Source organism: Sabethes cyaneus, chromosome 1 (genome assembly GCF_943734655.1).
Source record: "Sabethes cyaneus chromosome 1, idSabCyanKW18_F2, whole genome shotgun sequence".
In the NCBI taxonomy this organism is placed as follows: Eukaryota; Metazoa; Arthropoda; class Insecta; order Diptera; family Culicidae; genus Sabethes; species Sabethes cyaneus.
In genome coordinates, this window is record NC_071353.1 from 172,156,442 (window position 1) to 172,300,620 (window position 144,179).

Genomic DNA, 144,179 nt, shown 5'->3' on the forward strand with positions numbered 1-144,179 from the left:
TTTTTTTCGCCGAAATCGGCAAAAAAATGCCGAGAATTGGACAGCTGAGCTCTCGGTAACCTTCTCGGCAAAAGTTACGTTTACTGATCACTCGGTAAACGCAAATGATATCGAATTGTCAAAATATACTGAGAACTTCGGCAAAATATGCTGACTCATTCGGTAGTTTTTTGACGAGATCTGGTAAAACATGCCGACACACTCGGTAGCTTTTTACCGAGATCCGTTGTATTTTTAAATTGAGTTTGCCGATTTTGTCAGTTAATTTTGCTGAATGATCAGTATTATTTACTGCCGATATTCGGAAAAAACTAAAACCACTTTTTTGAAAATAGCAAAAAACCTCAACGCATGTAATAATAACGGAATAAATATTATCGCTTAGCCGCTAACCTCGAACGATGCGACCGATGTCTTCGACGCCAGCTCCGGATCGGTGTCCTCTCGCGGTTTCATTCGATTCATTTGCGAGTGCAGGTCGGCCTGCCGCATGGCATCCGTTTCCGACAGGATGTCGAACCCGTTCAACCGGACCGGCTTGAAAACGAACTTTTTCGCCCGAATATCCGAGATGGTACGAAGCAGGGTATCGAAACAGCGCGGCATTATGCCGCGGTACTGAATAACCCCGGTCATGGTATACGTTTTCCCATTGTCTGTTACCCCATAGGTGAAGACTTCATACGGATCAGCGCTTCAATCAACGGCTGAGCCACCGTCGGGTACAGTTCGTGCTGCGTTGCGCCCGATTCGAATGCGTGCCGGAACAGGTACATATTAGGGTGGGTGTGAAATCTTATAGTTGATCACAATTTCGGGCGGTGTTAAGACAACCATATTGTGAGCGGCCGCCCGCGGACGGGAAAGATCAGATTCGCATGGTAATGGAAATAGATCAGATTCACACGGTGCTGGTTTTCAAATATTCTGAAAAAAGTCTATTACAATAAGTACAAAAAAACTTAATAATATACTTCCAAATCTCTTACGCACCTTCACACGACGAAAACGAAATCGCTAGCGAAATGCCAAACAAAAATATTGAAATGCGCTGACTGACGAAGTGACGAACGAGAAAAACGTTTGACATTTCTCGCTGTCATGTTGCCGCCAAAAAAACTGGTGGAACAAAAAAATATCCCATGCATTTGCCGATTTATGGCAAAGCAAGATGCTGTTTTACCGAGAAATGGTATTTGATATTGCTGATTTCGGTAAAATAAAGTAAACCGCAATATTCGTCACATTTTATTAACGATTATCGGCATTTTGAAAATAATTACTGAAGTACGTGAAACCAAATTGCCGAGACAATGTAAAATGTTATTTTTTAACGAGATATCGTTAAAAATAATTTTTACCGTTGTATTCGGCATGAAATTTTACCGAGAGCAAAAATCAAAATTAAGTGTGTTTGTTATAGTATAACAAAGGTAAAACCATGAATTGGCAAGTAGTTAACAAATAACTTTAATCAAACAAAAAACAAACTACTACTATTAAACAAACAAAACACGCTTTACGAACGCCTTTGTTTAGCGCTTAATAAAACCGCAACTGCGTCAACAAAATGTTCGTTGCTCATTTTGTGAGCATTAACACATTTCGAGTAGATTTTTTCGTCTATTTCTCGGCGCGAATTCGGAACATCCCCTTGAAGAATTCTAAGGATGTTCCTCTCTATCGCCTTTTGCTCCACCCGCAGCTCTGTGATGATCCTGGTCATTGACAGGTGATGGAAACCTACAATAGTTGCGTACATTACCTGCTTGTTTTTATTGAATAGTACCCCATCAATGGAAAGCATCGGTTTTCCTCTCTGTGACAACACAATTTTGACGACAGGTGCACTTTCTTCATCGTTGAAACCAGCATCGGATGAATCGCCGGATGCACTCATTTTTCACAGGACAACTACCAACTACCGTGCGGAAAGCAAACCGTGTTCAACAACAATGGACACAACTGTTGGCTTTGCTATGTGCGGTCAACAAAGATGGACACGGCGGGATATTGAATGAAATATTTCGGTCGCTTTAGTGATAGGGTAATAAACTTGTTTTTACCTGGTTTTTATCTCATATTTCTTAATTATAAATACATCTTCATTATAAGGTGCGAGACGTATTTACCGTGTTAGTAGCAAATGTTTCCTAGAAGATTCAGGGCGAGACGGCCGTAGGCCGCGAGTGTGCGCCGGTGACCCGCCGTCGGAAGCGCCGGCCACTGCGGGGGGGCAGCCCCCCTGCAGAAACCACTACTATTTAGGTGCATGCATTTTCCTAGGTTTACTGTCTATTAGGGATTATCCCTTAGTTAAGTCCGAACGAGCGGCAGCGAGTAAGGACAGCATGTACTCAACGTTTGCGCAGGTTGAAGGCTATGAATATTTTTGGTCGAATAAGACATTCGGCCATTCGTGTTTCGGTCATTTGTGATTCGGCCATTCGTGATTCGGCCTTTTGGTATGTTATGCCATTCGTTATTTCGGCCATTTGTGTTTCGGCCATTCGTAGGTAATCCAAAATGACTGATCCCGTACCCTAAATTTTTACATCTTTTCGGCTTCTACAGGACTCACCTGTTACGTTAGACGATACGCTGGCCTCTACGTGCGCCGGAGCGGTCACCTTACGCAACACTTCAACGTTGGAGGGACCAGCTATTTCGTGCGATGCACCATCTAATGATGTATTGCCCACTTCAGAATACATTGAATCACTACGATTTCCTTTTCTTCTCAAATGGTAGAATTTACAGCGCTCTGCCACCGTCAACGCTGGCCTCTTAGCTGGCCCAGTTAATAATGCCTGCTCACGGACTCGCTTGCGGTATTTACGCATATATTTTGCTTGAAGCAATTGAGACATTGTAGAATTAGATGCACAAAATCACTCACTTCTCACTTAAATTGATTGTATGTTATTAATAACAATTTCATATGGTAACTATGGAAAAATTGTTCAACTTTACGTGGAAATTTTAGAAGTTACATACAAAATACAATCTTCTAATAAAAACTATACAAAAGGCTGATATTTTGTGATTCGAATGGTATGCAAACCATAAAAATATATTCAGAATTGGCTGAGCTATAAGCGTTCAAAATCTATTATTTTGTCATGTCGCGGTCATTTTTACTTCTCCAACGTGCCACCCTATTAAAGTAAGACGTAGTCTTACGTCAAAAACGATCGACAACTACGAACCTGATGGCTTATGTTTCATCGCTGATAACTGCTCTTGATAAGCGACAGCAAGTCGATGCCGTTTATATCGATTTTGCGAAAGCTTTCGACACAGTGCCGCACGTTTTATTGGTAACTAATTTGGAAAAAATGGGGTTCCCTGTGTGGCTAACACGATGGCTATTTTCATACCTCACTCAACGTACTGCGTATGTACGCATAAATGGAACAAATTCGACACCCTTCAAGATAGAATCAGGTGTGCCTCAAGGTAACCACCTTGGCCCACTACTGTTTATACTGTTTGTGAACGATTTGTGCTCTACCATACAATCTCCTAAATACATGTTTGCAGATGATCTTAAATTCTTCCGGGTAGTAGAGTCGGCAGCTGACTGCAGTGCAATCCAGGCAGACATTAATTCATTAATGGATTGGTGCTTGTTGAACGGGATGAACGTGCAGAAATGCAATACCATCTCTTTCTGTAGAAAAAGACACGTTACTTTGTTCGAATATAAAATGTCAACAGCAAACATCAGTCGGATGAATACGGTTAAAGATTTAGGCATTCTTTTGGACACTAAATTGACCTTCACCCAACACATTGCAGCTTGTACCGCAAAAGCTTTGATCTTCTGGATAACAATATTGATTGCCCCGAGTTGCTCAACCGAGTTCGTTTCAACGTGCCCTCAAGGTTTACCCGGCGGACTAACTTCCTGAGGCTTCCAGTGTACCGTACTACATATGGCCGAAATAATCCATCTGATATGTGTTGCCGATGTCTTCGACGCATTTATTTTTAGCCCAATTCTCCTAGACTCCGCTTTCAGTCTGGCGTAGATTGCCTCCGCCGTCGCAAAGTTCCTGGCAATGATATCGAAGTCATCTGCAAAGCCTAGAAGTTGGCTACTCTTGGTAAAAATCGTTCCTCTCGTTTCAATGCCCGCTCGTCGGATCACCCCCTCAAGAGCGATGTTGAACAGCATGCAGGATAGACCGTCACCTTGTCTCAATCCTCGTCGCGTCTCGAAGGGACTCGAGAGTGTCCCAGAGATGCGTACGAAACACATCACTCGATCCAATGTAGCTCTGATCAGTCGCGTCAGTTTGTCCGGAAAACCGTATTCGTGCATTATCTGCCATAGCTTGTCTCGATCGACTGTATCGTATGCTGCTTTGAAATCGATAAAGATGTGATGCGTGGGCACGTTGTACTCCCGACATTTCTGCAAGATCTGTCGGATAGTAAACATTTGGTCCGTAGTTGCGCGAGCCCCCATGAAACCCGCCTGATAATTCCCTACGAAACCTTGTGCTATCGGTGACAGCCGGCGTAACAGGATCTGGGAGAGTACCTTGTAGGCGGCGTTTACCAGCGTAATACCACGATAGTTGCAGCAGTCTAGCCGATCACCCTTTTTGTAGATGGGACAAACCACTCCTTCCATCCATTCCTCCGGTAGCTTTTCCTCCTCCCAAATCCTAGAAATAACCCAGTGTAAAGCCTTTGCTAGCGTTTCTCCGCCATGTTTATAGAGCTCTGCCGGTAGGCGGTCCTTCCCAGCGGCTTTATTGGTCTTCAGCAGCCTGATTTCTCGTTTGACTTCTTGGAGATCAGGTGCTAGGACATCACTATCTTCCATGGGCGCTCCTAGGTTAATTTCCGTTCCGCCTCCTTCTGCGACTTCGCCATTGAGGTGTTCATCGAAGAACTGCTTCCACCTGTCGACCACCTCGCGCTCGTTTGTAATTAGATTCCCTCCCTCGTCCCTACACATGTCAGGTTTCGGTGTGTAGCCCTTCCGAGTTTGGTTTACCTTCTCATAAAACTTGCGCGTGTCATTAGCTCGGAATAGTTGCTCTAATTCTTCACGATCTCTGTCCTCCTTTTGGCGCTTTTTTCTCCTCAGCATCGTGGTCAACTGGTTCCTAGCTCGTCGGTACTTGGCCAGGTTCTCTCTAGTGGCAATACTTAATTACTTAGATAATTTTTCCAAGCATTTTTTTTCTCCTCCACCGCTTGTTGGCATTCCCCATCAAACCAATCATTTTGTGTACTCCGAGGCTCAATACCTAGTGCCGCGGTAGCGGCCTCTCCGATGGCCGCGCGTATTCTGCCCCAACCGTCTTCGAGGTTTGAAGCACCTAACTCCTCGGAAGAAGGCAGTGCCTCATTCAGTACTCGCGCGTAGTTCTCGGCAGCTTGTGGGTTATCTAGCTGCCTGATGTTCAGCCGAGGAGGGCGGCTTTGACGTGTCCGGTATACGGTGGACAGCTTTGAGCGCACATGTACTGCTACTAGGTAATGGTCAGAATCAATATCCGCACCCCGACGGGAGCGTACGTTCGTGATGTTAGAGAAGAACCGGCCCTCTATGAGAACGTGGTCAATTTGGTTCATTGTACGTTGGTCAGGTGATCTCCAGGTGGCTTTGTGGATATCCTTGTGCGGGAAAAAGGTACTTCGGATCACCAGGCCTCGGGAAGCTGCGAAGTTTATACATCGTTGGCCGTTATCGTTTGTGTCGGTGTGCAGGCTATGGGGTCCTACCACCGGTCTATACATTTCTTCCCGACCTGGGCGTTCATATCCCCGATGACGATCTTGATGTCCCGTGACGAGCAGCTGTCGTACGTTGCCTCCAGCCTCGCGTAGAACGCTTCTTTCTCATCGTCGGGTCTACCTTCGTGCGGGCAGTGCACGTTAATGATGCTATAATTGAAGAAACGGCCCTTTATCCTCAATACACACATTTTCTCGTTGATCGCCTTCCAATCTATCACGCGATCCTGCATTCCGCCCAGCACTACAAAGCCCGTTCCCAGTTCGTTGGTAGCGCCACCGCTCTGGTAAAACTGGGCCTTTCCGCCACGGATCTTCCATACCTTCTCTCCTTTGCGACAGATTTCCTGCAGAGCTACGATGCCGAGTTTGCGGGGTTCCAGCTGTTCAATCAGCACCCGCTCGCAACCTGCGAAATTTAGCGATCTGCAGTTCCAAGTCCCGAGTCTCCATTCGTCGTCCTTATTTCGTCGCCTAGGTCGATGCCGAATATTCCGCTCCGAATATGCTTGAATGTTGTTAGTTAAGTTTAGTTTAGGTGTGTAGCCGTACTGGGGCAACACTACCGAGTCTCGCGATGGGGCTGCCATCTTATAGTGCCGAGACTCACTACCTCCTTCCCGGTTAGTATACGACCTTAGTTTCCACCGGGGTTGGTTACCCGATCTCCGCTAAGGTTGCTCGTATTCCGGCTGGTACCACGAGGAGGTCGAGATCGGAGTTGCTGGATAAGAGGCTAACGACCACTATGGGGTCTATATTCCGCATTGTCTAGCCGTTTACCAACCAGGAAACAAATGCGCGCCTCCCACGGACGGTAACCGTTGACGGCGACGAACTAGAAGTGGTAGAAGAGTTCGTGTATTTGGGATCGCTGGTGACCGCGGACAACAACACTAGTAAGGCGATCCAGCGGCGCATCCAAGCGGGAAATCGGGCCTATTTTGCCCTTCGTAAAACGCTACGATCAGGGAGCGTACGCCGCCGCACGAAGCTAACAATGTACAAAACCATTATTAGACCGGTAGTTCTTTATGGACTTGAAGCCGTGACGCTGCTTACGGAGGACATACGCGCCCTTGCCGTGTTTGAGCGGAAAGTGCTGCGGACGATATTTGGCGGAGTACAAACTGAAAGCGGAGGCGTCTGAATCACGAGCTACAGGCACTGCTTGGGGAGACTCCCATCGTACATCTAGCGAAAGTTAGCAGGCTACGGTGGGCCGGACACGTCGTAAGGATGCCGGACGACATTGCGACGAAAACGGTCCTCTTCAACAACCCCACCGGCACCAGGAACAGGGGGGCCCAACGTGCACGATGGCTCGACCAGGTCGAAAGCGATTTGCGACTTCTGAGACGACTAGGAAATTGGCGACGAGTGGCCCAAGACCGAGTTGAATGGAGACGAGTGCTTGAAACAGCACGAGCCACCCCGGCTCTATGCTGCTGAAGAAGAAGAAGAGATGTGTTGCCGAAATTTCGAAAATGTATCTGAGTGCTATGACTTTAACATAAGTAAAACAATTTTTAAGCGTAGATTAAGTAGTAGGATCAGTCTGTACGATTAATTCGAAGACTTGTAAATAAAATAAATAAATAAATAAATAATATGGTTTTGTTAGCTACTGCTGTGCTAATTTCATGAATTCGAGCTCCGCACTTTTGCCCCACGGTATTCGAACGTTTGTCCCGCTAGTGCAAATCGGCACTGGATCAGATGAAAGAAGAATTTATTTTGCAAAACAAAAAAAAATTTTGGAAAAATTGTTACGGTGACGGAAAATAAAAAGTAACAAGCACTTTTAGTTGAAATTGTAGGAAATAGCTTTAATAACAAATATATCTGAATCGAATAGCTGATTAAGTGTGGACTCATGCGGCCTGTATCTTTTGTTTTACTTTTGTTTTACATGATATGCAAATTTTTCTTTCTGACAGCTTCCCTTACCTTAACTTACTGATAACAGTGTGGGCAGTTATCACTCTTATCAACTCTCATCCGCTGGCTGCTAAGAATCAGCAGTCTGGTTCGATAGGGTAAGGCGCGCTGGCATGAACTCGCCAACACTCCCCCCAGGTACGATGACCACCTGGTCAGCTTACTCCTCGTCGCGCCGCACGTCCAGCACGGCCAGTTTGGCAACTGGGCGCTCGTAGATGCCGGTTGCTGTACGTACCGTTGCTGATCTGGGTTGTCCGTCTCGTCCGGGATGAGTGCAAAGGATTCTGCCCTTAGGCCAACAGTTTCGTGGTAGTTTCGAGTCGACGATAATCACTATATCTCCGCTCTCGATGGGCTTCGTGTCGACGAACCACTTGGTTCGGCGTGTTATTTCCGGTAGGTAGTCGCTCACCCAACGTTTCCAGAAGCAGTTAGCTTGAGCTTGCGATAATCACCAGCCTTGACGTAATGCTACTCCACTGTCGTCGATCGTGCATAGTGGTTTTACTCCGTTGGATGACCCTAGCAGGAAGTCGTTGGGTGTCAGAGCGGGTACGGAGTCATCATCAATAGGAACGTGGGTCAAGGGCCGGGCGTTGATGGTGTTTTCAACCTCGGCAAACAGGTTCCGCAGGACTTCGTCGGTCGGCTTTCGTGTTAGTAGGATTGCCATTAAATTTTTCTTATCACTTCCGATTAGGCGTTCCCAGCTACCACCCATGTGGGGGGAAGCCGGTGGCAGAAATTGCCAGCTGGTTTCTAAGTCTTCAAATTCTTTCATTAGCTCTTCCTGGCGAAACGAGTGTTCTGCTGTTTTGAGCTCTTTATTTGCCCCGATAAAATTCGTGCCTCGATCGCTGTAGAATACCTGTGGTTTGCCTCTTCGGCAAATGAAGTTTTGAAGTGCCAGAACGCAGGAATCGGTGTTGAGAGAGTGAACGATTTCAATGTGCATCGCACGGATGGTGAGGCAGGTTGCAAGCATGCCCCATCGTTTTTCAATCCGTCGTCCAATGACAACTTCGTATGGTCCAAAAAAATCGACTCCAACGTGTGAGAATGGGCGGGAGAAGGCATCAAGGCGTGCTGCTGGCAGTTATGCTATAATGGGTACAGTTGGCATTGCCCGGTTCTTCTTGCAACGTTGGCAGTTGCTCCGTACCTTTGCAAAGGCTATACGAAGTTTCGATACGCTATATTTCTGCCGGATCTCATTGATTACGGTCTCATGATTTTGGTGGTGGTATTTATCGTGGTAGTGTGCTATGATTAACGTGGTAGCATGGTGGTCACGAGGAATTATTATAGGCTGTTTGGCATCTTCGGTTGCAAATTGACATGCGGATATACGTCCACGCATCCTCATTATTCCGCGGTTGTCCAACCATGGCGAACTTTGGTAGAGTGAGCTCGTTTTTGGGAAGCGGCGTTACCGGTCGATCTGTACTCTGCTGTGCTCTTTGTAATAGCGCTACTTTATTTGGATACATTTCGTGCTGCGCTTGGCGGACAATGTAGGACTCGGCGTGCGACAATTCGATGCTAGAAAGATGTCCGAGGACGAGCGGTTTTTTCTGGAGCTTCGCCTTGCAGTTCGTAGGGAAACGATAGACCATGGCGACAACTCTTAGCAATCGGGTCCAACTGGAGAAATTACCTACGCAGATTACTTGAGCTGGTGTAGCAAAATGAGCTAATACACTCGGTCGAAGTTCCAGATCGGAAGCATTTCGCCTTATCGAACGAGAACGCGGCCAATGATCCTCCGAGCATCTAAGGAAGTCGGGTCCATTGAACCATCGTGCTTGAGGGCTCAAATCCGGAAATCGTTTCCACTTCGTGCCATCATCCGCTACGTTAAGATCACTAGGAACATATTTCCATTCGTCCATCTCAGTCGTATCAAGGATCTCACTAACCCGACAGGCAACGTACGGTGAGTATCGCCGGTGATCGGAATTGATCCAATACAACACATCTTGAGAATCAGACCAGTACACATGACGAGAAATACGGAATGTGAGAGCTTCAGATACCGATCGAGACAGCCTAGCTCCCACTAGCGCCGCCTGGAGTTCCAATCTTGGGGTTGAAACAAATTTCAATGGTGCAACTTTCGTCTTTGCGGCTACTAAATTGCATCGTCCGACTTCTCCCTGAGTGAAGCGTAGATAGCAAGCGGCAGCAATTCCATTTTCACCTGCATCCACAAATGTATGGAGCTGCGCATTGGCATCTTCAGCCGTAGTTTGTCCGCAATACCACCGTGGTATACTGATTCGTTCAATTTGTGGAAGAACTTTAAGCCATGTTTGCCACTTTTCAAACAGAACGCCGTTTATTCGATCGTCCCAATCAATTCCGGTGCGCCCAACGTCTGAGCACGGATGCAACATCCACCAGGTTTCCTCCAGTGAGGTTTTATTCCGCTACGTACCGATAGTGCTGTATGGTAAGCACATGGCGTGAACTCGCCAATACGAACGATTATGAACGATCAACGAGCATTATTCGTACTCATTGAACTATTCGATTAATTAACTACTCGTGTTGACAGTATTCGATTAAAAATTATTCGAATATTCCATGTGTTATTCGAATAGTTGAATTAATCGAACGATTGACGGACATCACGGTCTGGCTCCCTAAAAAGAGTAGTGATGGGTAACTGGATCGAGACCCGAGCAGTCTATCAACGGCCAGGATGAAGGAGAAGTGTAACGGTTTGTCGCTCACCGGGCAGCTCCGGATGACTCCATGGCAAATTCGAGTCTCTTCCGCGGCAAAGTAAGTAAAAATAGTCTAGTAAAAATATTTTGCTCTCAATTTGCTACATTTGCGGCAGCCTAGGAGCATGCTACATTCTGAGTGAAATGCGGTGTAACGCGATCCATGCTTAGGGATGAATGCTTTGGGGGCTTCAATTAAGTTTCCCAAGGTCGAACGGAGCCTGCAAGGTGCCAGAGTACCCTGCGCAATAGTTCAAAACTGGTAAAGGACAGTTTTCTTCCCAGCAAATTACTACCATCGCGATCGAAGTATTACTAGAAAAATTGATGGGTTAACCAACAACTCCCACAAAGTTGGTGCAAAACACCGGAGGATTGAGAGATTATTTATTGTGACCTCAAAAGAAAGCTGAACCGCTATAGAAAATTACCCTCGCTAAACTGGGCCAAAATTCCGTATATGAAATATATTCCGTCGCTTCAAGAAGCACAGGTGGAAGCCGGTTACCTGTCTGATAACACAACCGATGTATCAGACGTGCCTAAACCAGCAAAGAAAATTGACCGTAAATTCCAATATTTGAATTATCTGTTTGAAAACCACGGTTAGCTTTGCAAATATTTTGTGACAAAGTCCGTCTTACTTGGAACACGAAAATCAACTAATTTTACAGGAACATCTAAATTCATAACGCTGGATATTATGGATAACGAAAATATAGAAGGACAAGCATGCTCAACTAAAGAAATTGAGCCTGCCAGAAATAGTTACAACTTTCATGCTTCCTGAAAGTATGGAGATGATCGTTGAACAAAACCAAAACGATATCGATATTGAACGGCTAGCCATTTTACTTACCAGGTTGAACCGGTAAATATAGTTCCAGTATCTAACAGTGTTGTTACAAGCGATGGAAAATGTAATCGCGAAAACTATCTCAGTACCCTGAAGGGTGATTTTGATGCAAAATTGGCTCACTTACAAAGTGCAATGCAATTGAGTAAGACAAACTAGGAAACAAGCAGTTTTGAATTTATGATACTTTCGACCATTGAGCAGCTCACCGAGCTAGAAATGAAGTTAGAAGATGCAGTTTTTATTGAAAGTATGGTATGTAAAAAGCTATAATATATATTAACATATATAAAAAAAGGTTTGACAGCATTAGTTTATACTTTCGAATAGAATTTGACGATGGTGATTGGTGAAATCGTGAAATGGTTTTCTATAACATATATTTTAGAAATTGCTATTCAATTTCGAACACCTTTGTTGTAAATCTTATTTTGAATTTCACATGGTCTAGCGTTTGATTCAATTTAAACTAAAGTGCATTTTGGGAGATGGTGTAAACCCACTTCTTCAACCGATTTTTTTATCTTTAAACATTGGATCTAGTCCAATTTGATGTCCTGAAAGGGAAATGTGTCCTGAAAAGTGAACGGTCTTCCTTTTGTTTTGCCATATTGCATCCACATACTGCAAGAATTTGTTCGGCACTGTTGTCTTGCAGGGGAACAGAGCTGAAGGGATATTTGTGCATGTGACGTGACGTAGCCTAATATGTAGGTATGTAATAAGCCTTTTACCTCACACATTATGAATTTTGAACGAAAATAAATTCACCCGATTGTGCAACCATTCGAATCAGTTCGGTATTTTGTGCCTGTCTGCGTGAAGTGTGACTTTGTTTTCTTTGTTGACTTTGCGTGTTTGTCGGAATCGGATCGTAGAAGGCGCCCATGCAAGCAAAGCCACCGTCGTCACGTCGCGTCGCTCGCGATACGATGATACTAGAGAGAGAGAGAGAGGAGATGATGATAACAGCACAAGGACAGCGTTTTCCTTTTATGGCACAAACAACTTTTGTGGACAGAAACATTCGAACAGGCTGCCAGCCGGGCAGGAGCTACGGCATGACCTGATTTGTATGCGCGGTGGATAGAGCCTCCCAGACCCGTACCCGGACCGGCTGACACAGCACAAAAAGCTCAGCTGGTTTAGGTTGTTAGATGGTTTAGGCGGTTGGCTGGTTGGTGCGAAAAAAAATGAACATGCTTAGTTTCTGACTGCAGCATGTTTTTCTGCTGCTTTGAAGTCGAAAAACTTCAACAAATTTAAACTTCCGATTCCGGTATTTCGTATTTTTCGCGTATTTATGTGAATGTTTAGTGTTTTGCACATTTTTAACCGCAAACTCTGGTTGGTTGTTTGGTTGTAAAACTGTAAACACAGTTGCCGGGGAACGGGCGATGTAAGCAAGGTGATGCCATTTTTAGCCTTCTCTTCCCCGTGTAGAAGCGAGCGGAGATCATAGTTGGCCGTTGGTAGGTACACTGGTTGCTGGTTGCTATCATGGTCGGGCACATGTGTGTCTAGGCAGGCAGCCGGGATACGTTTGTGTACTTTTCTTCTTTTATGGACAACTCTGCTCCGGCAGCATTAGAGAGGACGACCGGTGGGTTCGAGTTTTATGCTGGCTATGCTCGCTGCTCCACGGAATTCTGTTCTCCTACTAAGTTTGCTCAACCCGTTTTCTAATTTGGCATTAGAAATTATCGCCCTCATCCCCAAGCGGAAACTTATGCATGTTTTTTTTGCTGGTTTTGTTCGTTCGATTCGGTGCCAACTAAGCGGGAACTGGCTGGTCGCCATGCAATGTTCGCATCCGCGCGATGCGATGGGAAGAAGTTCCAGATGCTGGCTCCATGTGTGCGGGACGGTTGCTCCCAGGATAACCTTCCCGAACGGGAGACGCAAAACATATGTTAGAAATGTACTCCCCTGAAAGTATGCTATCCTAGTAAGAAATACACATGTTCAGGTTTCTAATTCACATATCATACATATGCGAATACGTGTCCCCAAATGGAGCAAGTCCGTGTGAGTGTAAATTCGCATTAGAAATTTCTTTCCCCATCACGGTATCCATCCACCACATGTGTGAGATAAATCCCCTATAAACAAACAACCGAACCGACAACAAATGAATTTGATAAATCGAAATTCTTAACTAGGATTGGTCGTTGCTGCTGCGTAAAAGCAAAGCTCCCCTTTTTCGTACACCGACACAATTTGCAACATCTTCCGCCTGTGTGTTTCGGACACAACAAATATTTTTCTAACAAAAAACAACTCCCAAGCAATAGAGCAGCATAACTAGGCGTCTAGCTTTGCCGTGGAAAAGATGTTACGGGACGGATGTTTTGGTGGCGAAGCCGGTGCCGAGCCAAAAGCATCATAGAAGAACGACCGAGAGACCTCCTTCGCATCATGGTTAGTTCGACGAGATTAGCTGACGGCCTGGCACTGAAAACATCTAAGCCTACGTACCAGGGTAGCTTCGCTCGGCAGCCGCTCCGAGGGGGCATTCCAAAACAGCTCACGACACGGACGGAGACCGGAGGAGTCCGTCTATTTACGATTTGTTTGTTTATTGTTTGTTTATAACCAACCATCGACGACGATGATTGCGTACTCATCGTAATGAGCACACAGAGTCAATGATGGGCACCAAAACAACCCCTTCCCAGTATGTAGAGCAGAGGGAGGAAGTGTTACTACACAATGCGCCACGCGTGCGACCGATGATAACAACCCAGTCAGTGCCGATTGCAAGTGCGGCCGGTTTTATTGTTTGTTATTATAATAACAAATTAAAATAAATAAATAAACAAGTATTATGATACACAAACTTATTTTCGAACAGGAATCGAGGGCGAGCGAGGAGGTTATTTGTTTACATTTCTCGTTGACTGCCGACACCGCCGCGCCGGTTGCTACGTTACCTTTGTGTTGTGGCACGTGCTTGCCTCCGGCAAGGGAAGCAGCTGGCATTGACAGCGGTCGTTGATACCCAACCCAACGTGAACGGGGGTTTCGCCTACTACGAACGACCCACACTCGAGCGGTGCTGCAGCTGCAGCCCGACTGCGTTTGTTTGTATGCAAGTTGTTGAAGTAACAACATTAGCAGACAGACAGACAGACAACGGACTAATTGACGGAAGGGAAAAAAGCCCCGCTGCGCTGGCTTGGCTGCTGCTGTCGCTGTGTGTTGTGCTCTCTGTACGTTGTGTTGTTGTGAACTTGAATGAAGCCGACCGATGCGCCGGGCCAGGCCGGGCCGTGAGTCCGCTTACTGCCATTGCTGCGCCCCGGATACACGTGAACTGGTTGAAGATCATTTCGTTACATTGTAATGGTACACGGTCAACCGAAAAGGCCATCGCAACCATACCTCTACGCTGCCGTTCGGTGGGTGTTCACACAGGTAAACGGCCGCCGCCGCTGTGGGTCGAACCTTCCGCCGAACGAACGCCGAACGAACTTGGTGTGCAATTTTTCGGCTGTTTTTTTTTTGGTAAATTTTGCACAGCCTTGGCCGCCAGAAACGAGACCGCGGAGGCCTACAATAGTAATAATAATAATGACAGAAATATCAGCCACTGAACTTTTCTGCTGAACCCCACTTGGTGGTAACATCGAATCCAAGCAGGCAAACGCAAAATATAGAAATGAAGTGCCAGTTGGTTGTGGTGGCTTTTTTTGGCTCCCTTCCTCGAGGTGTGGTGGTGAGCAGTGTGGCCAACTTTGTCTCTTTGTTGATTTTGTTTGCCACTATTAAATTTTCTCATCTTTAAATTGGTTGAATCAACCGGCACTTGTTTTGAGATAAACAACGATGCGGTAAAGAAGGTTTGCATAAAATTACTCTAATTTTTCGTTAACTTTTAAAAACATCGTAAAGAAATAGTGTTTGATAACGAACACACGTTTACGTTCAGGACATCAAATTGGCTTAGGTTTACATTAGGGAAATAATTCGTGACCTACTCGGATGGGGAGAGTACGTAACTATTTAAAGAAATGGAAATAAATGAAGCCGTAGATATACAGTAACTAGCTGACCCGACAAACTTCGTATTGCCACAAATTAACCTGTGTTGTACATAAATCATGAATCTCGGATGATCTTTGTCACAATCTCGAGTTTTGCAAGCCCCCCAGTGGGCGGCGCTTCCGACGGCGGGTCACCGGCAACACTCGCGACCGACTCGTCCTGAATGATCTAATGTTACTATAGATAGTTTTTGTGGTCTTGTATTGACTAATGTTTTATGGAAGAGTCTCGAATTTCTCGAGTTCGATTAGTTTTTGAGTTTCGCAAAAATTTCTGTTTTATTTGTATGAGAGTCCATATCCCCCTACCACAGGGGTGAGAGGTCTCTAACTATCGTAAAATAAATTCAAGACTCCAAAATCTCCCACATGCCAAATTTGGTTCCATTTGCTTGATTAGTTCTCGAGTTATGAGGAAATTTGTATGGAAGCCCCCCCTTTTTAAAGAAGAGAGGAGTTATAATTCCCCTTATAAAGAGGGGAGGGGTCTCAATAGAATACACCATAGAATAAATTCTTGTCACCGAAAACACCCACATGCCAAATTTTGTTCTATTTGCTTGATTAGTTGTCGAGTTATGCAGAAATTTGTGTTTCATTTGTATGGGAGCCCCCCCTCTTAGTGGGGGGAGGGGTTTCTAACCATCACTAAAACCTTTCCTGGCCCCAAAAAACCTCTACATGCATATTTTCATGCCGATTGGTTCAGTAGTTTTCGATTTTATAAGGAACATACGGACAGACAGACAGACAGACAGACAGACAGACAGACAGACAGACAGACAGACAGACAGACAGACAGACAGACAGACAGACAGACAGACAGACAGACAGACAGACAGACAGACAGACAGACAGACAGACAGACAGACAGACAGACAGACAGACAGACAGACAGACAGACAGACAGACAGACAGACAGACAGACAGACAGACAGACAGACAGACAGACAGACAGACAGACAGACAGACAGACAGACAGACAGACAGACAGACAGACAGACAGACAGACAGACAGACAGACAGACAGACAGACAGACAGACAGACAGACAGACAGACAGACAGACAGACAGACAGACAGACAGACAGACAGACAGACAGACAGACAGACAGACAGACAGACAGACAGACAGACAGACAGACAGACAGACAGACAGACAGACAGACAGACAGACAGACAGACAGACAGACAGACAGACAGACAGACAGACAGACAGACAGACAGACAGACAGACAGACAGACAGACAGACAGACAGACAGACAGACAGACAGACAGACAGACAGACAGACAGACAGACAGACAGACAGACAGACAGACAGACAGACAGACAGACAGACAGACAGACAGACAGACAGACAGACAGACAGACAGACAGACAGACAGACAGACAGACAGACAGACAGACAGACAGACAGACAGACAGACAGACAGACAGACAGACAGACAGACAGACAGACAGACAGACAGACAGACAGACAGACAGACAGACAGACAGACAGACAGACAGACAGACAGACAGACAGACAGACAGACAGACAGACAGACAGACAGACAGACAGACAGACAGACAGACAGACAGACAGACAGACAGACAGACAGACAGACAGACAGACAGACAGACAGACAGACAGACAGACAGACAGACAGACAGACAGACAGACAGACAGACAGACAGACAGACAGACAGACAGACAGACAGACAGACAGACAGACAGACAGACAGACAGACAGACAGACAGACAGACAGACAGACAGACAGACAGACAGACAGACAGACAGACAGACAGACAGACAGACAGACAGACAGACAGACAGACAGACAGACAGACAGACAGACAGACAGACAGACAGACAGACAGACAGACAGACAGACAGACAGACAGACAGACAGACAGACAGACAGACAGACAGACAGACAGACAGACAGACAGACAGACAGACAGACAGACAGACAGACAGACAGACAGACAGACAGACAGACAGACAGACAGACAGACAGACAGACAGACAGACAGACAGACAGACAGACAGACAGACAGACAGACAGACAGACAGACAGACAGACAGACAGACAGACAGACAGACAGACAGACAGACAGACAGACAGACAGACAGACAGACAGACAGACAGACAGACAGACAGACAGACAGACAGACAGACAGACAGACAGACAGACAGACAGACAGACAGACAGACAGACAGACAGACAGACAGACAGACAGACAGACAGACAGACAGACAGACAGACAGACAGACAGACAGACAGACAGACAGACAGACAGACAGACAGACAGACAGACAGACAGACAGACAGACAGACAGACAGACAGACAGACAGACAGACAGACAGACAGACAGACAGACAGACAGACAGACAGACAGACAGACAGACAGACAGACAGACAGACAGACAGACAGACAGACAGACAGACAGACAGACAGACAGACAGACAGACAGACAGACAGACAGACAGACAGACAGACAGACAGACAGACAGACAGACAGACAGACAGACAGACAGACAGACAGACAGACAGACAGACAGACAGACAGACAGACAGACAGACAGACAGACAGACAGACAGACAGACAGACAGACAGACAGACAGACAGACAGACAGACAGACAGACAGACAGACAGACAGACAGACAGACAGACAGACAGACAGACAGACAGACAGACAGACAGACAGACAGACAGACAGACAGACAGACAGACAGACAGACAGACAGACAGACAGACAGACAGACAGACAGACAGACAGACAGACAGACAGACAGACAGACAGACAGACAGACAGACAGACAGACAGACAGACAGACAGACAGACAGACAGACAGACAGACAGACAGACAGACAGACAGACAGACAGACAGACAGACAGACAGACAGACAGACAGACAGACAGACAGACAGACAGACAGACAGACAGACAGACAGACAGACAGACAGACAGACAGACAGACAGACAGACAGACAGACAGACAGACAGACAGACAGACAGACAGACAGACAGACAGACAGACAGACAGACAGACAGACAGACAGACAGACAGACAGACAGACAGACAGACAGACAGACAGACAGACAGACAGACAGACAGACAGACAGACAGACAGACAGACAGACAGACAGACAGACAGACAGACAGACAGACAGACAGACAGACAGACAGACAGACAGACAGACAGACAGACAGACAGACAGACAGACAGACAGACAGACAGACAGACAGACAGACAGACAGACAGACAGACAGACAGACAGACAGACAGACAGACAGACAGACAGACAGACAGACAGACAGACAGACAGACAGACAGACAGACAGACAGACAGACAGACAGACAGACAGACAGACAGACAGACAGACAGACAGACAGACAGACAGACAGACAGACAGACAGACAGACAGACAGACAGACAGACAGACAGACAGACAGACAGACAGACAGACAGACAGACAGACAGACAGACAGACAGACAGACAGACAGACAGACAGACAGACAGACAGACAGACAGACAGACAGACAGACAGACAGACAGACAGACAGACAGACAGACAGACAGACAGACAGACAGACAGACAGACAGACAGACAGACAGACAGACAGACAGACAGACAGACAGACAGACAGACAGACAGACAGACAGACAGACAGACAGACAGACAGACAGACAGACAGACAGACAGACAGACAGACAGACAGACAGACAGACAGACAGACAGACAGACAGACAGACAGACAGACAGACAGACAGACAGACAGACAGACAGACAGACAGACAGACAGACAGACAGACAGACAGACAGACAGACAGACAGACAGACAGACAGACAGACAGACAGACAGACAGACAGACAGACAGACAGACAGACAGACAGACAGACAGACAGACAGACAGACAGACAGACAGACAGACAGACAGACAGACAGACAGACAGACAGACAGACAGACAGACAGACATAAGAGTAGACGTTATTTTACTTCACTGGTTTTTATTTACTCTTTTCTTGGCGTTATTTTATTGATTTGTCAGCAAGACTTTTACTCTTTGAATACGCTTCACTTTACGTGAAGGCAAAGAAGGCAACACATTAAATGCGCCATTAAGTGAATTGGAATCATCGAATTTTGATTCCGTTAGATCCAAATTTACATTGATTGTGTTATTCGAATGGCACTTGTTGGCTTCTTTTGACGTGGGAGGCTCTGTGTTAGACAGGATGATCTCAGATTCAGGGATAATTTTTATTGCAGGTGTACTTTATTTCGAAAAAGACACTGATGAAGCCTGCAAGTCGTAAACGAAATGCTGTATCTGTCAGCTCAGAATAATAAAAAAGTTAGTCAAATTCAACAGGAAAAAAGTTTGTTTATTCATTTAATATTTTTAAAATCTATTAAGACACTAAACAGAAGAACTTTAGGCAATTATGAGCACTATGACGTATGGCCCTTTTACCCCGTGTTTAAGGGTGCACTGGTAGGTTTATCGGAACTATCCAAAATTCCGATATGGCGGTGTAATCCGAAATTGGCCGAGATATATTTTCCGAAATAAATAGTCGTAGTTTTAACCAAACACCAACTAACGACTAATAACTTTATTTTTAATAATTAATTATAATAATAGAGGATACAAAAAATGTGCTATCGTAGATCACTTGATTCGAGATATAACAATGATGATAATTTTTCAAAATGGATGTAAATTTTACTACTTATATAGTAGCCTAAAGCGACGCCTATCGAGCGCGGGAAAATCAAAAAGCCTAATCGTTGAACGGTTAATGCTGATAACGCTCTACTGATAACGAGGGTCATGCGGATAGTAAAGTTACAATCGAACATTCCGACCCCTGCTGAAATTGCAAATTTCTGAAATACTATTAAATTTGTGGAACTCCATCCTCTGTCACTGTTGCAACCGGTAACAGACAAATTTTTTCCACTGGTCGCTGAAAAACTCCCTTTGCCGTCTTGAGTGTAACTACTCTCACGACTCCGTCAGCTCCTGGATGAGTGTGTTGGATGCGCCCCATGCGCCATCGAATCGGAGGCACATTATCTTCTTGAATAACTACTAGTTTACCTGGTTCAACTGCTACAGGTGGTTGCCAACGTTTGGATCGCCCTTGAAGTTGAGTTAAATATTCGACACGCCATCTTCGCCAGAAATCTTGCACCTTCTTCTGCACTGCCTGCCAATGGTTGAGCCTATTCGCTGGTACATTAGTAAAATCCGTATCCGGAACCGCTTGGAGAGAATCACCCACTAGAAAGTGTCCCGGAGTTAGTGGTTCTAGATCATTAGGGTCGTCTGTCAGCTGCGTTAAGGGTCGAGAGTTGAGACAGGCTTCCACCTGGGTCAAAGTTGTAAGCATGTCCTCGTACGAAACAGGTATCTCCCCTAATACTCTTAGCAGATGATGTTTTGCCGAACGCACAGCTGCCTCCCACAATCCTCCGAAGTGGGGTGCACCTGGCGGAATAAAGTGCCATTGGATGTTGTCCTTGGCACACTCCCTTGCCACCACGTTGTGATGATGTTTACTTTTGAGATTTTCCATAAGCTCCTTTAGCTGATTCCTGGCCCCAACAAAGTTAGTTCCATTATCAGAGTGGATACTGGAACAGAAACCGCGCCTTGCCACAAACCTACGCAGCGCTTGAATGAAACATGCCGTAGATAAGTTTCCGACCAGCTCCAAGTGCACGGCCTTTGTGGTGAAGCAGACGAACACGGACACGTATGCCTTCACTGCCGTTCGACGATAGCCCGGACGAATGTATATTGGGCCAAAGTAATCAACGCCAGTTGTCGAAAACGCTTTAGCTGCTGTAACACGAGAAGCCGGAAGTTCTGCCATAAACTGACGCATAGTTGTAGGTTTTACACGACTGCATCGCAGACACTGATGGATTATTTGTTTTGCTACGCTCCGTCCTCCGAGCGGCCAGAATTTTTGCCTAACGCTGCTTAACATTAGTTGAGGTCCTGCATGGAGCAATTTTAAATGATAGTGTTTCAGCAATAATTTAGTTAAATGATGACGTGCAGGCAGCACCATAGGATGCCTTGCCTCCTCTGACTCCTGCGATCTTCCCAACCTTCCTCCTAAACGAATAACACCATCGTGTGAAAGCACCGGATAAAACCAACGAAGCGGCGAGTGCCTGGGAATGGCTTTACCCTGAGACAACGCTCGATATTCCTTACTGAAAGCTTCTTGTTGAACGAGTCGAGTCACTGTCAACTCTGCCGTACGTAATTCTGGTGCCGTTAATGCTGTTATTGGCCCCGGCACGGATTGGCCAATTTGAAGCTTGACCCGAAAATTTTTAATAAACCGCTGGCAATATGCTGTTTGCCGAATCAATGTCGTATACTCGGAGAAACGCGCAAAATACCAATCGTTGAAACCTAAGTTGCAAGCGCCAACTGCCCCAACTGCCGACCGTTTAAACTCCTGATCTGCTTCTGTTGAATCTGTAATTTCATGTTGTACTGGCCATTTATCAATACTGAAAGCCAGCCACTCAGGACCTTCCCACCAAACGCGATTTTCAATTATACTTTCCGGAAATATACCGCGTGACGTCATATCCGCAGGATTTTGTGTACCTGGAACATGTTTCCAAAGGCAACGTTCCGTGATATTTTGTATTTTTGCCACTCGATTGGCAACAAATGTCGTCCATATAGTCGGTAAAGCCTGTAACCAGCGCAGCACTGTTGTCGAGTCCGTCCAAAAATAAACATCCCCTTCAATGTCGATAGCCTCCTTCACCTTGACGAACAGTTCTGCTGCCATTAGTGCACCACAAAGCTCGAGCCGCGGGATGGACTGAGTCTTCAATGGGGCCACTCGTGACTTGGAAGAGAGTAGCGCTACCTTAACATGACCAGCCGAATTCCAGGATTTTATATATAAATTTGCCCCGTAAGCCTTTCCTGAGGCATCCGAGAAGCAATGGACCTCCATGCCCACCGACCCAGGAATAATAATCATTCTTTCTACCCGTAGCTGTTTAAGTATTGGAAGCTGCTCGTGAAATGTGCGCCATTCATTTTCTACTCTTGTTGGCAGAACCGAATCCCAATCCAATTTCTCTTGGTTGTCGTCTTCCAATTGCCATAGCGTTTGCATAAATATTTTTGCTGTTGTTATAACCGCTCCTATCAGACCTAAAGGATCAAACAGCATCGCTATATAAGATAATACCTTCCGCTTGGTTAGCTCTTGATCGTTTGAGATAGATGGGATTTGCAACTGCAGGGCAAATGCGTCTGTTTGGGGATACCATGTCAAGCCTAATGTTTTAACCGATGGATCACGATCAAGTTTAATGCCTTCTGCCACTGAATCTGCCAAATCCTCTGGTTTTAGTCCCTCTAACACCGAAGCATAGTTCGAAGACCATTTTCGAAGCCGCATACCACCAGACTGCAATAGCTCATCAAGCTGACATCGTAGCTCTTTTGCTTGTTCAGCATCATCGGTGCCAGTAATAACATCATCGACATAAAAATCCTTCATAACCGCCGCCGCTGCCAGTGGGAATCGTTTACCTTCATCCAGTGCCAATTGCTTTAATGTCCTTGTTGCAAGGAAGGGTGCCGGTTTCGTCCCGTATGTTACTGTAGAAAGTTCGTATGTTGCCGGTGGCGAGTCAGTAGTTGAACGCCACAAAATGCTCTGCAGTGGGGCATCCGTCTTGTCAATGTTAATTTGACGGAACATTTTTTCCACATCCGCAACTAATAGTACCAACCGAGTTCTGCACCGCAGGATTATACTTCGCAAGTCCTCCTGTACTACAGGTCCAGCTAATAGGGCGTCATTGAGAGAAACACCCGAAGATGATTTACAAGATGCATCGAAAACCACCCTTACACGCGTCGTGCTACTAGAATCTTTCACCACTGGATGGTGAGGCAGATAGAAACGTTGTATCTTCGTAACATCCTCATCAGGCACTCTCCGCATATGTCCCAACTGTTCATATTCCAGCATAAAGTTATGGTACTGCCTCTTTAGCTCCGGATCTCTTTCTAATCGCCTCTCCATTTGATGAAATCTATAACAGGCAATGTTCTGCGTATGCCCCAGCTGTTGTAAGATTGCCTCGTCTTTCGGAAGCGAGACGCTATAGCGGCCAGCAGCATCTCTTTTGAAAGTTTGTTGAAAATGCTCTTCGCATCGAAGCTCTCCCGGTGAGAATTTATTGTCTAAGCCGATCTCCTCACTCTGCCAGAACCGTGTTAGTAACTCTTCTAGTTTATTGGTAACTGCCACGTTACAACTAACCGCTGCTGTATTATGCACAACTGGGTATTTTCCACTTGCAACCCAGCCAAAAACCGAATCGACAAACAAAGGCATATCTTTCCCAAGAGGTATACGCCTTCCAGTGCGAAAGAAGTCAAAAAATGATCCTCCACCAAGAATCAAATCCACTTTATGAGACTCAAACAGTGACGGATCGGCTAGCTGTATTCCCTCCGGTAAGTTCCAATTATTTGCAGTAGGAGATAAACCTGGTATTGTAGTAGACAAACAAGGATGAATGTTGAGTTCCACCGGTATTTGGTAATTAGTGACGCGCGATTTAATTGTTACATTTACGAAGTTCGTAATTTTTTCCACCTTTCCATTGACTCCAATAATATCCATATTCGTAGACTGCCTTTTCGATTTAAGCAGCTGACTAAACCTTTTAGAAACGAGATCACATTGACAAGCACAATCCAATAGGGCTCTTGCTAAATGATGACTACCAGATTCGTCTTGTACGACCACCACAGCCGTTAATAAAAGAACACCTGTCGCTGGAACCTTAATCGAGCTGTAGCTCGTCACCTGAGCAGCTGCAGCATGTACCGTGTTGTTACTGGTAGCCGCCGCCTCTGCGTCTGCACTCCTTGTAGCTGTATCCCTTGAAGTATCAGTTGACCCAATTGGTTTACCGTTTTCCTTGAAACATACCAAAGAATGATGCTTGCCCCTACAGTGCCGGCATACATATTTAGAAGAACAGTCCTTGGCTTGATGTCCACGTCTGAAGCAATTACGGCATAATGAATTGGTTCGTAACAGATTGTCTCTTTCTTGGACTTGCATATTCTTAAATACAGGGCACAAATACAATGGATGATTGTCCGAACAGCTTAAACATCGTTTGGAAGACGCAGTATTCAATACAACGTTGCACGATTTAGTCGTCGGAAGAAGCTTTCTTTTGTTTGGTTGGCTGCATTCTGCCTTAGTGCAATCTGGTTTAGTTGATATTGCCTCTAACATGTGAATTCTTCTGCGCATAAAGCCAGTCAGGTCCTTAATTGTGTCGTGTTCTTTCGACGATGAAAAGTCCTCCCAACTTCTCCGTGAGGCACTGTCGAGACGAGAACTCAGCATATGTAGTAAGAGTAAATCTTTATAATCTCCTTGTTGATCAATAGTATTGTCTAACGATTTCACGGTTGCTTCAAACGATTCCAAAAGAGAGTGCATTTCCTCGGCAGACTCTCGTCGTATGGATGGCAACTCGAACAAAGCTTGGACGTTTTTCTTCTTTAAAATCTTAGTATTCGAATAGCGCTGGACCAGCATATCCCAAGCAACCATATAGTTTGTCTTGGTAAGCGGAAGAGTGTTGATTAAATTGAGTGCCTCTCCTTCCAATTGACTTCTCAAGTAATGAAATTTTTCAACTTCTGGGAGATCAGGCTGCAAATGAATAAGCGACATATATAGATCGCGGAAATTAAGCCATTCCTCGATTTTTCCCCCAAATTTTGGTAAACTTATTTGTGGTAATTTGGCGTGTGTCGTGAGTGGTTCGGTGGGCCGTACAGATTGATTTAATGGTGCAGCTTCGGGATCGTTTTTCAGTCGATCGATGAGAAACGCCTTCAACTCGAAGAATCTATTTTCAAAGTCCACTCTTTCTTTTACCGGTGATTCCACATCTACATTCTCTTCGTGGCATTCGATTTCGTCGATCGTATCATTCATCTTGTCCCATAGTAATTCTAGCCGTTCCAAACGTACCGAAAATTCGCTGGCCTTGGTGGCTTCCGAGCACTCCTTTATGAAGTTATGCACATTGTTGAATGATGTCTGCAATCCTTTCAGCTTCTTCTGAAGAGCGTTGAGGGTAGGAGGTTTCCCTTTCGACGTTGTAGCAGGCGGCATGGTACCAAAAAAATAAGACCACAGTAGCGCAACCTCAGAATATTAAATATATAGGAGAGCCAATTACCTTCTGGCTCTTAATAAAGAGCCTTGTATTATTTATTATTTTATCTGTAAGCGCCTAGGTTAGATTCCCTTTCTAACACTGTTAAAGCTTGGATGTAGGATGCTGGATACTGGATGCTCAGCGACCGAACGTCGCTCTCGAATGGAATGCAGCAATCAAACCGAATATGTTTGTTACAGATGTTTGTGGTGTTAACCAAGCCAAATTGACGAGACCAGATAATTTTCGTCAATGAATCAAGTGACCGTTGTTCCTCTCCGACCGTAGTTCCTCAAACGAAGTCGCAAAGGCAAAGTCCGTATGCGTTGTATATGGAAATGAAGACCGAGTACAGCACAAATCTTTCAGATAAATTTTGTTGGACAGCCACTAACCTGTTACATAAAAAATTGATGCCTTGTATTTTATGACGCTCAAAGCGAATCCACAGCAATGGCGGTAAACCGGTCGTGTATCGAAGCTTCCGCACTTCGATAAAACCAGGAGAACGAATATTACGTCGAATAAATGTTCCTCAATCCGAAAATTAGCGGCTGGTTCCTCGGATCACCTTCCTTTGGTGATCCGGTTCGAAGGACCAGCTGTTTAAGGGTGCACTGGTAGGTTTATCGGAACTATCCGAAATTCCGATATGGCGGTGTAATCCGAAATTGGCCGAGATATATTTTCCGAAATAAATAGTCGTAGTTTTAACCAAACACCAACTAACGACTAATAACTTTATTTTTAATAATTAATTATAATAATAGAGGATACAAAAAATGTGCTATCGTAGATCACTTGATTCGAGATATAACAATGATGATAATTTTTCAAAATGGATGTAAATTTTACTACTTATATAGTAGCCTAAAGCGACGCCTATCGAGCGCGGGAAAATCAAAAAGCCTAATCGTTGAACGGTTAATGCTGATAACGCTCTACTGATAACGAGGGTCATGCGGATAGTAAAGTTACAATCGAACACCCCGTGAAAAATGGTCCGTCTTACTTACCCCTAGTTAACAATTTACAGTATTTTGCTTTTATCTCTCAATCCGTACTATTTTATATACTTTTTCCGCCACACACAGAACAAGAATTGCCCAATTAAAGTCAGTGGAAAGAGAAACGACAAAATACATAGCTTTTTTTGCTGAAAACCCCTAAATTTGTTGCTGCTTAAATTATATCGCATGAAGACACTGCGAACGAAAAATTTGTTTTGATTCTAATTTTGACGTTGGATACGGCCGAGTGCCACATGTTGTCTCGAAAGTGTTTAGATAGGCTAATAAACAAAACATACTGAGGCATTTGTAGAAAATTTAAGGATTTCTTGACGGTCCCTCTTACCCCGCCGGGCCTTCTTACCCCTTGTTCCCCTACAGATATTTACGCCTATCGTTTTACGGGCATAAACGAGATTACCGGTAGGTGATGGCGCCTCAGCTCGTTTTGTTGCTATTTTCGACCTTTTACGAGTGACTATCAAGCCAGTGATCCCGTCTGGCGTAGCTTACTGTTACAGATTTTTGGCTTGAACGATGGAAAATTTTGATGGACAGATTTTAAAATGGTATGACGAATTTCAACAATAAAATCAGTCGCGTGAATTCAATAGAATGCGTATAATAATCGCTTTTTAGTGAAATTAAAGTGCACGGATCAGAAGGTAAGTTTGTTTGAGTAAAATTAGCACAAGAACTTTTGGATAATTCGTTAAATCCATTCAACAAATGATGAAAATTGAAGTGGTTTGCTTTACTACGACGGGAATTAGCAATAATTAAACCCTGCACCGTTTTTATTCTTCTTGTTCGGCGTCCTGCTAATAGAAGTAAGCTGCAAATGATAACAGCGTGTACGCAGCCTTACAAAATGTGAAACTCATGTAAAAACTGCGTACATTCTGAAATTCATGAAAAAAAAACCGTGTTAACTCCGCAATTCGGCTAAAAAACCGCGGTAGTGGCTAACTTTACATAAAACAAGTCGCGTAAATTTCGAAATTATTGTATAAAAGAGCAGCGCAAACTCCGAAATTCGCGTAAAATCTGGATTTTACGTAAAAAAAAACTACATAAATTCAGAAATTTGCAGGAAAAGGTCGCCTTAATTCCGAAAGCTGGATAAACGGTTTTTTTTAAACAGCTTCCGTGCGTGATTCACGTAAAAAAGCAGCGTGAATTCTAGAAACCGCGTAAATTCGGAAATTCATGTAAAACAAGCTGCGTAAACTCCGTAACTCGCACAAAAAGTCGTGTAAATTCTAAAATTCTCATGAAAAAAATCGCAGTAGCTCCGAATTTTGCATGAAAAATAGCGTGAATACTTTGTAAAAATTCGCATAAAAAGCCGTGTCAAGTAAATATCAAAACTAGCGTAAAAAGTCGAGTAAATTCTGGAATTTACGTTGAAAACTCATGTCAATTTCGTGCCAGTCGAAAAAGTAACTTTTGTGTATTTATTTTTGAAACGATGATTCTACAATTGATGAAGGGACGGTAAGGGAAAGTAATGAAGAAGGATTTTTTCGGGAATGAAGGGGAAGGGTGGAAAGGAAGGGGGGGGGGGTAATAGGTAGCTATGGTTAACAAGTTGTCGTTGTGACTCCTATCTTTTGTCCAATGCTGGAAGGTGCATGGGTCGAACCAAGCTGTAATCAGAGATTATAACCGGATTTGAACCCACAACACCTGCCAGGGCGTGTCGCTCACTGGTACCCGTGTACCTTTGAACCACAGAGGCGCTGGACAAAAGAAGTCTGCACAACCCCCCTTATTAACCATAGCGCGACATGGGTTGTTACCCCCCCCCCTTCCTTTCCACCCTTCCCCTTCATTCCCGAAAAAATCCTTCTTCATTACTTTCCCTTACCGTCCCTTCATCAATTGTAGAATCATCGTTTCAAAAATAAATATTTATATATGCCTGACCGCATTTCAAGGTCATGACTAAAGTCACGAGTTTGGTCAATTTTCATAGGAACGGAGCCTTTCTCCGAAGAACCGCGCTGAGAAACGCGGACTAACACGCTTTCGGACGAACAGCGTCACACGCAGTACCTTGCAAGTCGTAAGGGCCTGCTTAGTGTCGTCGTCCTGAAAGTAAAAACAAGTTAGATTAAAACTTCTCGGTCGATGGTTTCTACAGTAGGTGTAGGAAGAGGCACATTGTGTGTCTAAAAATAGAACAACCCATGTCGCGCTATGGTTAATAAGGGGGTTTGTGCAGACTTCTTTTGTCCAGCGCCTCTGTGGTTCAAAGGTACACGGGTACCAGTGAGCGACACGCCCTGGCAGGTGTTGTGGGTTCAATTCCGGTTATAATCTCTGATTACAGCTTGGTTCGACCCATGCACCTTCCAGCATTGGACAAAAGATAGGAGTCACAACGACAACTTGTTAACCATAGCTACCTATTACCCCCCCCCCCCCCTTCCTTTCCACCCTTCCCCTTCATTCCCGAAAAAATCCTTCTTCATTACTTTCCCTTACCGTCCCTTCATCAATTGTAGAATCATCGTTTCAAAAATAAATATTTATATATGCCTGACCGCATTTCAAGGTCATGACTAAAGTCACGAGTTTGGTCAACTTTTGTGTGTTTCGTAAGAGTCCTACCATACAATTACTAGAAATTTATGATTCATGTGAAATACGTCAAACATGTACGTTACGCAGTACAAATGTTTCATTTCTCATAGTAAATATTTTCTTTTTTACTCATTCAAAATAGGTACTTCTGAAAATTTACCAAATTGATGGCTAAAAGTTGAAACAGTATCAGGAAGCCAAATCGACGAAAAACAATTCCGTCTTACCGCACTGCATCGCGCCTACTACGGGCGCAAAACTTGTAGCGCAGCTACCAGTTCCGCATACCAGCGTAGCGCGTTCATCATCATACACACAAGGCCAGCTCGCTATCGTATAGCTGTGTGACGTCTATCTGCTGCTTACACCTTATCATAACAAGTGTGACGGTACGATTGTGATGATGGCAGTAGGCAGGCAGTAAGCAACACACAGCGAACGAAAAGTAACCTCCACTGCTTCTGCTGGCTGGCTGGCTGGCTGTCCCAGGTAGGTTGTATGCACTGTATCGAATACACCACACACCCGGTGGCAGTAGCAGCAGCAAGCAGCAGCACGAACGCGAATCACGCGCCTGCTCCTAGCCGGTCTGGGTGCCTGGTATAAATGAGCGAATTGAAGACACTGCACACGGAGTGCTACATTTTTTCTTCTCGCCATCGATCTCCTCACGAGATGACCCGGGTTGCCTTGTCGACCGTCGGAAGAAACGCCCGGGCCTACTTTGCGGTAATAGTCTGTCATCGCCGGGAAAAAATTGGGCCGTCTTAGGAGCCATCCCCGGGCGGCGACATTCCGAAACGGGAGGAAAAAAAAGTCCCTGTTTACACACTGCACGTCTGCCGTGGCAATACCTACGCACGCTCATTGCGTTCGATAAGATTGGATCCGGTTCCAAGACGCACACTCACTGCTCGCGGATTGCACCGTCGTCGTCGTCGTCGTCGTTCCCCGTGTCGTGGTTGCTGCTGCATCCATGCATGCTGCTGGCTGGCTGACTGGCTGGTATCACGCAAAGGTGCACGATGCAGTGCATCTCGCGAGCGGGAGCGAGATGGCCTCTGCCGAAAAACCTATATGTATCCTCGCCTCATCGATTCCAAACCGGACCCCCGAAAAACAACAAGGTCCACGCGGCTGCGACAGCAGGGCGGTGGCGGACGAACAGTTCGAACAAGTTGGGCAGCCCGGCCCGAGAGTATGCAGCCAGAGAGCTCACCGGCATTCCGAAGCACACACGGTCATCACCGTCCACCGGCAAGATACGGCACAGCTCGCACAGCAGCGAAGCATATTTTTTCGATTGATAATTAATGTCCGATGGAAAACCGAATGAATTCAATAAATTTAATCAACGAAGTGAACTCCGCTCAATCAAAGGTGAGGCGGAACCGACGACCGACCGGATGGCAACAGTAGCGCAGCATCAGCCGGTAGAACGAGAGAACCCGCTTTCGGAATTGCGGAGAGAACGACGATGACGACGACAAATGGCATTTGCTGGCCCCCGTTGCTGGTCGCGGCACAGTATGCTGCACGAATGGAGGACCTCGTTCCTCTCCAGTTTTTCGGGATTATATGCCCGTTTTCTGATGCATACGTTTTATGATGAAGCAGCTTGGCCTGGCCTGGCCTGGATCTGGATGAGGATGAGGATTCAAGCGATGATGCACGAGCGCGCTTCACATTGTAGCGAATGAGGGAAATTGCTTTTGCTGATTGCATGCAGGACGATGACACGTCTTGAGAAGCATCTTCGCGATTTCGAGTGCTTTCTTCGATACAGTGGCAAGCAACCTAGGGAGTTGTCGCATGACAGTGAAATCGTGTGGCGCCGGTTGCTTAGCCGCAATAGACGGAACTCGGTTCAACACTGAAACCGAGTTCCGAGCCGTGAGGCACGGAACTGTGAAAGGTTTCAGTGTGGAATTAGTTACTACAAAACAGAACAGCTCCATCACGCTAATCCGAGAATCGTCGGGTCGGGTTGTTGTGTCGTGTGCTGTGACAGTTCCCGCAGTACTACGTAGAGCAGTGAAACGTATTCTTTGTCGGAACTGTATCAGGAACTCATGTCTTGGCTGGCTGTCGGGCGGCGTTGCTGGCGTTGGCGGGACGCGCAGTGGCGAAATGTGACAGCCACCACACCGCAGCGCAGAACGTATGCGTCCTGTCTGTCTTGCAAGCAGCCAACAACAAGACTGCTGCCAGACGACAACCCACAACCGACGACGACGGATCACGGATCGGATTCGGATGGGGTGGGCGGTCGTCTCTGTCGTCGCGTGCGATTAACCGACATTGCTGAAATTTTAAAGTCGAAATGCAGTCTAATATTTTTACAACAGGAAAGCATGTTGCTGATTTTGCAAACCTTGCCAACCACCACACCGACGGGACGGACCGACCGACCGACCGACGGAACACGGCGGTGGGATGTATATGTGCTTGTGGATTTTAAAGTGATTGCCTTTCTCCGCACCTTCCTTGAACCGGGGGTTCGGTGTTTGGTGATTATGAACGGTGGGAAAAGAAGGTCGGAGGGACTGGGACTGGGAAAGCACCAATGTGTACTTTGATTTTTATTATACATTAGCAAGGAGGAGGTGTTTTTGCGGATTTCGTACCAGCTTGCTTTGTCATATGAGTTGCCTCTTTTCGCTCTTTTTTCGTATTGTTGCGCTAACAGCCGAACAGAACTGCACCGGGCAAAACGGGTGGCTTTTTTTTCAACCTCCCGACCGAATGCAATTTAAATTTAAATCGAATAGAATGCACTTCTATGAGAAGTGGTTTTTTCCTGTTTTTTTTGTTGCACTGAATGTGCCTGACGTGTTTAATGATGACGGAGGGTGCATGCACAAACTGACAAATTGACCACGATGGATTACATAGAGGAATTCATTCGTTAGTCAGTGCTCACTTTGATGTGATACGTCTTCCAGGATTGACAAACTTTAAGAAATATTAGGTACATGATGACAACGGTGACTGAAAAATTTTGTCCATCCTCCAAACTTAAATACTAATAGGAATACAGATTTTGTGGTACGGATCCAAAGATCCACCCGGTGGGGCACCCGACTTTCCAGAAGAATGTTTTGGCCTGGAAATTTGAGTAATCGTAGGATAACGAATCTATTTTATTACTTATCGCAAATATAGGTACAAGCCGATTAGGTTGAGTACTCCGGACTTTCGGGTGCAATTGGATTTGAAATCAAAGATAAAATTGGACTAAAAATTAGACTTGGAATTGTACTAGAAATAAGAGTTCAAATTGGACTTGAAACTAGATTCGACATAGGGCATAGCGTTAAGCTTGAATTTGCATTTGACTCTGAAGATGCATTTTAAATTGAATTGGAAATTGGACCTAACATTGGATTTAAAACACAATGCACAGTGGGAATTTGTTCAAAAAAGAGTCCTTAATCTCTATATCTCAAAATGCCGCTAAGCTAGGATAATTTTTTTATGTCAAAAGAAAAATATTTTTATAAGGATTCCAGCAATGTGATGCTTGTTTACGGCACGCATCTGTTTCCAATAGTTTTTGCCAAAAGAAGGGCAATTTACCTTTTTTTTTTAACGAGTAGGGAAGTCTGCTATCAGACACCTGAGAAGACAACTCAGAGAGTGGGGTTTGGTATCCCGACCCCCCTACTGGGGCGTGAGGATCCAGACCCACTAAAACCGTACTCGAGTCTCCAGCCTCAATCCCCCCTGGAACCACCTTATCGGTATTACTTCAGGGAGGGGCTATTGTGCTTAAAGCTCCGATGCCTCAAACTTGTGCAGATACTGTCTAAAACAACCATACCCTGACAGAATCTGTATCAGGTGGAAGTTGACTTCGCCATGGCGCCTGTTGACCCATCCGGATAGTTCCAGGATAAGTCGATGTGTCCACCGGCCTTTTGTGGAATCAGACCATGCCCGCTGCCATGTGATCATCGAGGTCGATCTTGTGGTACTCCGTATGCCTCTAGTTCCACGTTGGTTGAAGCACTCTATGTCCTCGCTGATGATGATACCAATAGGCATCATACCCGCTAAGACGCAGATTGCGTCATGTGAAACTGTGCGGTACGCACTCGCCACTCTTAAGCACATGAGACGATAGGTGCTTTCCAGCTTGGCTAGATAGCTTTTGGTACCTAACGCCGATGACCACACCGGCCCGCCATACCTGAGTATGGACTGGACCACGTTGGCTAAAAGCCTTCGCTTGCTGCCATATACCGCAGAGCTATTAGACATCATACGAGACAATGCCGAAATAGCTGTGGAAGCCTTCTTGCAGGCATAGTCGACGTGGCTCCCGAACTTGAGCTTGTCGTCGACCATGACTCCAAGGAGTTTTAAGAACCGCGTTGACGAAATAGTGCAGTCCCCGACACTGATATTTGCTTGCTGCACCGACTTGCGGTTGTTCACCACGATAACCTCCGTTTTATGATGCGCTAGGTCCAGTTTCCTGGATCGCATCCAATCTTCAACAATGCTCTCTGATAGATTCACCGTAGACTTCCAAGGTGATATCGTCCGCAAAGCCGACAATCACCACCCCTACCAGAAACTTTAGCTTCAACACCTCGTCATACATGACGTTCCACAACACCGGGCCCAGTATGGAACCTTGCGGAACCCCTGAGGTGATTGGAACGCATTTCTGACCCTCCTCCGTGTTGTAGCATAGCACACGATTCTGGAAATAATTTTCCAGAATTCTGTACAGAGACACCGGCATTTGGACGTTCCGAAGCGAGCTGGCTATGGAGTCCCAGCTAGCGCTATTAGACGCATTTCTCACGTCGAGCGTGACAACTGCGCAATAACGAATACCTGTCCTCTTGAGCTGGATTGCCACCTCGGCTGTCTTAGTGACAGACAAGATGGCATCCACCGTAGATTTGCCTTTTCGGAAGCCGAATTGGTTCCTTGACAGACCGTTTGTACCCTCCGTGTACTGTACGAGTCTGTTAAGGATAACCCTCTCCAGTACCTTGCCGGCAGTATCGAGTAGACAGATCGGCCTATATGACGAGGGGACACCCGGAGGTTTTCCCGGCTTCGGCAATAGGACCAGGTTCTGTCGCTTCCATCTGTCCGGGAAGTGGCCAGCTTCCAGGCATCTATTATAGCCTCTAAAATAGCCGCTTTAACCCCTCTAAGGTCTACATCATTTTTAGCACCGCAAAATTCACTAAAATGGCTATAACTTTTTAATTTTTCAATATTTTTTCACCAAATTTAGGAATTTTGCCGAAAATATTTTCTATTTTCATAATATCTATAGATAATGGCCATATGTCATATGGTCCCGGAGTTATTCCGGAGTTCCTTGGGGGACCGAGATATGACTTTTTTAGATAAAGTTGCCAAATATCTAAAATTTGTTTGAAATCTGTTGATGGGGACAGATTCAAATAAATTTTAGATATTTGGCAACTTTATCTAAAAAAGCCATATCTCGGTCCCCCAAGGAACTCCGAAATAACTCCCGGACCATATGACATATGGCCATTATCTATAGATATTATGAAAATAGAAAATATTTTCGGCAAAATTCCCAAATTTGGTGAAAAAATATTAAAAGATAAAAAAGTTATGGCCATTTTAGTGAATTTTGCGGTGCTAAAAATGATGTAGACCTTAGAGGGGTTAATGGCCATATTCGGGATACCGTCTGGCCCCGGTGCCTTGCTCACCTTTAGTGATTTAGCGATATCAATGAGTTCCTTGTTCGTAACCGTCACTTCCTCCCCGACCTCCAAACCGCCGTCGCCCACGTTACTTTGGATGTTCGGCTGGGAGGCCGACCATCCTACGCTATGGTCTGAGATACTGGAACGTCGGCCGTGGGACGACTCAGCGGCCTGGGGCCAGGGCCTTGGCTCGTGGCGCGGAAAGAGGCCCTCGATGATCCGCTCCAGCATCTCTGGCGATTGCTCAGCGGGCGCCATCACACCCTTGGTCTTTGCCATTACGACTCTGTAGGCATCACCCCACGGGTTCGCATTGGCACTAGCACATAACCTTTCAAAGCAGTCTCGTTTACTAGCTTTTATCCCGCTCTTAAGCGCTGCGCGTGCAGCAACAAGTGCTACTCGACATTCAGCCCTGCTTTCATCTGAACGAGCTCTTTGCATAATTCTCCTCGCACGAAAGCACGCTCCGCGGAGTTCCGCAATTTCATCTGTCCACCAGTAAGCCGGTGACCTGCCATACCTAGGACGACCTTTCCTAGGCATGGTAGCGTCACATGCTCGCGACAGTACCTCAACCAAATGATCAGCGTTCGGATCGGGCATACCGCGATCACCGCACTCTCTCCGGATCGCTTCCACAAATACTTCGGGATCGAAGTATGATGTCTTCCATCCACGGGTGGTTGGAGTGTTGGCCCTACTCGCCGCCTGCCGCCTCGTTATCTGACCGACACCATAGCGGACCGCCTAATGGTCACTGTGAGTGTAGCCATTGTCTACCCTCCAGTCTCCTATCAGACCAGGACTGCCGAAAGTCACGTCGATGATAGACTCCGCACCGTTCCTACTGAAGGTACTTGTGTTGTCGACGTTGGCCAGATCTACGTTAAGCTTTGCCAGAGCTTCAAGCAGAATCCGACCCCTATGGTTCGTGCGACGACTTCCCCACTCTACCGCCCAAGCGTTAAAGTCGCCCGCCACAACCAACGGCCTTAGACCAGTCAGCACAACTGATACTCGATCTACCATCCGCGTAAACTGCTCGATAGACCAACTCGGCGGAGCATAACAACTGCAGTAGAACACTCCACCCACTTTGGCAACCGCAAATCCCTCGTCTGCAGTTGACACAACCTCCTGAACCGGGAACCTGCTTGTCGTCCATATAGCCGCCGTCGCAGACCTATCCGAGACCCAGTTGCCATTTCCGGCAGGGACGCGATATGGATCCGAGACTATGGCAATGTCCATTGCTGACTCAGAAACTGCTTGGTGTAACAGCTGCTGAGCCGTGCTGCAGTGATTCAGGTTGAGTTGTGTCACTTGCACTATGAACGTGGCTTAGTCGCCGGCACACCGGCCGGGCACCTTGGACCTCCCGTTACGTGCTTTGCGTCCCGTTTACCGGTACAGATCAGGCACTTGGGAGGCTCCACGCAGTCCTTTGCTTTATGGCCAGCACTGCCACATCTCCTGCACAACTGGCTCCTATCTGGCCCCTTGCAGTTCCAGGCTTTATGTCCGTGCTCGAAGCACCGGAAGCAAGCTTCCGACTGCTTGAACACGCTCATTGGGCATACCGACCACCCCACGTTTAGCCTAGCAGCTTTCAGGGCTTTGTTTCCGTCAGTCAGCGGAAGTCGTATGGTGGCTACTTGGGTCCCGGCCGGACCCTTGCGTAGGCGAACCGCCTCGGTTGCCACCACCACTCCACTTTGCTCTTTGAGAGCTTGTACGACCTCGCGCACTTCGGTGATCTCGTCCAGGTTCTTAAGCTGGAGAGTCACTTCTAGTGTGAGAGCACGTACCTGCACTCCGTCCCCGAGCACTCCTTCCGCTATGGACTTGTATGCGGAACTCTTCTTTGTGGCGTCCTTCTTTAACTCGAGGATCATATCGCCCGTGCGTGAGCGGCGGATGCTCCGCACGTCCGCGCCCAGATCCTTGAGTAGGGCGTCTCCTCTCATGGCCTTCAGAACCTCCGAGTATTTCGACCCGTCGGTTTTCAGGATAAGAGCGTCGCCCTTCTTCGCTCGCTTTCTTGCCGGTTTAGGTGGAGCAGTTTTTTTACTGGAGCCTCCTCCGCCTTTTCTCTTGGCCCTAACCTCGGTCCACGGGCCACCTGTCTTGAAGCTTCCCGCTGGTTCATCGGTTAGCTCTGCCAACCCGCTAGCCTGAGGGCTTTTACCGATCAGGCGTTTTTTCGGTCTACCAGGGGTGCTATCCCCCGGGGACTGTCTCGGGCGCTTGACGGATGCCTTACCGCTGCTGGTAGCGCTTTCCGAGGCCTCCTGGGCCGCGTTACGACACTCCGTCAACGGGCAAGCGTCCGTTTGTACTGCCTTCGACGCCTTCACGGTCACCTTCTTAGCCTCTCCTGCACGCGACACGAGGTCGTTGTGCGTTTTGGTCGCTGCATTCAAGGTTCTTCGAAGCATGAGCAAGCTCTGCTTCAGGTCCTTGGAGAAATTGCCGCGACCTGACGTAAACTCGATTATTACATCGTGCTGCTGTGACGCTGCTACCACTTTAGGTACAGCGTCTCTATTCTTCTCCATCGCCCTGATTAGCGCTGGGCCGTTCATCGCTGTGTCCGGCGTGGTAGGCATACCGCTGTATTGTACCGCTTGTTGTATTTTTGATTTTGTTTTCCATAAGAATCCCACGAGTTTAGGGGAAAGAAAAGTCCGCCACATCAGAGCCCCTCATGATGCGGTAAGGGCTGATTACTGTGGAGGGCGCTCTGGTACTCCACAGGCTCCGTTTGAGGCTGAGTATTTGGACCCTCCGCTCAGGTGCTCAGTATTTTCAGGTTCATCGAACATGCTTCTACCGAGATTCGTCATTTGCAGGCGGAGTGTTTACACTCAGCCTTCGCATGAGTGCCCCCTCCTCTGTCCGCATACGACCCTAGTTTCCACCGGTTGTCCGATTTCCATTAAGGAACGTATCCCGGATACCAGGGCAATTTACCCTGCTTTTCTCGATGTGAGGATATGTAAAATTTCATATCTCCGGATTCCGCTGGGATAAAATTGATCTTATTCGCCAAAAATAAGAAGACATGGAATTCATTTACGACGCATGGTGGTTTCTTGTTGGTTTGTTCAAATAAAAGGCATTTCACCCTAGTTTTATCAATGATTATCAATCAAAGTGAATATCTCTGGATTCCGCTGGGATAAATTAAATCTTTTTTCACCAAAAGGATGTTACTTTTATACGCATTCGAACAGTGCTGGTTCACAGCAACTGTTTGCTTCTTGTAGTTTTGGTCAAATGAAGATCATGCTACCTTAATTTTGCAACGTTAACTGAGAAAATTAGGGTAAAATGACTAATTTTGCCACAATTCAATACCCTGTCATCGGAATCTAAATAAAGTTAGCTTTCTTGTGGCGAAAAAAGATTGGTTTTATCCCTGCGGGTTCTAGAGTTATTGATCAATACATCTCTGTTCTAAAAAAGTAAGGTAAAATCCCCTTCATTTGGCAGTTTTACTAGGAACAGACGTATGGCGTAAACAAGGACCACATCATTGAAAATTTCATAAAAATACCTTTCTACACGAAAATTTGATGAGCCAACCTACACACTTATAACTACAATCGAATTGTATCTCTAACTCTTATCACACACTATCAATAAAATCACTTTCAATTTGTTACTCGTCTGGTCAACACCACTTTTCCGAACGCTCCGTTCGTCGCGATTTTTTGATCGAATATTTTCTCTAGACCAACGGTAAAGTTGGCAATCGTCCCCCCAAAAGCTGGTCCTTCGAGCCGGATGGGAAAAATGGGTTAGTGAAATTGCAGAGACAATGAAATAGAAATACCGTCATTGACACGCAATCCGCGCGGTACTCAATTGTGCTTCGCACCTGAGTTTCATTAGAAAGGACCTCGACGACCGACTGTGTATAGAAAAATCACCAATCGATTTGGATTTCCAAGGAATATCAGCACCTAGCTCGCATGCCAACATGGGCACCTCGGTCACCGTGGCTTCAAGGTGCTCTAATTATCGTACAACAATTCCATTTGCAGTTTTGGACCGAATTTTGGCTGCTCTTCCGCTGCGGCCGGTGGACATCAGTGACTGGCCAATTCCTGACACGGTTTTTTTGGCCGACACGCAATTTCATCATCCTGGGAAAATCAGCCTTTTACTAGGATTACAAGCGTTTCTCGAATTGCTTGAGCCAGGACGTATAAATTTGGATGCAGATGGTCGTTTCCCGATTCTGTAGAACACAAAACTTGGCTGGGTGGTTTCGGGCCGCTACGAGACCTTCAATTCAACATCAACTTTCAGTGCGTGCTTAATTACTTCTCCGAATGAGGCACTTTCTCATCAGCTGCAAAGGTTTTTCGAAATCGAGCAGTACATCAACCCGGAACCTCATTTCAGCGAAGAGGAGAGAAACTGCGAGACACACTTCGAGCAAAATGCCGTTCATGATCAGTCAGGTTGTTTCGAAGTTCCAGCCTTCCATTTCGTGAAAATCCTAGCTCCCTTGGTGCATCCCGTGCCATTGCCGTCAAGCGACTCGGACGATAGATCGTCCTCGTTAAAAACTGAATATCACGCGTTTTTGCGAGAATACCTATTCTCGCCGGACAATATGAGTTTGGCTGAAATCCCATCACCCAAAGATGCAGTATACCTACCACACCACTGCGTCCTGAAGGAGTCCAGCTCTACGACAAAGTGCCGTGTCGTGTTCGACGCTTTGTCAAAAACAACCAGCGGGAAATCTATCAGCGGATACTATGGCGATGGAAGGAAGAGGATCCAATCGATGAGTATACACTCAATACCGTCACTTACGGTATAAAGTCAGCATCATAATTGGCTACAAACTGCGTCCAGCAATTGTTGAGCCAAATTGCAGACGCAGATCCTGACACGTTGCAGAAAGCTTCGCTGGGAATTTACGTCGATGACGTTTTGACCGGTGTAGATTCCCCTGAAGAAGCACAACGGTTGCGACAACGACTTTCCGAATTGTTTGCTACTGGGGGTTTTCATCTCGGCAGGTGGGTGTCGAACCACTGCTCAGATTTAGAAGGCGTTCCTGAGGCCGACCTCGAAGTAAGGATTCCCATCGAGTTCCACGAAGACGACACTATAAAGGCCCTCGGAATCCACTGGCAGCCGTGCAGCGATGAGTTCCTGATCTCTTATCAACCTTAGAAGAGCTTTCAGCCCACAATACGCATCATATTATCCCAAATCGCCAGCCTATTCGACCCTCTGGGCCTACTGGTTCGAGTCCCATTTTTTTATTTTCAGTCCTGTTTGTCACTCCTTTTCTTCGATTTTTTGTGTTTTCCATTTTTCTTCTTCCTTTTTTCCTTTTTTTGGTTTCCAGTTTTCGTCTTTTGCCTAGTCTTTATATCTCCTTTCTATCGCATTTTTCCTCTTCATCTGTTCCGTTTTTCCTGTTTTAGATACCCCGTTTTTCTTTATTTCTGTCACGTTTATCCTGTTTTTGGCTGCCTTTTACTACTTCCTCCGGTTTTAATCTCTCATTTTTCGTCTCTTCTCTTTTTATCTTCTTTTTGGTCTATTTTTACTGTTTTTCTTTTCCCTTTTTCGGTATCCCGTTTGACCTCTTCAATCGCGAAAAAAATCGCATTCCACTAAGTCCTTTTTGGTGTCTCTTTCGTGAGAGCAAAGAGAAGTTTCCACGTCGTTCAATGCTATACTACTTGCTTCATTAATTCGGGTTTCGATTTTAAACATAAATTCGGTTAATTCACCATAATTCGATCGAGTATCGATTATGCCTTTCGATATTTCGTTCGATAAAATAGAGGCTGCACTGTCTGTCTTATCTGTTTTGTCTCTCCTGTCTGTTCTATCTGTCCCATCTGTTCAGTGTTGCCTGTCTCTACCCTCTGCCTGTCTGTCGTCGTCGTTCAGCATAGAGCCGGGAGTGTCCCGTGTTATTTCAAGCAGTCAACCCCATTCAACTCGCTGTTGGGCCTCTCGTCGATAATTTCCCAGACGTTTCGGAAGCCTGTGGTTGTTTTTTGTAGTCATCTGTCGCCACCTCCCTCCGGTTTCGGTTTCTACCTTTCAAACAGCAACCGCAGTAGCTTCCGCTCGAACATGAGAAGAATGCTTATGTCCTCCGTGAGCAGCATCACTTCAAGTCCATAAAGAACTACCGGTTTATTATTCATGTACATTGGTCTTGAATGCATTTATTTTTAGTCACAATCCTTCTTAGCTCCGCTGTTCCGAAGTTTCGGCACATAATGATGAGTTCATCTGTGAATCCTGGGAGATGCTTTTGCTGAAAATCGTGCTCCTCGTTTCTTTCTTCAAGAGGGTAATTTTAAACAGCATACACGATAATTCACCTTATCTTAACTCAATTTGAATTTGGACATGTGGAGGTACACGAAATTCGAACCAAAATTACGCTTTTTTGACGTAGAACTACGCCTTACCGCAGGGTGTCAATCCAAAATTTGGATTCAAGTCAGTGTCACGAAGGAATGAAAGATTTTAAACGCTGTTAGCTGTTCCAATTTAGAACGGATTTTGATGGTTAATTCATAGGAGATGCAGCAATTGTATGGTTTTCTTGAAAAGATTGTTTTCTAATCGCTTAGATAGTGAAAATCAGCGGAAACGCTTATGGTTGTGGCTGCTGCTGCATCAAGGCGGCGAAAAAGCCGAGCCATTATCGTCAATCATTCGCTGCTCGACTTCCGAGCTGGCTACTGCTAGTTTCTACTTCGATCTAAGCTTGGACCCCACCAGTGGTAATCTGATCCGTACAAGTTTCACTTTCGATTGTAAGCAAAACATTCCGATGTGGAAACTTCTGTTTTTATACGGCAGACTTTGCAGCCAGCTATAAGAATACAGGACCATTGCGAGGACAGTGGTCATCGCCGGTGACTTTAAATTATGTAAACGACAAGTATCTAAAGCTCTCGGGCGATATATCAAATGGAACAGTCCTGATTAAGGGCTCGAAAAACTTGACATGAGTACCGGAAAGCTATGAAGAAGACCGCTGTCGAAGTAGTGGAGACGCATTGAGAATATCCACATTTGAATCCACGTGCGGGACGCCCCTGAGCAAGAAGAGATGAGCAAAAGATGGCCAAGAACAACAAACAAGAGGATCCGAAACCGGGCGAATGCAGGTTAAAACACGCCTTGCCAGCCAGTGCCGGCTGGGACGTCATTGCCGAGTCGCTGCATAGAACGCAGGTCCCGAGATATCTATGCAGAATTCTGAGGAGTTACTTCCGAAACCAGGTGCTTAAATTCGCCGGTCAAGGGGCGTAAGACGAGGAATATGACGTCGAAAGTTCCGCAAGGCTCCATTCTAGGCCCAACGGGATGTATAACGGTGTGCTGGCTTTGATGAAGGTCAGAGGTGCGGTAATCGTCGGCTTTGCGGATGACATCGCATTATCGATGACGGGCGAGTCATTAAAAAGTTGCTTCAGGCAATACTGGTCCAGACACACTGCGAAACCAGTTTGGAGAGTACCTCGAATGCCGTCAATAGCGTTGTAGCACAACTTATGTTGCAGCAAACTACCAACGCCGGTCGGCACATCTCGGCAGACGCATCCGAGACGGAAAGACCAAGACTACCAGTGTTGTAATGGCGTACTACATTCGCTTTTCTTAGGTTGTCCATATTGTGTGGTTTATTATTTTTATAGGAAAACGTATACTTTTGTCGTGTCAATTAGGGAAGCAAAAGCTGAGCTTACTTTACCACTTCCAATACGCAGTTTTCCAGTGCGATTTACTTTCAGGACATCACATCTACACTACGGAATGACATCCTTGCGGAAAGACATAACTCTACAGGATCATAATTTGAGCAACGAAGTTCCATAATTCATGAATTAATAGTACCAACTTTGCTGATGGTGGCGTCTCAGATGCATTCGCTGTCTTAGAAGTACCAGTTCAGCAACTGTTATCTTCCTTTTCTTCAAATTGTCCATTATTCTTTGTCGTGCATCGTTCCTTTGATCGATTTGTGCATCAACAAGTTTCCGTAAGTTTTTCCCAATTTATTTTTGTTTTTCTTGATTTATTTTTGAATTTCTTCCTTGTTTGTTTGCTTACTTTTTTAGCAGTTCATTTCATTTTTCTGCAACTCTTCGACGTTTTTGGCCTACATGTGGTGAAATGAACTTCGGAATGGACGGAATGGCAGTTGATCTAGTTTCATTTCGGTCTCAACTTCAGCCGCGTTTTCATTATATCGCACAGGAACGAATTTCCCCCGCGAGTTGATATTTATCTGCTTGCCTTTACCGCACAAAAGTCTTTGGCAATTTCTACCTTTTGTTTCATCAATTCTACCAGTCTTTCAAATTAACAAGAGCTTGTCTATTTAATGTTATTTCTGTTACAGATTTTTACTGGAAGTAAATTACTTACAGTAAGCTTTTCTGCAACAGAACTTTAAATTTGTAGTTTTTTTTAGCTTACCTTGAATTAAGTTGAATAATAAAGAATACCATCCACTTTCGATCGAATGCCTTTCGATCAGTCGGAATACAAAACAAATGTGTTATGCACTTTTGTTAGAAATCTACACACATACTACACATATAAAAAGATAAAGAACAGTGACAGTAGGAAAGTTCGGACACATAGGAAACAGTTGAAGGTTTATTGAAAATATCTTCATTGAATTTCTTAACTCGTTCGATGCCTTTTCTTTACACAGGCTTTAGAAAGATATAGAGTCGTCTATCCAATCTATAATTCTGCTTTGCTGCTTCTCTACTATATCTGTATTCCATAGGGGACAATCTTAAAGCTACTTTTTTACACAGTTCCAACATTAAACTAAACTAAACATTTAGTTTCATCTACGTAAGAATAACATTTAACACAGGTAGGTCGCTAGAAAGGGACAGGAAAAATTTCCAAACATAAAAAGAAACAATAGAATCCTCTTTCTCTCACTCTCTCTTGCTTTTGTTTTGTACACTGGATCAACAAATAAACAGAACACAATTTACTAAACAAACAAACACAACTACGTTGCTACTGCAAGGCCAACCCGCCCTGCGGGCGGGCGGACGGCTTGCTTCGATTGTTTTACTGGAAGAAATTTGCTTGCGCCTTCCGAACCGTTCGTTCTCTCCGTTGTGTTGTTTACCTTAGTTTACGATTTTGGAAGAAAAAAATATCACTACGTATGCTGCGCGTATCGTACCGACGATTATTGATAAACTAAACATCTAAAACAGACTAGTTATTTGATAACTAGGACGCCCGAACAAACAAAAAAAAAAGTTAAATTGCTTGATTTTTCGTAGCCGAGAGCGCGCCACGGTGTGGCACCGCCGGCTGACTCGTTCCTTGTTCCTATGTTTTCTAATCACAATCTAAACGGATCTTCTTCGAACCTTGGCTTTTCTTGCCAGTAGTAGTCTAATATGTACACACACAGTTCGAGCCTTAGCAGTTTAAATCTTAAAGGAAAAATTAAGGCGTATTATTAAAAATGTACACTTCTGGTTCTAGTTGCTCTCTTAAACGGTAAAGGAAACTTAGCACGTTCGGAATGACACATCAGTTAGAAGTTTGTTGTTGTTGCACTAAATTATATGTATAGGAAAACCGCTGACTGTACTGTACCGTCAGGGTTCTTCTACCAGAGGGCGAGAAATGGCGGGCGCGCGCGCGGTTGGTTGTTTTAAAAAATCTCTAATCTAATTATTCTCTTTCTCTCGCTTACGCTCACACACCGTACGTACGAACAACTTATCAGTTATGGCAGTTTTCGGTTTCATTTCCGCAATATTGTTTTAGAACTTGGATTTCGTACTTACATTCGTATTTTAGGAAAGGAAAAGCTTAGCACACACGGGACGGAATCTTAGTGTGGACGGGATCTGGTTTTGTACTGTACAATCTGCTCCGTTGTTTGTGGTGAAGCAGCTTCCGGTTCCGGCTCGCTCGCATCAGTCACTGTTGCGGTACGAAAGGGTTCGCTTTCCGCCTGCAGGTCGCTGCTGCTGCTGCTGCCGCTGCTGGTGCTGTTCGGCTTGAGCGTCGTTGTACTGCTTCCGTAGTCGTCTGCTGTGCAGGCCAGCAGGCGGCTGTTTCGGCCGCTGTTAGGAAAATGGCGGCGTATCGCTCTCCGAGCGGATCTGCCGGATGCGTACGTCGTCGTACGCGATCGTAAAGATGCTCTTCTTGTCCGTGATCGGGTGCCGTTTGCTTTTGTTGTGCAGCAGGGAGTTCATCGCGATGCCGGAATCGTGATCGTCCTCCAGGGTGGATGCGTTGAGCGTTTTGGTGGTTGTTGCGGTTGTTGTCGCTGTCGCTGTTGCGGTTGCCGTCGCTGACGGATGGGAGTCGGACGGGCGAGGTCGAGGTTCCTTGACTTCGTGCTCTTTGATGGGCGACGGTTTGCTGGCGGACGAATCGACGATTTTGATTTGAACTTTGTTGTCGCGGTTCACGATTGGGGGCGTCGCCGGGTACAGATAGTGGGGCAGCTTGTCCGGCGGTGGAGGAACTTGCGAGTGCGGATCGTACTCGGCTTCGAAACGATGCTCGGAGTGCTGCAGCAGGGGATGGCTGGTTGGTTCGCCGGAGGATTGCGACTGAACTCGCTTCGCGAGTTGAAGGTCTTCCTTCAGAAGACGGGCATCCTTCGGGGGAGAGGTCCGAGGCATCGGTTCCGGTTTGAACTTTCCATCGTCCTCTTTAGAGGACGAAGAGACCACCTTCTTTTTCAACGGTTTCTTGTCTTGTTTGGACTTCTTTTCCAGGGAATCGTCTCTGCCCAAATTGTAGTACCAATCCATGTACTTGGCTGGGATGTCTTTTCCGTCCTGCGCTTCCAGGCCCTCTTTCGAGAGGGACTTGGTTAACCGTGGAGGCTTCGGAGCCGGGCCTTTGAGAGTTCTGGACGGAGACTCGGAGCTTGCCAGCCGTATTCTGGTTGTCTCCGTTGTTCTGTTGTCCCTCCGGGATATTCGCTGCTGTACGCCAGCTCGCGGTGAAACTGTCACCGATTTGGAAGTTTTCGTGACCGAATAACTGTAGTCCTCTACGTCGGAATTGATCTCATCTAAACTATCGGCGGAGAAGTACTTCTGCACCGCGACGTCCTTGTCCGAACCGTCGGAATCTTCGTAATACTTAACGTTCTTTTTGTACACTTTTTTTCGTTTCTCCTTCTTCTTGCTGTCCTTGTCCTCCAGCGAGTCGGAAATCTCCATCAGCACGTCCTTTTTCAGTCGTTCTTCGTTCCGTTTTCGCCGGAGAATGCTCGCTCTGGTTTCGGCATGCCGCGGCGGTGTTTTTTTGTGCTCATCCTCCTCCTGAATCGGTGTCCGGATCTTCCGCTTTACGGACTCCACCGTGATGAAACGGCGACCGGTCCGACTGTCCATGGAGTCTCCATCGCCAGCTTTGTACTTGGTCTTCTTCCGCGTTCGCTTCCGCTTGATCAGATACACTCCATCCGGACTGTCCGGTGGACTAAACTTAATGTATTCGTATTCATCCTCCGACAGGGAGTCGTCATTTTCGCTCTTCGTTCGACGCCGTTCGATTTTAACCGGTTCGGTTTGGGTGGCCGTTTCACAATCCGTTTGCGTGGCCGCAACGACCGCCATCGATTGACACGGCAAGCTCTGCGTCTCCAGCGCCTGATCCTGTTGGTTGTACTTCTCCTCCAGCTTCTCTTTCTCCAGAAGAATCTGCCGCAGCAGAGCATTCTGCTGCTTCAAAGAATTCTCCAACTCCTGCTGAATCAACGAATGGTTCGAAACCGCGTGAGTTATGTGAATGTCGTCCTCATCCACGTCCCGATCGGAGCCCTTCATCGTCTTCTGATCGTGGCCGATCTTTACCTCGGTCACGTGCTCCCCCCGGTAACCTCCGGGGACTTCGTTCGGTATTGTCTGTATGAAAGTCGTCCCCGGAAGCAGCTGATAGTGCTCCCGGATAATCTGCTTGCCATTAGCTTGCTCCTCAATGTATCGCCTCATCAAAATCTCCTTTCCTCCATTGTCCACCATTATGTACTGCCCCGGACCTCCAACACCGCCTCCCCCTCCACCTCCACCGCGCTGCGGAACATTCACATAGATATTCTCTTCCTCATTCCTTCCTCTGGTAATCAACCGCAGAATCTCCGCATTCCCATCCTTAATATAATACTGATCCCTCGGTTCGATCCCATCATCCAACCCTCCATTGTTCCCGATTCCACCCTGCCGCCGGAAGCTCCCCCTTCTTTCGTAGTTCAAATCACTTCCCCGGTCCATTTCGTGCCGCCGCATCGAATCGTCATCGATCTGCGTCTGCTGAACCTGCGGCTGATGGACCCGCCGCAGCGACTGATACTCCGGATCGTGATCGTCCACATCCTCGATGTACATGTCCGTCCGTTGCTCGTTGTTCAGCAGGTTGCTACGCGACCGGTGCAGTCCGTCACCAACGACGACGGCACCGCCACCGCCACCGTCTCCACCTCCGCCTCCACCGATGCTTTTGTTTGCCGACTTTGAGTTGTACTCGTTTCTAAAAGAAAAGGATGCAGACGTTAGAACATGTTCAGATGAAGTTCAGGTCCGGAAAACACTGTCATAAATATTCAACCGGTGTTTTCTGTCTTCCGTTTACGGAAGTTGTATGCAAATGAATTGTCCGGCTACGCCGGAACTGTTGAAATATAGGTCAAGGACACTCAAATACTGTGTTTTGCTAAATTCTTCTCACTACAAAGTGCTAAAATTTTACTTTACGAAAGACAGAAAACACCTTCCTGCGTTTGTTTACACACACGTTTTATTGAAGTTAATGACAGTGCTTTTTCCCCGTTGCCAGACTACTGCGATGCGCAAAACATTTGAAGCGTTTGTTAGTTTGACAGATCCTATACATTTAGTAGCGCACCACCACCAAACGCGTTGCGCATCGCAGCGGAGCTGCAGCAACCGCCTGCTGTGATCCTACTAACCTAATCTTAACTGATTGCTCCTTGCCTCTACCACCGACTTCGGTCATCGCTTTTTTAACTCTCTTATCTCTTCCTCCTCTTGGTCCACCGCCACTGCTATCACCGCCTGGTCCTCCTCCTCCGCCTCCGCCGCCACCACCGTTATCGTCGTCGTCGTCGATTGTGTGTCCTCGATTGTCTCGACCGCCACCGCCGCCTGCTGCTGTCGACGATGATCCGGCACCGCCAGCGGCGGCAGCAGCCGCTGCAGCCGCCGCTAGTGAGGCTTTGTTAGTGTGTCGTCTTCCTCTAAATTCCCAGCGCGTCGGCTTTGTACGGGAATCGGACGATCGATCCGCCGACCAGGCTTCTCTTCGTCCCATCCATTCCGCGACCTGTTTCGGCGTCCGCGACACCAATCAATGAGGGGAATGTGGAAAAAGCGACGAGATCCCACACAACAACAGTAAAGACGTTAGGTTGTAGCAGAAAATAAAAAGAAGAGAAAAAAAAACCGCACATTTAGTGTGTACTCTTTGACCAGAGAGAGAGGAACAAAAAACAAAAACGAAAAACGAAAAAAGAAACTCAAGCCTGAAAGTAAAACACGAAGCAAAGAAACAAAACTTCCTTCACCAGGCAGGCCAGGGCCAAGGCCCTGGGGGGGTGTCGTTAGAATCAAATGAAACTCAAGCGTGGGCGTGGGTTGATTGGTTGGTTGGTTGTTTGCTTGCGAACGGGCGGTTAGTAGAATGGGATTAGTAGATACATAGTAGAGCAAAACGGGAAAAAAGAAAATAATAACAAGGAAAATTTTTCAGGAAGAAAAACCAAAAAAAAACACAAAAAAACAACCCGAGCGGGGGAAAAGACGGGGAAGACAAAACATAGAGCATAGAAGAACATAGAAACATATAGAAAATAGGTAAAAGAGTACGGAATCACACATCACTACCTGGACCGATTTTGATTGTTTTCCAATGCCTTGCTCTCTATGAACAAGATGTACATCATCTTCGATACTATTGACTCTAATTACTCTTTTTCTACCGAGCGAGAGAGAGAGCGAGAGCGTTTTTGATTTATTGTTTTGTTTTGTTTCGTTTTTGTTTTTGTTTTTGGATCATAAAAAGAGAAGAGAAAAAAAACAAGAGAACAACAAACGATTATTGTTTTAGTCTTTGGGTGCGCACGTTCACGAGTAGTGGCGAGTTATGGCGATGGGCTTTTCTGTGCGTGTGTGTGAGGCGGATTAAATTTGACGATGGTGATTGGTTGGTTGGTGATTGAGAAACGATACACAATGGTGGTGGTGGTGGTGGTGGTGATGATAATGGTGATGGTGGTGGTGGTGGTTTGAAGTTTGAAGGTGATTGCAGTGGCGGAGGTTGAATTGATGAGAGAGTTTTTACTTTCTACTATGTGTTTGTAATCGTGCAAGAAGCGTGAAACTAGTATTGGTTAGTTGGAAGGAATTAATCGGTTAAAAGGGTTAAAAGAATGGCTTGCAGATTTAGGCCTATTTCTGCTTGAGAAATGGATAGCTGAAATAAATAGTTTAGTACTGCTCTAGATGTCTTGGTTGCCATGGAACAAATTTTGTTTGTTTACTTTATATGTCACTGGAAAACGAATTCGACTAGGCTTTGTCTACTTTATTTTTTCTTAATCTTATTTCTCATGAGAAACCCCGAAAATAACTCATAAGGTTGCTAAGCAAATTCAGGTTAACTTAAGAATCAACTTTCTGCCGAAATCATAGTCAACTACTTTAAATAGAAAGCGCTAAAAGAGAAAAATATCTTGTTCCGAAATTCCGAATGAAGGAATCTGAACGCTTGACGTTTGTTTTTCATTCCACAGCAGAGCCTAATTCAATAAGTGTAAACGCCAATTTTACTCAACTGATTTAAATTATTTATAAATTCTCACAGACCACAGGTCACACACGTCAGATTCATGGCTCTCGGATTCTTGGATCTTTGAATTCTCAGTCTGTCTGAATCTGGAATGGTTGGATTTTTTCGATTCCCAGATTCTCAGTTTCTTCGAATTCTCACACCGTCATATATTTGGACTCCCAAATTCTAGAATCTTCGAATTCAAATTCTTTAGATCGATGAATTCTTTGGATCTTGAACGTACAGTTTCCTGGCTTTCGGATTCTTATATTCTTGTGCTGCAAGATTCTTGGACACTCGGTTTGTTGAGCTTTCAGATCCTTGGAAGCTTGTTTTTTTGGGTCTCGGATTCCTGAAATCTCGTATTCTTGTACAGTCGGCTTCTTGAATCTTTGAATTCACAGACCGTCGCATTCTGGAACTCTCCAAAGTTCTAAGATTTTCGAATTTTTAGGCCATCAGATTCTTGGACTCTCGGATCTCGGCTATCGAATTTTTGACTCTCGGATTCTTAGATTCGTGAACTATCGGTTTCTTGGACCGAATATTATATATTTAGAATCTCGGGCTCTTGGATCTTTGGACGCTCAGACCGTCGGATTCTGGAACTCTCGGATTTTTGAGATTCTCCGTTTCTTAGATCGTCATATTCTTGGACTTATTGGAATCGCCTGATTCTGGGATTCTTGAACTGTCGGTTTCCAGGAATTTCGTATTCTTGGACTACCAAATTTGAGGAGCTTCGAATTCACAGATCGTTGGATTTTTGGACTCTCGGATTCTTGGCTCTCGAATCTTTGGAATCCCGGACTCTAAAATTCATGGAACCTCAGATTCGTGTCCAAACCAAACCTCGTGTTTTTTTAGTCGTGATCTTGAAAATGCGGTCAAACATATACTAATATTTTTTTAAAACGGTGTTTCTATAATTCATGAAGGGACGGTAGAACCACCGTTTCAAAAAAATACTCGGATTCTTGTTTCTCGGATTTGCGGACGATTTGCAAACACACGATCGATTCATTCGAATGTGTCAGGTTGAGAATCAAGGACCGGTTCTTCAACAAAAGCATCATGAACGTGCATAGCCTTTCCCTAGGAAGTACCGATGACAAGCAGGAATTCTAGTTAAGTGCAGTTGGAACGACCGTTGTTGCCCGAAACATGACATCAAAATCAACACCGGGAATTCCAACGCCCATTTCGACTAGGGGGAGGAATACAAACCGGTGATTGGAGGGTTCGGCATATACCCGCTAACCAGCAAAATTTGCTTAAGACTTAACATCTTATTTGTCATCTTCAGGAAGATGGTCGTAACTCCTCCGAAAGTATTCCTAAAAAGGTCACCACCGTCACCACGTTTCGACACACGCAAGTCGGCGTCAACCTGCCCGAGCCATCGTGCACGTTGAGCCCCTTTATTCCTGGTGCTGGTGGGGTTCTTGAAGAGAACGGATTTCACTACACAGTCGTCCGGCATCCCTGCGACGTGGCCGGCCCACCGTAGTCTCCCATCTTTCGCCAGGTGTACGATGGGAATCTCTCCAATCAGTGCCTGTAGCTCGTGATTCATACGTCTCCGCCACTCTCTGGCCGCATTCCGTTTGTACTCCGCTAAAAATAGTCCGCAACACCTTTCGTTCAAAATCGGCAAGTGCACGTATGTCTTCCGTAAGCAACGTTACCGTTTCAAGTCCGTAGAGGAGTACCGGTCTTATTAGCGTTTTGTACATCGTCAGCTTTGTGCGGCGGCGTAGGCTCCTAGATCGAAACGTCTTGCGGAGGGAAAAGTAAGCTAGATTTCCAGCTTGAATGCGTCGTTGAATTTCCTTACCACTTCCAGCTCACCATCTTCAACCACTTCCAGTTCATCGCCGTCAATAGTCACTGTCCGCGGGAGGTAAAGGTTACTTTCTCGGGAGCCTCTTCCTGCTATATATTTGGTTTTCGACGCATTGATTTGTAAGTCTCCGTTTTTAGTCTGGCGTAGATTGCCTCCGCCGTCCCACGGTTTCTAGTAATGATGTCGAGGTCGTCTGCTAAGGCTAGGAGTTGGCTACTCTTGCTGCTCTGCGCAATTCGAAAGGACTTTAGAATGTCCCCGAAATGCGCACGTAGCACATCCCTCGTTCCAGACTAGCTTTGATCAGCCGCGTCAGTTTGTCCGGAAAATCTTACTCGTGCATTATCTGCCATAGCTGTTCGCGTTCAACGGTATCGTATGCTGCTCTGAAATCCACGAAAATATGATGCGTGGGCACATTGTACTCTCGACATTTGTGGAGGTCTAGCCGATCGCCCTTTTTGTAGATGGAACAGACTACGCCTTCCATCCACTCCTCCGGTAGTTTCTCTTTTTCCCAAATGCTTCCCAAATCAGCCAGTGAAGTGCCGTTCCTAGCGGTTCTTGGCCATTTTTGTAGAGTTCTGCCGGCAGTCGGTCCTCTCCGGTGGCTCTATTATTCTTCAGCAGACCGATTTCTCGCCGGATCTCTTCGAGATCGGGAGCCGGTACGCTGTTGTCGTTTGTAGGTACTCCGAGCTTAACTTCCATTGCGTCTCCTGCTGCTACATCGCCGTTGAGGTGTTCATCGAAGAACTGCTTCCACCTGTCGACCACCTCGCGCTCGTTTGTGATTAGATCCCCTCCCTCGTCCCTACACATGTCAGGTTTTGGTGTGTGGGCCTTGCGAGTTTGGTTCACCTTGTCGTAAGACTTGCGCGTGTCATTAGCCCGGAATAGTTGTTCTAGCTCCTCACGATCTCTGTCCTCCTTGTGGCACTTTTTCCTCCTCAGGATCGTGGTCAACTCATTCCTCGCTCGTCGATACTTGGCCAAATTCTCTCTCGTGGATGTGCTCAAATAGTTTTCCCAAGCTCTTTTTTCCTCTCTATCGCTTCTTGCCATTCCTCGTCAAACCAATCATTTCGTGCACTCGAGGTTTCCACACCAGGGCTGACCTGCACATTTGCCACAGCTCGTTGCGTTTAACTGAACCGTACGCCGCCTTAAAGTCTATAAACAAATGGTGCAAGTTGAATTCTGCAAGTTGAATTCCCGGAATTTATCGAGGATTTGTCGCAAGGTGAACATTTGGTCCGCCTTGGAGCGTTCCTCTCGAATACCGCACAGGTATTCGTCAACAAAGGTTTCCTGCAACGGCATCAGTCTGTTCTGAGAAACAGGATACGGGAGAGAATTTTGTATGCATAATTGAGGAAAGTAATGCCTCAGTGATTGCTGCATTCGAGTCAAAAATCTTTTCTGTAAATAGGGAAAATGAGACCTTCTAACCAGTCCGTAGGAATTTCCTTCTCAGTCTATACCTTTTAGTATAACCTGATGGATTGCACCCGTTCTTTCAAAAGTTCGCTCCCGACTTTCAAAAGTTCAGCAGGGATGTCATCCTTTCCAACTGCTTTGCCATTTTCAGCTATCTCGCTGCTTTTATAACCTCGTCCAAAGTTAGTGGATCCATAGCTTGTCCATCATCTTCAGTCGTTCTCCTATTTCTGACTATTGTTGACCATTCAACTATGTATCGGAGTGTTGATCCCAACACCTAGCCATCTCCTTCATCCATTGCTTGGCAATTTCGCTGCTCATCAAACCAGATTTGCTGGGTATATTAGCAAATTTCCAATTGCTGTTTTATTCAACATGATACATAACAGAGAAAAGGTAAAGAAGAATGCTTTTTTCGGCAGCAGCACAACTATTGTAAACATCTCTGAATGTTTGTCTCAATTATGCCACCGTATTTAGTTAAATAGAGAGAAAATACCATCCTGTATCGTAAACGAATAACTTGAACCGCAATTAACGTATTATCAGTATGAGAAAAGTTTAATAACACTTCCAGGTGAACAAAAAAAGGCTTTCAGAAATGCTTGTTGCGTAATCAAATCATCCTTTTCCAAACCATATCATTTTATTTTTGAACTGTTACTGAAACGTTCCGGATATTCACAATGTACCATGCGCCTCCATTAAGTCAAATGCCATACAAATTTCAAGTTTTCTCAAAAAAGTTCCATAGGCTACACCTATCCAGCTTTTTACGAGCCATAATGACGGACGGGTTCGTAATATTTGAACAGCATTTTTGACATTTCCTCAATACATCGCACGTTTTCTTTCCCTACATTCCTTTAGTTTTACCGTGAACGCGCGGAAAGAAAACGTGCGATGTATTGGGGAAATGTCAAAAATGCTGTTCAAATATTACAAACACGTCCGCCATTATGACTCGTAAAAAGCTGGATACGAGCAGTGCAGTGAAGTTCTGGATCGACAGGACTACACTATGGTGTATATGGTTAAGCTCTAAGCCTGTGACCGATAGTGATGTTTCCTTGTGAGTGGTCTTCTCGAACTATCGGACGGAAATGAAGCTAGCTCCCCCAGCGAGTTCACATATCAGTGGTGAGCTGTTCAATTCGTAACCAACGATCAAGACAGAACTGCTTGATAAAAGGCTAACGTCAGATTCCGGAAGCAAACAAGTTTCAATTTGTTTCGAAACAGTTGGACGGTACTCGATAGTCACGATAGGGCTTGTAAGCACCACCTTGAGATACTTTTTCATGCTTTACACCACAGTCTCCCATATTCCACCCACACTGGGCTATATTGGGCATATTGGTCTTGCCGTGTTCGAGCGGAAAGTGCGGCGCATGATTTGGCGGAGTGCAAACTGAAAGCGGAGAGTGGTGGATGTGTATGAATCTCGAGCTATGTGCACCGGTTGGAGAGATTCCCATCATCCCTGGCGAAAGTACTGCTGGTCGATCAAATTTCGTGGCATTATCAGCATCAATGCACCTCAACACTCTTCAACACATCTTTGATGACAAGAATATTTCCAGACATTTAGAGGATATCGCTTACTATTCCAATTTACAAAAACGGTTCGAAAACATTCGTTGAAAATTATAAAGGCATTTCCATTTTGTCATTTATACCTTTGTGAACTGTTTGGATTAACCTTGAATGTCTTTAAATTGAATGAACTTTAACATGAACATCAGTACAGATATAGTCCCTAGGGAGACTTGGCTCTGTGATTCATATGTTGAAATAGTTAATAAACTGACGTTTAACAAACACATCGAGAAAGCTATAACGAAAGCAAATTTATAAGTTGGTACGGTGCTGGATGTTTTCACCTACGTTTCCGTCAAAGAGATATTACAGTAAAAACAGTATTACAACCAACTTTGGTACCAATTACATTCAAACTTTTACAGATCAGTAATAGGTGTTGTCCCTTGTTATCGAGAAAACATAAAATTATTCGTTTGGTTTCAACCAGCTATCGCCCTAAGCTCCAGATTTACTAAATCAATCAGCGAAACGCCTCGCGAAGCAGTCAGACGGATTATCTCTCGTTGACACATAATGCCAACGGTTTCTAGGAAACTAACCAGGAATTTTTAATGTGCAGTTTGCGGCGAATTTCTGACATTTTCTGTGATATTCTGAAATCCGATTTTGACTTTCTCACGGATTCATCATGGATCAATGGATCATCATAGCCAGATTGGAAAGCCATCGGTATTGGAACCATATTTCCATGCAGTTGACTATCCCTGTGAGTCAACCAAATGGTTTAGAAGGTCTGTACGGATCTATTTCCTCTCAATGCTGTCAATATTCAAAGTTAACGTCAAAGCGGAAAGTATGCTCTTGCGGGATTCATCGTATGCCGGGTGGTTTTGTAGAATCTACTTCCCCTGGTAAAACAAGCGGAAATGATTCAGAACAAGACAGATTTTCGCCCGGAAAGTTGGGCTCGTTCGGAACCCATTTCCAATTCACCCGATGCAAAAAGCTTAGAAATTGAGTTTCTTCGAGTGTAAAAATATTCAATTATCCTTTCAGCCGCAAAGAGATGTTTCGACATATTTGGACTGGGAACCATTTGGCGAAAATTTTAACCTTTTAGTTAAAATTTGACATATCAATAGTTATTTCCCCTTCGCACGAAAATAACCCTGCTCTGAAGCATGGTTATTCTTGACAGTTCGGTAGTTATTCTAGGCATTGGCAATGCGCACGCAGGTGCGGGGAAACATCAAAACTCGGCACATTACAGACATTGTTTTTTCTTCCGCACGTTGATATTTACACTCATTGAAGGTAAAATAACTGCTCGTCTGTCGAAATATGAAATGGTTCGCATTCTGAACTGATTTTAACTACTCGACGGGAAATAACTATCGAACTGTCAAATTTTAACCAAAATGGTTCACAGCCTTGGAATCTTCAGTAACCTTTCATAGTGGTATCGGGGTATCGCTTAAGTATGCAGCACTTGGGTTATCAAGTCGCAGTTAGTAAATAGCTTTAATTGTTTTTCCAAATATTCGTGCCATAAACTGTTACGTTGGAAAACAATATCTTTTCGGTGAAGAAGTACCTGCGGATAGTTTTTTTTTCGACATCCACCGTGAATGCAATTCGATATGTCTGCCATCGGAAGAGAACATTAAACAAAGACTCGGCACTTGTTAACGTTAAACGTCACTAGTAAACTGCTTATTGAAAGAGATTGTCTTGTTGGAACCGCAAAAAAATCACGTGTGCAATTTTGTGCTTTTGCTGTCGTTTTTTAAGATGCCAGAGATAAAAAATCTTATCATCTGCCCGCTCAAATAACTCATACTGTTTTCACCGGAACGAAACTTTACAGTAGCAATAACAAACAAACACTTGTCAACGCACGGTGCGAAGAGGAAATTTTAATTTCCTTGCCTACTATGATCGTTGAACGAGCTTCCCTCTGTTATAAAACTCTATGGGGTGAATTGCCGGCAAACAATTCGGCCAGGAAAGATATGGTTCAGTTTTAAAATATTGATGCTTTAAATCGACTTGCCTGACAGAGCGGATGCTGTATCACTCCTTCTTTACGGAATCATTTCCCTTTTAACTGAAAGGTTCACAGCTTTCTAATGCATCGAATCTTTGCTCCAAAAAGGGTAGGGGAACTCGGCAAAGTTTGGAATTTCCGTACTCTTTACCAAGAGCTTTTAATTGTCTTATCAGTTGGTCACGACGTTGTTACCGGGTTACTTGTCGTAATATTCGCTAAGTTTGCATAACAAAAGCAAAGCAAACATTCCGTTATCGAAACTTGACAAACTCCTCCAAGACTGAGGCGTTTTCAATGCTCCTAGGACCACCAAAAGCACACAACGTTCCTACAATTTCAACCAAGATTCAGTCAGGATTTGAACCTCTTAAGTTACTTTTTAAGTGTACTGAATTTTTGTAACTTTCTGCACTACTGATCTTCCTACAACTCTAATTCTGGCATTTTTACCTTATTAGTTGCGTTTTTTTAAGTAAAGAAACCCCTCTGTTCAGAACAGTCTGATCAAATCATCGTCAACGATGAGTTTCGCGTAAAACCGATGCACCAGCAACACTTTTCTGGTTCATTTCTCCGTCTTGAAGCAGTAGCACCAGCAGCCACAACCACAAGATTGGTAAATGTAATCGTCGTTCGTGTCTGGGAAGCAAGCCTGTTACACGGAAAATGTATGGGACAACTTTGACTTGAAAGTTTCCGTTGATTTTCACTATGTAGCGATTAGAAAATCGTCTTTTTCTAAAAGCCATACAATTGCTGCATTTTTTATGAATCGAATGGTATACGCATCATCAAAAACCGTTCTAAATTGGAAGAGCTATTAGCGTTCGAAATCTTTCATTCTTTCGTGACGCTGGTTAATCATACATCCTAGTGTGCCGCTCGCGCTCGTTGGCTGACTAACGAGCACTGTTGGCTTCGTAAGCAGGTTGTGCAGAAAAACGCTACGAGGCTATGCATTCGTGAGAGTGTATACAATGCACACAGCATCAGAGCGGTCGATTGTCATACGCTCGCGTCAGTGGAGTAAGCGTTGGATGTTATGCTTCTTGCACTCGCAGTAAGTTCAATTTGTTTGGATCTGCGATTACATTATTTGTGGTCCTATTTATCTAATGAAACGATCGGAATAGCAGAAGAATAGTTCCTATCTTTGTGGATGACGTTGGAAACACGTTACCAGCAAATTCGGGTTAAATCAAAATCGATTGAACGATTACAATATCTTTGACGCCACAAAAAGTGCACTAAAAATTTGGCATCAATGGATCGGTAAACAGCTCGGAATCGAACTTTCAATCGCATCCCAAGTGATTAGAACGTTTAAGAAGCACCAAACTACCAAGGGGAAGGTTAGTAGTAGCACAATGTTAAACTTTCGGTTTGTTTTGTGCAAAAAACAATGACCCGCTCTGAACTACAGGTGTACAAAGTTTGGAAAGCACCGAACCGGAATGGCAAAGAAGGGGCGAACAAAATCGTTCTGCATTGCGATGAATGCCTAGAGCAATGTATTCTTGTAAAATGCAACTAACAAAAGCATGAAAAAATTAGTTTCAAGGAACTTTCAAACAAAATGCGCTATAACTCTGCACCCAATAGAGAAAGAAATGTCATTTCTTCAGCAAAATTGCTTGCTTTTACATTTTCTACAACTTTACTGAAGAAACCATGCTTCTATCTCGTTACACAAAAAAATTATTTCCTTTATTTTTATCATGGTTTTGATACTTTCAGATTGTGGATCCAGTCATACGAACAAATGTTTCAAGGACACGATATTGAGTCCATTGTTCACGTGATTTATACGGTCAAGCTAGTCCAAAACTAGGTGTTGTAGCAAGCAACTACAGATTGCGTCTTTCGTTCTGTCCACCAAGAGTTTCCAAGAGAATGCGCTCTTTTACTAGTGCCGTGACGACCACGGTATAGACTCGTTAAGTTTGCGTCACAACGGCAGGTACGTTTCATCCGTGGTTGCGAAAGCATCAACTAGTAGTTTAGTACATAGTTTTTAGTCTCAATCAAAGGAGAACCTTGATGATGTAAAGCTACAGCTTCGCCGTTTTCTATCACCTATTCAATACGCCGGTAACCGGTAATCGGCAAACGGCAATGTCGACCGATATAGGACCTTTCATGGAACAGTTTTCTGCACTAAAGTTTATGCGGAAACTATTTATGCCGGCATTCAAGTAATGTAAACGTTACTGCCTCTTTTATAGCATCATTCTATTGTTTAGCAGTGAATTGATCCATTCACCGGTTCTCTTACGTCGGTTTTGCGTCGAGCAGATACACTTTAGTTGCACTTTTATTGCATACCTAGAGTAGGTTAGGCACAGCTTATCAAACTCTACTAATAAAGCAAAGCAAACAGGCTTGGTGCTGGCGCATTCCATCCGTTGTTTCGGAACCTCGACCTTCGAGGTTTCTATTCGATGGATGGATGCCACCTTTTCGCGTGCCTAATGGCGGCTAGTTAAAGCCCTGTAAAAATATACATTTATAGGGCTTTACGGCTAGTGGGTACAATTTTCGGAAAAAATAACATGCTTTTGGCAACTCTGCTCACGTCAAGTTGACATTTTCTCCCTTGATTGTTGTCGTAAAACTGTCAAACGTACGTTAGCAAAGTTGCCAAAAGCATTTACATATTTTCCAAAAGTTGTGCCCACTAGTCGCCATTAAGCACGCGAAAAGGTGGATAGGAACAATAGGAAACACAATTCTTTTAACTCAGATTTAGTTTCTGCACACTTTTCTGCTTATTTTGAGTTCAATTTTGCAATTATTCGACTGTTTTTTCTCGAGCTGTGTTTACAAAGCTTAAAACAAAACAAAAAAAAAAGGTTTGTTTGCAATACGTTGATTGGTTACCGACAAAAAGCCAGGCATAAAGTTGAAAAATCGTGTTTTTTAGAAGCGGCGTTGGTCGGATCATTCCAAAATTAGTATCAAAATCAAAGCGAAAAAGTGTGTAGAATTGAAACCTGAAACAAAAGACTAGCGTATTGTTTTTCAAACGTGAAAGTAAAGACGCAACGAAAATTGACGATAGCAATAAAATACAGGATTCAAAAAGCCTACTCTGTTTGCTTACAAGCACCAAATTGTCGGTTGGTTTGTGAGTAATTTCACTGCTCACTCCGATCAGTTATTTACCATTTCCCGGTGGAGATGCTTCTTGCTAATCATGGTTCATTCAGACAACGCAGTTATTTTACGCAGTATTTTCAACACTTTGCTTTGTAATTTGGGATGCTCATCATTAACGGCAGAGTCGGTAGAAAAAGCTTTGATTTGCAGATTTTATAGTGCGTACGTGCGTATCATTCCACCGGACACACCGCCAGAACTAATTAGTTTCACACCGGAACGGAACATTACAAATTACAATAGCAAACACGCACTTGACACTTGTCAACGCGCACGGTGCGAAGAGGAAATTTAAATTCCTATGCCTACTATGTCATTAGAAGATGATGAGCCCTCTTCCACAAGTTTCAGACAACCCTTTTTTCTCTCTCTTTCCTTTTCTTTGATTTGAAATGGTAGGCTGGTTGGTAGGTACATGTGTTTTGTGTGTGTGTGAAAAGTGCAGTTGGTTGGTTAGTGCGTGCTGCTGCCTGCAGCAGCCAACAGTGAGAGCGAGCGAGAGGGAAGGTGGAAAATTAACTGGGCAGAATGAGTTGAGTTTTAGTGCGAGTTAGCGAGGAAAAACAAATACAGAGTTTGTGTCTGCACTGCAGCAGCTTTGTCCTAAATACTGTTTTTTGGAAGCTAGAAACACCTACCTCGTGGCGGCGTACAGCGGACACCAGGGACAAATGCAGCACAGCAGCAGGGTCAGAATGCCCAGCGCCAGCAGGATGGCTAGGAAGATCAGCAACCAGAACAGCACTCGGTTCTCCGCCTTGTAGAGAATCTAAAAGAAAATTGAAACAGTTTTAGCTTCTTCCGACCAAAAATGATGGAAATAAAAATTCAAAAGAAACTAACCGCACTTCGTTCGTCCTGACTGATACCGCCGCTGTGTACGGCGGTTCCGTTCGCGGACAGCCGTTGCTGGATGCGGCCAATGTCCACCACCGAGTCACCGTCGTACAGAATGGTCGCCAGCACCACACTGCGGTCCTTGCTGTTCCCACCGATGTCGGTGGCCCCGGGAACGCTGCCGCTGTACGGTCGGATCTCCTGAATGATAACCCGACCGCCGGTCACGTCAGCGAGAGTTTCCTGCACCCGAGCCCGGTCCGGATCGTGACCGGGCACGATGAAGGTCATCGTTCGGGTTCGACTTTCCGGCGGATAGACCCGAATGGTGGTGGTGGAAAAGCGCACTGGAACCCCGAGGTCGAATGCCCGCGCGGTCAGCACGAATACGTCCGAGTCTGCCGAGGTGCCACCGCCGGTGTCGGTGGTGGTTAGCTGTTGACTAGTTAGTTGGCGCCGCTGGCGGACGTTTTTCGTCCGCCGCACCAGAGCGGAAGTGAGCTTCAGTTCGCCCGTTATCGGGTGCAGTTCGAATTTGTTCTCGTAATTGCCGTAGATCAGCTCGTAGCGGACCTCGTTGTTCGGCGCTTCGGCGTCGTTGTCGATGGCTTTGATGTACGCCGGTACGGTGAAGTTGCGTAGGTTGGAGGAGAGGATAAACTCGTACAGGCTCTTCTCGAAGATGGGCGTTTCGTCGTTTACGTCGATGAGACGGATTACGAGGAGGACTTGGGCTCGGTTGCCGATGCCATCGTCGTCGCGAGCTTCCACGTACAGGTGGTACTCGGGCATGGCTTCCCGGTCGAAGCCGTGGTTGTTGATGGCTACGGTTATGACCCCGGAGGTGGGATCCAGGTTGAGGGAGGTGTTCTGCGGACCGAGAATACGAGTGTAGCGGATTTTTCCTCCCAAACCAGTGTCCACGTCGGTGGCGTGCACTTGAACCACTCGCGTTCCAGCGGTCATGTTTTCCGGTAGATCAACGATGTAATCGTTTTGTTCGAAGACCGGTGGGTTGTCGTTGACGTCCGACAGGTACACGGTAACGTTCACCGAGGCGGAGAGGTTCGTTGCCGGACCGAGTTCCTGGGCTAGGATTTGAAAGTGAACGTATTCGGCCGTTTCGTAGTCTAGCAGCGAATTATCCCGGACTCGAATGACGAAATTAGCGTGCCCTTCGGCCACGTTCGGTGAGATTTCGAACGTACCGTTATTCCCGATCAGTGTCAGTGAGAAGACGCCATTTTTTCCCGCATCGTCGTCCATCACACGGGGCGTGTACGGATCGGTGAAAGAGAGCGTCGTTCCGGGGGCGGCATTTTCCTCCAGCCGAGTGACATAACTTTGAAATTGAATGGAAAGTAAAAGGGGAAAACCCAGAATCGTTAACAATTCATTACAGACCGTTTCGGGCTCATTAGTGGGGGTGTCAATTCGGTTGCGTGTTTCCACTACTTACTGGTCATTCTCGAAGTACGGCGGCGAGTTGCTGCGTTCGGGCAGGAAAAACGCCAGCTGCACGGTAGTTGCCATGGCCGGCGGTTCATCGCGAGTAACCTTGACCTCCTCGGCAATTACTGTCAGTAGGACCGGGTCGCCGACGTGCGTGAGTGCCAGGATGTCGTCCAGCGGACGGAGCAGAGAAATTTCACCTAAAAAAACAGAAACCCCGACATTAATTTCCACTAGAATAAAGTTGTGTCCAAACAACCCACCGCTAGTTTCGTTGATTTCGAAAAACGACGTAAATGGATTGCCCTCGGAAACCAGCCCGTAGCGAATTTCCCGCGGCACCCCTTTGTCGCCGTCTTCGGCGTGAACTTGCAGAACCTGTAAAAGCAACGTTTAATGTTCGGCAGACAATTAAGTCATCATCCGACGTACCTTATCGCCGGGAATCAGCCCCGGCGGGAGCCGGGTAACGGGCGGCGCCACCGTGAACACCGGCGGAACGTCCTGTACGTCTTCGACGATGATCACGACCTCCAGGCCGGCAATGTTGCGCGAATCCTGACCCGGTTCTGCGTAGGCGTCCTGCACGAAAAAAAAAATGGAACAAAGTTTTTAATCAGATTCAGCTACAATAAATCACGAGACCGGCCGGTAAGCCGGCCGGCCAAACCGACCAATCGATAAATCTTCATTAAAATGTATTAACCTGACGGGGACTTGTCAGAGGGAATTTACCTGTCAACCGTGTGTGCTCTGTGCTGGTGCTGTGATTAAGAAGATCATTTATTACCGCACACAGCTTTTGCACAATCGAACTATCGGACGGAGCCAGAGCAAGATCGAATTTTAAACCTCTCGTTGCACGGAGGGGAACGAAAACATCAACAACCATGTCCCATTTAACGACCCATCAGCAGAATTCTCATCGCTCACAATCGCAATCGCTAGAGCTAGGCCAGAAAATCAGATGCAAATTTATGCAAATCCGAACGTTATTGGTTTCTTCTCATTGTGGTTGCCTCACATTTTTCCAGAACCTGTTCCGTACCGTTTGGGGAAAGGCAGCCACAGCGATCAGCTGCCGGGCGACATGTTTGTTCAAATCATTATCACCGTACTCCCACCAACCACCCACCCACTCACTAGAATGCTACCCACCGGCACCGCCGGTGCCGTTCAGCGCCAGCTTAGATTAAATCATTTTTTAATTACACAAAAAAATAAAACCTAGTAGGCCAACGAACTGTGCTGGCTGGTTCTGGTTGGTTGATCGATAGTCGAACAGTTAACAGCTCGTAAAAGTCTGATAGATCCGACGGTGTCGGTTCGGTGGTGAATCGATCGACGCACATGGAGAGGACACGGTGTGTCCGCTTGTTGTTGGTGTTGTTTTTTTTTCTGCGCCAGTGATGCCAGATCTGCGGATTTATTCGGAGTTCTACAGATTTAAGATTTTTTTTACGGACCCAGCGGATGAAGTGCTCGTATTTACGGATTTCCATAAACTTTACGGAAAAGGTTAAAAAATTAACATCCTGAAAAGCGTAACCTTATTCTTCAAGAATCGATAAGTTGTTCTGTTAGAGTTCTGATCAAAAACTGTTAAATATTTAAGCCTTCAGAAAACACAACAATATGATGAAGAAAAGTAGTCTAAATTACAAAAAAAAACTTCGGAGAGACAACGAAAATGCGGTGAAAAAATGCAACAAGAACATAAAAAACTACAAAAAAAAATTTCAAAAGCGTCAAAAGACCGAGGGAACCTGCTAAAAACGACGATGAAAAGATAGTAAAATAGTAAGTATAATCAGTTGACTTAGCAATAAAATAAAATGACGAAAAATTGCTAAAAAAGTTGCGAAGAGATAACAAAAAAAAACACTGCAAAACGATGGCCAAAGGCGATTAAAAGTCGTTAAATTAGCAAAAACGGCAAAAAAGTCACACCAAATACAAAAAGTAGGCGTCAAAAAACGACGAATAATGGACGAAAATTTACTGAAAAGACGCCAAAAAGACCATGAAAACATAAAACAAAAATACGACGGAGAGACAACGACGAGTCAAAGAAAAGATAACAGAAAAGTGACGAAAATTCAGCAAATAGGTTACAAAACGAGCGACAAGGAGGCGGTGAAAAACAGCATAATGACAATGAAAAAACGTCAAGGCACCAACAGCAAGAAGAACAACAATAAGTGACAAAAAGTCGCGTCAAATGTGTCAAAAAAACGGTAAAATATGTTTAAAAGACGATCAAAAAATGCCGAATATGTGACAGAGGAACAACACAGAGGTTGTAAGAAGACAATTTTGTTATCAAAACGACGATAAAATGGCAAAAAACGTCGACTAAAAGCAACAAAAAACACACGACAGAAAGACGTTCAAGGATTTAAAAATGGGTCAAAACAAAAAAGACGATAGAAACGTCAAAACCCGACGAAAAAAGCAACCAAAAATGCCTGAAGCAGACGTCAAAAAGCGATGAGCAGTCGACGAAAATGCATTGAAATGATGACAAAAAGACCATGGAAAGGCGACAGAAATATGACACAGAGACATGACAAAAAGACGGTGAAAAAGTATCGAAAAGACACCGATAAAACAACGAAAATGCCATGAAAAAATGGAAAAGTGATGAGAAGATGGCAAAAATAAAAAATGTCATCGAAAAACGCCAAAAACAGCAACAAAAAGTACAAAAAAAAACACGACATGCTAAAATCGATGATGAAAGGATGGTAAAAAGGTAACTTTTTTGTTGTCGAAAAGTGATGCCGAAAAGACGCTAAAACAGCAACAAAACGTCGACCAGGCGACAAAAAAGCAAGAATAAAAATACACAGAAACATGACAAAAAAGAATACGAGGAAAAGACAAAAAGGCGTCGAAAAGACAACAATTGGACTGCTAAAATGTGGTAAAAAAATGAAAAAGTGATGACAAGATGTAAAAGAGTAAAATGTTGGTTAGAAAAATTCTTGACCGGTTGCTATCATTACCTCATTTTTTAAAATTTTGCGATTTGCTCCGGTCTGATTTAACACCGACCTTGTGATATCGCGACAAGCAATCGAGTTGAGCAGCCGAGTCGAGCAGTCGAATCAAACAAAAGTCAAGCAGTCTAGTCGAGCAGTCAGGTTGAGTGACTAAGTCGAGCAGCCTAGTCAAGCTGTTGAATCAAGCTGTCAGTCGAGTCGAGCAATTAAATCGAGCTGTTGAATCGAGCAATCTGGTTGAGCTGTTGAGTCGAGCAGCCGATTCGAATAGTCGAGTAGTTGAGTCGAGCAGATGAGTCATGCTGTCCAGTCAAGCAGTCCAGTCGAGCAGTCGAATCGAACAGTCCAGTCGAGCAGTTCAACCGTGCAGTTAAGTCGAGCAGTTGGGTCGAGTAGTGAGTCAAGTAGATGTATCAAGCAGTCGAATCGAGTAGTTAACTCGAGTAGCCCACTCGAGCAGTTAAATCGAGCTGTTCAGTCAAGCAGTCAAGTCGATCTATCCAATCAAGCGTCCTGGTTGTGAAGACAACAAACAAAAACTGTCTGTTCGTCGTCTTCCTGTCGTATGTACGTTAATTTTTCGTCGTCTTTACTATCAAAAAGGCAACCATTTTTTAAGTTATTCAATCGTTTGTTGACATGCTGTTTTACTGCTTTTCTGCATGTTGTTTTGGCATTTTTATTTTGTCGATATTTGTAAGTTTTTTGCTGTCACCATTTCGTCGTTCGCTCGTCGTCTTTCTGTCCTATATTCATCGTCTTTTTTTTTGTATATTTTGTCACCTTTTTGTTAATTTTTAAATGTGTTTATTTTTGTTGCTTTTTTTGACGGCTTGTGCCATTTTTGTCGATTTTGTTGTTGCTGTTTCAACATCGTTTCATCGTCTTTCGCTTTGTCGGTTTGCTGTCGTATATTCGTCATTTTTATTTGCTTAGTTTGTCGTGTTTTTGACGCTTTTTGTCGTGTTTTTGGGCTATTTCGGCGTGTTTTCATCATCGTTTTTGTCGTCATTTTACTGGCTATTTCAACTTCTTTTAGACGTCATTTTATCGTCTATTTTTCGTCGCTTATTGTCATCATTTTGCCACCTTTTTGTCCTCTTTTCGTCATCTTATTGTTGTTTTTCCTATATCTTTTCGTCTCTTTTTTGTCTTCTCTTCGTGTACGGTGTCATTTTGTCACCTCTCATGTTCTGTTTGTCGTTTTTCGGCGTCTGGTTATAGCTTTTTTGTCGGATTTTGCCATTTCTTAGTTTGATACTTTCAACTGTATTTTTGTCGCTTCTCGTCATATTTTTGTCGCTGTTTTGGCTTCGTCCATGTTGTTATTGTCTTTTCGTCGCCCTTTGGCCGTCTTATTAACATATTCTTGTTGCAATTTCTTTATATTCGTTGTCTTTTTGCCACCTCTCGTATTTCTGTTCTTGATTTTTGCCGTTTTGCCGTCTTTTTGGTGTTGTTTTGTGCCCTTTCATCGTCAGTTAGTAGTTTTTAGTAAGGAAAAAGACCATAATTAGATAACAAAACTGCGACAGAGAGATGACAGAAAGACGACGACAAGGAGGCGACGAAAGACGGTATAGTGATGACGAAAATGCAATGAAATGATGGGGAAAAAATGGCGAAAATACGATGAAAAGACACGAAAACGGCAACAAGAACGACAATAAATGACAAAAAGTCGTTTGAGAAGCGTTAAAAAGGCAATAAAACGTGCTAAAAATACGATGCAGAGATGTCGAATATACGACGGAAGAAAAACACAGAGGTAGTAAAAAGACAATTTTGATTTATAAGCCGACGATAAAATGGCAAAAAAAAAACATAACTAAAAACGACAAAGGAACCAAAAACCACGGCAAAAAGACGTTAAACACACAACATAACACAAAAAATAACACCAAAAATCCGACTAGAAAAAGCGACCAAAAATGCCAAAAACAGTTGTCAAAAAGTGATGAACAACCGATGAAAATGGGTTGAAATGATGGCAAAAAGATCATGAAAAGACGGCCAAAATATGGCAGGGAGAATACAAAAAGACGACTTGTGCGTCGTTTGTTCGTCATTTTTTAACCTCCGGTTTTGCATTTTTCGTCACTTTTTTCAACGGTTTTTTATTGTTGATATCGTTGTCGATTTTTTTACGATTTTCATAATCTTTTCTTCGTTTCTTTCATGTTTTCGTTCGTGTTTTCATGTTTCGTCTCTTTTCAGCACATTTTGTCAGCTTTTTACCGTTTTCAAAATATTATGTTTTGTCGTGTTTATTTTTGTTCGTTTTTTGATGGCTTTTTGTCAGTTTTGTTGCTTCATCGGTTTTTGGCATCGATTAGCATTTTTTTGCACGCTTTGTCGTGTTTTTGACGTTTTTTAAACGTCCATTTGTTTGATTTTTGTCGCTAAATTAGCATCCTTTCGTCATCTTAGTCGTATTTTCATGTTATTTCCGTCGTCGGTTCGTCGTTTTCTAACCTCCGTGTTTGGTACTTATCGTCGATTTTCTCAACTGCTTTTTGACATTTTTGTCGTTATTTTTGCTGCTGTTTTCGCATCTTTTAGTCGTCATATTACCGTCTTTTCTTCGTTTCTTATTGCCATCTTTCTGTCGTTATCTTATGTTATCGGTTTGCCGTTTTTTTTTGTTGTCTTATCGTCTAGTTTTTTGCACTTTTCTCGTCGTCCTGCTTGTTGTCAAGTCTCTTTTCATCGTTTTCTGTCGTATATTCGCCATCTTTTCGTTGACCTTTTTGAGTGTTTTATTACCTTGTTGAAACTCTTTAATCGTTTTTGTCTGTTGTATTTTGCCTCTGTTTTACCCTTTTTCGTCGTTTTATTCTGTCTTTGTTGGCATTTTTTGCTGCTGCTCTAGCGTATTTTTCGGTGTCATTTCATTGTACTTTTGCCATGCGTATTTTTTGTTTTTTTTAATCGTCTTTTCGTTATCCTATGCTTTTTTATACTTTTTCACCGTCTTTTTGTCATCTGTTTTTTGTCTTCTCTTCGTATACGGCGTCCTTTTGTCATCCCTCTGCCATATTTCTATCGTCTTTTCATAATCCGACGGAAAAAGCGACGAAAAATGTCAAAAGCAGATGTCAAAAAGCCATGAGCAGACGACGAAAATGCATTGAAATGATGGCAAAAAGACCATGGAAAGGCGACAGAAATATGGCACAGAGACATGACAAAAAGACGGCGAAAAAGTATCGAAAAGACATCGATAAAACAACGAAAATGCCATGAAAAAAATAAGTGATGAGGAGATAACAAAAATACGATGAAAAGCTAACAAAAAGACGTCGAAAAACGCCAAAAACAGCAACAAAAAGCACAAAAAAACACGACATGCTAAAATTGATGATGAAAGGATGGTAAAAAGGTAACCTTTTTGTTGTCGAAAAGAGATGCCGAAAAGACGCTAAAACAGCAACAAAAAGTCGACCAGGCGACAAAAAGCAAGAATAAAAATACACAGAAACATGACAAAAAAGAATACGAGGAAAAGACAAAAAGGCGTCGAAAAGACAACAATTGGACTACTAAAATGTGGTAAAAAAATGAAAAAGTGATGAAAAGATGTCAAAGAGTAAAATGTTGGTTAGAAAAATTCTTGACCGGTTGCTATCATTACCTCATTTTTTAAAATTTTGCGATTTGCTCCGGTCTGATTTAACACCGACCCTGTGATATCGCGACAAGCAATCGAGTTGAGCAGCCGAGTCGAGCAGTCGAATCAAACAAAAGTCAAGCAGTCTTGTCGAGCAGTCAGGTTGAGTGACTAAGTCGAGCAGCCTAGTCAAGCTGTTGAATCAAGCTGTCAGTTGAGTCGAGCAATTAAATCGAGCAGTTGAGCTGTTGAGTCGAGCAGCCGATTCGAACAACACAGAGGTTGTAAAAAGACAATTGTGTTATCAAAACGACGATGAAATGGCAAAAAACGTCGACTAAAAACAACAAAGAAAACAAAAAACACATGACAAAAAGATGTTTAAGGATTTCAAAAATGGGTCAAAACAAAAAAAAAACGATAAAAACGTCAAAACTCGACGAAAAAATGCGACCTAAAATGTACGTCAAAAAGCCATGAGCAGACAACGAAAATGCATTGAAATGTTGGCAAAAAAAACCATGGAAATGCGACAGAAATATGGTAGAGATATGATAAAAAGACGGTGAAAAAGTATCGAAAGACAACAATAAAACGACGAAAATAAAAAAACCATAAAAAAAAGAAAAAGTGGTGCAAAGATGGCGAGAATAAGATAAAAAGCTGACAAAAACACGTCGAAAAACGCCAAAAACAGCAACAAAAAGTCAAAAAAAACACGACATGCTAAAAACGATGTGGAAAGGATGGTAAAAAGATAACATTTTTGTTGTCTTGACAGCAAACAGAATGACAAAAAAACGACAAAAAATTACGAAGAGATGTCGTAAAAGACGCTGAAATAGCAACAAAAAGTTAGAACAAAAATACGCAGAAACAACAAAAAGGATACGAAGAAAAGACAACAAAATGATGACAAAAAGACTGCGAAAAGGTGTCGAAAAGACAACAAAAAGATGCCAAAACAGCGATAAAAATTATTACCAAAAAAGACAAAGAGAAAAAACATGACTAAAAGATGTTTTAAAGTGTCAAAACAAAAAAGCCGATGAGAACGACGGGAGTCGCCTGAAAAAGCGACAAGAAATGCCAAAAGCAGACGTCAAAAATGATGCACAGACGACAAAAAGACGTTGAAATGATGGCAAAAAGACCATGAAAAGATGAAACAGATATATGGCAGAGAGATAAGAAAAAGACGACCTATTCGAAGAGAATATAACGAAGAGGTGACAAATAGACGGTGAAAAGGCGCCAAAAAGACAACAATAAGAGGACGAAAAACTGAAAAGGTGATGAGAAGATGGTAGAAATAAGATTGACAAATTGACAAAAAGACGACGGAAACGACAAAAGAATGCAAAAAACGACCAAAAGATGCTTAAAAAGCGTTCAAAAGGCAACGAAACGTACCGAAAGCGACGATAGAAGAACGATGAAAAGATAGTAACAAAATGTAACTTTTTTGTTGTCTTAACAACAAACAGAATGACGGAAAAATGACAAAAAAGCAACGAAAAGACCGCAAAAAAGACGACAAAAGGACGCCAAAACAGCAAAAAAAAAAATCGACCAAACAAGGTACGAAAAGACAACAGAATCGCGACAGAGAGATGACAAAAAGACGACGAGTACGAAGAAATGACAACAAAAAGATGGCAAAAAGGCTGTCAATATGAACTTGCATTTTACACTTTGACATTAGATAGAACTCTTCACCATTTCATGCGTTGATGGCACGAAACTCTTCACTTTTAGCATTATTCTTTGTACACGAAAATCAAAAACTGTTGAACATTTAAACCTTTAGAAAATACAACAATAAGGTGAGGAAAAGCAACCTATAATACGAAGAAAAGAGAGACGCTGTAAAGACGCTAAAAAGGCGATGAAAAACAACGAAAAACGACAAATGCGATTGGAACAAGATGAAAACACGCCAAAACAGCATCAAAAAGCACAATAAAACACGACAAAGAGAGGTTTGAAAAGCGTCAAAAGGCCGACGGAACCTGCGGAATTGAAACGGAAATGTGATGAAAAGAGGACAATAAGACCATGATAAGTTAACAAAAAGACGACGAATAAAAAAGAAAAGATAACTGAAAAAGATAGTAAATAGATGACAAAAAGACGACAAGGAGACGACGAAAAGGCGATGAAAAGACACCAAACCAGCAACAAGAAACACAATAAATGACAAAAAGCGTTGAAAAGGCGAACCTAATAAAACTTAGCATGTTTAGACGAAGACTTAGCATGACGACAAAGATATATCGAATATACGACAGAGGAACAACACAGGCAGTAAAAAGAGTAAAGTTGTCAAAACGACGATAAACCTGCAAAAAAGATTTATAAAACCGACAAAGAAAGTGAAAAACACGACAAAAAGACGTGAAAACAAAATAAGAAAAGAAATAACGTTAAAAAAGAGATGTTCGACGAAAAAAGCGAACAAAAATGCCAAAAGAAGTCGTCGAAAAGTGACGATGAAAATGCGTTGAGTTGCGATGAAAAAATTAAAAAGTGATAAAAAGATGACGAAACTACGATGAGTTGATAAAAACACGTCGAAAAATAAAAAAAAACACACCGAAAGTATTACCAAAATGTAACGAAAAAAAACATGACAAGAGGGCGTCAAAACAAGAGACGATAAGAACAACGCAAGCCGCCCAAAATTTTGACGCTTTTTGCAGAAAAGCAGACGTCAACAATTATAAACGGACGTCGAAAATACGTTGAAATGACGAAAGCAAAAAGACGACGTTTACGAAGAGAAGACAACAAAGAGATGACAAATTCACAGTGAAATGACATCGAATAGACAACAATAAGACGGCGACAAAAAGACAACGAAAAGGTCTTAAAAAGACAACAATAAAACGTCGAAAATGCGATGAAAAAACGAGCAAGTGATGAGAAGATGGCAAAAATAAGATAAAAAGTTGACAAAAAGACGTCGAAAAACGACAAAAACAAGACGAAAACGACAAAACAGCGTGCAAAGGAACAAAAGTATATTTAAAGAGCTCCAAAAGGGCAAACAGAATAATGAAAACATGACACAAAGTGACGAAGACACGATGAAAAGACGCCAAAATAGTAACAAAATAGCAACAAGGCCAAACGGCAAAAAGCATGAACAAAAATACGACAAAAAGGTGTCGAAAAGACAACAACAAGATGCCAAAAGGAGGACAAACCGACGAAAACGATGGTGGAACAACCATGAACAGACAGCAAACGTCAAAAAATGATGAACAGACGACAAAAATGCGTTGAAATGATGGTAAAAAGAACATGAGAGACAACACAAGAAAGATGACAAAAGGACGACACGAGTACGAAGAAAAGACAACAAAAAGATGACGAAAAGACGGTGAAAACCCGCTTTTCTTCCACACAAAACGTGTATGTTTCATCTATGTTATGCCGCCTTTCATTTTTCGTTTTGCTTCGTGTGGTTTTTAGGTTCGGTGGTTCGTTCTTTTTAATATCTGCCTTTCTGGCATATTTCCAGCGATTTTTTTTTGTAATTTTTATTGTCTTTTTTCGCGTTTTTGGTTGCTCTTTTCGTCTGCATTCGTAGTCAGTTTTGGCATTCGCCTTTCCTGCATCTATTTTTAGTCGTTTCGTCATTTTTCTAATCTTTCTGGACAGCATTTGTTACCTTGGCGTTTTTCCCACTTAATTTTTTTCGTACTTTCGTCGTCTTTTATTTTCATTATCATTCATCGCACCTACTTGTAATCCCTTGTTCATCGTCGCTATCTTTTTGTCGCCTGTTTGTCGTCTGTCTGTTACCTTTTTGACGTTTGTATGTCGTCTTTTCGTATCGCATTTTCGGCGTCTCTTTTTGTTACCATCTTTACGGCACATTTTGTCGTCTGTTCTTCATTTTTGACCTCCATTTTTGCATTTTTCGTCGTTTTTTCTTGCATGTTTAGTTGTGTTTTTGCTTTTCAAACGTAATGTTTGAACGTAAACGTAATTTCTGTAATGTTTTGTTGTTGCTATTTTGACTTAATTTCGTCGTATTTTGATGTTATTTCCGTCGTCTGTTTGTCGTTTTCTGACCTCCGTTTCTGGTACTTCTGGAGGATTTTTGCGGCTGATTGTTTGAAGTTTTTGGCGTTGTTTTGGCACGTTTTAGTCGTCATTTTATCGTCTTTTCTTCGTTTCTTATTGTCATCATTTCGTCTATTTTTGCAATTTTCTCGACGTCCTGTTTGTTTTCAAGACAACAAAAAGTGTCTTTCCGTCGTTATTTCCTCGTCTTTCAGTCATATATTTACCATCTTTTCACCATCTTTTTGCATTTTTTGTTGGCTTTTTGAAACCCTTTAATCGTTTTTTTCTGATGCATTTTATCCCTGTTTTACCGTCTTTTTGCCGTCTTTTCATCACATTTTCTACATTTTTTATTGTCATTTTGTCGTTTGTTCGATACCTTTTCACCGTCTTTTTGTCATTTCTTTGTTGTCTTCTCTTTGTCTTATATTTGTTTGTCAATTTGCCGGTTTTTTCGCGACGCCTTTTCATCGTATTTTTACCGTCTTTTATTTTCATCAGCTTAGCACCTACTGGTCATCACTTGTTCATCATCTTTTCGCTGTCTTTTTGCCTTTTTTTCGTCGTCTTTTTGACATCTAGCTTTGTCTTTTCGACGTTCGTATATCATGTTTTCGTTATCTTTTAGTTGTTTTTTCGATGCGTTTTCACTTTTCATTTTTCTGTCGTATTGTTGTCGCCTTTTCAAGGCCTTTTTTGCTATTTTTACACCACATTTTTGTCGTCTGTTTATCATATATTGACCTCCGTTTTTGAATTTTTCGTCGCTTTTTAAACTTTTTTGTTGTTTCGCCACCTTCGTTTTGGCGTCGTCATTTTGTCGGTTTTTTTAATCATCGTTTCATTCATTCGTTTTTTTTACAGTCGTTTCGTCGCCCGTTCGTCGTTTTTCTGTCTTATAATCGTCGCCTTTTTTGCATATTTTGTCACGTTATTGACGTTTCTACGATTATTAGTCCTTATTTTGTCAGTTTTCTGTTGTATATTTGTCATTGTTTCACCTTTTTTTGTTTTGTCGTGTTTTTGACGATTTTAAAACGTCTTTTCCTCATCTACGTCGTATTTTTACGTTAATTCCGTTCCCTGTTCGTCGATTTCTGACCTCCGTTTGTGGTATTTATCGTTGATTTGTCGTCCGACTGCTTTTTGACGTTTTTGTCGTTGTTTTTCTTGTTATTTCGACATATTCTAGTCGTCATTTTATCGTCTTTTCTTCGTTTCTTATTGTCATCTTTTCGTCGTTGGTTGGTTTTTCGTCTATTTTTGCAATTTTATCGTTGTCCTGTTTGTTATCCCTATAAAGCTGTCCTTTTTTTTCTCTTTTCGTCCTTCTTTTGTCGTCTTTCTATCGTATATTCGCCATCTTTTCATCGACCTTTCTGCGTGTTTTGCGTTCATCGTATTTTCTACTACTGTTTATAGTCATTTTAGTCATTTCGTCGATTTGTACTGCCTTTGTTGGCATATTTTATCGATGTTTTGGAATTTTTTCGGCATCTTTCCGTCCTATTTTTGCCGTCTTTTGTCTGTATTTTTATCGTTTTTTTTTGCCGCCTCTTCATCGGCTTTTCGTTGTCATCTCTTCGGTGTCTTCTCTTCCAGTATCTACAGTATCTTTTTTTCATTCTCTCTGGCAGATTTCTGTCGTCTTTTTGTGATCTTTGTGCCAGCATTTCCACATATTTTTGTTGTGTATTTGTCGTTGTTTGTCGGGTTTTGGCCCTTTTGTCGCTTTTTTCGTTGGATTGTGCCATTTTCATCGCCTTTTTTGTTTTGACACTTTTAAACTTCTTTTTGTTGTGTTTTTTTGGTTTGCTATGTTTTGCCATGTCTTGACTTCTTCCCGTCAACTTATTGTTGTCCTTACCAACGCCTTTTCGCGGTCTTTTTGTCATCTTTTTTTGGCTTTTCTTCGTATTCGTTGTCTTTATGCCATCTTTTGCTCTTTTTGTCGTCTTTTTTGTTGTTGTTTGGTCAGGTTATTGTCGTCATTTAGTCGTTTTTTTTATGTCTCTTCGTTTTTGTCAAGTTTTCGTCATTCTGTTTTGGCAAAAAGCTGCAAGACGCTAAAAACGACGAAAGCCGCCCAAAACAGCGACAAAAATGCCGAAAGCAGAGGTCTCAAAAACGATTAACAGACTACGAAAACATGTTGAAAAGATGACAAGAAGACGACTGAAATATGACAGCAAGATGACAGAAAGACGACTTATACGAAGAACGGTACGAAGAAGACAACAAAAAATGACAAAAAGACGGCGGAAAAGTCTCGAATAAACAATATTAGGACGACGAAAAAACGACGTGTAGACGAGGACGAAGAAGCTGCGAAAAGACGATGGAAAGATGACGAACAAGTGATGCCAAGTAGTTGAAAAGAAGAAGAAAAAGATTAAAGTCGGCAAAAATTAAGATAAAAAACGCCGAAAAAAGTAATCAAAAGCAGTAATCAAAAATGTCAAAAAACAACAGATAAACGATTAAAAGACTATACATAGTCACAAAATGACGGTAAAACGGCAACAAAACGACGGTTAAAAAGTGTCAAAAAGGCGAAAAACGACGAAAGAATGGCGAAAAGACAACATGCCAAATGACAATCAGACAAATGCAACATTTTTCTTGTTTTGACAACAAATAGGATAATGTAAGAATGGCAAAAAAGTGTCGAAAAAAACATCTTCTGTTGACGACGTGAAAACATGATGAAAAGATGACAAATATACGACAGAAATACGACAAATTGACAACAAAAAAGACGACGGGAACGGTACAAGAACAGCCGGATGATGGAAAAAGCCGAAAGACGATTAAGGACAATTTTTTTACGGACTACGGACATTTCTTCAGCGAAGTCTGGCAACGCTGCCAGATCGCAGAGACGTGTGGCCGCGGCGGCGGTGTCGTAAATTCGTCTAATTCACGATGCGGTTTGCAAGGGCTTTACTTTATGGTTTTTCCCACAGCGCAGCGCAGCGCAGCAGTTCAACAACAGTTCGATTGCAGGCAGATCGATGACAAATGACAGAGTTGCGTATAAATCTATGATATATTCTTGCACATTAAAAAACATTATTCAAAGTAGCTTAGTGTGACGCCGACTAACCGGATGACCGACCGACCGACCGACTGGGTGAGTCCATCAGAATCCGAGCGCTGCGCGGTGATTAGTAAGTTAGTTCAATTGCTAGCTCTAGAGTATTGGGTTTTAATTTACCGACCGCCCGAAGTCAGCAGCAGCAGCAGCAGCAGCAGCTGGATATTATAAACTTCAGTGCATTTTATTGCCCAGGATGTTCAATTTGCTAGAACATAACACCGGGACACTCCTCCCTCACACTCCGCGGTTGGCTTGGCTTCGGCTGCGCTCAAAGTCATTCAAGTTTGACGACCAGCAATCAAACTAGTCATGCAAATATGACAAATAAAATGATAAATTCAAATCGAAAATTAATTGTTTTTTTTTCGCTTAACCACACACACACTCACACACTCCGGATTTAGTCGACCACACACAGGCTGGCGGCGACTACTAACTTCTGCTGCTATGTAGTTAGTTGCATTGCCAGATTGAGTCGCGATGGAAACCATTTTTATGAGGTTGCGTTTTTTTGCTGCTGCAAAAGTAGGCGCCGCCTGTTTGATGAAACGTTTGATGGCGTTCGCGCTGTGAGTTGTCATACTGCACTGCATATATTCACTGCACAGTAGGATAAATGAGCTCATAAAAAGTTAATTTTGATTGGATTGGAGGGCGTACGCGATTAGTATTTTTTTTACTCCGGTGTGGGTGGTAGGGGGCTTAAGTTTTCTATTAGTTCTTTTCCGGTGGTTTAGAATTACATATGAAATGAATTTTTCATGAGATTAATAGTTATTAAAAGAACAAAGGATTATGTCTATATCTAAAACGGAAGCAGCAATTATTTGCTACATCCACGTCTGGCCTCGGGGTATTTTTAAAGATGCAGCCGAAGTGAATGGCGTGTTACTCGGATTGAGCCGAAGGGAAGGATAGATCCTCGACAGCATTCTATACAATTGGTAAAGGACCAAAACGGCTGCAGCACTACATTGAACAATTTCCAGGATTTGGAAGAAGAAACTGCCGAAATATTGAATATAACTAACAAGTTGTTTCTCCCATCTACAAAAAGAGCAATCGGCTGATCAATGTCGCCTAAAAACAACTCTTTCAGATCTCAGGTCTCTCCCTGTTAAGTCGTCCATCTCAAATAGCAAGATTATGAGTTTTTATGAGTTTTGCCGAAATTTATTCAGTTGAACAACATAGGCAACATGGCGATTCAAGGGCAATGTAGATGAGAGTCCCAACTTTTGCTCTGTAACCGCCATTTTCGAGTTGATTGTTGCTTACAATTAGGCAACATCATGCTTGACTGTGTCATTTTAATGTGTATATTACTTTCCAGCCTTTATTGGTTACTAGCTGACCCGACAAACTTCGTATTGCCACAAATTAACCCGTGTTGTACATAAATCATAAATCTCGGATGATCTTTATCACAATCTCGAGTTTTGCAAGCCCCCCAGTGCAGTGGGCGGCGCTTCCGACGGCGGGTCACCGGCAACACTCGCGACCGTCTCGTCCTGAATGATCTAGTGTTACTATAGATAGTTTTTGTGGTCTAGTATTGACTAATGTTTTATGGAAGAGTCTCGAATTTCTCGAGTTCGATTAGTTTTTGAGTTTCGCAAAAATTTCTGTTTTATTTGTATGAGAGTCCATATCCCCCTACCACAGGGGTGAGAGGTCTCTAACTATCGTAAAATAAATTCAAGACTCCAAAATCTCCCACATGCCAAATTTGGTTCCATTTGCTTGATTAGTTCTCGAGATAAGAGGAAATTTGCATTTCATTTGTATGGAAGCCCACCCTCTTAAAGAGGAGATGGGCCATAACTCGCTTTCTAAAGAAGAGAGGGGTCTCAATTCACCATAGAAAAAAATCTTGCGTCCAAAACCACTTACATGTCAAATTTGGTTCCATTTGCTGGATTAGTTCTCGAGTTATGAGGAAATTTGTATTTCGTTTGTATAGGACCCCCCCTCCTAAAGTGGGGAGGGGTCCCAATTCATCATTGAAAAAAAAATTGTCTCCAAAAACACACACATGCCAAATTTGGTTCAATTCGCTTGATTAGTTCTCGAGTTATGAGGAAATTTGTATTTCATTTGTACAGGAGCCCCTCCTCTTAAAGTGGGGAGGGGTCCTAATTCACCATAGAAAATTTTCTTGCTCTCGAAAACCTTCACATGCCAAATTTGGTTGCATTTGCTTGATTAGTTCTCGAGTTATGAGGAAATTTGTATGGAAGTCCCCCCTCTTAAAGGGGAGAGGAGTTATAATTCCTCTTATAAAGAGGGGAGGGGTCTCAATTCACCATAGAATAAATTCTTGTCACCAAAAAAAACACCCACATGCCAAATGTTGTTCTATTTGCTTGATTAGTTCTCGAGTTAGGAGGAAATTTGTATTTCATTTGTACAGGAGCTCCCCCTCTTAGAGTGGGGAGGGGTCCTAATTTACCGTAGAAAATTTTCTTGCCCTCGAAAACCTTCACATGCCAAAGTTGGTTCCATTTGCTTGATTAGTTCTCGAGTTATGAGGAAATTTGTATGGAAGCCCCCCCTCTTAAAGGGGAGAGGAGTTACAATTCCCCTTATAAAGAGGGAGGGGTCTCGATTTACCATAGAATAAATTCTTGTCACCGAAAACACCCACATGCCAAATTTGGTTCTATTTGCTTGATTAGTTCTCGAGTTATGAGGAAATTTGTATTTCATTTGTATAGGAGCCCCCCCTCCTAAAGTGGGGAGAGGTTCTTATTCATCATAGAAAACATTCTTGCCTCCAAAAACACCTACATGCCAAATTTGGTTCCATTTGCTGGATTAGCTCTCGAGTTATAAGGAAATTTGTATTTCGTTTGTATAGGAGCCCCCCTCCCCCTCTTAAAGTGGGGAGGGGTCCCAATTCATCATAGAAAAAAAATTTGTCTTCAAAAACACACACATGCCAAATTTGGTTCCATTTGCTTGATTAGTTCTCGAGTTATGAGGAAATTGGTATTTCATTTGTACAGGAGCCCCCCCTCTTAAAGTGAGGAGGGGTCCTAATTCAACATAGAAAATTTTCTTGCCCTCGAAAACCTTTACATGCCAAATTTGGTTCCATTTGCTTGATTAGTTCTCGAGTTATGAGGAAATTTGTATGGAAACCCCCCCTCTTAAAGGGGAGAGGAGTTATAATTCCCCTTATAAAGAGGGGAGGGGTCTCAAATTACCCTAGAATAAATTCTTGTCACCGAAAACACCCACATGCCAAATTTGGTTCTATTTGCTTGATTAGTTCTCGAGTTATGCAGAAATTTGTGTTTCATTTGTATGGGAGCCCCCCCTCTTAGTGGGGGGAGGGGTCTCTAACCATCACTAAAACCTTTCCTGGCCCCAAAAACCTCTACATGCAAATTTTCACGCCGATTGGTTCAGTAGTTTTTGATTCTATAAGGAACACAGGACAGACAGACAGACAGACAGACAGACAGACAGACAGAAATCCTTCTTTATAGGTATAGATGTACAAATGCATTGCTAGGAATGGTCATTATCCCGCTTGCAGCTATGTTAATCAAAAATAATTATAATAATGCGATAAAACAAAAGATTATCTCAATTACACAAAGTGATTGTTCATATTATAATAATAGTAACCATATATGGAGTGGGAAAGTCCATTGCAAGCAACAAATGGCTTATGGAGCTTAGTTTGTGGCTTGCAATTCTTATAGTATTTTTACAATCCTGAGTCGTCTATGGGGTTTTCTTAATATCTCAGAAATATCGATGAATTTGGATGCGGTTTTTGTTGAGCTACTTACTAAGAATAAAATACGATCGAAATACTGATTTAAAATAACCAGAATATGATTCAAAATTTGATCAAAAATGTGGTCCAAATCTGATGAAAATATGGGCCAAAATCTAGTCCGGTATCTGATGTAGCTCCAAGAGCTGGTTCAGGTCCAGAATGTGTTCCAGGTTCACAATCTGATCCGAAATCTGAACAACAATAAGGACCAAAATGTGATGAAAAATTTGATCTGGTTGCTGGTTTGAAATCTAATTAAAACTTGGATAAAAACCTGCTCTTGGTCTAAAATCTGATCAAAAATGTGGTCCAAAATATTCAAAATTTGATAAAAATGTGGTCCACAATATAGGTCCAAAATACGGTCCAGGTTCAGAATATGGTTCAAAACTTGACTCAAAATCTGCTCAAAACGAGGGAGTGCCATAATATCATGTTACGGCTCTGAACGTACATTCCGCTTCACCGTATCCCAGTGAACCACCAGCCTCACGGGCAGCTGATTTCCCACAATTTTTTGACTCGAGAATAAGCTAAGCAGGAAAACGATGTGAGGATGGGCGTGCGCGAGTGTGTGGGTAGCAGAATGTCTGCACACAGCACCAGCGGCTGTTTCTTTTACGCCTGCGTGTGCGGCGTAAGCGTTGAATGCTATGTTTCTCATACCTCTTTCACGTGTGAGTAGACGATTCGTAACATTGATGCTTGGGTACAAGTTGCTTCCGCTACGTGAGCGTTCACTTCCGATACTTCTTTGGGACCCTCAATCGAAAGCAACCTCCGCTTTTTTTTGGTGAAGTTACCACCAGCAAGCCACTGCAATCCAACAGGAGTGTTAGATGTTGGCGGAGTCAAATTCTTAGTACTGATTGGGAAGTGCTCTTCCCCATAACTCGCACTCCATCACAGCCACCCTCTCAGGGATCTCCAACAGTTATGAACATTTGTCCAATACGGGTACAGGGATTATTTAGGGTTCAGCTCTCCATGTTCGCTGCAGATCGGACAAGATCTGTGTTATCATCCTGTTGGCAACATTGCATCCCAAGTAACATTTTGGGTTTTATCACACTCTTATGATGGCATTTGTTCTCATCTCTACACATTTCCTTGACTATATCATCTGCGTTTAGAAATGGCAGCTCACGTCGCGCAGACTCAAATCTTGGGCAGACGAAAACTACATGCTCTGGTGTTTCCTCCTCATTGCCGCACTCGGGACACAGTAAAACCTGTCCGGTTTTATCCACTGACCATCGATGCACCATCCATCGATGCTTATATCACCGCCTTCAGTGACTCGTTCAGTATTCCGTCAGAACATTCTTCGTCTTTAGACTACTGACTTTATTTTTTTCATCACCACATGGTAGGCACTGAATCCACTCCTGGAAACAGGATTTCTTGCTGTGCGTAACCTCTTTGTGGAGCGCTCGGGTGATACCAGAGGTTTCGCAGATGACTTCGACGTTATTACTAGAAACTTAGCCATGGGGGAAGAATGAGGCTAAGTGGATTGGACTGCAAATCAAAATGCCGAAAACCAATTGCCTTCTCGGGACCACAGTGTCCAAAATCGGTTGGCTACCCACAACAGAAAATGGTTAGGTAATCGTTACACTTTATATAAGAGAAATTTTGATTAAGGGTTTACCAATGTTCTCAGCAGCTTCCGCTAGCAAATTTTCAGTTTTGGAAAATATTGTTCGACAGTCTGCACGGGGCGCTCCCATGGTCCGCCCATATGTGGTGAAGAGGCGGGAGGGATGAAATTGCAAGGGGTAATCACAAATGTAATTACAAATGGACCGAAATAGCCCAGCCCAAATAGGTGAACGGACAACCGTGAACAGTTAACCCTACTTACACAGTTGTTATTAAGTTTTCATGGCTAATGCATGTATTACAAATTACTTTACATGGACTCCGCTCGCATGACCAATTTTTCCGTCATTTTTATTCAATTTGACTGTTATTTATATGCCATTTTTGTATTTTTTTATTTAACCGCACAGACAGAGACGACAGCTAAACACACAATCTGTTTAGCATGGTTTCCTTTTACAAAAAACGTAACAAATCCCCTCCCCCGCCCATCTCAACAAGTCGAAGATTCTTTACAACGTTTAAGCCTATACCAATTTGATGTTTGTGCTTGTGAAGTACTACTAGTACCCTAGAACTTACAAACAGTCCAGAACAGTGTTGCCAGGAAATGGGCTGGGGCTAGGTTATTGTTAAGTGAGGTAAAGCTCGATGTCTGGCACACTAGTGATGATGTCCATAACGTGGTACGGTGTGAGACTTTAATCCGCCAAAATCCTCACTGTCCCTGGGCAGAAGTCCCCCCAGGACCGCTCATGGTGACTACTAGAGGCTATGCGTTGCTTCAATAATGGCGCTCCCGTTACCTACGGAGACTATAGATTACAGAGGCGACAAGGCACTCAAAAACCGCTAAATTTTGCCACAAAGCCGACGATTTCCACCTCTCTAGGCAGTTTCAGTGTTAGTACGCCGTTCTACATAGCATTCCAGAGCGATGGACCGAGGAGTGAGCCATGTGGATCTCCTGCAGTAACCCTAATCGTTCTTAACGTCAATCGTAATTACGACGCAGTGCCGAATTCCTCCTCTCTTCTGGTTAGTTACCTTCTCAGCTCTTTCGATCACTGCACACTTTCCTTTCCTGAACACAAATTGCCTCTCTGACAATCCATGTTCACTCTCCGTTTATTTTGTAAGCCGGTTTGGAGCAATCCTCTCCAACAGTTTACCGATTGTGTCCAGCAGACAGATGGGTCGTTAAGCTGCTGGATCTCTTGGCGACTTTCCTAGTTTTGGTAAAAGTACTAAATTCTGTATCTTCCATGGCTCTGGAAAATAGCCTTCCTCAAGATATTTTTATAGAACCATTCTGCACATATCTGGAAATGCCTGTAATGCCCTGTTTCAGCGCTACATTGGGGGTTCCATCTGGGCCAGGCGCTTTCTTAGCTTTCATACCTCTCGGGGCAGCTTCGAATTCCTCGTTGAAGACTCGTCTTTTATCGGTGTCAACTCCCTCAACCGTACGGACAAGGTGGCCAGGTCGTCATGTTGTGCTGCAGAAAAAGTCCTTTAATAAACCCCAGGGGTTTAGCATCGGCGTCTCCATATACATAATTCCTTACAATAGTTGGATTTGCTTTGCATTATTGCTCGTTTCAGTGCAGCCTTGTCCACCCGGTGTACTATTCTCCATGCTTCTCCTCCCTCAGAGGTATTCTTTCCGTGCTGAAAGCTTCTTCTGGTCCTAAGGCATTCAACTCGAAGCTCCGCAAAGTGCGTCATTTCACCAGTAAACAGGGGTCCGTCTGGTTCTAGGCTCCCATTTTCTAGGGCTAGGGCTAGGACTCGATTTAATCCACCTATTGGTGAAAGGAACCTTTGTTGTACCATCGCATTTGTCATTTGAGTTAATAGCGGGGTCACATTCTGGGGTTTGGTTTAAGTTAGAAACTGACCGTTTTCCTGGATGTATTCGGAACGTTCCCAGAACATGTCCGGCTGTGGCCAATGTAATCCTGGACACTTTATATGACGACAAATGAACTGCTTTTGCAATTTCGAGTACTTAAAGATGTCACAAGTTTTATTTTAGTTCAATTCAGAAATTGATCCCCGATCCGGAACGTTCCCGGACGTGTTCAGACGTGGTCGATGATGTCTTGAACATTTTATACGACTACCAATGGTCTAGTTATGCACTTTCGAGTACTTGGAGGTGTCGCAGGTGCTTCTACGTTCAAGTTTCATATATTCCGGACCTTGTTCCGGACATATCTTCGGAACCGTACATCCGATCCAAATTCTGTGCGATAGAATTCTTATAGGCCGTTTCCGTTTGTTAGTTATTGCAGTCAAATCGGTTCAAGCATTTCCAAAAAGCGAATGTTTATTGTTATATTTTCACTACTGAGACTGTTATGCATTTATTTGTAAACTTGTGACTGACATAGTTTGATATTTTTTTCAAAACTTTGAAAACAAACATAACATTACTGTATAAAATATTGCTCTCTCCCAAAACATTTGCGGTATTAAGAGCTTTTATTTGATACTAAAAGTGTTGAAATCGGTTGAGCGGTTCCGGAGAAAATCATGTCACGTAATTTTTACATTTTTGCTTATAACTTTTAAACGAAATGGCGAACCGTCAAAAGAATTCAATAGTGATCTACAAGGTGATAACACCTTTCAAATAAGTATAATAGCGAACGAATCGGTTCAGTCATCTCCGAGAAACTGCAATAAGCAACCGAGGTGTATGTTGTGCAAGGAAAACAACGACTACGTGATGGAAGGCTTTAAATGCCCGGTGTGTCAGAAGGCAAAGGCAGGCCTACAATAATGGAGGTGATTCAAATCAACCTCAATCACTGCGACACTGCGCAGCAACTGCTGTGGCAGTCGACAACTGAAACGAAGTGCGACGTTGCAATCATAGCGGAGCCCGTGTCGAATTTCCTCCGATAACGGTAACTGGATAGCAGACAGAGCAGGAATGGCTGCGATATTGGTGACGGGCCGATATCCCATCCAGGAAGTGATTACAAGCCGATACGAGGGTTTCGTGGTCGCCAGATGGATGCTGGAACAGTTCCGTCGCATGCTGGACGAACTAACTGGATAGCTTATTGGACGGAGACCGATCGTCATAGGAGGTGACTTCAACGCCTGGGCAACCGAATGGGGAAGCATATGCACGAACGCCAGAGGAGCCAGCCTACTTGAAGCACTGGCAACGCTCAAAGTAGAGCTGAGCAACGCTAAAACAACCAGCACCTTCCGCAGAGATGACCGAGAATCTATCATCGACGTCACCTTCTGCAGCCCGTCGCTGGGAACCGACATTAACTGGAGAGTGTGCGAAGAGTTCACGTACAGTGACCACCAAGCTATACGGTACACTATTAGCCAACGGAATCCCGTGGCAGCACAGACAGGAAGAATTCACGAGCGGCAGTGGAAAATGGATGCAAGGACCTCTTTGTCGAGGCACTACGACCACATAGCGAAGCCCAGAATTGTAATGCTGATGAGCTGACCGAAGCGCTAACGAGAGCATGCGACACAACCATGCCGAGGAAGGTGGAGCCTAGAAACCGACGGCGTCCGGTCTACTGGTGGAATGAGTCACTCAGCGCACTACACGCTAACTGCAAAAGAGCTAGAAAGCGCTTCCAGAGAGCAAGAAGTACAGAGACTAGAGAGGAAAGAAGAAGTTGCCAAGGCCGCACTGAAATACGCGATTAAGCAGAGCAAGACAAACTCCTTTAAGGAGCTTCGTAGAGAAGTCGATTCCAACCCTTGGGGCGATGCATACCGAGTAGTGATGGCAAAGACCAGGGGCCCAGCAGTGCCAGCCAAAGGATGCCCAGATAAGCTAAAATGCATAATTGACGGCCTCTTCCCGAAACACGAGCCAACGTCCTGGCTCCCTACCTACTACCGGGCGCTAGAGGATGAGAACACCGACGAGAGAAGGATCTCCAATGACCAAACTAGTCAGAATCGCGAAAGACCTGAAGATGAAGAAGGCGCCGGGCCCGGATGGGAGCCCCAACGCAGCTCTTAAGGAGGCAATTCATGCATTCCCGGATATGTTCCGCACGGTGACGTAAAACTGCCTAAACGAGGGACACTTTCTAGACAAGTGGAGAATCCAGAAGTTGGTACTGTTGCCGAAACCAGGAAAACCGCTAGAAAGGATTATCCTGAACAGGCTATCCATATACACGGAGGGCGAGTACGGACTGACGCAAAGGCAGTTTGGGTTCCGGAAGGGAAGGTCGTCCACGCTAGATGCGATCTGGACTGTCGTCGAGACAGCAGAGAAGGCGTCCAAGCAGAAACGCAGAGGAAACCGCTACTGCGCAGTGGTCACTATCGACGTTAAGAATGCATTCAACAGCGCCAGCTGGGAAGCCATCGCTGCAGCGGTTCATAGAATGAGAGTCCCCGACTATCTGTGTCGAGTCCTGAAGAACTACTTCACGAAACGGGTGCTAGTATACCGGACGAACTTCGGAAAGGAAACGGCCGTGATCACGGCGGGCGTTCCACAAGGGTCAATACTCGGTCCATCTCTATTTCTACGCATGTGAAAAAGCAGCGAAAGCCATCAGTGCACTTTGGACCACGCAGTAGCAAGAGGCGCCTCTTGCCTCTTAGCCAGTGTATCATCGCCGATACTGCGGTATGGCGAACCAGCCTGGGTTACAGCGCTCCAAACCCAGCGCATTCAACCCAGCGCAACAGAGCAAAGCTGAGAAGTACGGCCCGACTCATGACCATTCGAGTCGGAAGCGCATATAGGACTATCTCATCAAAAGCTGCGTGTGTAATGCGTAATCTCATCAGGAGCTGCGTGGCTAAGTGGCAACAGGAGTGGAACATGACACAGAAAGGTGTATGAACCCACAGGCTCATATCGACTCTCTCGGTTTTGGTAAATGGGAAGCACGGGGAGGTGAACTTTTACCTAACGCAGTTCCTGTCTGGTCATGGTTACTTCAGGCAATACCTTTACCGGTTCTGGCACGCCAGGTCGCCCTTATACCCGGAATGTGGGAACGTGGAAGAAACAGCATCACGACAGGACAGGACAGTGGTTTTTGACTGTCCCAGATTTGCCGCATGGCGGGAGGAATTGCCGTCCGGTCTTAACGTCGGAAACATGGTGGAGGAAATGTGTCGCAACGAGAGCATTTGGAATGCCGTCAATAGCTCAATCGCACGCATCATGTCGGATCTGCAGCGTAAGTGGAGAGCGGAACAGCGAGGTAGCATCGTCTGTTAAGTTTCTGAGGATGAAACAAACGTCTCTGAGCCGCATATGACGCCCCAAAGCAACACGATCCGGAGCGCGTTAAAACCCTAAACTGGATGCATATGTGTGGGGATGGGAATTATCCCGAAATAGTCCCAATACTCAGATCGGTCCTTGTTCAAATAGGCATAGCTAAGAAACCCTGCGAGGGTGGCTGTGACGGAGTGCGCGTCATGTTGGAGGGCACTTCCTAATGAGGGCAAATGACCAGCAACGTTAGCCTGCGTTGATAACTGCAAAGTGCATGAGCACGGTATCCCCTCGATATGCCTGAAGGAGTAACGCTAGAAAGCGTGATAAATGGATAAGTACAAGAGCACAGCCTCCCCCTGAAGTAATACTTCATTGTGGTACCGGGGGATCCAGGCAGAGCACAAGGATGAGGTTTTGATGAGCGAAAGTCCCACACAACGTCCGGATTGGCTACGGATAAGACCTTTAGTTTTCCGAAACCTTGTGAAAAAAAACACACACACACACACTCGCCTCGGATCAACTTCGTGTTTTACGACCAATTTCTAAACCTAACAAAGGTACAAATGTTGTGATTACTCTAATGCTATGCTTTCTGACCAGTTTTCAATTAAATTCAAACGAACTGCACTGATATTTTATTGCGATTTTGCCAACATAACCATTTTAAGGGTTGGCAATAAAACCCAAATTGTGGGATTAGAAATTTGCGGTATGTTTGATTTGTCAAAAAGAAAGCTCTTGGTTGCAAAATTACAATTAAGCAAATCGTCAGCGTTATGCATCTACCCCCTTTTTAGAATGGCATAGCAACGCGCGCCGGTTCCTCTGGTAGTTTATAAATTATTCTGAGATAATCATAGTGCACATTTTATTGACATTAAAAGTCGTATTTCACACATTGTGCAATAGTCAATCATCGCTGTGACAGCGAGCGTCGGTTTCGTATGTTTATTAAAGGATATTTATCGGCAGCGCCGCTTACTTCGATCGAACTGAACCAGCCAAACTAGATTGACATCGGTTCATCGTTCTCCTTCTTCACCACTGCACTGCCACAATCGATGAGAAATCACACACTAAATCCACTCGTAATTTGCCATTTATGACTAATCGTCTGCGACGCCAAAAGCGTGGACCGCCAATGCGCGAAGTGAAAGAAAGTACGGGCGCAGTGCCATGATTTGCGTGACCGCCCGAATTGACCCCAGGGCCGCGGTGCGGCCAGCCACCAGCGCAGTGCTTGATGGTAAATCACTAACTGAGATTAGTTCCAATGGCCAAAAGCCAAACAAACGTTTTATCTAACCAACGCGAACTCTCTACGAGTCCTAGAGGAGATTGTTCCACCGTGATATGTGTGACTGTGCAAATGTTTGCCTTTTTTACTCTACATAGGTACTTAATTCGTTTCCAACACGGGCGCACTAGCTAATTGGATAAAATTAACATTCAGCAGCCGGGCAAAACAAAAACAAAAACACGAACGAAAAAAATTGAAGAAACCTAGCGGAACCGCTGGCCGGCTGCGCCGGTCCGGTCAGCATGGGCGCCTGGTGCGACCAAAATAAAAACCTGGTTGAAACCGAAAGTGAGAGTGTTTTCGATCGTTCGTTTTTTGTTGGCCGGTCATTCGACCGCACCGGCAAGAAGTGGCGGAAAAATGGGTTCGTTCATTGACCCACATTCGGTGGCGGCGGCGGCGGAGTCCGCCGCCGATCGATGAGCTGAGCGTTGTTGGTTTGTTTTGTTTACACAATTTCCGAGGCAGCTGCGGCTTCAGTCAGCCCCCTGCAGGAGAAGGGAAAGTCCGGATTCGGTAATCGACGGACGGATGGTGAATTAAATAATGGGTGAAAGGCGATTGACCTTCACGGTTCGGCGGCGCTGCCGCCGTTGTCATTTTAATCGTTTTAACGTAGTGAATAACGGTGTACTTACGTTGGCAAGGACGGTCAGGTGGTACATGGCCTGCTTCTCGAAGTCCAGCGGACCCAGCAGGAAGATGGTTCCTTCCGTCATGTCCGTGGACACAATTTTCTGTCGGATGGCAAACAGTGGTGAACCCTGAAATTAAAAGAAAAAAAAGCACGAGTTTGAATCAATAACTGTCGCTGATGGGATGGGATGGGAACAGTCGCTTACCCAAAGCTCCAAATAGACCGGCTTTTGCAGGAGCGGATTCCGGTTTGCCAGCACGTAGTCCAGTTCGGTGCCTTTTTTGGCGTCCTGTGGCAGAGAGAGAAAGAGAGATGAAAAGTGATCGTTAATTTAGCACTAATTGCCCGGGTTTTATGCGTTTGATCGAACACGACAAGAAGGATTAGATTAACGACGTGTTTGTTCTGGCGAGCAAATCAAAGTTACCGGCGCGTTTTACCGCCTGCTATATGCTCTATGTGGTTGATTAATGGCGACCGGGAGACTAAGCAACCATTGAAGTGTCGAGTTACCGTCGTTGTCGTCGCCATCGTCGGAAGATGGGATTTTATTTAGAAAAAAAGGGTTGCAACTTTGTCACAAACTGGAGTAGACCGACTTCGTCGGATGCAAATTCATGCAACCTTCGCGAGGGGATGAATGAAGCACAGAGCTTGGACCCGCGTGTGTGTGTGTGTGTTGAGGTTCTGTTTAGTTCGGAACATGACAGTACCATTAACTTCAACATAGTCCGGTGAAGAAGAAGCATGACGGCGATGACAGACGCATAACCGCAGAGAAAATGTATGGAAAAGCTCATATAAAATATGCCCATAACTATATTCTACTAACATCAGCGCTTACATTAGCTGTCAGCGCGGCCAGTTGGGTTGCATCTTCAAACGGACGGCTCTGGAGCCTTGTAAGGAAGTCCAGGAAATTGCTCGCGTGGTTAATTTATTACGCAAACGACCACATCATCAATTTGCTGCCGGTTTTCTCCTGCTCCTTTCGGTCGACACGATCAAGGTGACACACATTCGGTTTTACTAGCCACAAGTACTGACTGACTGACCACCATCGGTAGTAGTTTCAGTGCAGTTATAGGTTAGGTTCGGTTGAGTTGCGAGAAAAATGCTGTAACTGTCCCGTTGCTGTCGCTGGGTACTTGCTGCTGTACTTGCTGTAGTAGTAGGCTATAGGCTTAGGCAACGCGTGACGTATTTGCCCTGGAAGCTGAACCCCTTGCTATTAAGTTTGCTATTAACCCGAATGCGGCGCGCTCGCAAGCGCTTCCCGAGACGGAACCGAATGAAACGAAACGGGACAAAACGGGATTATTTCTGCCTCATGACTAAAAGCGGTGCGGACGTGTGCTGCCTACCGAAAGGTTCGAGACGAAGTCATTTTTCTGTAACGAATTTTAGGGCTCGCGTAACGTTCCCACGGCTAAACTTCAACCCTGCCCCCCCTCGCTATTTAACATATGTTCGATGATGTTGCAATAAATTTTCTCTTTATGTCGCGCGGCGACCGGCAAGCCGGTCTCCTCCAAAACATGCTTTTTTTGTAGCAAAAATGGACATCACGTTCGCGGTTCCGTGCGAAAGAGTGTGTGAGAGAGAGAGAAAAAGGGTGGCCTCAAAAGTCCTCGTGACACATTTCGAGCGACCCTTTTTCTTTCCTCCTAGCAGAGGATCGATCCGCGCGCTGGTCATGTGTCTTACGAATTTTGCGCTATCACTTCCGCGTTCTTCGTCTTCGTCTTCGGCGATCGGATGGTCGGATCGGTCAAGCGCGGCGCAAGGGCAACTAAATTATACTCGATAACCCATTTATCATAGACCACTGGTTGCTGTCGCTGTGCGCGCCTACTGCGCCAAACATAGTTCTCCTCTTTTCCTTACTTTTTCCTTGTGCTTCGTTTTCGTTTCGCCATAGCAGGCCTCGGCACGGAAAAGCGGACCGTCCCGTCCCGGTTATTGCGAAGGAACGCCCGAGGCGATGATGGGCTTTGTTCTATTCATTATGATTATTATTTATTTGCAATTGTCCGTGAGATATGTACACCTTTGGATGTTGGTTGGTTGGGGTGGACGTGGACGTGGACGGAGTGGCCGGCCGCGAGCGGCCGAAGCCACCTTCCCGGCGAAGACCCGCAACCGTGGAGAATCGTGTCGTCCGGTACCGTTAGGCTCGTTCGTTCGTTCAGGAGTCGGTCGATTGGGCAGCTGCGCTGCAGCACATTAGACACACAATCGCGATCATGGGATCTGGCGGGCCTTTTTAAGATCTTGTCTTGTTGGTTTGTTGGTTGGTTGCTTGCTTGCTTGCTTGCCGTGCACTCGGGTTCTTTTTTTTACTCAAGACTTGATCCATGTGAGGTGAAGCAGAGCGGAAATCGGTCGGTCTGCCGGGTCCGCATGGTTAATCGATCATGAGAGTTTGGCAGGGGGACCCGATTGGAAACGCATCTTTCTCGTTTTTTTTCCGCGGTCTCGATTCCGATTCCTTTTGCTTGAATGTTGAACAAAGTGTTAACAAGCCCATTTTTACTCCCGCCCAGCTCAGCACAGCCGGAAAGAACCGGCTTTTGGGCTCGTGTCGAGAAGACGCAGCAGCAGCAGCAGCAGCGGGGATTAACTACGATCTTTGCTCGCTGTGTGCAAAAACTGTGTCATGATTCTCCATCGGGATGCAGTTTTTCAGGTTGGCCGTGCGTGGGGAGCCTCCTGGGGGAGCGAGAAGACCGACGTTGATAGTCTTTGGCTGCACATCGGTAATAGGCCGTCGTGATATTCCCCGTACGGTTGTTGGATTGAGCGACGTAAACGGTTTGAAGATGATAAAACGCTTCATCCGGTCTTAAATAGAAACTCAAAAACATTGCTTTGGGCACATTTAACAACATGTATTAACCACCGTTGAAATAATAATAATTCTGTGAAGATTTTATTCCGCTTTTATATCAATCGTGTCCCCTTTTCGAAAATGATGCCTATACGGGGAAGGGGTACGTTCACGAGTTTGCTTCACTAATTTGACAGCAAGCTCAGATCGAAGCAATCATTGCGTGCGGGCGTCGGGTGTCGGGCGTCGCCATTGTTTTCGCTGTCGGTTGTTTACCTAAAACTTTGGATCTTTTCGTTCATATAATTTTTCTAAAACTTCATTTTCTGAAACCGGTAGCTTTCGTCACATTTGATTATGCAAACTAAAACTTAAAAGTACTGCCTTTTAAGCCTTTCCAGCACCGGCGGAAACCGCCAACGTGTGGGACGGATATTGTGCCGAGGAGATTGAATTTCCGACTCGCTTATATTACTTACTAGGTAGCAGCATTGAAAAATTATTACCTTTAGCAAGGTTTTTTACGATCAGAAAAGGCTTTAAAAGGGCACAAAACTGTGGCAATAAAAATAACGATAGTTCATGTGTGTTCATACTGTGAGCAGCACTCAGTAGGGTCACACTTTTTACGCGAACAATCGCGAGGAAAGTATGCGGCTTCGAACCATAGGGAAGTCAGTTTTGCGTTTGTGGCAAAAGAATAGCCCCAATAAATCAACCTAGATTCCGGGTTAAAGTCCATAAAAATGATAACAGAACTGAGCACGGGAGAAATACAGTACTCATTGACCACTCATTTTACAATAGGCTTTGATGAAAATGCATTTGAAATCGAAATTAATTGCTTTTCCTTCGGCAGAAAGTGTAAAAATCGTCCTGTAACGATCAAATTTGTTCAAGAAAGTGGAAAGCTGCTGTAACAAAAGCTTTATGATGCACTCAAGTTGGTTGGAAACAATGTAACAAGAAGGATAAACCTTACGTACAATGCAAGATTTCCGTATTTTTATAAGGCTGCCCGAACATTATCACTGGAACTAGTATTTTGATCTATTTTACGCATTCCGTATTCCGCATTTCCCTTTTTTATTCGCAATATCGTTATTAAGTGAGCGAACTGTTCATTATCCGTGTTTTAGGATCAGTGTTTTTTCATTCATTTTTCTCTCATGGTTGAACTACTTTTACTACTTATCTCCTGGTCAAGAAATACGGAAACTAGTTATAATGTACCCTTGAACAAGAGGCTTCATTACACATATCAAAGCCAGTTTCAGCCGTATAACTAGCACCGGCAAGAGGCATCTTCACAGATAAATGCATTATTCATTAAATCCATTATGAAGAAGTAAATGGAGCATCCTGACGGAAACGACACTTGGCTTAAAGAGCTTGATTTCAGCGGGATTTGAACCCACGGCCACTCCTTGACAGACTGAAGCATTTGACCTAATTACGGGAATAGGACCAAGTGTGGGGATAGTAGGGTGATTCCAACTCCTAAGAGCAAACACCGAATATGTGGTATATAGTATAGATATATAAGCGATATAATAAAAACCATTAATTAAGATTTCACTTTAGCTCGTAAGTACTTCTTTTGTTCGAATGCACATGGAATCTGCTGGTCATTCTCCTGGCAGATCGACTATTGTTATCAGTGCATGATCGATTGATCGACGAAACCGATCGTACATTTTGCATGGTAGTACGTTCGTGGTAGCGCCGCGTCAACGAGGGGCTCGTCACGACATTCCCCCGCCCGTGAACCTTGGTGGTTGACTGAGCTCTCCAGGTGTTCGTTCCTAGGTTCACCTTTCTCCACGTCGAGCACCGCCAGCTTGACTGCCGGCCGTCGAAGAATACCGGTAGCAGTTCGAACTGTGGCTTGTCGCACCCGACCATCTCGTCCAGGAAATACTTTCTCCACACGTCCTCTGATCCACTGGTCCCTTGCCGTACCACCCACTACCAACACGAGATCGCCCACTTCCAAATCCTTCACCTTGTCGAACCATTTACACCGCCGATTGATCACTGGAAGATATTCTTTAATCCAACGGTGCCAAAATTCAGTTGTGATGTACTGCGCCAATCTCCAATTGCTTCGCAGCGTTGCAGGTTTATCAACCTTCGCGGTGATAAAGGGCTTTGCACCCGTGGAACTTCCCAACAAAAAATGGTTGGGCGTAAGCGCCTCTTGGTCGGCCGATTCCAGTGGCACGTAGGTAAGCGGCCTAGAATTAACCATTACTTCCGCTTCGTAAACAATAGTCGCCAGCGTTTCGTCGTCTGGTCGCCGAGGAGCATCCAGGGCTGTCCCCATCGCCGATTTCACCGATCGGACAAGTCTTTCCCATACTCCGCCCATATGCGGAGCGGCAGGTGGATTAAATGTCCATTTTGTCAGCGCACTGGTAAACGTCGATGCCAAAGCGTTTTCTCGAGATACGATAGCTTTTAATTCGTTACTGGCCCCAACGAAACACGTCCCGTTATCGGAGATAAATTCAGCAGGTGTTCCGCGGCGGTAAGTAAAACGTTGTATCGCCATGATACACGAGTCTGTAGACAGGCTATGCACTATTTCCATGTGAACAGCGCGAATTGGGAGGCAGGTAAACAAAGCCACCCACCGCTTCACTTGACTCCTGCCTGCTCGTACTGTAACAGGCCCAAAATAATCCAGTCCCACGGACGTGACTGGTCTCACAAACGGCTGCATTCGATATGCTGGAAGTGGTGCCATTGGAGGTGGTCTTGGTCTCGCTCGCATAACACGGCAGTATGCACAGTTCTGCATTACCTTGTAGATTAGCGATCGCAGTTGGGCACTTTCAAATCGTTGGCGCATCTCGTTGAGGACTGTCTCTCGATTGGCGTGGTGGTAACGGCAGTGGTACCAGTCTGTAATGAGAAAGGTTATCAGATGGTTCTTGGGAAGGATCGTTGGGAACTTAGCTTCGGACGGTGCAAATGGAGCAGCACCGATTCTGCCTCGCATTCGCAGGACCCCTTCGTTTTCCAGGAACGGCCACAATTTGTAAATGGGACTATTTTTTGCAACTACCGCATGGCGTTTCTCTGGTGGTCCCTGTGTCTTCTTCAGCATGCTTATTTCGTCAGGGTATGCTTCAGCTTGTGCAAGTTTCCACAGCATCGCTTCTGCATCTCTCAGTTCCGATTGGTCAAGAGGTTCGAGGTTGAGTGCCTCTTTGCGAACCTTTCGTCGTAGATTACCGGTGTAGCGGATTACATAGGCTATCGTCCTGTTTAGGAAACCCCAGCGCCTGAAGCGAGTGAGGTCAATCACCGGTGTTGGAACCCAATGAGAGAGACATCTCGAGCGAAGTTCCTCCTCTGTGGTTACAGTTTGACGTTGGGGCCAACCTGCCTCCTACTCGTACAGAAATGCGGGGCCTCTCATCCAGACGCTATCTGGACGAAAATCGGGGCCCTTTTTCCACTTAGTGGCCTCGTCCGCAGGGTTCAATTTAGTCGGCACCCATCTCCGCTCGGTTTGATGACTCAGACTGAGAATTTCTCCAATTCGGAAGGCGACAAATTTGTTATATCGATGATGTTCCGATTGAATCCAAGCTAAAACGGTGCTTGAATCGCTCCAGAAATATCGCTGGTGAATTTGCAGGGTATGGTTACTGGCAATAGATTCTGCAAGACGAACGCCAATAACCGCGGCTTTCAGTTCGAGCCTAGGAACGGTTAAGGGTTTTACGGGAGCAACTTTAGATTTCGCAGCAACCAGAGACACTTCGAATCCCGAAGGGGTTATTAGACGGAAATAGGCTATGCAGCAGTACGCCACCTCGCTGGCGTCAACAAATACATGAAGCTGCAGTTGATAGTCGCTAGAAAAATGATTGAAGTAGCATCGAGGTATGCGAAAACTACCCAATTGTGGAAAGAGGTCCGTCCACTGCCGCCATCGAATCGTTAGATCGTCGTTAATGGCGTCATCCCAGTCGGTTCCTGAAGCCCAAATTTGCTGGATGAGAACTTTTCCGTGAATGGTGAAGAACGAGAGGAATCCGAGAGGGTCGAATAGGCTCATAACAACCTTCAGGACTTCTCGAACATGTACCCAGTTCACTCCGGAGAATCGGCAGTAGATCGTTGCGCATTGCGCAGGCGTAGGCGAATTCATCGTCTCTCGAAATCCACTTCATCCCGAGAACTGATTCGGAAGATTCGCCTCTTTCAAGCTGGAGGGATTTAGACTCCTTGACGGAGGATTCCCCGATTCCTTGCAAAACTTCTGTAGAGTTGGAAAGGAAGTTTCTTATTTCGAAACCTCCGTACGAATGAATGCTTTTAACTTGGTTTACGACTGTTACCGCTTCGTCAGTGGTTTGAAAACTATCCAGGTAGTCGTCCACATAATGGTTTTCCTTGATGGCTGATACAGCGCGAGGGAACCGATCCGCAAACTCCGAGGCATTCAGGTTCTTTACGTACTGGGCGGACGCTGGCGAACAAGTAGAACCAAACGTTGCGACGTCCATTATATAGACCTGTGGCTTTTCGGAGGAACTTGAGCAATACAAAAAACGTTGGGACTGGCGATCTTGTTCCCGGATTTTGATTTGGTGGAACATTTCCCGTATATCTCCACACACGGCGACAGAAAACTGACGAAAACGGCTCAAAACGGTAGGAAGCGGTAACAGAAGGTCTGGTCCCTTCAATAATTTCGAGTTGAATGAAACTCCCCCGACCTTAGCTGCTGCATCCCAGATCAGTCGTACCTTTTGCGGCTTTTTCGGGTTCGTTACGACTCCCAGCGGTAAATGCCAAACCCCTTTTTGGATCCGATGAATCTAGCTCTTCAGCAGTGGCCTTGTGTGCGTATTCTTTACGCTCGTACTCGGCAATCTGTTCGCGAACTTTCTCCTTTAACAATGACTCCTTCTCTAATCTTCTTTCCAACGACTTTAGACGGTGCAGTGCCATCATATAACTATTGGGGAATTCTGGTTCGTCCACTCTCCACAAAAGGCCTGTTTCAAAACCGGTTTTCACTCTTCTGGTTGTTTCTTCTAACAACTTTCTCGCTCGTTTGTCGTCCTCAGACTCCAAGATTTCGCTGGCGGAGCTGATTTCCGTGCGTTCCAGTGTGAAATAATCCCGCAACTGTTCATTCAGCTCCGTGACGGGATTCGAGGCCACAGCAACATGAAAATTGGAGATTGCATCTGGTGGCGAATAGTGTGGTGCACAACCGTAAATAGTCCAGCCAAGGCGACATTTAGCTGCAACCGGTTCTCCTGGCTGCCCTTCTCGTACCAGTGATGGAACCCCAAGATGAAGATTGTCTAGCCCGATGAGCAATTGCGGTTGGACTAGATCATAATCTTCCAGAGGGAGACCTCTTAGATGAGGATATCGTTGAGCTAAATCATGGTATCTTAGCGATTGCGTCGGTAAAACGAGGCAGTTGACGGTACGTGCTTGAAGAAGTTTACGTCTCGTCGCGCTGCCCTTCCCGGCAATCTCCAGCTGTACTCGTTGTGAGTTTGACTCCTTGCGCGATATTGCCTGTCCACTTTAAAGTCAACGGTTCTTTCGGTCCAGCAATACCAAGTTGCTTGGCGACTTTTTCTTCTAGCAGTGTTAGCGAAGATCCTTCATCGATAAAGGCGAAAATGATGTGCGACCGATCACCTTCGTTCAGAACGACTGGAAGACTGGATCCTGCTCTACTTCCATTTATTGACATCTGGCGCACGATTTCTCGCTTTTTCTCCAATGATTCCTGTCGGATAGCTTGTTGCTTAGCTTGAGACAACTTTTCTTGTTCTAGCTTTAGCGCTCTTATCCGTTTTTCCTCATCCATCAAGGCTTTCTTCTCCTCTAATTGCCGCTGCATTTCGTTCAGCTCCTGCATTTTTAATGCTTCTTGCTCTCTTACTTCCTGCTCCTTTATAAGGCGTTCTTCCTCCGCTAGCCTCATTTCTGCTTCCACCCGGGCCTGGTTAGCATTTGAAACCTCACTCGCTGCAGGCTTTTCAGTAACTCTAGTCGCGGATGCAGCTTTCGATCCTGTTTTCGAACCCGCTACGCTGGTGGATCTAGTTAACGATCCCTTAGGCGACCTGCCGACAGGTTGTACCTTTAACGTTTCCAACTGTTGCTTGGAGATACCGGCGGTGGGTTGATGTTGTGGAGTACCGGCAGGCAACTTTTGCTGAGAACTTTCAGTCCTACATTCCTTACATGAATACGGGCGTTTTTTTACGGATGAATCCACTCCAGCGCACTTGAAATGCTCCCATTTGTTGCATTTGTCACACGCAACCATATTGGCATCTGCATGGTCCGGGAGGAGGCATCTTCTGCAAGGAGAACTCTTCTCAGCGGTATCGCGAAGTTCTTCCATCGTTCGACCCACGTACAAAATTCTTAAAGAAAATTGTGGGGATAGTAGGGTGATTCCAACTCCTAAGAGCAAACACCGAATATGTGGTATATAGTATAGATATATAAGCGATATAATAAAAACCATTAATTAAGATTTCACTTTAGCTCGTAAGTTTTTCTTTTGTTCGAATGCACATGGAATCTGCTGGTCATTCTCCTGGCAGATCGACTATTGTTATCAGTGCATGATCGATTGATCGACGAAACCGATCGTACATTTTGCATGGTACACTGAGAAAACTTTTCGTATAGTTTCTATGTGTTTCACACATAGATTTTTTCCACCTGCCAAGTAAATGAACTTTATGTGCCAAACAGTTACCATTTATGTGTTTTTAAAATTTACCTTTAAAATTTGCACATACTATTCATATGCATATAGTTTTCATGTGAACTTCTGGGCGGACTGTGTTTATATGTGGCACATAATAATCATAAGGATTTTCGTATGGAAATTTTCCATTAGTTATGTGCGGATTATTTTGAGTGTAGTACGTTCGTGGTAGCGCCGCGTCAACGAGGGGCTCGTCACGAAACCAAGACTTCTAAAATGACTTCAGACATACTTAGCGGATCACAAAGACCACAAATTTTCACCCTCGGTTCTGTCTGTCTGTCTGTCTGTCTGTCTGTCTGTCGTCTTATTGTATTACATCTTTCGTCATTGCAACCCGAGCAGTTACCAATACCAATCGCTCGCGAAGTCCACTCTGTTACCCGCGTGTGTAAGCGAGGGCGTAAGATGGACAGAAGAAGTAAAGCGAAATCTGCAGCGATACATCCTAGTGTGCCGCTCACGCTCGCGGGTTGTTGGCAGCTCTCGAGCTGCTGGGCTAGAGAGTGGGCTGCACAGAACGATGCTTCGAGTTCGCGAGCTACGTTCACGAGTATGTAGGTAGCAGAATGTTTGCACACTGCAGCAGTAGTTGTTTATCGTACGTTCGCGTCAGTGGAGCAACCGTTGGATGCTATGCTTCCCACACACTTTCGAACCTCCCTACGACGATATTCTGATGACAGCTAACGAGGAACCACTTGACTTTTTATTCAAAACCTTCAAAGATTTCCGCTACCGAACCTTCGCAAAGACCGCACCACAATGTCACGGTAAGGCTCTGAAACCAACTCTCAAACCTGGGTCCAAAATCTAATAAAAAATGTGGTCCAAAACATGGTCCACAATCTACAGTCCAATTCTGTCCCAAAATCTGGAACAAAATTCGATAAAAATGTTGTCCACGGTATGGTCGAAAAGTAAAATATGGTCCAGGTCCAGAATCAGGCCCAAAATCGGGTCCAAAATCTAGTTGCTGGCTTAAAATCTAATTAAAAATGTGGTCCAAAATCTGAATAAAAAATGTGGTCCAAAATCTGGTTCAGAATTTAATGGAGCTGCAACATCTGGTCTGGTTCGGAGGCGTATTATCAGCGGAAGTCGTGCTTACTATGGGCTCCACAAGCAATTGCGGTCGAGCAGACTAAGTCCCCGTATAAAGTGCACTCTGTACAAAACGCTTATTAGACCGGTTGTTCTCTACGGGCATGAAACATGGACAATGCTCGAGGAGGACCTGCGAGTGCTCGGAGTTTTCGAACGACGAGTGCTAAGAACGATCTTCGGCGGCGTACAGGAGAACGGAATATGGAGGCGGAGAATGAACCATGAACTCGCACAGCTTTATGGCGAACCCAGAAGGTGGCTAAAGCTGGACGGATACGATGGGCAGGACATGTTGCAAGAATGCCGGACAACTACCATGCAAAGATGGTGTTCGCCTCAAATCCGGTAGGAACAAGATGACCAGGAGCGCAGTGAGCAAGATGGTTGGACCAGGTGGAGTGAGAACTGGCGGAGAGTACTCGGTGTCCGAGGAATTGGAGAGCGGTAGCCCTCAACCGAGTTACATGGAGAAATTTTGTTCAACAGGCCTTGTCTTAGGACGGCAAACCACCTAAGTAAGTAAGTTGCGGTGAAACGAGATAACACTACATCTGAGGACACTGATTGTTAACAAATAATTCGTACAGCACGCCTCAAATAGGTCAATCGGCTGCTGCAATCTCAAACAGTCAACTGTGCAGTATAGAGAGCTCGTCAATGAATAGTGTGAAAAGCAAAGAGCCTAGGTTACCTCTTTGTGGAACCGCTGATGGATTACAAAATTGTTCCGATTCTTCCGGACCGATTTTGATACCTAAACTGCGGTCAGTGAGAAGGACCTCATCCATCTGGTGAAAGCGGCAGAAATTTCAAGTTTTTCCATCCACAGGAACCATGATGGACTTTTTTCCACGATGTAGGAAATACATTCTGCGTCTATTTTCAAAGAGCGAAATAAGGCGCTATATCCTGGGCCACTTGCAGCCTGGCTTCTGGTCTGGCCCGAGTGTCCGGAGTATCACTTAACCTTTATTAGCAAAGATACTCCTAACGACTGTGAGATTAGATTAGAAATGAAAGAAATAAAATCTGCCGGGGAGAAGTTTCGAATAACATCGCCAATGGGCGAGCAGCAGTTGCAGCATCTTTCTTCAGAACACAAGTATGGTTTTTATGGGAAGGTATATCTTAACATCGTCCGCGTAAAACAGGTAGCAGTATAGAGAGCTCGTTAATGAATAGTGTGAAAAGTGAAGGGCTCAGGTTACTTCCTTGTGGAACCGCTGAAAAAATAGTTCTGATTCATAAAGTATAAAGTGTAACTTTGTACAAAAATAGATTATAAGCTCTGTAATAGTAGCTAGCTATGTTCAGCTGTCGCCTAGAAAATGGACGTCGGAGCTTACTAGATTTTTGTAGAGCAGAAGACCTGAGGTGCAAAAATAGCTAATGTGCATAGCCCCACGCTGGTTTATGAGGTGGTCTAAGTGCGGGCACACAATCGGAGGTCGAATGTTTTATAGTTTAGGTAATGTGACTAACAGCATAGTTAACATTTGCAAATAGGTCAAGGCAACTTCAATCGACCCGACTGATTGCTTCGGTTAGGGCAGAAAAATTTGCTCTTAGCAAGTCCAAGTCACTAGCGTCAACAATATCTTCAAATTCAGTGGAGACTGGCAGGTCCACTACCACTTCAACAGCGGGATGATCAGCGTCAACTGGAACTACTGGGTCAAAAGCTTCATGGACTGAGCAAAAGGAGGTTGCAGATTCGTTGACCAAGACAAGGTCATGCAGACGTGAGTTTCTGTTGGCTGCCGTATTTATTTGCGTTAGATCTTGCAAGTAGAAATGTTCCAAAATGTACGATCGCAAGCTGTCAACCACAGGCGGTGCACGCCCAGGAAAACTCCAAACAAGACCGGATTGTTTATTGAAAAAAAAAAGAGGACGGTAGTCGCACTGTTACTACTAGGGAAACGTTGGTAGTTCTTATGAACACTCATTTTCCCTATTGGACAGTGACTACTGGAAGCAACTTCGACGGGCAGCAGCAAGATGAGTCATCACGCAATGTGTCAAATGACTCGGTTCTACTTGCACCCCGACTGTTTACAGAGGCTTCAATCAACTGAGCACTCAGCGCCTTTGAACCTATGAAGCCCACAGGTCCTGATGATATACGGAAAGTTAGGGGCTGTCCATACCAAAAGCATTCAGACTAATTAGTCTGACATCAACGCTGATCAGGTTGATGGCAAAAATCACGGGCAATCACATCCGCAATGAATTTTTTTTTTTATAAAAACGCCTCTCTGCATAGCAATCAACATTCCTATTAGCGCGATAAATCTACGGAAACTGCACTTCATTGCCTAGTGACGCTGATTGAAAATTCGCTCCAATATCAAGAGGCGGTACTATGTGCTTTTCTTGATATTGAAGGCGCTATCGATAACAGGTCTTTTGCTTTAATTAATACAGGTCTCCTTTTCAAAGGAACTGACTAGCCGAAAATGAACTGAATTCAAGCAATGCTGTTAAGTGGGGAAATCACAGCCTCAGCCTAGGAGATACGTCGATCATGATTTCAGCGATCGAAGGATGCCCTCAAGAAAGAGCTCTCTCTCTCCTTGTTTTGGTCGCTGGTTGTCGACGCACTTTTGCACAAGCTGTCACGGCTTGGTTATGAGACCATTGCTTACGCCGTCGACGTAGTACTTATCGTCAGAGGTCAGAGGTGTCATTTGACACAGTGCTGTCACGTTGTATTCAATAAGTTCTAAACACCAGCATGTTACGGGCCTTACACGAAGGGCTTAATATAAACTCCACCAAAACAGTCGCTATACCGTCTACTAGGCAGAGGAGACATACCTTTACTCCCCCTACACTGAACGGTGTCAGACTGGACTTCAGTAAGGAAGTTAAACAACTGGGTATTATCGTGGATCAAAAGTTGAACTGAACTGCTCACCTAGATTATGCTGTTAAGACCAGCGCCATGCGCATAACACCACCTGCAGGCCATCGAGGCAGATATACCCAGATAAGTTTTACCCCAGATAAAAAGTTGGCTGCTATACTTCACTCTAGGTTTTTGATCATTCCGATTGGCAGATTCAGTATGAGTTAACTGGACCACTGGCCATTTCAGGCTAATTGATCATCGCTTTCCTTGGACCATCAAGTCTTCCCTGAAATCCTGGAGAGACACTTCTATCGTTCGCTTCTGACGTCTCTGAAGCAGTGTTGCCACCTTTTAATTTGTATTTCAAATGTCAACAAAATCTTTTCATCTGTATGGCTTCGAAGATTGCTTAAAATACCAAAAATCTGTATAGAATCTATACGAAATTCAACAAACAGAATTCTGTGTAACAATTTGCCACAAAATCTGTATCACTAGAGAGAAATTATAACATCACCTCGGAATTCATTAGCGACATCTCTGGAACATATCGCGAAGGAAGAGTTTGATTGTGAAGTCTCAAAGCAAGTGTGGGGACTTGCACAAACTATGATTGAATATAGCTCTGTGATGAGGTCGGTCTAAACTATTCAGAATTGAGAAATTGCCAAATTACTCAGATTTTTGGGCTGTTCCTTTTCAGGTGAAAGTGAGTCGGACCGTACTCATTTTGAGTCGAATCTCCTGAGTTCGACCTCGCTCAATGCAGAACGAAGACATTAGCTCTCTTCCAGTTCACTGGATGGCCAATGCCAAGACTAAGTTTCTAAGTGGCTTGAAAATTGATTTCTCCCAGAAGTCCTAGAGAAATAGTTATGAGAAAAAGGACTTGATTTTTAGGTATTGCTACTGATGTTAAGGTTAACGCAATGTTAAGCGCTACTACCATCAAAGAATCTTTTCGCTTCAGAAATTGAAGAGAAAGAAAATTCCGTTACGCCGGCTTGGAAGTTGTTTACCATTGTGTAAAACATATATGACTGACTATTTTGATGATCCGGGAAAGTTCGCGTTTAGCCTATGCCGTACCAGAAGAAGGATTTTCTAACTTTGAACAAGCGGATATAGACGAATTGTTTGCTGACAACTCTTTCAGAGATGAAAATTTGCTAGAAATGTCCGCTGCAGACAATATTCCAGAAGAGCCCGATGATATAACCTCAAATTCAGTTAAACATATTCTTCCGCTAGCGGAAAATCTTTTTCGGAAGAAGCTTACTGCAAAAGTACAGCGGAGCCGAAGCCTACTTTGCTCTGCTTCTTTCGGAAGCACAGCTTTCGTTTTGAATCCCATCCTTTAGCTTACTTACTTAGTTTGACATATTGCGGTAGCAATGGACAGAACAGACGTTTGCTTCCTTCCAATCGAACGGAAATTCTGAACGTTCGGAAATGCCTGCATTTTTGAAGCCAATTATCTTTAATGTCGGAATAAAAACTGGTAATCAATCAAGTTAGTTTTAATTTGATCCGGATATCTATTAACAGCGTTATCTAGGAAATAGGGAGAAAAAAAAAATCGACGTATTTCCATGGAGTGCATAAGTACATTATTGAGAAATAACGAGTTGACCGATATTCAAACGGAACTGCGCACAATCGTTTCGTGCTTTTAAACAAGAAGAGAAAGGATGGTGTAATTATTTAAACGCTGATTAGGTGAAAACTGGTCAAGGCAGGAAATCGAAAAGCCACATTAAATTCGAAATTAATGAACAAATCGACCGTTAGGTTGTTGGTTAGTGGAAAATTGTCCTGTCCTGTGTTGTTGGTCGATTGACGAGAAGAAATTCATTCCAAAGTTGTGGCTGATTCGAACGGAAAGCACTCCGATTGAAGTCAATCAATAAAACGATGAAACTAAATACCCATTCCAACTGTACCTCACTTAACGGTAAGGAAGCCAAGAAGCACACCACTAGTATCGTAACATCATAACGGAGTCAGTGGGTACCAATCATATGAGGAGGGCAACAACATTGTTCTTCTCGCAACAAACCTAACGTAGCACCGAAACAAGTTTTCTTCCGATCTAGTTCAGTCAGCTGTGCTGGCCCTGGCTGGGTATTAAAACATAAGTACGTGTAAAGACCGATTTCCGTTCGACCCGAATAAAATAAATTTATGCTGTACTTATTCTAATTATGTTTGCGCTTGTTGCGCGCATCAACCACGCAACATGGCAGCACGGCTCGTCGATAGCCGTTTGCGCACAGCATGCATGGCTAACTATGATGATTGCGGCCAATAAAATGCTAAAATTTACTGTTGTTTACTCTTCCAGTTTGCCTGTCATAACAAGAAGTGTTTTGCGGGGTGTCTTCTCTCGCTGACGGTGTGAGTTTTGCTACCGACGCACGCGGAGCGGAGGAGATTTACGATTGATTGTGTGGTGGCGGCGCGTGCCGCCACCATTGGAACCAATTGGAAGTGCTGGAAACTTACCTCCGGCACCATGATGATACCCGTTTTGTGCGGAAAAATGAGGTCATGCGGCGTGGTAAAGTTGGTGGCCGTTATCGAGCACGCCTGCACGGACATGCCACCCTTGGTGTCCTTCACCGACACCTGGAAGTCGTAGTAGCGGCCCGCTTCCAGTCGCCTCGTCAGGATCACGTTCGCCTGGCAGATCGAGTTGAATTTGGTGCACGGCAGGGTCTCGATCTGGACGGTTGACGATGCGGCGTCCCCTGGGAAAAAAGAAGGGCGATGTTAGAGGATTGGAAGGCTGCCTTCCCATGGATAGACCGAACTTACCGACTAGCTCAAACTGCAGCGGATACTCGAACTCGTCGTCGGTGGCTCGCAACCGGTAGATGACCGAACCGACGGTGGCGTCCGCCGGAACCAGCACCAGCCGCATACGGGTCGAGGGATCGAACTTCGGGTCCAGCCCGGCCGTCCGATGTACGAGCCCGCCGAGCAGCAGCAGCAGCAGCACCCAGTAGCAGTAGCTGGTCCACCACCAGATGGCCACGGCGGTGCCGCCACGGTTGTGAAACATTCTGAAATGGATGGAAACGAAAAAAAAGGGTTTGCACACGAATTAGAATGGCCGTAAAGTGGTTTAGTTTACGATTATCGATTGCGGGAGGGGTCGGTCGGCCCGACTAATGAAGTCATTAAGCTATCCGCTGACCGGCGGTGCGGCGCGGCGGAACATACGTAGGTACATTGTGTGTTCAGAAAAGTTATCTCGCGGGCGCCTCTCTAAAATGGGCGATTGTGTGAATAGGTGTTTGCGGCCTATCCGCGCAGCGCCCTGCACACACACGTTATGGAAATTGCACCACAAACAAGATGTATAAATATTTATTATTAACGCAGTAATTTATCGTCAATTAGGGGGGATTTATGGATACGCGAATACCCATCGAAGGCACAGCGGCAGCGGCGGCGACCAACAGCAGGGCTAACAGGTCGTTAAAAAATATTGGATGCTACCAGGCATAATTTCAGGCAGCCGATCAAACCGTGGCCGATGGCTAACCGAACCATAATTGCAACACCTCCACCTCATCTGGCTGGTCCTGGTGGTGTCATGTCACGAATCGAACGGGCCGGCCTGCCTGCCTGCCCCGCCGCTTGTCGTCGTTGATGGTGAGGAGCGCTTTGTGCCGAATCGATCGAATCAATCGGCGATCCGGCGTTCGACTAAGTAAGTCTCCAGGGATTGAAATGAATATTTCGAAATCAGCTCACGGGTTGAACCGGAGAGTTAGAGTAGAGTAGAGTAGAGTGCACAGTGATTTTCACACGACCGATCGATTACTGTCAGATATTTGTCCGGCCGGGTGTCCCACGCTGCTGCGGTCGATCGATCGATCGATCGGTCGAGTGACCATCGCGCATCGCATCGTATCGGTGCCATGCCGAGCGTCGGTTTTTAATGTCAGAAATGCTTCCAGGACAGGAATTATGAGCGATTGCCAGGGGAAACAAATGCCGTACGGTATTTGCACAGCAGTAAGTCGCTTCTGTCCTGTCGGTTAAGCGTAAGTGATGGTTTAATTAATACAGTCATAAGCGGGAGGGAAAGATTTTGCGGCGGTTTAACCACTAGTGGCTACAGTAAGATTGATGATGGTCCAATCGTGCCAAGCTGCAGAATTTTGCGAGTGGCTACTCTCTTCAGTTTTGTTGAAATAACTGACCAATACATAACCTCTTTGTAACTGTTATTATTTCCCGTTTGTACTATAAAGTTTTATAGTAAATTTGTAAATAACTTGTACACCAATTTATGTTACACCAGCATCGTACTTCGAAGCTAACTGGGCGTTTGGGACTTGACATTTAATTGAGGCTTGTTCGCGACAAAATCTGGACACCTCAATTTTGCAATAAAACAAATTTGTTAGAAGTTTAATCTATGAAACAATTTTATATCATTTATGTGTATATCGTTAATAATTATCAAACAAATTAACATTACTTATTTGGTCTGCTTGAAAAATTGGCGAACTTTGGAGTTTACTCTTGCCATGAGGCTCAGTGCAGACTTGTTGGCAACCAATTTAACTGCGTTTGTCCAAGATTTTCGAAATTTATCTATACTTGTTGCTTCTTGTTTGTGCTGGGACAGCTCTCTCTTCACCAAAGCCCAATACCGCTCGATGAGGCGTAACTCTGGACAGTTAAGTGGATTCGTCTCCTTCGGTACAATATGGACTCCATTAGCATCATACCATTCCAAAACATTTTTGGCGTAGTGACAGGATGCCAAATCAGGCCAAAACAGCGAGGGTACATCATGGAACGGTAGGAACGGTAACAATCGTTTCTGCAGGCATTCTTCACGGTATATTTCCTTGTTAACCGTTCCCGTAGTGATGTAACTTTTGTTTGCTCGACCACAGCTGCCTATGGCCTGCCAAACTAAATATTTTTTGGGGAACTTGGCTTTCTTCTTTGTCCTAAAATACTCTGCAACGCGATTCCGTTTCAACACAGTGTAAAAAGACATACCAGAAAGCTGTTTCAAGTCTTCTAGGACCTACGTTTCATCGTCCATTATAGCGCATGGAAACTTCGTTAAATATTCGCGATAAAGCTTGCGAGCGCGTGTTTTGGCCGTCGTATTTTCCTAATCATTACGGTTTGGCACAGTCCTCATCTTGAAAGACTTCATGCCTTGTCGTTGCTTAGAAGTGTGCACGAATGTTGGCGACATTTTTATTTTACGAGCAATGGTACGTACAGAAAGAGCTGGTCTCCTCCGTAATATTTGTTTTACCTTCGCATCCTTGTAGTGGTTCCTCAGATCCGTTTTTGTTCCACTTCCCTTCTTCCTAACTGTTGTCAAGCGAGTATCGAACGATCTTAAAACACTGTGAACAGTGCTTGGAGGAAATCCAAACTCTTTGGCAAGTTTTCTTAACGAGAGATCCGGATTTTCATTGCGACCGCACACAATTGCTTTTCTCACCTACTCTTCTTTCGACGCCATTTACGCTGAGCGCTTGTAATATAAACAAGTGTTATGTTTTCAGAAAGAACAGACATACGTCTCCCACTTTGCAAAATATTTCACTGGTTGTTAATGTATTTCCGAAGCTGTGTGTGTTTTGTCGCGAACAAGCCTTAGACTTGAATTTGAACTAATGTGGGCCTGACGCTGTAGTACAAATTCAACCAAAAATAAACATAAGCATAGGATACCGCCCGTATGCTGCTACTCCGTTATTGACCAGGAGCGATGAAAATTGCAAAATGATGGCTGGAAAAAGCATACTTGGGACAGCACGCTATTCCTCATTGTGCAACCTTACCAAGGTCCCTAGATGCTGATCAATACCGACCGACGCCGGCCACGCCCGAATGCGGGTCCTGGTGGGATGGGAAGAAATGTTAGTCCAATACTTGTTGCTACTAAAGACTAGGGAATCCTCTGCATCTTCACAAGCATTTCGGGAAAGGAATTGTTGTTAGTAGATGGGGGGAGTTAGATGGATAATGTAATTATGTAAGCACCAGTTATATGAGACTAACCTGGATGTTCGAAAATTTTCTTGTAAAGCCAGTGACTACGAAAATTAAGATATAAAAAATACCTTTTTAACAAATTTAATATAATGCCAATGGTGCTCATATACAACCATAATTTAATTTATATCGAAAAATACTATGCACATGCGAGATTTAGGGCTCGAAAACTACGTGATAACTTTAACTTATTAAACAAAAACAAAAATCAGCGATTATGAAACGAGCTAATATAGTTCCTAAATTGATAGGCATTTCCTCTTACCAACGCTAATATGCAGAGATATAGCGCCCTACGCGCTTTGTAGTACAAATTCAACCAAAAATACTACTTAAAGTTGGACTTAAATTTGGCGTAATTTTGACTAAAAGTATTAATATCAGATATGAAATTAAAAAAGAATTTAAAGTTTTTGTTTTTTTTGTTAGATTATAGTCACTTTAACCAGCTCGGGTCATTCGTGACTTCTTTTGGGTTGGGATTTGAACCCGGGTCCTCAGCATGAGAGGCGTGAATGCTAACCACTACGCCGGAACAGACCCCTGAAATTTTTGTTTGAAATTGGACATAAAATTAAATTGGAAATGGTCGTTTTAAGTTGACGTCTAATATGACTTTACAATAGGCTTGAAATTGAGCCTCAAATCGAACATGCAATCGGACTTGAAATTAAATTAGACTTGAATTTGACTGAACTTGACATGAACACGAAATTGGACGCGAAATTTTACTTGAAATTAGGATTGACATATTTTGTCTTTCGTGTGCGAGAGACACGTTCTACCTCTTTTCTATTCCTTTTTTTGTTGTTTGCTTCCACTTTTCTTCTTTTTCCGCCCATATTTTTTCTTTGTAATTTTATTTTCATTTGCCGTGTTTTCACTTTTCTTTTTCCTTTTTCTCGTTTCGTGTTTTCGTTTTTTTTAAACTTTTCTTTCTCTTTTTCCGTCTTCATCTGCTATGGGTTTCCTTCTTCAGATGCTCCTTTTTTCTTCTTTTTTGTCACATTTATTCTATTTTTAACTGCCTTTGTTCTTCGTTTTCCCTTTTTATCCACCGTTTTCGTCTTTCTCCAGTTGTACCTTTTTCCTTGTTTTTCTCTTTTTGCCTTTCTACTATATAAATATATAGTATAAAGGTATAGAAATCACTTGGAAAACCGAAAATGGAAAGAAGGTCCTGCGGGCCGAATGTTATATACCATTCGACTCAGTTTCGAAAACTGAGCATTTTCTGTGTGTGTGTATGTATGTGTGTGTGTGTGTGTGTGTGTGTGTGTGTATGTAACGCTTTTAATCTCACTCACTTTTCTCGGAGATGGCTGGACCGATTTTAATGTTCTTAGTGTCAAATGAAAGGTCGAGGTGTCCCATTGGTCGCTATTGAATTTCATACTGATCGGACTTTTAGTTCAAAAGTTATGTATAAAAATACGAAAAATATGGGACTTCATTATCTCATAGATCCCTTAACCGATTTGAACAAAATTGATTGCATATGAAAGAGGAGCCTTACAAACCCTTAACTTCCAAATTTTATGATGATTGGACTTGTAGTTTGAAAGTTACATAAATAAATGTGAAAAAATAGTATTTAAAACATATTTTTGTAACATTTAAGAATTAATGCAATGAAAAACATCACACATTTTATGATTATTTGAAAATTACTGCTGAGATCTATCAAACGAAACCGAGTTATTTAAAATCGGACGGTTCATTCAAAAGTTATTCAAACTTTAACACTTAAGCACCGTATATTAAACCGTTAAAACGTGTGAAATCAAAACGTATCAATCAAATGTTGATTGTATTCAACGTGTACGATGTATGTATGTATGTATGTATGTATGTATGTATGTATGTATGTATGTATGTATGTATGTATGTATGTATGTATGTATGTATGTATGTATGTATGTATGTATGTATGTATGTATGTATGTATGTATGTATGTATGTATGTATAAATGTATGTATGTATGTATGTATGTATGTATGTATGTGTATGTGATGACAATTTGCAATGAAATTCAAGAAAAGTGAGAAACATGTCAATAGTCAGAAGTTTTTGAAGCCTCTTAGTGGAATACGAACTCTGAAATAAAAGAAAAGAAAAAAACTTTTACCGACTAAATTCCACTATTTAATATTTATTCGCGACAGATACGTATACGCTTTGAAATAAGACACTTATGAAGCCTGCACGTCGTAGGCGAACTACGTATCTGTCGCAAATAAATATTAAATAGCGGGATTCAATTGCAAAGTTTTTTCTTTTCTTTGATTTTAGATTTCAATTGTCATTTTCTTCACTTGCTGTTACTCACAATTGTACACGAAAAGCAAAAAGCGGAGAAAAGCAGCTAATTTAAGTATATAAGTATAGTGGTGTATAGGATCACAATACTAGTGAGTTGATTTTTCCAAATAAATTTATACAAATTTCAAACAAATTTTGCGCATCAATATATGCTCTTTTCAATCCATAGATACTAGAGCTTATAAATGTTATATGAAAAATAGGAAGTAAACGTTGCACGGTAGTAACTTTGTAAGATTTGTTTTCGTTAGTGACATTTTAAAGGACAGATGTCTTATGTCATGTATCATGTTTTAATAAATAAATCAAAAATGACAAGCACTGGAAATCATATCGATCATATTTCTCATTCTCAAGCATGTTCATGGCTCAGTTTTTGCACTATTTTTCGACCTCATCTTGTTTTCCTAACCCTCTAACATTGTAAAAACGATGCGATCAAGCTAATGACTATCTTTTCAAGAAAGTACATTCAAAAGAAGCTCAAGTTTTGATTTCCATGCAAAAATAATTATCTGAAGGAGCGCCAGCTAAGAAAAAGTTCAATTTCACTTTTTCATATCTAATGCTCTATTCAGTTATTTTTTCTGATTCAGATATATTGCACAATTGAAGTCAAGCAAACTAATAGTAAAATTTTGAGATTAATCATTTTCTTTCGAAATCCTTTTTCTTCAAAAGTGAAGTATATAATAATTTTTCTGAACTCTTGTTTTTCAAAGATGCTAACTTTTGAACGCATGGTATTAATATCAAAAAAAATCTACTCTCTGGGCTAAAGCCACTCAAAAAAAATATCAAAAAATCTGCTATGAACATATATTTCATATTGTCATTTCAAAACAAGTTTCGTATGTGGCTCTGAAACCCAAAAGTTAAGGCCGACCGATTATAAAACTAAATAAGGTATTCATCAAATAACATAAATGACGCTTACAAGTATTTACGCACCCAAGGAAAGAAAATATAATTATTCTACGCAATACGTTGTGAATTTTACTGGCAAATAAGGATTTTGAGGAATACGGAACGGATATTTAAAAATATAGTCAAATTAATTATAGATGTTCCTGAGAAATTAAATAATGATTATTATGGCAGTAGAAAGGCTAGGTCACGCCGCTAGGTGGATTAATTCGGGTTTTTAATTTGTCTGTCCCTTTTTCCCATACCATTCTCATTTTGTGCTATTCCTCTTATTGTTTTCCTTTATGTCCCGTTTTCCTCGTTTCCTCGATCGGTTTTCATTTTTAGCTCTCGCTTTTATTTTCTACTAGCTGACCCGACAAACTTCGTATTGCCACAAATTAACCTGTGTTGTACATAAATCATGAATCTCGGATGATCTTTGTCACAATCTCGAGTTTTGCAAGCCCCCCAGTGGGCGGCGCTTCCGACGGCGGGTCACCGGCAACACTCGCGACCGTCTCGTCCTGAATGATCTAGTGTTACTATAGATAGTTTTTGTGGTCTTGTATTGACTAATGTTTTATGGAAGAGTCTCGAATTTCTCGAGTTCGATTAGTTTTTGAGTTTCGCAAAAATTTCTGTTTTATTTGTATGAGAGTCCATATCCCCCTACCACAGGGGTGAGAGGTCTCTAACTATCGTAAAATAAATTCAAAACTCCAAAATCTCCCACATGCCAAATTTGGTTCCATTTGCTTGATTAGTTCTCAAGTTATGAGGAAATTTGACTGAAGTTTTTGGAACGTCTTAGTAGAATACGAAACCTAAAAATAAAAAATAAGAAAACTTATCCAATTTAATTCTACTATGTGTATTTTATTCAATGACAGATACGTATTTCGCCTACGACTTGCAGGCTTCCTCAGTGTCTGTTTTCGAACCACTGAGACACTGAGGAAGCCTGCAAGTCGTAGGCGAAATACGTATCTGTCATTGAATAAAATACACATAGTAGAATTAAATTGGATAAGTTTTCTTATTTTTTATTTTTAGATGAGGAAATTTGTTTTTCATTTGTATAGGAGCCCCCCCACCCCCTCTTAAAGTGGGGAAATCCATAGAAAATATTCTTGCCTACAAAAACACCCACATGATAAATTTGGTTCCATTTGCTTGATTAGTTCTAGAGTTATGAGGAAATTTGTATTTCGTTTGTATGAGAGCCCCCCCTCTTAAAAAGGTAAGGGGTCCTAATTCATCATAGAAAAAATGGTTGCCTCCAAAAACACCCACATGCCAAATTTGGTTCCATTTGCTTGATTAATTCTCGAGTTATGAGGAAATTTGTATTTCATGTGTATAGGATCCCCCCTTCCTAAAACGGGTAGGGGTCCCAATTCATCATAGAAAAAATTTTTGTCTCCAAAAACACCCACATGCCAAATTTGGTTCCATTTGCTTAATTACTTCTCGAGTTATGAGGAAAATTGTGTTTCTTTGGTACAGGAGCCCCCGCTCTTAAAGTGGGGAGGGGTCCTAATTTACTATAGAAAATATTCTTGCCCTCGAAAACCTTCACATGCCAAATTTGGTTCCATTTGCGTGATTAGTTCTCGAGTTATGAGGAAATTTGAATGGAAGCCCCCCCCTTTTAAAGGGGAGAGGAGTTATAATTCCCCTTATAAAGAGGGGAGGGGTCTCAATTTACCATAGAATAAATTCTTGTCACCAAAAACACCCACATGCCAAATTTTGTTCTATTTGCTTGATTAGTTGTCGAGTTATGCACAAAATTTTGGTTTCATTTGTATGGGAGCCCCCCCTCTTAATGGGGGGTGGGGTTTTTAACCATCACTAAAACCTTTCCTGGCCCCAAAAAACCTCTACATGCATATTTTCATGCCGATTGGTTCAGTAGTTTTCGATTCTATAAGGAACATACGGACAGACAGACAGACAGACAGACAGACAGACAGACAGACAGACAGAAATCCTTATTTATAGGTATAGATTTGTATTTCATTTGTGTAGAAGCCCCCCCTCTTGAAGTGTGGAAGGATCCTAATTCACCGTAGAAAATATTTTTGCCTCCAAAAACCTCCACATGCCGAATTTGGTTCTATTTGCTTGATTAGTTCTCGAGTTATGGGGAAATTTGTATTTCGTTTGTATTGGAGCCCCCCTCCTAATGTGGGAAGAGGTCCTAATTCATCACAGAAAAAATTCTTGCCTCCAAAAACACCTACACGCCAAATTTGGTTCCATTTGCTGGATTAGTTCTCGAGTTATGAGGAAATTTGTATTTCGTTTGTATAGGACCCCCCCTCCTAAAGTGGGGAGGGGTCCCAATTCATCATTGAAAAAAAATTGTCTCCAAAAACACACATATGCCAAATTTGGTTCAATTCGCTTGATTAGTTCTCGAGTTATGAGGAAATTTGTATTTCATTTGTACAGGAGCCCCCCCTCTTAGAGTGGGGAGGGGTCCTAATTCACCGTAGAAAATTTTCCTGCCCTCGAAAACCTTCACATGCCAAATTTGGTTCCATTTGCTTGATTAGTTCTCGAGTTATGAGGAAATTTGAATGGAAGCCCCCCCTCTTAAAGGGGAGAGGAGTTATAATTCCCCTTATAAAGAGGGGAGGGGTCTCAAATTACCCTAGAATAAATTCTTGTCACCGAAAACACCCACATGCCAAATTTGGTTCTAGTTGCTTGATTAGTTCTCGAGTAATGCAGAAATTTGTGTTTCATTTGTATGGGAGCCCCCCCTCTTAGTGGGGGGAGGGGTCTCTAACCATCACTAAAACCTTTCCTGGCCCCAAAAACCTCTACATGCAAATTTTCACGCCGATTGGTTCAGTAGTTTTTGATTCTATAAGGAACACAGGACAGACAGACAGAAATCCTTCTTTATAGGTATAGATTATAATCTGTTACATTTTCGCTCTCTTGCTTCGTTTTCACTCTCTTTTCTCCCCACCTTCCTTCAATTTGTCTCGTTTTCTCTGTTTTTCTCGTTTTTTTTCTTTTTTCTGCACGCTGTTTTCTCTGATAAGAAATAAGATAAGAAAAGCTTATCCCGTCCCGTTTTTAGCATTCTCCAGTCCTGATTTTCCTCCTGGTTTTTCTTTTCTGTACCGGTGACTCCTTTTTATTTATTTTTTGTTTTCGTTTGTCCCGTTCTTCCTCTAAGGCCATTTCAAATATTACGTTTATTTAAGGGTCAATATTTAAGCGTTACTTAAACAACAATTTAAGTAATAACTTTTTGAGTAAACTTTTTTTCACCTTTTTGGTTTCAAAATATTAAAGATAGATCAATTTCAAGTAATTTTTCTGAAGATATCAAACTTCTACCTTTTACCCATTTTCAGCAATAGACCTTTGTTTATAAACGGCCCGTCAAATCACATTTCTTCTTGTAACATGTTTATTTCAACAGACAGCTCAATGTGATGTTCTAGAAAATATTTTGCACATAAAAGAGGAATATTTTTGCTGTAGACTGTTTTGCTTTATATGCATTAATTAATAAGATATAACTGTTTTTAGGTTAAAAACAGTCTGATGAAAAATTCGAATATCTTAGCCATCTGCAAGTATCTGCAATTAGTTTGCATACCAATTTGTAGGGAATTATTAAAGCTATCTGCCCAAATCTGAATTTCAGAGAATACCTGGGAATACCATAGCTTTTTCATACATTTTATAACTTAATAAATATGCGTCCTAGCGTCAAACAGTCTTCACAGAAAATATGTATTTCAACATACTGAATAACTTTGTAGAACATTTGAAAGCAATAAAATAATCGTGTGCAAAGTTATTGAGTGTAATTGATTTTTAAGTGCTCTTTTTTAACACATCATTATATTTCGCAACCGGTAAGAGATAGATAGTTATTGTATTCAGTAAAGTTGCTTATTTTAGTTTGTTCTGCAACTTTTTGAAGAAAAAGTGTTAGAAGCGTTAACACTCCGTATGCTCTTTTTTCGAGTTCTTTAGGCTGTAAAACCCACAGATAATTGATTTTATACAAAAAAATTTTTACTCAAGTTTAACAATTTTTTTTGCCCCCCGGGGGGACAAAAACTTTGTAAATAATTTGCAATGGCCTAAATGAAAAAAAAAAAAAAAAAAAAAATTGCAGTATTCAAAATTTTTTTTTTCAATTTCGGGCAGCTTCGCACAAACCAGACAACCATTACGTGAAAGTACTATATTTTATCTATAAAAAAAAATATTTCCATCAGGAGCACTCTAAAGGAATCTCAGAAAAATCAATTAAAAATGTGTTATTTTTTGATAAAATTTTGTATAACTCATTAAATATGCATCTTCGTGAAAAATAATCTTCAGAGAAAATATGTATTTTAGCATACTGAATAACTTTGTAGAACATTTGAAAGCAATAAAACAATTGTGTGCAAAGTTATTGAGCATAATTGATTTTTAAGTGCTCCTTTTTAGCACATCATTATATTTCGCAACCGGTAAGAGATAGCTAGTTACAATGTTCAGCAAAATTGCTTATTTTAGTATGTTCGGCGACTTTTTGAAGAAAAATTTTTTTTTTGAAATTATTTAAAAAAACAAAAGTTCGTATCACCCTAATAGGTGAATTCACGGTCACCCTAATAGTGCAGAAAGATGCGCTATATTTAATTATTAAACTTCCCCGAAGACATCACCCTTCAAAAATTAAGCAATTGCAATTGCTAATGTCCGCGTTTTTTCAAAATTTGTCCACTGTGCAATGTCCTGTTTGTCAGTTTTTCTGCTCGCGTATTTTCTCCTCTTATATTTCCTCTTCTGTCTCATTTCTACGCCAAATTTCTCCTTTTATATGCTGTTTGACCTCTATTTCCTATTTTTCTCGTTTCCTCTAGCGGTTCTTCGATATTTTTCGTTATACGTTATGGTTCACTTTTGGCTTCTCTTGTTTTGTGTTCCATATTTTGTTTCTTGTCTCGTTTTTCCTCATTTTCTCTCTCTCTCGCTTTTCTGCTCGCTGTTTTCTCTTTCTCTGTCCCATTTCCCTTCTTTTCCTGCCCATTTTCGTCCTACTGATGAGTCCAAAATTTTCTCTGTTTTGGGTTTCGTCTTTCTTCTTCCGGGTTTTTCCTCTTTTCTTGTTTCGTGTTTTTTGTCATTTCTGTCCCCTCCTGAGTTTTTATTTCCTCATTTTTTCTCTAATTTCTCTTTTTTTCTTCGATTCTTCATCTTTTTCTGTCGGGTATGAAACGGGGAAGGCAAATGAGGAGCGTCCAATATAGCTCTAGCTATCCCAAGCCCCTACCTAGCGCCTCCACGTGGCCATACCCGGTAATGCTCTATTGAGTAGTCAAGCTAGGAGGTTGCGATACTGTGTGGTTCCCGGCTGCCTGATCTCATAATCGAGTGTTAATACGAGTGTTAATACTGCACATGGATATTGGATACCAGAAGAAAAATTAAATTAATTATTAGAAGCGCTTATGGAAACTAAAAGGACGCAACTCTATTCCATTCGAAGGACTGCTGGTGAGATTGTTCTATTTTTACCCATATATACCACATTTCATAAATAAACTAGAATCGGGGAGAGGGAGGGACCATCAGAGCACTTGTTTGAAGCGGTGGGCCTAGGGAGAGTGAAACAGTCAACTTTCTAGGGTTAATCTTGGCCCGATTAACAACACATCGTGGATAATGAGCGGGCTCTTCTCCCCACCTGCTGGAGTCATTCTGCATTAAGACAGTTTATTCAACGATTGACTCGGGTGACTTAGCCCTTGGAAGGAGATTCTCTAAATCCCTGGTACGTGTAAGTGATGTTGCTTATCGACCAATTCCCTTTTGGCGTTTCATACAAGCGTTGGAAAGCATGACCAATCGTTGAATATGTTCAACTCTTTTTGACATGATAGGCTCATTGCTATGAACGGATGTTCTGCTAAGGCAGGTGGTAGTACCATATATTCATATATTCATATTCGATTCTTCATCTTTTTCTGTCCAGTTTCCTCGGTTTTTGCCTCGTTTGCCTTCTTCTTCTCTCTCGTTTATTTCTTTTTCACTTTTTTCTCCTGTTTGTCCCCATTTTCGTTCTCTATTTCTTCACTGAGTTTTCTTATTTTTCTCATTTTTCTGTCCAGTCTCCTTCTTTGGTGCTTCGTTTTCCCTTTGCTAAACGGTACTTTATGTCAATATCTCTAAACGCCGCTGGGCTACATTTATTTTCTTTCCTTCGTAGGATTTTTAAACCGTTTTCTTATATTTTGCCGTAGTTTTTTTCGTTTTCTTTTTTCGTTTACTGTAATGTTCCGTTTTTGTCAGCCCCAGGTTGAATTTTGGCCTGACAAAATGGGGAAACTGACAAAATCGAGAAAAAAAATTTCCTTATTTTCAAAATTCAAGACTTAAGACCTTGCAATATCGAAGACTTCTATTAAAAATTAAATTTTAACCCTCAATTGGTCAACCGAAGGCTCAATGAACCGGGCACAGCTCACACTGGTCCAGAACCTTTTTTGGTGCGCATTAGCTTTGAGCGGGAAATCTTGGTTTTAGGTTTTAGGAGCCTTTGGAAGAGTTTCCTAAAATTAAAATATGTTCTGCAAAGTTTTACAGCATATTATTACAAGAAATTTTGCTAAAGACAGTAACCTTCTATCTCTTCAGCAAAGATAGAAAAATCCTATTTCTCATAAATGAAAAATCGTTAAAATCAGTTTTTCTATTTTTGTAGCTGTTTTTGTAGTTGTGGTATGACTTTTTCTTGTTTTACAAAGTTGTACAAATAGTAAAAATACACAACATTGCTAAATATAGTATACCTCTATCTTTGCTTGTTTAGGAATTATAGAACTTTTACTATAAAAATTTTGACATAATTTTAACCCCGAATAACTCACAAGAAGGCATCAGTTTATTCAAAAACTTTCCCCAGAGAATCAGAATAGCTTCAAGCAGACTGAAAAGTATTATAAATCATGTTTAAACGCACAAACGTTGAGCAAAATTTATAGGCAGACGAAATCGGGATAAAAAGCTGATAAAAACGGGGGTAGACAAAATCGGGAGCTGACAAAATCGGAACATTATTGTATTTGTAATTCGTTTTATCTTCTTTTTTTCTCGGTTTTTCGTCTATTATTGTCTCCCTTTACTCTCTGGTTTTCCTTTTATATGTCGTTGATTTTTGGCCCATGTTCTCATCCGATTTTTGTTTCCCATGACCATTTTGTTCCATCTTTCCCTTTTTATTCACCATTTGACTTTTTTCCTCGTTACTTCTTTCGGTTTCCTTCTTTCTCTCTCTTGTTATTCTTTTCTCCATTGATTTCTCATGTTTTCTGTTCCGTTTTCCCTTTCTTGCTTCGTTTTTATTCTTTTTCTTTCTCATTTTTCCATCTTTTCTGCCATGTATTTTTTGAATTTTCTGTCCCGCCCTCCTTCTATTAGTTTCTCCCTTTTCTACCCATTGCTTTTCTTATTTCGCGGTCCAGTTTTTTGCCTTTTCCTGATGTATTGCTCTTGTATTTCTTGTCTTTTTTCCTCTTTTTCAGTCCGTCTCTATTTTTTGTTTTCGACTGTTTTCCGTTCTTTCTCTTGTTATGCCTTTTTTGTATGGATATTATCACTGCGACCAGTATTTTAATCTATTGTGATATCATCCAGGTGTTGTTCCCGCACTTAGATTTTCAGTATCACTATAGTTATGCCTTGTTTTTTTTATCCTTTTCTGTTACATTCTGTTCCATTCTTTTTATCGCATTTTCCTCTTTTTCTGTTCTTTTCTTTTCAGCTTCCTTTTTTCTGTTCAGTTTCTTTATTTTTTGACTCATTTCTCCTTTTTTATTTTGTTTCCTTCTTTTTCACTTTCTACTTTCTTATCTACAAAAACCCGCGGACTGCATTCATTCAGTTATCTCCCGTTTTTAGTGTTTTCTCTTACCCAGTTTCTCCTGTTCTTCTCGTTTCTCGTCTGTTTTTGGCTCCCTTTTTTCCCTCTCTGGTAATTTTTTCTTCGGTCACTTTCCAGTTTTTTGTGCCGTATTTCTTCTTTAATATACCGTTTGCCTTCTTTTTCCCGTTTTTCATTTTTTCCTCTCATTATTTTATTCTTTCCTTTTGGTTATCTTGCGAAGAACTCGAACAGCTGTACCACTTTCACGACACACGGAAGTTCTATCAGAGACTCAACGGATCTCGCAAAGGCTTCGTGCCGCGGGCCGAAATGTGCAGAGATAAAGATGGAGGTATCTTGACTGATGACCGTGCGGTGATCGAAAGGTGGAAGTAGCACTACGATGAACACCTGAATGGCGTGCAGGCGGAAGACCATGATAGCGGAGGAAGTGACCACGTTGGTGTAGCAAGCAACGAAGATGTGCCACCTCCATCGATAAGGGAAGTTAAAGAAGACATCCAGCGGCTGAAGAACAACAAAGCAGCGGGAAAGGATGGCATTGGAGCGGAACTTATTAAAATGGGCCCGGACAAGTTGGCCGGCTGTCTGCATCAATTGATTGTCAAGATTTGGGATACGGAACGACTACCGGAGGAGTGGAAAGACGGGGTTATCTGCCCTAACTACAAGAAAGGTGATAAGCTGGAACTACCGAGCCTTCACTATCCTGAAAGCCGCCTACAAAGTGCTGTCCCAAGTCCTCTTTCATCGACTATCGCCAATAGCCAATAGATTTGTGGGAAGTTACCAGGCCGGCTACATGGAGGGTCGGTCTACAACAGACCAAATCTTCACCCTGCGGCAGATCCTCCAGAAGTGCCGCGAATTCCGAGTCCCCACGCACCACCTGTTCATCGATTTCAAAGCCGCATATGATAGCGTAAACCGACAAGAGCTATGGAAAATTTTGGACGAAAACGGCTTTCCGGGTAAGCTTACTAGACTTATCATGGCTACGATGGATGGGATCCAGTGCTGTGTGAGAATCTCGGGTGGATTGTCGGACCCATTCGAATCTCGCAGGGGACTTCGACAAGGAGATGGTCTTTCCTGCCTGCTATTCAACATTGCGCTTGAAGGTGTTATAAGGCGAGCGGCGATCGAAATGCGGGGCACGATTTTCAATAAATCCAGTCAATTTATCTGCTTTGCTGACGACGTGGATGCTGTCGGCAGAACATTTGAGGCGGTGGAAGATCAGTACACCAGACTGAAACGCGAAGCAGAGAAGATTGGATTGCAGATGAATACGTCTAAAACGAAGTATATGCTGGCGGGCGGGACCGAGCGCGACAGGGCTCGCTTGGGCAGTACCGTGGTAATCGACGGGGTTGAGTTCGAGGTAGTCGACGAGTTCGTATACCTTGGCTCGCTGGCAACAGAGGACAACAATACCAGCCGTGAGATTAAAAGCCGTATTATCAGCGGAAGTCGGGCCTACTACGGACTCCACAAACACTTGCGGTCGAACAATCTGAGCCCCCGTACAAAGTGCACACTGTACAAAACGCTAATTAGACCGGTTGTCCTCTACGGGCACGAAACGTGGACATTGCTAGAAGAGGACCTACGAGCACTCGGAATTTTCGAACGGCGGGTGCTAAGAACCATCTTTGGCGGAGTGCAAGAGAACGGTGTATGGAGGCGAAGAATGAACCACGAGCTCGCGCGTCTCTCCGGCGAACCAAGTATTCAGAAAGTGGTTAAAGCTGGACGGATACGTTGGGCAGGACATGTTGCTAGAATGCCGGACAACTATCCTGCAAAAATGGTTTTCGCATCAAATCCGGTAGGAACAAGACGAAGAGGGGCACAGCGAGCGAGGTGGCAAGACCAGGTGGAGCGAGATCTGGCGAGCACTGGGTGCCCGCGGAACTGGAGATCAGTTGCCATGGACCGAAACAGATGGAGAAATTATACTGCGCAGGCCTTGTCATAAGACGTTAGGCTAATTAAGTAAGTAAGTAAGGATCCTGATGATTTAATCAAGGCAAGCACATTCCATACAAACAACCGTTGCTCGACGAAACGGTCGACTATACGTCTTTCATCTTGTTTGTTTTGATTCGGCTCCTTATGCCGCATTTCAAATCCAGTTTTTAATGCAATTTCAATAACAATTTCCATTCAATTTTGTATCAGATTTTGAGTCCAATACAAATCTAACTACAGGTTAAATTCCAATTTCAAGTTTACAGACTTATGGATGGGCCCAGGGCACGGCATTTGTCCCTACTTCTGTAATACTTTTTAATATAGTTATAATTTACACCCACCCCACTAGCGACTGAACTTCCATCATTCCACTTATTAACAATCCTCCAGGTAATAGCACACACAGTGACCATTGGAAGGTATTTGTTGAGTTGATATAATTCTATGACCATGGGATCGCCCAGAGATATATATAACAAGATCCAAGGATCGCTCAGGATCTGTTTTAACTTTCGCTTCCAAGGAACGCCAAGGAATTATTTTGCCATTAACATCCAAAAATCGCCAAGGATTTATTATTACATACCATTCCACTTTAGGGATAGATTTATCAATATTGAACCGGAACGCGCTGATTATAGAAGACTAAGACTAAGACTAAATTTCCAGTACACGGAACCAGTCAGACACCACAACGGGCGTCGCCTCTACGTGCTGAGCTCTTCCCGTTTCGCTCACAGCTATATCATTGTTAGCTTCTTTTCCTCCCAAAAATTGTCCCATCGTTCAGCGTTGCTACAGCAAATTTGATTTGCTGCAGTTTTTCGTATATTGTTGACACCATCATTCAGAATCAGGTCTGCACGAACCTTGAATCACCTTTCATCTCCCGGACAAATTATTTGCATTTACAGAAACAAATCCTAATTGCTAGGCTTGCTAACTGATGTAGGTGTTTCTTTATAGAAGCGCTGCCGGTCTACGGGGGTTGAATTGTGGATGTGTGGTGTGGTGCAACCTGAAGCTTCACAGAAAACTTCCTTATTATATAATGTATTTGTTTTTTTTCTCAAGCTTCTTAGGATGCTTCTTTAACCACAAGCTATGTAATTTTCTTCTAGATTCAGTTTTTCACTCCTCGCCAAATTTGTAGAGAGCAAGTCCTGATGCAACGACAGTCGGAGTAAAAGTATATTTTATTCTGCCGAGCTGTCATTATATACATTTCTAAGATTATTACGATCCAACACCAAGCGCATAAAGTAAGCATCCTGGTAGAGATGAATCAGTTTGATAATAGTGGAGTGCCACATGATCACCTTAGAGAGCCACAAACGTATAACTTGACTTATATTTGAATTCTGCCCCTTGAACTTGCGTATCTCTGGGTTAGTTACCTTGTTTCTTTTTAATAATCCAAATTCGTGTCACTTACTTGTTCATAACTAACCACGAAATGGAATCGTAATCTAATCATAGTGCAAAAATGGCTGCTTAGGTTCCAAAGCAAAACCATGGGTATAAACGTCCTTAAGAACTTGACCCTTCTTTATCGACAGACTTCGCAGCCGGTTATAGGAATACAGGGAAACTACGGGGCTAGTGTAAAGATTATAATGATTCAATAGTGGTACCGCCCAGTCGGGATTCAAACCAACGATGGCCCGGTTATTAAATCAGCATCGAACCCCAGAGCTAACTGTGCGAGCAGTTTAGGTTCCTACAACTTTTTTACTTGGAACGCATATGCTGTGCTACCGACATGTTTTGAGAAAACAAATTTCTGACACTATTCACGTTTGAAATCGCTTGTTTCTTGGTCAACCTTTTAGTCATGAATATCATGCCATTCCTCAGCTGATGCTTGTTCTCCAACAATAACATGTTTACCTTTGTATATTAGGGATGCAAATCGTTTCGAAAATTTCATGTTTCGAACACTTCAGTGACATCCTTTCTGCATGCATCCAATGCATGGTAAAAAACTGTATTTTTGAGTTTTACACTATGACACTATGGAATGAAACTACCAATTTGGAGCCGCGAAAGCACCGATAGCTGATATTTCGGAGTGTCTAATTTGTCGTATTGCTATTTTTATCGTATCTTGTACTTATGAGGGGAAAAATAATCCCATATATCTATATGGGAATATATCCGTCAAAAGCGGCACCGAATTTCACTCACTCATTTCGTCTTACCACTATCTCGAACTTCCCCGTTTCTACCCACTGTTTCTGTCTACTTTTTCGTCATTTCCTGATATTCCTCTTGTATTTCTTGTATTATTTCGTCCGTATTTCATCATTTTCAGACCCGGGTTTCCTCTTTTCCAGTCAAGTTGTTTTCTGTCCCGTTAACTCCATTTCTATTTTTTGTTTTCGTCTATTCCGTTCTTCCTCTTGTTATGCCTCTTTCTTTTCTCATTCATTTATTCAGCTATCTTTCCCGTTTTCAGTCTTTTCTTTTGTTTTACTTACCACTTTTATCTCCTATTCTCCTCGTTTTTCGTCGGTTTTTGGCTGTCTTTGGTAATTTTTTCTTCCGCCTCTTGTCTTCTTGTCTCGTTTTCTCTCCGTTTCTCTCTTATTTTTTTGCCCCCTGTGTCTTATTACCCTGTATCGTTTGGCCACGAGCCTGCGACCTCTGCGCTGTGTTTCGTTTTCCCCGTGTTTAGGACCCCTCTTCTTGTCGTGTCTCGTTTTTATCATTTTCTACCCCATTTTTTCGGTCCCGATTTTCGTTTTTTTTTACTTTCCTTTCCTTTTTTCGTTCGTTCGGCGTTCGTTTTTTGTTTTTCGACCGTTTTATTCGTATTATCTTCGGTTTGCATTATTTTTTTCTCATTTTATTTTCTTTTCCGTCCCGCTTTTCCTTTTTTTCTGTTCTCGTTTCTCCATTCTCCTGCTTCTGTATTTTCTCTCGTTTTTTCTTCTTCTTTTCTTGCCTATTTTTGACCCTTTTTATTCCGATTTTCTTTTATTTCGTTCAATTGTTCTCATTTTCTCCGTTTTCTTTGGAGTTTTTCCTTCTTTTCTCACATATTTCTTCTTGTCTTCTTTTCTCTTCCGTTTTTTAACTTCTTCTCGTTTCCCCTCATTTCCTCTCCCGTTTTCTTCTTTTCCTCTTTTTTCTCTTGTTATGTCCCGTTTTTCATCACAATTCACAATGGGCAAAAACGAGCTCGAATCTTACAAGATACCTCTTCTTATGTAAAAAAAATGCAGGAAATCGACTGGTGATGGTTTCATCCTGCGCAGACTTCGGGAAGTGGTCCATTTTGCCCTATTTTCCCGAAAAATCATAATAAGAGCTAATTAAGCAGTATAAAAATTTATTTGCCGCCCGTGAAACGAACTCAAATAGCTTCCAAATTTTGTCAAAACATCAGAAGAATCAAATCCCATCCATTCTATACTTTGCGAAATGCAGGTATAGTCTATTTTGCCCAATTCACCCCTAAATACATAGTAAAACCTAATTAGAGCGATTAAAACTAATTCAAAGACAGGGGAATAAACTCGAATAGTAGCAATTTACTCGAAAGACATCAGGAGAGTTCATTGTCATCGATTTAGTACCGTGATGAATTCACAATCGGTTCGTTTTGCCTGATTCTCTCCTATCTGCAAAAACACGTTCATTAACATTTTAATAAAAAAAAACTGATTGGCTCATGAGAAATGCACCTATTTTTAATTTAGGTAAGTATTCAGGAAAGCCTGAAAGTTTTTCAGCTATAACTCGGGAACAACAAAAAATGTTATCATTAAAATTTTAATTATCATTAAAAGATTAGAAATTGACCAACGAGAAAAAATATACTTCAAAACAACTTTTATTTGGAGCATTCCACCATCACTTAACTTAAAATTGGACATGAAATTGAACTTAAAAAGGTTGAGTCTCAATAAGACTAAGAGGCGATCTGAGCCTGTTTACCGGTCTGATGGCAGGACATTGTACTAGTAAATATCATCTTCGAAATCTAGGTTTCGTACAAAATGATATTTGTCGGATTTGTAACGCCGAGCGCAAAATAATAATGGTCCCAATATAAACCCTTGAGGCACGCCAGATGTTATACGGAGCTGATAATTCTGCACGACACGCCATCCTTACGGCTGAGGACTTTCGGCCTGTACGACTTTTGCCCAAGTGCTGCGTAAATGTTCTGCTCATAAATCGGGGATGGCTCGATGTTAATGTTTTTCGATCAACGGACCTCCGCCAAGGAATTTTCTCCCCCTTCTGCTGGGTTACAATCAAATCTAAAGACGGAAAAAGCGCCGAACAACTGTTCTTCAAGTCAGGTTGCAATTTTGGTTCGGAGTCCATACTCATTCTGATAGTAAATCAGCAGCCCGTTGAAAGTAGACATCGAAACTATCGAGGGGTCAATCGAAAAAAAGACTATTCAAGAAGCGTGATTACAAATTCCCATTACTTTTTGTGGCAAAACGTATCTACAGTATCATGCCATCGACTGTAACAGCTTGTGTGAACACATCAGTGTCTGTTTACTGTTTGCTAGTTTGATAGCTCTAGCGTCACACGGAAGATCAGTTTTCTAGATGAAAACGCAATTATTTTAATTTACTTTATCTTCTATCACGCTGCAGAAACCAGCGCATCATAACGCATCATAAACCCAAATAGACATGGGAATACTGCTGGCTGGACACAGTTTATTTCAAATTCATTATCTCGAAACTGCACTAAATCCTAGCATCATCTAATTAGTTATCAACCTAATGCAAACGGCGGCGGCGCGGCGGTACGCTCGTTAGCACCGAATTCCTAACAATTCCATCCGCACAGGGCACAGCTTCCTTATTAACTTCGGAATCCGGACCACATACGCCTCAATCTAAGCAAGCGCGGTAGCGCTACGATGCGGCACACCAGATGCCATCAGCGCCTGTCATTGACAGTCATATTGCATAAAATGTTCATTTTATGGTTCACCCATAAATTGACCGTCCAGCGTAATCAAACCACCGCACACTGCGATTACTTTTATTCGCGGTGCCCCCCTGTGGCCGGGGTCCGGTGGTGGTTGATTCCAGGTTTACAGTTCATCGTTTGATTCATCAAAGCGGGGATAAAAATATTGTGTAACTTTTCAAATTCAAAAGGACCCTTGTAATTAAGGAAGATTCGTTTCATCTTTCCTTTCCTTCATGGGCCGGTCGTTTGGGGTAAGTGTTGCAAATGCCTTTGAACGTGAATTGTTTGCTGGCTGGCATCATTAGCTAGCTAGCTAGCTAATCGTTAGAAAAACTTGCATTCGAATGCCTGCCCTGATAATAGGGAAAGAAAATCCGCGCAAGGTTAGTTGGGTCCTTTAGAAAAGTTGCGCAAGAAATCGTGAATTTTATTCATTCATTCAGAGGTTGTTCGTTTCGTAACCAACAACAACAGAGCGTAAATAAAGTGTACAAAGCTAAAAACTCATGGCCGGCTTGATTGTTTCTAACAATAATTGGTTGCATTCGATTTCACTTCGCTAGTTGCTTATTGAAACAAAAAAGCAACAAGTCTTATTAGAACGCAATAACCTAGCACGCAAAATGATATTTACAAAACCATCGGAGTAATTGAAAACCATAAAAAAACACTAGCAAAATATTGAATGGGAAAATAATTTATCTCGTAACTTTTCCTTCATTTGTTTGCACATGCGTGAGCTGAGCGCGCAGTAGTTCCAACGATTCTTCCCGCTACCAAGGACGTGCAGGGCCTTTTGGATCTATCAATTTCAATTTCATATTTTATAACCATGTTTATTTACCGTAATTTCTGAGAATATGTAAGCACTCTTACAGCCAGCAGCGGTAAGTACGCTTTAGGAGCGCACAAAGAGGGGCAGAATGAGAAAAATTTCGAAATTAATTCTGCATTCGACCTTTCGTAATAAATTGATTGATGTTTCCACTCTCGCTCGAGATTTTCAATCGAATTTTACTACTGTAAAAGGCAATTGTTAAACGCGGCTGGCTGCTGCACACACGGTTTATTGTACTCCTAATGATACCCTCGTCAGCAGCGTTGCCAGACTTTGCTCGAGGAATATCCGTTGTTTTACCATCCACTTTTCCATCATTCGTTGTTTTATTGTTGTCATTTTTGACACTCTTTGTCGCTTCTTTGCACTTTTTTCATCGCCTACTTCGACTTCTTGTCAGCACTTTTTCGGCATCTTTCCATCGTTTTTCCGCCGTCTTTTGTCGTCTTTTCGTTGGTCAGATTGAGGTCTTTCTATTTGTTGTTTTGCCTGCACAGTTGCGGTTTTCTTGCCATCTTTTCAAACTATTTTCGTCGTCTGTTTCATTATTTGTCACCTTTTCGCCGTCTTTTTATCATCTCTTTGTTGTCTTCTCATCGTATAAGTCGTCTTTTTGTCATCTCTCTGTCATATTTTTGCCGTCTTTTTGCCACCATTTCAACGTGTTTTTATCATCATTTTTGAAAAGGCGACAAAACACACGAAAAAGACGACGAAAAGATGACGAATTTATGACAATAGAAAACAAAGAAACCACGATAAAAGACGACTAAAACATGCTAAAACAGCAACAAAAATAAGGAGAAAAACGTCAAAAAACAGCCGCAAAGTTCGAAAATACATAGCAAAAACGGAGACGAACAAACAACGGAAATAATGACGAAGATGACGTGTAAATGCCAAAATAGCAACAAAAAACACGACAAAAAGAAATTTAAAAAGCGGCAAGAACATGACAAAACATGCCAAAAAACGAAAAATATGCGACAAATATATACAAATATGATAAAAAATGATGACGATGCCAAAATAAATCTTTGAAAAAAAAAGAAACCAACATGGCAAAAACCGAAGCTAAAAAATTCCGAACAGACGACGAAAATGTGCAGTAAAGATGGTAAAAAGACGACAAAAATTCAACAGAGAGATGACAACTAGTCGATGAAAACGCGGCTCGAGTAACAACAAAAAGATAAGACAGCAAATAGACGACAAAAATAAGACAAGGAGGAGGCGTAAAAGGTTAGGAAAAAGTGCTGACAAGTAGACGGAAAGCTGATGAAAATAAAAGATGTCAAAAATACGATGAAAAATACGGTGGAAAAAACGCTAAAGCGACAAAAAATATCAAGATAGATAATAGAAAAAACGACGAAAAGACCCAAGATTTATGCGGAAAAGGCGATGAAGAGACGATTGAATGACAGACAAACCGGGACAAGAAATGCCAACAAAAAGATGCCTATAAGAGCAACCAAAAATGCAAAACAGAGAAAATAGCGAAAAAATCGTTGGAAAGAGGCAAAAGGACGATGTAAAGAAGGACCAGAAGGGCAGGAAAATGACAGATGAAAGGCGTATGATGGAAAAACCAATAACGTAAGTCGAAAATAAATGTCCTCAACTGAGTTGAATCGAACCAAAAAAGTGTGGTGATGAATGATTTAATTCAAAAAACTATCAATTTACTTCGAATACAATCAAAGACAGGGGTCAGTTCCAGCGTAGTGGTTAGGCATTCACGCCGAGGACCGAGGCGTTCAAATCCCAACCCCGCAGAAGCCGGATAGACGGAAAAAACAGACAGAGGGGACAGACAGACGAACGAGACAGGCAGACTGAGCAGATAGACAGACAAACAGACCATTTTTGCCATTTTGGTCGTCTGTTTTGTTGATGTTTTGGCGTCTTTTCGTCGTCCATTTGTCGTCTTTCTGTCGTATATGCATCATCGTTTTATTATTTTGTCGTCGATTCGCAGTTTTCCTTTTTGTAGTTTTTTTTCGTTGTCTTTTCGATACCTTTCCGCTGTCTTTTTGCTATTTCTCTTCCATATTTCTGTCGTCTTTTTGCCACCATACGACAACAAAATGATGACAAAAAGACGGTGAAAAGGCGTCGAAAAGATAACATCAAGCTGGAGGGAAGAAGCCAAAGTAGCGACAAAAACAAACACGACGAAAAAATGTTTAAAGGATCAAAAGGCGTCAAATCAAAAAAAGGACGATAAAAATGGTAAAATCTGACAAAAAAACGCAAGAAAATACCAGAACCAAACGTCAGAAACGACAAATAGACCATAAAGGGATACGCCTTATACGAAGAGAAGACAACTAAAAAGGTGTAGAAATGACACTAATAAGATGATGAAAATACGACAAAGAGGTGGTGAAAAGACGATAAACAAAAGACGTCAAAAGTACGATGAAAAAACGTCGAAGAAAGAACGCCAGAGCAGCAACAAAAATGGCAACAAAAACAAAACGACAAAATGACTACCGGTGAAAGGATGGTAAAACAGCGACAAAACACAACAGCCAAAAACGATCCAAGAGTTTCAAAAAGGTGACAAAATACGCAAAAAAAAGGCGACGAAAAGATGACTGATATATTACAGAAAGACGACGAAAAGAGACTAAAAAGAAGGCTTTTTGTTGCCTTGACAACAAACAGAACGAGGAAAAAATTGCACAAAAGGGCACAGAAGGGCAGTAACTAAAAGATGCCAAAACAGCAACAAAAATAACGACAAAAACGTCAAAAAGCAAAGTATGCGAAGAGAAGACAGCAAAGAAATGGCAAAAAGACAGTGGAAAAGTAACGAAAATACAACGAAAGAAGCAAAAAAAAAAAAGAAAAGCGTCTAAGCCGGACAAAATCGACGATAAATACCAAAAAGCCAAGATCAAAAAACGACGAACAGACGATGAAATTAATATGAAAATACGACGAAGATGACAAAAAAAACGCCAAAATAGAGACAAAAAAAAACACGCCAAAAAACTCATTCAAAAAGCGTAAAAATTGCGACAAAATATGCGAAAAAAGACGACGAATTTAGGACAGAAAGACAGTGAAAAAAACATGCATTAAACGATGAAGAGATGATGAAAAATAGCGACAAAATAAATATGCCAAAACAACCTAAATGGTAATAACCCGTTGAAAAAGGCGACAAAAAATGCAAAAGCAGAGGTCGAAAAATGACGAACAGACGACAAAAATGTGATGTAAAGATAGCTAAAAGACCATGGGAAGGCGACAAAACTGCAACGGAAAGATGACAAATAGACGGTGAAAGCGCGTCGAAAAAAACCAACAAAAAGATAACCGAAAGATAGCAAGTACACGGCAAATGGACGATGGAAAGGCAGCGAAAAAAACATCGAAAAGATGACGAAAAAAGTGATGACAAGTAGGCGGGAAGATGACAGAAAAAATACAAAACTAGACAATGAAAAGACGCGAAAAAAAGGTCTAAGTGACAAAAAAATGTTAAGAAAGATAAAAAAAAATACGAAAAGACTATGGAAATGGGTGCAGAAGAGGTGATAAAGAGACGCTTAAATGACAGGAAAACAGCGACAAGAAAGAGGGTTGGAGACTGAAGAGAACTAAAGAGACTAGAGTTTAATTTTATTACACATTAATCAAACTGGTGAAGTGGAAGCGACTAATGAGACCTTGAGAGTGAACTCACTAAAGATTTTAAACTAAAGACAGTCGAGACTAAAGATGAAGAGTAAAGACTAGAGATTGGAGATTATCACAGACTGGCGACTAACGAGGCTGGAAATCCAGCTTTCCACGAGCGATAATGGCGGATATTGGGCACAAGTGGGCACAATCTTTTGACATTCATTGCAGGAGCATCGAGTCCGCTCTGACGGAGTTACTATGGAAACGTCCATGATTGTTTGTTGTTCGAGTGTAAAAGTGTAAACATTGTTTAATTTTGCAGATCAGCTGAAGTGGAACATAACTAAACGGATTCAAACTTTTATAGTGGTTTGCGGCCATAATTTGCTGAAGGCACTGGCTCAGAATACTTTTTCACAATCGTGCGAGTTAAACATTCGAAACATTACACATTAACGCAAACATTAACTTCATGTTGGTTGAGCCGTTGTCAACTTTGCTCTCGAACAGCGTCTCGACTTGATGGGAAACTTTTCGTTGCGTATTTGGACATTCTCCCTGAAGTTTGCGAAAACTGCGAAGCCACAATCCATAAAACTTTTTGTCCGTTCAATTATGTTCCTCTTTAGCTGATCTGCAAAATTGAACAATGTTTACATTTTTACATTCGAACAACAAACAACCATGAATGTATCCATAGTAACTCCGTCAAGGCGAACCCGACGCTCCTGCAATTGTGCCCACTTGTGCTCAACAACCGCTATTATCGCTCGTGGAAAGCTGGATTGGAGACAGAAAAACTTGAGACTGAAGACTGATGAGACTACAGACTAATCAGACTGGAGACTAATAGCTGGAGATTTGAGACTAGAGACGCTGGAAAAAAATCAGGATGCTCGAGATTGTAAAACCTGGAGCCAAAAGAGATTAGAGACTGGAGACTAAAAACTGAAGAGACTGACGACTAATTGGACTGGATACTGAAGACTGGCGACTACAGAAAACTGGATACTTGACACTAAAGCCATCGGAAACTGATGACTTAAAAGACTGAATACTGATTGGACTGGACACTAACGATATGAAACTAAAGACAATGGAGCATGAAGACTAAAGGAAATAGAGACTGGACACTAACTAAAGAGTCTAGAGACTGGAGACTGAAAGACTTTAAACCGACGACTAAAGAAACTGGAGTCTAATCAGACTAAAGAATAATGAGATTGGAGCCTGAAGACACTGGAGATTTGAAACTAACGTCACTGGAGATTGGAGATTAAAATGACTGAAGACAAAAGGGATGGGAGACAGGCGACTACGGAAATTGTATACTAAAGAAGCTTATTGAGACAGACTACAGAAACTGGAGTCTAAAGGCACTGGGAGATTTGAGACTAAGGACGCTGAAGAAAAACTGGATTCTCGAGATTGCAGAGGCTAAAGACTGACGACTACAGAAACTGAAGACTAAAGCCTGGAGATTAAATACACTGAAGATTTGAAACTAAAAGACCGGACACTGCAGAGAATGGAAGTTAAAAAACTGGGTACCGGATCCTAATGCAGGATTGGAACCAAAGAGACTGGATATTGGAGACTTTGGAGACTGACTTTAACGACAAAAGAAGCAGGAGACTAAAGGTAATGTAGACTAAAGACACTTGAGACTGGAAATAGAAGACTGAAGACTAAAGAAACTGAAAAGTGCAGAAATTTAGCGTCTACAGAAAGTAGAGAGCAGAGAGCAGCTAAAGTAGACGTATCTATCTCTTATGCTCTACTTTCAGACAGACTCTTTTATGCTCTACTTTCAGACGTCTGTCAGACTTATTCGAGACTTAGACTTTAGCCGCCTTGTAAACTTCATCGAAATTTCTTTTAGACTTTTTTCGGGCCTCTTTTAGATTTCTTTTAGACTTCTTTGGACTTATTGAGAATTTTTTAAGCCTACTTCTAAACTTCTTTCAGACTTCATTAGGAATTATTTTAGCTTTACTTTAGATTCCTGCAAAACTTCTTATAGATTTCTTTGAGTCTGCCTTTAGATTTCACAAGACTTCTTTTAGACTTCATTTAGAACTCTTTAAGATTCCTACCAGTCTTCTTTAGTACTATTTTTAGAATTATTTTCGATTTTTTACAGAACTCTTTTAGACTTCTTTTTCGAACTTCTTCCAGAAATCTTTTATATTCTTTCCAGCATTTTTATGGTTAGCTTTAGAATTCTTTTAGACCTCCTTTAAAATTTTTTCGGATTTTTTTGGTGTTCCTTTGGATTTTTTTTATACTGTTTAAGGATTTCTTCGAGACTTTTTGAAATTTTTTTTAGCCATTTTTAGACATTTTTTAGACTTCTTTTAAAATTCTGCTGGATTTTTTCAGGTTTCTGTTGGACGAATTTTAAACTTCTTTAAGACTATTTCTAGAGATTTTTCAGAATTATTCTAGACACCATTCAAAAGTCTTTTAGATTTCTGCCAGACTTGTTTAGGACTAGTTTTAGATTTCTTTAGGGTTTCTTTTAGACTTTCTTAGACTGCTCTACCTTTGGTGTAACGGAACACAGCACAGTACAGTTCTTACAAAACGGATAGCTTACTTTTGAAACTGACCGCTTTCGGGAAGCAAGTTTCCCATCAACGGGACGATGCCTAGATGAATAGAGTCTTGCAGGAATAGAGTTTCTTTTGAGCATTTTTTAGACTTTGTTTAGAACTCTCCTTTTTTTTAGAATTCTGTCGAACTTTTTAAAGCTTTTTTTTAAAGTTCTTTTAGTTTGCTCAGAATTCTTTCAGATTTCAAAGTAACAAAGAGAGAGAATCTCATTGTGCTTCTTCTCTTTCGTTTACCACGGTGATGCAAATGATGTTCTAAAACATGCGATTTGCCTGAATCCGTTGCTAGTGTCACTTTTTAACAAACCCGTAATAATCTAAGGAGAAGGAATGCCAAAGCGAGTTTCCCAATGTAGCTTCGGTCCTTTTGAAAAGTTATGCAAGAAGTCTAAAAAGAGTCTAAAAAAATCTAAAGGAAGTCTTGAAGAAAACTAAAGGAGTTTGACTGGAAGTCTAAAGGAAATCTAAAAAGTATTAAAAATAGTCTTCTAGAATCCCGGTAGGAATCTCAGAAATCTAAGAGAGACTTCATTTAGAACTTTTACCAGACTTCTTTAAGACTATGCCTAGAGTAGTATTAGACTTCTTTCATCCTTCGTTCAGTTTCATTCAGACTTTTTTTTACACTTCGTTGGGAACTCCTTTAGATTCCTGCCAGGCTTTTTTAAGATTATTTTTAGATTTCTTTTAGCGTTCCTTGAGACTTCTTTTGGATATCTTTGTTACTTCTTTCAGACTTTTATCAGACTTATTTTAGACGTCTTTTAAATTTCATCAAAACTTCTTTTAAACTTGTTTTAAACTATTTTTAGGCTTCGTTTAGATTACTTCCACAGTGCTTTTAGACTTCTTTTTGGCTTCTTTCAGACTTCTTTTAGACTTCCCTAGGACTTTGTTTAGAGCTCTTTAGGACTTCTTTTGGATTTCTTTTAACCGCTTTTGGAAATGTTCTAGAATTTTAAACTTGCTTCTAGACATCTTTAAGACTTCTCTGAGTATTCTTACAGACTTCTTTTAAACTTCATTTAGAACTCGTTTGAATTCCTTGATGTAATTCGCCAAACTACCACCAGAGTAATGAGTACAGAGTAGAGAGTAGAGAGCAGATAGTAGAGAGCAGAGAGTAGAGAGTAGAGAATGGATAGTAGAGGATGGACAGGATAAAGTAGCGAGTAAGATGAAGAGAGTAAGAAGTAGAAAGCGGAGAGTAGAAAAGAAAACAGAAACTAGAGAGTGAAGTCAGCGATTTAAAGTTTAAACATGAAAGACGACAGATAAAAGATGAGAGACAAAAGGCGAAAGACGAAAAATGAAAGATGTGAGATGAAAGACGAAAAACGAAACTCAAAAGACGCAAGATAAAACTCGCAAGGCGAAAGTTGAAAACCAAAAAAACTATACCCAAAAGATGAAAGCGGAAAGACGTACACATAAAAAAACACCGATGTCGGCAAAAGGCCGAGATTTGGACCGCCGAGCGTTCAGCAAAAATTTTTATGATACCAATCGTCGATACGTCGATATGTACCACCGAAATTTTCACCGAACGCTCGGCTGTCCAAATTTCGGCAAATTTTGCTGATTTTTTTAACTGTGTAAAGAAGAACGGAAGACGAAAAACGAAGGACGAAAGGTAAAAGAGGAAAGATGAACGACGAGAGACAAAAGGCGAAAAATAAAACTCGAAAGACGTAAAACGATAGCCGAAGGACGAAAAACAAGGAACGAAGGACAAAAGTCTAAAAACGAAAGATGAAAGTTGAAAGACGAAACACGAAAGACGACGCACTAAAAACGAAAAACGTGAGATGTAAACCGAAAGCTGAAAGACGAAAGACGAAAAATGAAAAAATGAAAGACGAAAGTCGAATAACGAAAGCTGAATGGTGAAAGGGAAAAAAAAGATGAAATATTAGAGACGAAAAACAAATGGCAAACTTCGCAAGACGAAAGCCGAAGGAGGGAAGATGAATAAAGGAAGACAAAAGGTGAAAGTTTAATGTTAGAAGATGCAACATGAAAGACGAAAGCCGAAAGACGAAACACTAAAAACGAAAGATGAAAGAGATACTGAAACAGACTACACCCAGCTAGCATTTTTATATGTATATAAAAGATAAAAATCAGCATTACGTACAGATATACATGCTAATAAATCGTATTTGATGCGCAAAATTGGCATATCCGTGTAATTTTGGAGGGGATTGATTAGAAATAATTATAAGCGTTACGACTATATAAGTATTTATATACGATAATATCCGATTAAGCGCGACTCGCTTCGTAATGCTATACGATTTTGTGCTGAAAATTATATTTAGGGTAAGGAACGAGTTAAGCAGTGTTACCTATTTTAATCAGTTGAACATAAATGATCCGAAAATGCACTTTTTTATTCATATTTTCAAAATCTTTTGATAGGATCATCTTCACAAATCACTTAACCACACATTTGATTCACACAAACACAATTTACTGGGTTTCCGACAAGAAATATGATGAATTAAAAATTGTTGTCCAAAAATGTACATTTTTCAGCTGCTCTTCAGCAATCGCCACCTCGCTACTAACGAATTCATCAAATTTTCAGCACTGATTACAACCACTCTGAAAGTCAAGCACTCAATTGTCACATACCATATTATTCAGTCTCTTTTTTTCTATTATCTAAGACTTTGTCACTAGCCAAAAGTTTTATTATTTTCTAACAAAACTGAAAACAAATTCTGAATTGACGGAACCTGTTCACCACTAGCAGCAGCTGCAGCACAACTAATGAACTATCGTGTTGCCAAGACACTGTTTCGGTTCTGGAAATAAGAATTTTAAGTTTGAAATTACCTGAAACCTCGTATGGTGAAAACGTGGTTCAATACTTTCAAGAGAAATGTATGTTCATAATTAATTTTTCTTTATTAAAAACAACACAAACGACAGCTTTTTCAATAATTTTTGAAGATTTTCTCAGTGATTTAATAAAGCAACGATGTGTTTCAATGTTATTTGCTTTGACAACACTGTTCTGATCGTTTGTACTCGGATCGTTGGTACTGCTATATGTTTACCTCTTTTGTTCTCCCACCATCCTTATGAACAGCGAGTGAGACGTCAAACTCGCAGTTTCCCATAAGAACTGAGAATAAGAATAAAAGAGACGACGAATACCGTTTGCCGAACGGTGCGGTGAGTGTATGCCCCGATAAACAATTTAGACAGATGGCATTTTACGCCTCTATGCCGATACGCTATGCCGATTACGCATCAGATGCCGATTGGTAGGTCGCGGATAGGAACGCGAACTTACTGAATAGGGGGAAAAGTTCGAGGGATTTTTTAACGGGACGCAAAAAAATTCAGATTTCAGGATTGCTTAAAATAGCACCTTGCGGGTGAAAATGGGTTCGGTGTGTTCAAAATTAGTTCCGCCGCTCCAACTTTTAAAGCGAAAAATCAAAAGTTTAGCTCAACAATAGTGTCTTCCAATGGTAACAGCTTGAAGAACTAAAGATAGCAAGAAGATTGGTATGCTGATATCCCCCACTTAGTCAACCCATCGCTTGTAATAAGGTAAAACAATCAGTGACCCGCTTAGACTGCTTAAAACTAGTTCTTTGCCCTATGTCTGCTGTTATCATTATATACGATAGAAAATTAATTTGGGCCCACTTTATCAAGCCTTAATTACGACTTCGAATTTGTTAAGAGATATTTACGATAATTTTCGCACATTGATATACAAGTTGGTGTTAGCTGGGCAAATCAGGGTAAACAGATGCCATCAAAAGTAACCAACAACGCAAAAAGAGATAATAGAAAATTGCTGAAAAGATACCAGAAAGGCAGACCAATTGAAAAGTACGTACCACGGAATCACCACCACGAACCGACAAACCACCCGAAGAAAAATAAAAGATGAAAGGCGGAAAAACGTAGTCACGTAACTTAATGATAGTCGAATCTCAAATCTGTCATGAAATGATTTAATTCAAAAAAGTTCTAATTTCCTTCAAGCACAATCAAGGACAATACCTATGAAACAAATGGGATAAAGAATGACAACCGACAATAGCAAACCTGCAAATGAAGCACAAATGTTGGTTTAATTTTTATTTAAATTAAAATTTGTTTGAATTTCGCTTTTTTATTGATTTTTGCGGGAAAGTGTAAGCCTTTCTTCGGATGATAAAACTACGGATTTTTCCTCAGCAAAGTCTGAGCAAAGGCTGCGTTTTCACCGCCTTTTTGTTGTCTTTTCTTCGTATTCATCGTCTTTTGCTCATCTCGTTTTCCGTGGTTTTTCTGTTGTCTTTTTATGATAATTTTGGTCGACTGTTTTGTTGCTGTTTTGGCGCCTCTCCGTCATCCTTTTTTGCTGGCACCGAACTGATAGCAGACGGGGCAGCAAGACAAACGGGACAGACGGACAGCCAAACGGGACAGATGGACAGGAAAATGGGACAGATGAGACAGATAAACAAATATGCCTATAGACGGGACGGACAGACAAGCAGCTAGACGAAACAGACAGACAGACAAACGGGACTGATACACAGGCAGACGGGACAGAAAGACAAACAGAACACATAAGGGACAGACAAAATGACGAGACAGACAGACAGACAGATATAGACGGAACAGAAAGACGGGACAAGCAGATAGACAGATAGACGGAACAGACAGACAGAATGGCGGGACAGACAGACAGATGGGATTGACAGACAGGCAAACGGCACGGACAGACAGACGGAACAGACAAATGGGACAGACAGGCAGGCAGACAAACGGGGCAGTCAAAACAAACAAGATAAGCAGACAGAGCAGAAAGACTCAAATCTATCATGAAACGGTCCAATGAATTGATTGAATTTCGCTTCTTTATTGATTTTGAAAGGAAAGTGTGTTCTTTGGCGATAAAACTACCGATTTTTTCATGATCTTTTTTGTTACTGTTTTGTCGTTTCTTCGTCAACCTTTTTTAGCTGTCTCTTCGTCACTTTGTTTGTCATTTTTTCCTACAGACCGAACAGATAGCAGACGGGACGGACAGACAGACAGACGGGACAGGCAGACGCTGCTGGCGGTGGCCCACGTACAGCAACATTCGTCTTGAATTTATTTATTTATTTTACCGGAATATCACTGTCCCGTTACGTGAAGTGAATAGACGATCACGAACATACTACCTCATGATTGACTAAAAAAACAAGTTTGTTGGAATAAAAAATGACAAAAGGCAGTTAGACGGGAGAGGCAGACAGATAAACGGGGCAGACAGACAGACAAACGGGACTGATATGCAGGCAGACGGGACAGAAAGACAAACGGGACAGACAATGATGAGAGACTGGCGGGACAAACAGAAAAAACGGGACAGACAGGCAGACAGACAGAGTGGTGGGACAAATAGACAACAGACCGGATAGACAAATAGTAAACTGGACTGATAGACACAGATGGGACGGACCGACAGGCAGATAGACTATTGTGCGACTAGTTTCAGCAGGCATTCATACAGTTTTTACGTGGCTTTGATCCACAGGAAACGTATCCTTAGTGTAAACAGCAACTTCAGCGCAGAAGGAAAGTACCTATACACTATAAAGTAATTTTTACACGGTTTGTAGTTTTTTTTTTGGATTACATAAATCCGTAAATCTGGCATCACTGTAACCCGTGTATTATTCTCTGGTTGAACAACACATAAACATGTGAATCACACTTTCCACCACTTTACCCTTTAGCTAGAGCCAAAGTAGCCTAAATTCTCGTTTCAGAAATGCAACGCAGCAGTGCAGCAGTACACTTACAAACCAAGCGATTATTTAAATAAAGTTTTTTTTATTACCCTATCAGTCGGTCCGCCAGCAGCAAGCAAATGAAGCAACTCTACTCGACTTTACTCAGACTGTACTCTACAGCTCGTTGCGTTTTTTTTATTGTGAGCTTAGGGAACTAGTAAATTAAATTTAATTTTAAATCTGCACTGACCCAGCTTATTTCGAGGTCAGTATGTCGGCGTCGTTCGTCGGTTCGGTCGGCATTTGCTCGATTGCTGCGCCGTCCGTCCATCGACGTTGTTGGATGATGAGTTGCAACTTGCCGGCCATTTGATTCGACTGCCCTTCGAAGAAACTAAGCAACCCGGGAGTCCCGGGGGGACCGGGAGAAAAAATTATTATTGTTTTGTTTTTCTACTTTAGGGCATACCTACCTATGTTTTCGTTTTGTGTTTTTAGAAAGGAGGTAGCGGATTTCCTAAAGTGAGGTGTTAAAAATTAAAGGAAATTGGTTTTTTATGGCAAAAAATTTACAAGACCGCGGACACCTGCGTCCCGCAGTAACCAACCGGCAATGGCGGTTGGAAAAGTGACAATCTGCGGCCGCTGGCCGGCTGTGCTAGGGGCGCAATAAAGAAATAAAAACGCGCGGCGGAGTTCCGGAGAACTCCGCTGCTGCATACGTGGCGCGGAGGATTTTTTTACGGCAATGCCGCTAAGGGCCCACTGCTAAGGGCTGGCAGTCGTCACGTGCTCCAGTAGTAATAATCGCAAACGGCCGGCCAGTCAGTCAGCCAGTCAGAGGAGTGCCTATCTGCTGCTGCTCCTTTGCGCCCAGTGATGATGATAATTGGATGTGACCGCGCTCTGATGACAACCGCAGAGATAACGGGATTCCGGGTTTTTTTTTTTGCAGCACAAAAGGAGCAATGATAAATCATTCTAACAATAACTGCGGTCAAGCAGCGCGGAAAAAAATTAATAATAGTTTATTTTTAATAGACTGTGGAGGCATTTTTCAATTTAGTTGTTAGGAATGAGGACGTCGTCGCTCCGCGAACGCGGTCTACAAGCTCCGCTTTACATCAAATTACGTCGAAAACGTCATCAAGAATGCTTCCACTTCGTAATGTAGGAATCGGTACGGGTATCTCAATGACTTCTTTTCCGGCAAGTAAATGAACTTCACAGGAACGAGCAAAGAGTTCGTGGCAGATCTCAATCTATATGCCTAGAAAGCAAGGAAGAAACTTAAAATAATTCAGCAGTTCAGAGGATTACAAATAGAATGGTCATTTTCAGTGCGCAACAATGCCTCTTTTCCCAACGAGAAAAGTAACCAATGTCAACTGAGTTCCGTTAAGGTGTCAAAAGCAAGTCAAACATCTATTAATTTTTTTTTCCAACATTTATAGCGCTTTCACGATTACCAATGTCAAAAGGTTCTAACATCGCGCGCAGCTTACTGCGTTCGTTTCGAAGTGTTTCATCCGTTTACAAGCTTTTGCACTTTTCCTTCAGCATCGCGTCATCCATCGTCGGTTGGCGTTGCCATCAGGAGAGGCGACGAACTCGCTCGAAGCCATTAGAAGGCTATAAATTCTACACGGCAGGCGCACAGTCGGGCTCGGGACCAATGATGCCAGGAAGGGACACGATGGTGACCCGCCTGCTAAGAGCAGGCGGGCGAAAGAACAATGCAAGATTAATGCTTTTCGCCGTGACATTGCGCGCCTATCCCAGGCAGGCCCCGTGAATAGAGAGAGAAAAAAAAGGAATTTAGCAGCTTATCTTTCGGCCGGCAGAACACGACTCCGTATCGGACGTCACCTCAAGTGTCCGGGGTCAACGAAGCTAACATGGCTCGGAACTACTACTGTGCCTAGCGTTGTGGCACAAAACGAAATTCAATTCCTCCGTCGGCCGTCGCCGAGCTTAAGCTCGGTTGAGGCTGGATATAATTTGCACTTCCAGCTAGGTAGTATGGTCGCATAATTATCACCCTCCCGACTGGATCACGCTTGCCCGGCCCGGCCAGGCAGAGGGACGCCATGTCGAAGGTCATCCCGAACCATTTCCAACCTTCTCCGGGGGAATTTTGATGAGAATTGTTTTTCCGTTTTGCTCTCCGATGGATTGAATCTTCACGTTTCACGTACTTTTCTTACTTCGCCGATGTTCTTCATCCAATCGTTTAATCGTTTTCTAGTCTTTTCTCACCAATTCTTATCCGATTTTCCACGGGCATCGCCAATGGGGTGTCTCCATACCACCGACCGCCGGCCACTGCCGGTAACTCCGAAACGATGTAATTATTTATCTCCGTTTCTGCTAGAGAAATCGATCTTCGGAGCTGTGTTCTCCTCCACGACGCGACGCTGGGAAACAAAAACCGTTCTGAACAGAACGAATCCTGTAGCCTCGGTAAGATAATTTTACTAAGCCGTAATTTGGAACGGTGTTTCTCGTTCTGGACTCGGTAAACGTGATAGGCAATGAGCCGATCAGATTTTCTTTCTATCTTGTGAGTTTTACTGCCTCAAACAGCTTCAACAAGGTAATTCGAAAAATTTTGTGTGAAATTTCTATCAGATAAAGTAATTTAATATGTATTGCAATGCAAGAATCGAAGGTGGCGACGGCTGGGCGGAAAAAATTTGACAGTTCAGTTCACATTGAAAAATATTCGAACGTCAAACAGGAGAGTTTTTAATTTATTCGTCTACTATTTTTGCGATGATTAAATCAATTGAGTCAAACTGGACTGGAAAATAAAACAAAATTACAGGTTTAGTCTCAAATCTCAATTTGACAATTGACCGTAAACCCATGGGAAAACTACCAGAATAACGCTGACGGACGCATTGACGCAGCATTCTGTTTAGCCCTTAATCCAAAGCTCACTTTCCGAGTTTCAAACACAAACTGTTCCAAACACAATTTCGAGTGCAAGTTGAATGCAATTTCAATTCCTGCTTTGAGTTCAACTTTCAACAAAAAAAAAGACGATAAAAAGTGACAATGAAACGAAGAAAGAGCGACGAAATGACAACGAAAATACACCAAAACTGTAACAAAAAAGACTGCAAACATGGCAAAAAACACCCGAAAAAAGTAAGAGCAAATGCTAAAAGCAGGCGTCAATAAAAGACGAAAAGTCGACGAAAACACGACGAAAAGATGATAAAAGGAATATGAAAAGATAACAAAAGTACGATGGAGAGGTGATAAAAAGACGACGAATACGAAGAAAAGATGCTGAAAGAACAACGAAGACAGACGCCGAACAGTCGGACGAAAGAATGACGAAAAAGCTTTGAAAAGATGGCGAAAAGACGATAAAAAGGACGTAAAAGCAGCAGCAACAAAAAATGACAAAAAGTCGTATGAAAAGCGCCACCAAAAAGGGCAGTAAAACATGCTAAATAGATGTCGAACATACGGCGAAAGGGAGTTCAACACAGTGGCAGTAAAAAGACAACCGAACGACGACGACGACGAAAAAGGTGTCGACAAAAACGACAATAAAAAACTGGCGAAATGACGATATAAGGCGATGAAAAGATGACAAAAACCTAGATAAGACGATGAAAAGATGCAAAAATAACAGCAAAAAAGACGACAAAAATGCAAAAAAGCGACAAAACAGACGTACAAAAGACGGACAGATGATGAAAATACTATGAAAACAACAAAAATACCACAAAGAAATGACAAAAAGTCGGTGAATACGAAGGAAAGATGACAAACAGATGACTCGACAAATAAACGACAAAAGTACAACGGAAACATGATGTAAAGGTAATGACAAATGTGAAAAAATTCATTGAAAAAAGAAGAAAGACTGTAGGAAGAGTTTTTTTTTCCTTGTCGTTTATTTAAGGCTCACCGAAAAATCAAATAGAGCCAATTACCTATTTATAATTGTTACAATAATTTTAAAATTATAAATTAACTATATTATAATATTATAATAATATTGTATCATATATTTTGTTTAATGTGTCTTGCTATTTCCATTTTTTTTCTGACTATTCGCTGTCTGCGCCTCCCTGCCTTCGAAGGCCTGCTCCTATTGTTGCTCTGCTTGATGCCGTTTGAATGTTGACGTCTGGACTCCTCTCCTTCATCAAATTTGTAAGCCAATTTTCTTAAAGAATTCGAATATTTTTCCCAATGACTGAACATCTCTTACACCCAATAAATCTCTAATAGGAACCCCCGTTTGCTTTCCCAGCGATGAAAACTTTGATAGCAACTCCACTCTCTCGGAATCAAATCTCACACATTCCCATACAATATGATTTACATCCTCGTATCCGTCTCCGCATTCACAAACATTTGTTTGAACTAATTTAATCCTATAAAGATGACTACCTAGAGCATAATGATTTGCTATCAGTCGCGAGACGAATTTAATAAATGGTCTTTCAAAATTTGTTTTATAAAACCAAGAACTAGTCGAGACTGAGGGTAAAATTGAGTAGCAATATCGTCCCAAGGTATCCGTATTCCATTTTTCTTGCCATTCTTCCATAGCAATCTGGTGTGCTATACTATACAATTCAGTATATTGAATGCCTCTATCAAAAGTAACTGTACTCAGAGCTCCTTCCTTAGCTAGAATATCCGCTTTCTCGTTGCCATCTATTCCGCAATGCGAAGGGATCCACACTAACGTTACATTGTAATTTTTAGATGCCAATTCTAATAAAATTTCCTTGATTTTAAGAAGATATACAGAATCACCACCTTCATGTTTTTTTGTATTTAAGGCCATTAGTGAGCTAAGGCTATCTGAGAAGATCAAATATTTTCCTGATTCTAATTCCCTAATCATATTGCAAGCATGGTAGATTGCTATTATTTCAGCTACGTATACGAAGAATTCTGACTATAAACACCAAATCCAGATCGGCCACTCTTAAAAGAGCCATCGGTGAATATCAATCGATTTTTATCCAAACCTGAATATTTTTCGCGGAAGCAATACTTCATTTGGCCTTTGCTAAGATTTTTCACCTCTTTTCTCCATGAGAAGTCAATTATTGGTTGATATTGCACGACGTCTAACGAAAATCCGAAAACATTAATATTTGGGTGACTAAAACTATCAATTGTTATAAATTGGCGATAAGCAGCAAGAAACCTC

The 144,179-nt window shown here is 42.9% G+C and overlaps 2 protein-coding genes across 2 annotated transcripts; both read right to left on the reverse strand.

Annotated features, from left to right (window-relative positions):
• Positions 1-20,235: 20,235 nt before the first annotated feature.
• On the reverse strand, positions 20,236-25,545 carry LOC128732441 (uncharacterized). The gene has a single exon (XM_053825690.1). The coding sequence runs from the start codon at positions 25,543-25,545 to the stop codon at positions 20,236-20,238; it is 5,310 nt and encodes a 1,769-aa protein (XP_053681665.1).
• An 18,047-nt stretch (positions 25,546-43,592) lies between these two features.
• LOC128733129 (cadherin-86C) lies at positions 43,593-105,283 on the reverse strand. The gene is made up of 12 exons (XM_053826755.1): positions 104,857-105,283; positions 104,545-104,789; positions 88,682-88,765; positions 88,478-88,603; positions 62,537-62,686; positions 62,368-62,482; positions 62,112-62,304; positions 60,659-61,994; positions 60,454-60,584; positions 48,830-48,920; positions 47,896-48,269; positions 43,593-47,456 (listed from the first exon to the last, which is right to left on the reverse strand). Exons 1-12 carry the CDS (start codon positions 105,101-105,103, stop codon positions 45,032-45,034), a joined length of 5,517 nt encoding a protein of 1,838 aa, XP_053682730.1. The 5' UTR covers positions 105,104-105,283; the 3' UTR covers positions 43,593-45,031.
• Between the last annotated feature and the right edge of the window lie 38,896 nt (positions 105,284-144,179).

Coding starts and splice junctions, on each gene's coding strand:
- LOC128733129 (XM_053826755.1), bottom strand. CDS start 105,103: ATGTTTCACAACCGTGGCGGCACCGCCGTGGCCATCTGGTGGTGGACC. Junction 62,687..88,477: donor ACCTGACCGTCCTTGCCAAC/GTAAGTACACCG, acceptor TTTTTCGTGCAG/GACGCCTACGCAGAACCGGG. Junction 62,483..62,536: donor GGCTGATTCCCGGCGATAAG/GTACGTCGGATG, acceptor TTGCTTTTACAG/GTTCTGCAAGTTCACGCCGA.
- LOC128732441 (XM_053825690.1), bottom strand. CDS start 25,545: ATGCCGCCTGCTACAACGTCGAAAGGGAAACCTCCTACCCTCAACGCT.